The sequence below is a fragment of the Oncorhynchus tshawytscha genome, linkage group LG05 (genome assembly GCF_018296145.1).
Source record: "Oncorhynchus tshawytscha isolate Ot180627B linkage group LG05, Otsh_v2.0, whole genome shotgun sequence".
In the NCBI taxonomy this organism is placed as follows: Eukaryota; Metazoa; Chordata; class Actinopteri; order Salmoniformes; family Salmonidae; genus Oncorhynchus; species Oncorhynchus tshawytscha.
Window position 1 is genome coordinate 53,575,684 of NC_056433.1, and position 144,179 is coordinate 53,719,862.

The 144,179-nt window shown below is 42.5% G+C and overlaps 6 protein-coding genes across 10 annotated transcripts; 5 read left to right on the plus strand and 1 right to left on the minus strand.

The window, feature by feature from the left end:
* Nucleotides 1–10,150: 10,150 nt before the first annotated feature.
* On the plus strand, nt 10,151–32,008 carry LOC112250857 (mast cell protease 1A). 3 transcript variants are annotated; one of them, XM_024421344.2, is made up of 9 exons: nt 10,151–10,383; nt 14,016–14,280; nt 14,378–14,491; nt 23,696–23,900; nt 26,689–26,839; nt 27,011–27,152; nt 27,425–27,484; nt 27,571–27,837; nt 31,635–32,008. In XM_024421344.2, exons 4-9 carry the CDS (start codon nt 23,840–23,842, stop codon nt 31,785–31,787), a joined length of 834 nt encoding a protein of 277 aa, XP_024277112.1. In that variant the 5' UTR covers nt 10,151–10,383; nt 14,016–14,280; nt 14,378–14,491; nt 23,696–23,839; the 3' UTR covers nt 31,788–32,008. The 3 variants fall into 3 exon arrangements, with proteins under 3 accessions (XP_024277112.1, XP_024277113.1, XP_024277114.1); XM_024421345.2 differs by having other exon boundaries at nt 23,813–23,900; XM_024421346.2 differs by lacking the exon at nt 27,425–27,484 and having other exon boundaries at nt 10,152–10,383.
* Nucleotides 32,009–38,995: 6,987 nt separating this feature from the next.
* LOC112250858 (complement factor D) lies at nt 38,996–43,460 on the plus strand. Its single transcript, XM_024421347.2, has 5 exons — nt 38,996–39,082; nt 39,341–39,503; nt 41,601–41,733; nt 42,691–42,945; nt 43,130–43,460. The coding sequence occupies exons 1-5, from the start codon at nt 39,031–39,033 to the stop codon at nt 43,283–43,285; spliced, it is 759 nt and encodes a 252-aa protein (XP_024277115.1). The 5' UTR covers nt 38,996–39,030; the 3' UTR covers nt 43,286–43,460.
* Nucleotides 43,461–44,872: 1,412 nt separating this feature from the next.
* Nucleotides 44,873–49,477, plus strand: LOC112250859 (spindlin-Z). Of its 2 annotated transcripts, none has more exons than XM_024421349.2 (5): nt 44,873–45,204; nt 45,910–45,948; nt 46,093–46,346; nt 46,539–46,772; nt 47,102–49,477. In XM_024421349.2, the coding sequence occupies exons 2-5, from the start codon at nt 45,929–45,931 to the stop codon at nt 47,305–47,307; spliced, it is 714 nt and encodes a 237-aa protein (XP_024277117.1). In that variant the 5' UTR covers nt 44,873–45,204; nt 45,910–45,928; the 3' UTR covers nt 47,308–49,477. The 2 variants fall into 2 exon arrangements, with proteins under 2 accessions (XP_024277117.1, XP_024277116.1); XM_024421348.2 differs by having other exon boundaries at nt 44,874–45,204; nt 45,907–45,948.
* Nucleotides 49,478–51,631: 2,154 nt separating this feature from the next.
* On the minus strand, nt 51,632–58,088 carry LOC112250862 (MICOS complex subunit MIC13). Its single transcript, XM_024421352.2, has 4 exons — nt 57,912–58,088; nt 52,563–52,719; nt 52,394–52,445; nt 51,632–52,305 (listed from the first exon to the last, which is right to left on the minus strand). The coding sequence occupies exons 1-4, from the start codon at nt 57,938–57,940 to the stop codon at nt 52,208–52,210; spliced, it is 336 nt and encodes a 111-aa protein (XP_024277120.1). The 5' UTR covers nt 57,941–58,088; the 3' UTR covers nt 51,632–52,207.
* A 735-nt stretch (nt 58,089–58,823) lies between these two features.
* On the plus strand, nt 58,824–72,824 carry LOC112250860 (hydroxysteroid 11-beta-dehydrogenase 1-like protein). Of its 2 annotated transcripts, none has more exons than XM_024421350.2 (6): nt 58,824–59,093; nt 69,960–70,090; nt 70,806–71,009; nt 71,203–71,296; nt 71,689–71,854; nt 72,018–72,824. In XM_024421350.2, exons 1-6 carry the CDS (start codon nt 59,006–59,008, stop codon nt 72,205–72,207), a joined length of 873 nt encoding a protein of 290 aa, XP_024277118.1. In that variant the 5' UTR covers nt 58,824–59,005; the 3' UTR covers nt 72,208–72,824. The 2 variants fall into 2 exon arrangements, with proteins under 2 accessions (XP_024277118.1, XP_024277119.1); XM_024421351.2 differs by lacking the exon at nt 58,824–59,093 and adding an exon at nt 60,090–60,225.
* Nucleotides 72,825–128,315: 55,491 nt separating this feature from the next.
* On the plus strand, nt 128,316–144,126 carry LOC112250863 (repulsive guidance molecule A). Its single transcript, XM_024421353.2, has 5 exons — nt 128,316–128,436; nt 134,982–135,022; nt 137,440–137,588; nt 140,238–140,749; nt 142,540–144,126. The coding sequence occupies exons 2-5, from the start codon at nt 134,985–134,987 to the stop codon at nt 143,236–143,238; spliced, it is 1,398 nt and encodes a 465-aa protein (XP_024277121.1). The 5' UTR covers nt 128,316–128,436; nt 134,982–134,984; the 3' UTR covers nt 143,239–144,126.
* Nucleotides 144,127–144,179: the final 53 nt, after the last annotated feature.

The window sequence follows — 144,179 nt, forward strand, 5'->3', positions numbered from 1 at the left end:
AACATTGTATGAATGTCATCACAACTGAGCATATTTTGTGTTTTGGGAACCTATATTTTGTAATGTACCCAGACTGTTCCCACGCCCATGTTCTGGGAACCTTTAAAGAACTTAGATAGGCTGTTCTGTTAACATTCCTGCTACATCAAAGGCATGTTTGGTGCCACCTGATAGAACATTATCTGAATATCAGCAAAACTAGACAGCTTTTGTGTTTTGGGAATATATCTCTTGTCCCCACAATGTTCCCACCAGACTGTTCCGACAACCTAATTAAACATTCTGGGAACCTTTAAAGAACAGAAGAAATGTGTTCTGGAAATATTCATCAGGTGAATGTTTTTTTTTCTAAAATAAACATTGTATAATCACCCGCACAACTAATCACCCGCACAACTAATCACCCGCACAACTAATCACCCGCACAAAATATATTTTGTGATCTCGCCACAATGTTCTCAACAGACTGCTCCCACAATCTAATGAAACATTCTGGGAACCTCTAAAGAACAGATCAAATGTGTTATAGGAACGTGTAACATCAGGTGAATGTTTTATACATGTTATGAGAAAATGTTCCGCTACCTAAAGAATGTTCTGGGAACTTTCACAGAACCAATTTTGGTTTGCTGGGAGAACATTATTGGTACATTGTGTTATCACACTACCTGGAAACTTGACAAGGACTTTTGGGGAATGTACTTTGGTGGTTGTTACAGATGAGGGGCACAACATTTTAGTGAATGTTAGGAGAACATTCCAAGGATAAATATTTATTTATTTATTATAAAAATACAAATAAATTGTTATATGAATGTTTTTGGGACGTTATCATCCTAATGTCAGATAAAACCCAAACTAGAGCTTAATGGGAATTTTAGCTAATGTTCTGGGAATGTTCTGGAAATAGTAGAAAACACAAACTTCACTGAGGTTCTCTATTTTATTGACAGTTAAGTCAGAGATATATAGTTTAGTAGACAATAGACATATTATTAACTGTAAGAAGTAAGTGTAGTTTTGCAGGTGTTTCTCAACTAATGCATCCTGGTCTATTCTTCAGCAGGCACAGGAACTTTATAAAACATGCAAGACTACAAAGTAAAGTAATCCCATTTTCTGCCTGTTCTGTTGAATGGCTCGCCTCATCGTCAGTGTCTCCACCTCTCCACTCATCTACCAGTCCAAGAATTTCTCCTTTCTTTCTTGGCTTTAAGGTGAGGCTGCCTGTTTATGCCAGACGCAGCTCAGAGCGCAGGGACACTAAAATGGGAGTCTGTAATTATCATTGTTCCTCTACTGTCCTGTCAGTGCACTCGCCAGCAAAACAAGAGGGATCCCTTGGCAGTGCTCATCAAAGCAATGGCCTTTGATCAGCAGAAAAGCCCAAAACGCTGTACAAAATCAAGGTGGAATGCGCCAAACATAGTAAAAGGGAATGGGAATAGATATCCTTCCAAAGACATCTCCCACTCCCCCTCTCCTCTGCCCTGTTCATGCCACATGCACAGGTGCTTGGTCCTAAATATGGGTTGTGTCTGATCAGCTATGTCTGAACAAAAGACTGAAAGAACTTTAATGAGAGGACAGGAGTCATGCAATGTTGTTGTGAAAAAGTCAGGACCACCACATTTCTCTGAGATTGATCAGTGGCATGCTATGTGTTGATGCACTCATATAGGGTGGTTTAATGGTTTGGCAAAGTGCAAAGAAAATATAAGCAAAATCAGTTAGTGGGCCACATCCTACATTTAACTTCATAACCTCAATGTTCTAATGACTTGTCCAGAGTCTTTACAGCAGAGCTCTGTACTGACCTCAAAATGTTAGGGCAGTGCTGTGGGAATTATTCCAACCTCCAACAGCGAATGGTATGATACATCTGTCTGCCTATTTTACAGACACATACTGTATGTAGATAACTGAACTCAAAAGTTATTTTTTTATTGTCTAATTCGTTTTTTGTATCTATACATGCTTTGTCATCTGTAAAAGTTTCCTAAAAATGGTTTCTTCCAGATTAATTGCAACTGGGGGACAAAACAAGCAACAATACATGCTCCAGAAAGCCCATTTTGAAGGCCCTTGGCCAAAATCCATGGGAGCACAAGTCATGCTGCTTTAGCGACAATGACCTAAAGCTTCAGGGAACTTTGAAACCTGTGTGGTCATTTTCTCTCAGAGGAGTGAAAAGAACTGTGGTGGGCGGGAGAAAAAAACCCTTGCCACTCATAATACCGATCTATGCAGTGTAGGCGAAAAGGGAGGAGGGATCTATGCATTGTAGGTGAAAAGGGAGGAGGGATCTATGCATTGTAGGTGAAAAGGGAGGAGGGATCTATGCATTGTAGGCGAAAAGGGAGGAGGGATCTATGCATTGTAGGCGAAAAGGGAGGAGGGATCTATGCAGTGTAGGCGAAAAGGGAGGAGGGATCTATGCATTGTAGGCGAAAAGGGAGGAGGGATCTATGCATTGTAGGCGAAAAGGGAGGAGGGATCTATGCAGTGTAGGCGAAAAGGGAGGAGGGATCTATGCAGTGTAGGCGAAAAGGGAGGAGGGATCTATGCATTGTAGGCGAAAAGGGAGGAGGGATCTATGCATTGTAGGCGAAAAGGGAGGAGGGATCTATGCATTGTAGGCGAAAAGGGAGGAGGGATCTATGCATTGTAGGCGAAAAGGGAGGAGGGATCTATGCAGTGTAGGTGAAAAGGGAGGAGGGATCTATGCACTGTAGGCGAAAAGGGAGGAGGGATCTATGCAGTGTAGGCGAAAAGGAAGGAGGGATCTATGCATTGTAGGCGAAAAGGGAGGAGGGATCTATGCAGTGTAGGCGAAAAGGGAGGAGGGATCTATGCAGTGTAGGCGAAAAGGGAGGAGGGATCTATGCAGTGTAGGCGAAAAGGGAGGAGGGATCTATGCATTGTAGGTGAAAAGGGAGGAGGGAAGGCACACAATTTTAAAGCGCTTATTGAATTGCTATTACAGCCCCTGAGACTAATTGTGGCTGTTGTGTCTCTCGGTGGCCGAGGGGGTTCTGGAGTGGCCCTGCATGCTCTTACCCAGTGGGGTTTTCAGACATAAAAGCCCAAAGAGAGCCCAGGACCACCGAAGATCAATAGCAAACCCTTCAGTCTTTCACAGGCCTACTCTAATCCTTGTCATTTGTCTGCCATTTTGTTCCGGGCCATTCACAGCTCCCTGAGTTTTGGATTAGGGTCTTGTTTTGTTACAAAAACAGCCCAAGTTATTACGTTGAATGGACTGAGGGACAGATGATAAGTGTGAGTGCACGTGCGCATGTGTGTACCTGTGTGTGTTAGAAGAATATGAGAATATGCCCAATGTCTCAGAAAAAGCTGAACGTTTCTTTTCTTCCTTATAGAACTCAGTAAGAATGAGTTACAATGTCAGTTAGATTGGGTTAAGTTCCATAACTTTCAGAAATTCCTTTACTTTTGTGTTCCTTCTGTGGCTGTCTGGCCAAACTCCCTCTGTCGGAGTCTTGGCAGCAGGCATCAGATCCATCAGACGGGCCATATCGGGCCTTCTCATCACTGAGTGAGTGGATTAGTCTGTGTGTCTGCAGCCACATGAGACAGGGCTGCTGAGTGGCACACGCTCCAGCCACATTACCCACAAAGCCCTGCCATGCCACTCCACAGGTACGCGGTACCACAGAGGCCTCCGTCCAGCCTCAACCCTGTGTGGCATTCCCCAGATGCCTGCGAGCATGTCAGACACCGCAGGATGGGAAGGGAAGGCTAAGAGGATGGGGAGAGGGTGTAGGGGTTGGAGGGGCTGAGGCTAGTCTCCGTCTAGATAGTTTGGCCAACCGAAGCAGGACAGATTTTGGATGAAGTCCCAGTCAACATCATAAGGTTGTCTTTGGCTTTTGGTGACTGGAAAAGGCCTAAGTTGGGACAGGTTCATGCGAAGCCTGGGGCGTGCCAAACCTTATCCACCCTGAGCTCCAGTGTGTGTGGAGTAATTCTCCAAGGGAGAGGGGTTCGAGTGTCTCTGTCTTTTGGCACCATCTGCGCTGGGATATTTTCTCAGAGCTAAAGCTATAGTAGCACACGCTGGCCTTTTCTGTTCAAAGACTAGCAGGTGGGTGCTCTATCCTTAAAGAGCCATTTTTCCACATCTACTGTTTAAAATGAGGTTTTTGTCACAGCTTATTTTTCCTTCTTTAGGAGTTTAAAAAATAAGCTGGTCTCGCTGTGGTGAGAAGGTTTTTATTGGATTACCCTGGCGGCTGTATCAGACGCATAAAATAACCATGACCAGAAAGTGTCAGTTTCCTCTGTCAAGCCTTGTCATCATCTGATTCTCAAGGACAGAACACAGATAACTTGACACTGTTGGCAAAGGGAGAGGAATACAACGGGAGGTTACAGTTCAGTTTGAGGGGGCTCATTTTTCCTACGGAGAGCCACAGATGAGGAATTGAAATTAAGCAGCCTTTGAAATGCAATCGTTTTCTCAGTACCCAAGAGAAATATAGAGACAGGCTGTGGAATCAAAGAGTGGCTATGACATGTAGCCTACACTAAGAGGGTGTAGAGTTTTTTTTACCAGACTGCCGCGAGTCTAGACAGGCTATGAGCTTATACTATAGTCCCCTCTGGAGCCTAATGAATCCATTTCCCCTTCTAGTCCCACATTTGTGTGTGTCCTCCATCTCTGCCTCCACTTCCTTCTCCTCCATAACACCTGTGACATTAGGTGGGGATCCTCTTCCAAAGCTCGCTGAAGCAAAATGAGTAATGTTTCAATTGTGGTCCACACAAAGTTTGAGTAATATCTGGTACTGTGTAACTGCTGTAGGTATGAAGCCTCTTGGTACAATGTACTGTAGGTATGACTCTGGTTAATCATAAAAAGGGTATAAGCACATGAGAAGAAGGAATATTTGTAAGATTCAAGAGAAGTGTAACCTCATCATAGAAGCCCTGCTGCTTTTACCGAGGTTAAATTTTGGGGGATATATATACGTTTTATAATGATACATCATTGTGTTTGTAGCTTTTTTCCTTGTTTTATTCACAGGTGCAAACACTTACATTATATGTACTGCCTCATCCAACCCCATTATATGTATTGCTTGATCCAAGTGTGAATTACTCCATGCATTAGAGGCATGTTCCTCTGATACCTGGTGGTCCCACCCACACTGAGCTGAGCTCCACGTTCCCAAATCACACTGCTGAGCTGCATTCATCAGCCCTCTCAGACCCTCATGTCAAACAAACACATCCAGGGCTCTCCTAACATGACACAGAAAGAGAGCCCCTCCACATCAATGGGCCAAACCGTTAGAGCATTAGAGGGCTTTGAGCTGGGGGAGCTGGAGGGTGGGGGGTGGGGAGGCTTTCTCTCTGGCATTGGGTAAGCACACCGAGTAGCAGTGGCTGATCTCCCCCATGCACTGCTGACTACATGGGCCGCTGTCTGCTGACTACATGGGCCCCTGTCTGTCAGTAACTCCAATATAAGAGCTGAAGGCAGGCTACTCTGGAGGGGCCGACCTGTTGTCTTGATAATGATGGAGAAGACAGAGGTTGGAGTCATTTCCTCAGTTAGAGTGGCTTCCTCATTCCAAGTGAGTATTGCAATTAACCTCAATTGATGACCAAAACTAGGGGAGCAAGATGAAGGCACGAGAGCAACTGAACAAACATAAACATTCCTGAACAGGTTCATTACTCTCTACAGAGGACCTTATTTGTTAACTATTTGCTCTAAAAAGCACATCAAAGAAGGTCAAATCAAATCAAATGTTATTTGTCACATGCAACAATACAACAGGTGTAGGTAGACCTTACCGTGAAATGCCTACAATCCCTTAACCAACAATGCAGTTAAGAAAAATAAGTGTTAAGTAAAATATTTAAAATAAAATAACAAATAATTAAAGAGCAGTCATGACAAAAAATGTGTGTTTTCTATCCCAAAAAGAGACCCCCACAAGCACACATGAGCCCTGGCTGGTACAATGGCTGAACCTGTCTGTTGTTTTGGGGAAGCTGTGCCATCTCCTGGTTAGAAGACTGCATAACTTTCAGTGGCAGCTCATATTTCTCTGAGTCTCTTGCCCCCTCCACTGGATATACTGCAGTACCTGATTTACTTTTAAAGGCTCACATCTATGAGCTGAATCCTACAGTAACTTGAGGTCTCTGTACATCAGAGGAGGCTGGTGGGAGGAGCATTAAAAGAGGCTGTTCTCATTGTAATGGCTGGAATGGAAGGAATGAAAGATATCAAATACATCAACCGTTCCTTTTCTTCCATTCCAGCCATTACAATGAGCCGGTCCTCCTATAGCTGCCCCACCTGCCTCCTCTGGCACACATCACTAGGACTTGGAATCAAATGATGAGTCAGATTGTGAGAAACAGAGCGTGGGTTTACATGTGTAATACTTTTGTAAGACCATGTCTGATTGTCAGTCTCCAATGTTGCGACCTGAGTGTACAAAACATTAGGAACACCGGCTCTTTCCATGACATAGACTGACCAGGTGAATCCAGGTAAAAGCTATGATCCCTTATTGATGTCACTTGTGATCTTAGACTGTTCTTCCATGCGGAATCCGTCCAGATCCTTGATATCCTTATTCTGCGCTTATGGACGGCCCTCTTCAATTCATACCACATGGTTGCAATGGGTTTCAAGTCTGGAGACTGAAATGGCCATTGCAATATGTTGATTTGCTGGCCAATTAACCATTTATTTGTGTATTTTTATGTGTGCTTGGGGTTATTGTCTTGCTGGAAGATCCACTTGCAGCCAAGTTTCAGCCTCCTGCAGAGGCAATCAGGTTGTTGGTTAAAATGTCCTGGTTCAAGATACGATTGACCTTAACAAGGGCCCCATGACCAGTGTAAGCAAAATAGCCCCATAACATCAAAGATCCACCACCATATTCTACAGTAGTCATGGGATTATCTTCTGTTTATGAATTCTCATTTCGATGCCAAACTGCACGTGGTCAAAGAGCTCTACTTTCATGTTGAAAAATACAAATCACATTGAAAACCTGTGGTTTGAATTGAAGAGGGCCGTCCAGCGTAGGTTTGAATTCCAGAGTGATAAATCTGTCGAAGTGTCCTTGAGCAAGACACTTAACCCTAGTTGCTCTGGATAAGATTGTTTGCTAAAATGTAAATACAATCATTTTCCACTGATATGAACAAGGAAGGGTTATCATATACACATCTTTAAACAGATAGCTACGTGGCAACATATGGCTAGAACAACAATGTAACTCTGTTTTCATGAAGATGACACAATTCTCTGAAACAACACCAGTGCTTCCTCTGAATGCCATAAGCCTTGGTCACTGTGGTCCATCTACCTGGTTCTGAGTGCCGATAAGCACGGCACTAATGCAGTGCAAAAACGGGTGCACAGCCACTGGAAAACAGACTGAGATGGCAATAGCAAGGTCTGCTGTATCTAGAGTGTGGTATGGTCACACATAATAAAGAGCTAGTTGTTCATGGTTGGCATGTAGTGGTTGCATAGACACACAATAGGGTCACACCCAGGAGGGCATCGACCTCCATGTAATAGCTCTTGAATGAGGGTGGATTTCCTAGTACAACACACTTGTGGTTAGTGTTGCACGTAGTAACAATGCATTGTCATTTAAAAAAATGCAGTACCAGTCAAAAGTTTGGACACACTCCTCATTCAAAGGTTTTTCTTTCTTTTTACTATTTTCTACATTGTAGAATAAAAGTGAAGACATCGAAACTATGAAATAACACATATGGAATCATGTAGTAACCAACAAGGTGTTAAACCAATTAAAATATATTTTATATTCTTCAAAGTAGCCACCCTTTGCCTTGATGACAGCACATTTGCCATTCTCTCAACTACATTCAAGAGGTAGTCACCTGGAATGCATTTCGATTAACAGGTGTGCCTTGTTAAAATTTAATTTGTGGAATTTCTATCAGTCTTAATGTGTTTGAGCTAATCAGTTGTGTTTGCACAAGGTTAGGGGTGGTATACAGAAGATAGCCCTATTTGGTAAAAGAACAAGTCCATATTATGGCAAGAACAGCTTAACAGCTTTTTTTAACTAGCCAAGTCAGTTAAAGAACAAATTCTTATTTTCAATGACGGCCTAGGAACAGTGAGTTAACTGTCTGTTCAGGGGCAGAACGACAGACCTTGTCTGCTCAGGGGTTTGAACTTGCAACCTTCCAGTTACTAGTCCAACAATCGAACCACTAGGCTACCCTGCCGCTTTAAGACATGAAGGTCAGTCAATCCAGAAAATGTCAAGAACTTATAAAGTTTCAACAGGACACTGACCCAACACACATCCAGGCTGTGTAAGGGCTATTTTACCAAGAAGGAGAGTGATGGAGTGCTGCATTAGATGACCTGGCCTCCACAATCACCCGACCTCAACCTAATTGAGATTGTTTGGGATGAGTTGGACCGCAGAGTGAAGGAAAATCAGCCAACAAGTGCTCAGCATATGTGGGAACTCCTTCAAGACTGTTGGAAAAGCATTCCAGGTGAAGCTGGTTGAGAGAATACCAAGAGTGTGCAAAACTGGCATCAAGGCAAATGGCGGCTACTTTGAAGAATCTAAAATCTAAAATATATTTGGATTTTTGAAACATTTTTTGGTTAGTAAGGTACATGATTCCATATGTGTTTTGATTTTTTCACTACTTTTTCACTACTTTTCTTCAAATGTAGAAAATAGTAAAAAAATAAAGAAAAACCCTTGAATGAGTAGGTGTGTCCAAACCTTTGACTGGTATTGTATATATATAATAGATAAATAACAATTCAACAAAAAATCATTGAATGTGGGAAACCAGCACTATGTCTATACTTTCAACTGGGGACGCTGCACCATCTCCTGGTTGTAAGACTAAATAACTTTCAGAAATATTTTGGACTTTTTTGTCCCCTCTGCTGGATATAGTACAGTACCTGAGACACATGGCTGACAAAATGAGTCTACAAGCATTTCTAAACTACACTGAACAAAAATCGAAATGCAACATGTAAAGTGTTGGTCTCATGTTTCATGAGCTGAAATAAAAGATCCCAGAAATTTTCCACACGCACAAAAAATGTATTTCTCTCAAATGTTTAAATCCCTGTTTGTGAGCGTTTCTCATTTGCCAAGACAATACATTCACCTGACAGGTGTGGCATATCAAGAAGCTGATTAAACAGCATTATTACACAGGTGCACCTTGTGCTGGGCACAATAAAAGGCCACTAAAATGTGCCGTTTTGTCACAACACAATGACACAGATGTCTCAAGTTTGAGAGAGCATGCAATTGACATGCTGACTGCAGAAATGTCCATCAGAGCTTTTGCCAGAGAATGTAATGCTAATTTCTCTACCAATGTCATTTTTGATAATTTGGCAGTATGTCCAACCAGCTTCACAATCAGACCACGTGTAACCACACCAGGCAAGGACATCCACATATGGCTTCTTCACATGCAGGATCATCTGAGACCAGCCACCCAAACAGCTGATAAAGCTGAGGAGAATGTTTGTAAAAAAGCCCTTTTGTTGGGAAAAAGTATTTCTGATTGGCTGGGCCTGGCCTATGTCCTCCCAGGTGAAACCCATAGATTAGGGCCTAATTCATTTATTTCAGTTGACTCAGTAAAATCATTGAAATTGTTGCGTGTATATTTTTGTTCAGTATAAATACAAGCATTAAAGTAATAATGCTGTAAATGAGAATGATCTAGGCCAATAAGTATCAGGAATCAAAGTAAGACCCAGATGCAGACTGTCAAAGTAACAATATTTAATGTTCCAACAGGGACAAACAGAAGACAGGTCAAGGCTGGCAGAGGTTGGTAATACAAAGAAAGGCAGAGGTACAGGTCGGCAGGCAGGCAGACACAGACAGAGTCCAGAACACAGGCAAGGGTCAAAACCGTGAGGACTAGCACCACAAAATAGACCGCAGGCGCAAGGGAAACCACTGGTAGACTTGAAACATACAAGACGAACTGGCCCAGAGAGACAGGAAACACAGGGATAAATACACAGGAGAAAACAAGCAACACCTGGAGGGTGTGGAGACAATAATGAGACAGGTGAAACAGATCAGGGCGTGACAATAAGAGGTGTCAATTGATAGTACGTAAGGAAAGTTCACACTCTGATAGGTGAGATTCTGTGAAGCTAGCAGGTGGTACATCTTGTGAAGAAGTTCATAGAGATACTCAGCACTTCTAAACCCACCAGTCTGAGAAGACAAAGACCCCATCACACTCTCTCTTACACTCTCTCAAACACGTTCTTTGACAACATGGCTGCCACATCTCTTCTGCTCCTGCTCATCACTCTCTGACCTGCTCCAGGGCTCACAGGTAAGACCAAACTTCAGCTTTGACCTCTACTCACTCTGGGGTGAGAGGGCAGCAGAGAAACTTTTGACCTTCTCACCTTTTGTCTCTCCTAGAACAGCAAATGGATGAACGTGATAGACACACAGGTGTTCTTTTTGGTTTTACAAGGTAACCTGACAATTATGGTACAATGAATCAATTAGTTGTATGGTAAAGAGTAGAACAATTGATGTGATGAAAAATAAATGAATATCTTGTATTGACGTGAAGGCCAACCACTGCTTACGTTTCATTAGGGAAAATCTCTCTGTCCCAGCCTACCAGGACTCTGGCATAGTGAATGGAGCAGAAGCCACACGCCACTCCAAACCCTACATCCATATTACTCACTTTTTTTTGTCTCAACCCAAAGTGTCCCCCTTACAATCATAGAGTGCCACACAGATCTTTAATTTGTTGTACTTTTTCTTCCAATATTGTCAATTGAGAGCAAATTCAGAGCAATAGAGCACATGCAATAGAGTTGATGTACAGCACATCACAAATCTATACATGCACACGCTTCTACACCTGCATTGCTTGCTGTTTGGGGTTTTAGGCTGGGTTTCTGTACAGCACTTTGAGATATCAGCTGATGTACGAAGGGCTATATAAATAAATTTGATTTGAAATGGGCTACATCACATGTATAAGACCCATGTTAAGGGTTACCTCAGTAGTTGGACGAGTGAAAATGTCCCTTCTGCTCCTTGACTAAATTCATTATAAATGTATAGTCTGTTGCTATCCTTGTGAGGCAATCCAGGTGTGCATTGGTCAGTCCATTTCTCTGTTTTTATTTCACAATGTTCATTGTGGAAAATGTTTCTTCACATGAATAACTGCTGACAAAAAATGGTCACCTTTTGCACATACTGCTTCAGAAGAGAATACTCTCTGACACAAGGCTCCAGAAATGGGTAACCCCTGATCTTAGTTCCTCTTGCAATGTGTAGTGGAGCTGCAGGCAAATTCTCACACTCTATTCCAGCACGGTCAGGACAAAGGGCTGTGAAGACTGGGGTCAGAGATGACACTGGCACATGAAAGGGCTTCTCAATCATGTTGGAATAACTCCTTGTACTCTATGATATCCTTGAATCTTGACTTCAACTCTTCCAACACACACAAATGCATCATAGCTGTTGCAGTATGTCTGGGTTGGACGTGGTGACTGCTCTTAGTTTTGGGAAATGAAGGTATGAACAGTGTGGAGATTCTGTGAGCACACACAGCATTTTGCCCGGAGGTTTATTTTACCCTTGGAGCTGGAGCTGTGTTCAGGTGGCAGGTGATGTCAGTTAAAAAGCCAACTTTAATATCAACTGCGGATCATCCAGCTCTGGCTCAAGAAATCTTTCCAAAACTAGTTGAGTATCTTCAGCATTTGTGGGTTCGATTACAGGCTAAAATGGCCAGAAACAAAGCACTTTCTTCTGGAACTCGTCAGTCTATTCTTGTTCTGAGAAATGAAGGCTATTCCATGTGAGAAATGGCCAAGAAACTGAATCTCGTACAATGCTGTATACTACTCCCTTCACAGAACAGCGCAAACTGGCTCTAACCAGAATAGAAAGAGGAGTGGGAGGCCCCGGTGCACAAATGTGCAAGAGGACAAGTACATTTTTGTCCAGTTTGAGAAAGAGACTCCTCAAGTCCTCACCTAGCAGCTTCATTAAATAGTACCCGCAAAACACCAGTCTCAACAGTGAAGAGGTGACTCCGGGATGCTGGCCTAGGCAGAGTTGCAAAGAAAAGCCATATCTCAGACTGGCCAATAAAAATAAAAGATTAAGATGGGCAAAAGAACAGACACTGGACAGACGAACTCTGCCTAGAAGGCCAGCATCCCGGAGTCACCTCTTCACTGTTGACATTGAGACTGGTGTTAAGTAACAAATAATTAAACAGCAGCAGGAAAAAAATAGCAATATGTACATGTAGGTAGAGTTGGTGACTATGCATAGATAATAAATAAGAGTGGTCTGGGTAGCCCTTCGATTAGCTAGAAGCTGTTAAGAAGCCTTTTGGACATAGACTTGGCGTTCCGGTACCGCTTGTTGTGCAGTAACAGAGAGAAGTCTGACTAGGGTGGCTGGAGTCTGACAATTTTGACCATTGTTAGGGACTTCCTCTGTCACCGCCTGGCATAGAGGTCCTGGATAGAAGGAAGCTTTGCCCCAGTGATGTACTGAGCCGTACACACTACCCTCTGTAGTAGGCCGAGCAGTTGCCATACCAGGCAGCGCTGCAACCAGTCAGGCTGCTCTCGAAGGTGCAGCTGTAGAACCTTTTTGAGGATCTGAGGACCCATGCCAATTCTTTCCAGTCTCCTGAGGGGGAATGGGTTTTGTCGTGCCCTCTTCACGACTGTCTTGGTGTGCTTGGACCATGTTAAGTTTGTTGGTGATGTGGACCCCAAGGAACTTGAAGCTCTCAACCTGCTCCACTACAGCCCCATCGACGAGAATGGGGGCGTGCTCGGTCCTCTTCCTGTAGTCCACATCTCTTTTGTCTTGATCACGTTGAAGGAGAGGTTGTTGTCCTGGCACCACATGGCCAGGTCTCTGACCTTCTCCCTATAGGCTGTCTCGTCGTTGTCGGTGACTAGGCATACCACCGTTGTGTCATCGGCAAACTTGATGATGGTTTTGGAGTCATGCCTGGCCATGCAGTCATGAGTGAACAGGAGGTGACTGAGCACGCACCCCTGAGGGGCCCCTGTGTTGGATCAGCGTGGCAGATGTTGTTACCTTCCGTACCACCTGGGGGGTGGCCCGTCAGGAAGTCCAGGACCCAGTTACATAGGGAGGTGTTTAGTCCCAGGGTCCTTAGCTTAGTGATGAGCTGTGTGGTCACTGGTGTTGAATGCTGCGCTGTAGTCAATGAACAGCATTCTCACATAGGTGTTCCTTTTGTCCAGGTGGGAAAGGGCAGTGTTGCTTTCATCATCTAGGGATCTGTTGGGGCAGTATGCGAAATGGAGTGGGTCTAGGATTTCTGGGATAATGGTGTTGTGAGCCATGACCAGCCTTTTTTCAAAGTCTTCATTGCTACAGACGTGAGTGCTATGGGTCAGTAGTCATTTAGGCAAGTTACCTTAGTGTTCTTGGGCACAGGGATTATGGTGGTCTGCTAGAAACATGTTGGTATTACAGACTTGGTCAGGGACATGTTACAAATGTCAGTGAAGACACTTGCCAGTTGATCAGCGCATGCTCGCTGTACACGTTCTGGTAATCCGTCTGGATTTTAACCTGTTTTAAAGGTCTTACTCACATCGGCTACATTGCGCGTGATCACACCGTCGTCCGGAACAGCTGATGCTCTCATGCATGTTTCAGCGTTACTTGCCTCAAAGCGAGCATAGAAGTAATTTAGCTCGCCTGGTGGGCTCGTGTCACTGTCCAGCTCGCCGCTGTGCTTCCCTTTGTAGTTCGTAATAGTTTGCAAGTCCTGCCATATCTGACCAGCGTCGGAGCCGGTGTAGTATGATTCAATCTTAGTCCTGTATGCTTTGCATACAGTCATGCATGAACCTTTTGAAGATGTGTATAATATCATTTAGCTTATTAGAGAATCAACTACTGTATAGTCATGTGCTCCAAATGTAGCTTGTCAAAACTACCCCGAAGAGTGAAGCTGTGTAGCAGATCCCTCTCCCTAAGAAAGACCAGGACATCAAGGCCAAATCCTTCTGTACCTTGGCATGGTGAATGCCACAAATAGGAGGCTCTGCAAACCCACACCTTCTGGAGGTGAATGTCACTGATGTAGACACAAGTTCCTGCCAGAGACCTTAGGGGAAAACTGGCACCACAACCCTGTCTATGATATGTGCCAGGTGGTACACCTGCTGATTACAAAGGTGTTTGCAAGGTACGGTCATGGAATATCTTTCATTCGAATTATAGTGACTTTCTTTGCAAATGTGGAGTCATTTAGTTGAATTACCTTAATTCAACTTTCATTGCAGGGAGATTCAGGAGGTCCTCTGTTGTGTAAGGGGACAGCAGTAGGAGTTGTCATTCAACCAGCAAGGAAACTGCGATGAGCCACAGAAGCCCAACATCTACACCAAAATATCCAGGTATCTTCCTGGATCATTAAGTAGGAATGAAACAACATAAATGTAAAGTTTTATTTCCAAAACACTTATGTGTTTAAAAATTTCTCAGATTTTTAATTCATAGATTTCAGATGTGCATGAACGTTTTTGTTGTTGCATATATATATATATATATTACTGTTTAGCTGGAATGGAATGTTTATCCTGTATGTTTGACTGTGATATATGGTTTCAGCTAGCTATTTTAAGATGAACTAACTTGCTATTATCCAGAGCGACTTAGAGTATCTGCTTAATGACTAAAATGTCAAATGTAAATGTTTTACATACAGATCTCATTACTTTATTGATATATATTGCAGGTTGCCACAAATCTAATGTTTGTATATTTCTTAATTGTTTTTATTTATTATATTTGACTCCGTAAAACCTAGCAGTACTACTTATTTCTGAGATGTATAGCATTTAAATCAAATCAAAGTTTATTTGTCACGTGCGCCGACTACAACAGGTGTAGTAGGCCTTACAGCTTAAATGCTTTCAGGCTCGAACCAATGGTGCAAAAAAGGTATTAGGTGAACAATGGTTAAGTAAAGAAATAAAAAGACAATGAAAAATAACAGTAGCGAGGCTACATACAGACACCGGTTAGTCAGGCTCATTTGAGGTAGTATGTAGATATGGTTAAAGTGACTATGCATATATGATGAACAGAGTAGCAGTAGCGTAAAAGAGGGGTTGGTGGGTGGCGGGACACAATGCAGATAGCCCGGTTATCTAATGTGCGGGAGCACTGGTTGGTTGGGCCAATTGAGGTAGTATGTACATGAGTGTATAGTTAGTGACTATGCATATATGATAAACCGAGTAGCAGCAGCGTAAAAGAGGGGTTGGTTGGGGGGGGCACACAATGCAAATAGTCCGGGTAGCCATTTGATTACCGTATTTATAAAATATATTTGTCTGAAATTAAACCAAGTGTCACTGAACAAATCCCATGCCATGATTAGATAGTGGAAAAAAACACAAATTTCTAGCATAATTACAGTGCCTTGTGAAAGTATTCGGCCCCCTTGAACTTTGCGACCTTTTGCAACATTTCAGGCTTCAAACATAAAGATATAAAACTATTTTTTTTGTGAAGAATCAACAAGTGGGACACAATCATGAAGTGGAACGACATTTATTGGATATTTCAAACTTTTTTTAACAAATCAAAAACTGAAATTCGGCGTGCAAAATTATTCAGCCCCCTTAAGTTAATACTTTGTAGCGATTACAGCTGTAAGTCGCTTGGGGTACGTCTCTCAGTTTTGCACATCGAGAGACTGAAATGTTTTCCCATTCCTCCTTGCAAAACAGCTCGAGCTCAGTGAGGTTGGATGGAGAGCATTTGTGAACAGCAGTTCAGTTCTTTCCACAGATTCTCGATTGGAATCAGGTCTGGACTTTGACTTGGCCATTCTAACACCTGGATATGTTTATTTTTGAACCATTCCATTGTAGATTTTGCTTTATGTTTTGGATCATTGTCTTGTTGGAAGACAAATCTCCGTCCCAGTCTCAGGTCTTTTGCAGACTCCATTAGGTTCTTCCAGAATGGTCCTGTATTTGGCTCCATGCATCTTCCCATCAATTTTAACCATCTTCCCTGTCCCTGCTGAAGAAAAGCAGGCCCAAACCATGATGCTGCCACCACCATGTTTGACAGTGGGGATGGTGTGTTCAGGGTGATGAGCTGTGTTGCTTTTACGCCAAACATAACGTTTTGCATTGTTGCCAAAAAGTTCAATTTTAGTTTCATCTGACCAGAGCACCTTCTTCCACATGTTTGGTGTGTCTCCCAGGTGGTTTGTGGCAAACTTTAAACAACACTTTTTATGGATATCTTTAAGAAATGGCTTTCTTCTTGCCACTCTTCCATAAAGGCCAGATTTGTGCAATATACGACTGATTGCTGTCCTATGGACAGAGTCTCCCACCTCAGCTGTAGATCTCTGCAGTTCATCCAGAGTGATCATGGGCCTCTTGGCTGCATCTCTGATCAGTCCTCTCCTTATATGAGCTAAAAGTTTAGAGGGACGGCCAGGTCTTGGTAGATTTGCAGTGGTCTGATACTCCTTCCATTTCAATATTATCGCTTGCACAGTGCTCCTTGGGATGTTTAAAGCTTGGGAAATCTTTTTGTATCCAAATCCGGCTTTAAACTTCTTCACAACAGTATCTCGGACCTGCCTGGTGTGTTCCTTGTTCTTCATGATGCTCTCTGCGCTTTTAACGGACCTCTGAGACTATCACAGTGCAGGTGCATTTATACGGAGACTTGATTACACACAGGTGGATTGTATTTATCGTCATTAGTCATTTAGGTCAACATTGGATCATTCAGAGATCCTCACTGAACTTCTGAAGAGTTTGCTGCACTGAAAGTAAACGGCTGAATAATTTTGCACATCCAATTTCAGTTTTTGATTTGTTAAAAAAGTTTGAAATATCCAATAAATGTCGTTCCACTTCATGATTGTGTCCCACTTGTTGTTGATTCTTCACAAAAAAATAGTTTTATATCTTTATGTTTGAAGCCTGAAATGTGGCAAAAGGTCGCAAAGTTCAAGGGGGCCGAATACTTTCACAAGGCACTGTACTTCAAACAATAAAAGTTAACATTTCTGAAAAAGGATAAACCGTGCCTTCGAAAAGTATTCAGACCCCTTGACTGTTTCCACATTTTGCTACATTACAGCCTTATTCTAAAATGGATTAAATTTAAAATAAACTCAGCAATCTACACACGATGCCAATGCGAAAACAGGTTTTTTGAAATTTTAGCAAATGTATTCAAAATGAATAACATGCCTTTTTATTTACATAACTATTCAGACCCTTTGCTATCAGACTCAAAATTGAGCTCTGGTGCATCCTGTTTCCATTGATCATCCTTGATGTTTTTACAGCTTGATTGGTTTGAGAAGTTCAGACCTTTTACTTTTTCCACATTTCAAGTTACAGCCTTATTCTAAGATGGATTAACCCCCCCCATCAATCTACACATAATGACAAAGCAAAAACAGGTCTTTAGAAAGTTTTGCAAATTTTTCTACAAATAAAAACAAATCACATTAACATAAGTATTCAAAACCCTTTAGTCAGTACTTTGTTGAAGCACCTTTGGCAGCGATTACAGCCTTGTGCCAAGCTTGTAGCGTCATACCCATTTTGTATTTGGGGTGTTTCTCCCATTCTTCTCTGCAGATCCCCTCAAGCTCTGGCAGGTTGGATGGGGAGCGTCGCTGCACAGCTATTTTCAGGTCTCTACAGATGTTTGATCTGGTTCAAGTCCGGGACCAAGATTAGTCAACAAGGTTCCATTTCAATGATCACAACTTCATCTCAATCTTAAACTAACATAGCATTATATGTTTTACTGTTTCTATAGTGATGTAAAGTATGGCCCTTTCTTAGTTTACATGTTTCAGAATAGGTGCATAGTGTAGGCCTATACAGTGGGGAGAACAAGTATTTGATACACTGACGATTTTGAAGGTTTTCCTACTTACAAAGCATGTAGAGGTCTAATTTTTTTTTAATCATAGGTACACTTCAACTGTGAGATGGAATCTAAAACAAAAATCCAGAAAATCACAATATGAATTTTAAGTAATTTGCATTTTATTGCATGACATAAGTATTTGATCACCTACCAACCAGTAAGAAATCCGGCTCTCACAGACCTGTTAGTTTCTTTAAGAAGCCCTCCTGTTCTCCACTCGTTACCTGTATTAACTGCACCTGTTTGAACTTGTGACCTGTATAAAAGACACCTGTCCACACACTCAATCAAACAGACTCTCACCTCTCCACAATGGCCAAGACCAGAGGGGATAAAATTGTAGACCTGCACAAGGTTGGGTTGGGCTACAGGACAATAGGCAAGCAGCTTGGTGAGAAGGCAACAACTGTTGGCACAATTATTAGAAAATGGAAGAAGTTCAAGATGATGGTCAATCACCCTCGGTCTGGGGCTCCATGCAAGATCTCAACTCATGGGGCATCAATGCTCATGAGGAAGGTGAGGGATCAGCCCAGAACTACACAGCAGGACCTGGTCAATGACCTGAAGAGAGCTGGGACCACAGTCTCAAAGAGAACTATTAGTAACACACTACGCCGTCATGGATTAAAATCCTGCAGCGCACGCAAGATCCCCCTGCTCAAGCCAGCGCATGTCCAGGCTTGTTTGAAGTTTGCCAATTACCATCTGGATGATCCAGAGGAGGAATGGGAGAAGGTCATGTGGTCTGATTAGACCAAAAAGCTCTATTTTTGTCTCCACTCCACTCGCCGTGTTTGGAGGAAGAAGGATGAGGACAACCCCAAGAACACCATCCCAACCGTGAAGCATGGAGGTGGAAACATTCTTTGGGGATGCTTTTCTGCAAAGGGGACAGGACGACTGCACCGTATTAAGGGGAGGATGGATGGGGCCATGTATCGTGAGATCTTGGCCAACAACCTCCTTTCCACAGTAAGAGCATTGAAGATGGGTCATGGCTGGGTCTTCCAGCATGACAACGACCCGAAACGCACAGCCAGGGCAACTAAGGAGTGGCTCCGTAAGAAGCATCTCAAGATCCTGGAGTGGCCTAGCGAGTCCCCAGACCTGAACCCAATAGAAAATCTTTGGAGGGAGCTGACACCCCCGAAACCTGAAGGATCTGGAGAAGGTCTGTATGGAGGAGTGGGCCAAAATCCCTGCTGCAGTGTGCAAACCTGGTCAAAAACTACAGGAAACGTATGATCTCTGTAATATAATCAGTTTCTGTACAAAATATTAAGTTCTGCTTTTCTGATGTTTCAAATAATTGTCATGCAATAAAATAAATTAATTACTTAAATCATAATGTGATTTTTGTTTTAGATTCTGTCTTTGAAGTGTACCTATGATAAAAAATTACAGACCTCTACATGCTTTGTAAATAGGAAACCTGCAAAATCTGCAGTGTTATCAAAATTGTTCTCCCCACTGTATCCCATCAAGTTTTCGTGAGCCCCCCCCATCCCCACTCTTACCCCCTCTGCTAGTTATAACCGTACCTGAGAGTCTTGACACAACTGACATGAGATAGTGGTAAATGCTTTTGTCTTAAGTATGAAATTTATCACAGTGCTGTTTTCACTGTAGAAGTGAACCACAATCCTTCACTCATGCTGCCAAACATACCCTTGTAAAACTGACCATCCTACCGATCCTCAACTTCAGCGATGTCATTTACAAAATAGCCTCCAATACCCTACTCAATAAATTGGATGCAGTCTCTCACAGTGCCATCCGTTTTGTCACCAAAGCCCCATACACTACCCACCACTGCGACCTGTACGCTCTCCTTGGCTGGCCCTCGCTCCATACTCGTCGCCAAACCCACTGGCTCCAGGTCATCTACAAGACCCTGCTAGGTAAAGTCCCCCCCTTATCTCAGCTCGCTGGTCACCATAGCAGCACCCACCTGTAGCACGCGCTCCAGCAGGTACAGTGCCTTGTGAAAGTATTCGGCCCCCTTGAACTTTGACCTTTTGCCACATTTCAGGCTTCAAACATAAAGATATAAAACGGTATTTTTTTGTGAAGAATCAACAAGTGGGACACAATCATGAAGTGGAACGACATTTATTGGATATTTCAAACCTTTTTAACAAATCAAAAACTGAAAAATTGGGCGTGCAAAATTATTCAGCCCCTTTACTTTCAGTGCAGCAAACTCTCTCCAGAAGTTCAGTGAGGATCTCTGAATGATCCAATGTTGACCTAAATGACTAAAGATGACAAATACAATCCACCTGTGTGTAATCAAGTCTCCGTATAAATGCACTGTGATAGTCTCAGAGGTCCGTTAAAAGCGCAGAGAGCATCATGAAGAACAAGGAACACACCAGGCAGGTCCGAGATACTGTTGTGAAGCAGTTTAAAGCCGGATTTGGATACAGAAAGATTTCCCAAGCTTTAAACATCCCAAGGAGCACTGTGCAAGCGATAATATTGAAATGGAAGGAGTATCAGACCACTGCAAATCTACCAAGACCTGGCCGTCCCTCAACTTTCAGCTCATACAAGGAGAGGACTGATCAGAGATGCAGCCAAGAGGCCCATGATCACTCTGGATGAACTGCAGAGATCTACAGCTGAGGTGGGAGACTCTGTCCATAGGACAACAATCAGTCATATATTGCACAAATCTGGCCTTTATGGAAGAGTGGCAAGAAAGCCATTTCTTAAAGATATCCATAAAAGGTGTTTAAAGTTTGCTTGTGGCAACCTGGGAGACACACCAAACATGTGGAAGAAGGTGCTCTGGTCAGATGAAACAAATTGAACTTTTTGGCAACAATGCAAAACGTTGTGTTTGGCGTAAAAGCAACACAGCTCATCACCCTGAACACACCATCCCCACTGTCAAACATGGTGGCAGCATCATGGTTTGGGCCTGCTTTTCTTCAGCAGGGACAGGGAAGATGGTTAAAATTGATGGGAAGATGGATGGAGCCAAATACAGGACCATTCTGGAAGAACCTAATGGAGTCTGCAAAAGACCTGGGACGGAGATTTGTCTTCCAACAAGACAATGATCCAAAACATAAAGCAAAATCTACAATGGAATGGTTCAAAAATAAACATATCCAGGTGTTAGAATGGCCAAGTCAAAGTCCAGACCTGAATCCAATCGAGAATCTGTGGAAAGAACTGAACTGCTGTTCACAAATGCTCTCCATCCAACCTCACTGAGCTCGAGCTGTTTTGCAAGGAGGAATGGGAAAACATTTCAGTCTCTCGATGTGCAAAACTGATAGACATACCCCAAGCGACTTACAGCTGTAATCGCTACAAAGTATTAACTTAAGGGGGCTTAATAATTTTGCACGCCCAATTTTTCAGTTTTTGATTTGTTAAAAAGGTTTGAAATATCCAATAAATGTCGTTCCACTTCATGATTGTGTCCCACTTGTTGATTCTTCACAAAAAAATAGTTTTATGTCTTCATGTTTGAAGCCTGAAATGTGGCAAAAGGTCGCAAAGCCGAATACTTTCGCAAGGCACTGTATATCTCTCTGGTAACCCTCAAAACCAATTCTTCCTTTGGCCGCCTCCCCTTCCAGTTCTCTGCTGCCAATGACTGGAACGAACTACAAATATCTCAAACTGGAAACACTTATCTCCCTCACTAGCTTTAAGCACCAGCTGTCAGAGCAGCTCACAAATTACTGCACCTGTACATAGCCCATCTATAATTTAGCCCAAACAACTACCTCTCCCACTGTATTTATTTTGCTCATTTGCATCCCATTATTTATCTCTACTTTGCACATTCTCCCACTGCAAATCTACCATTCCAGTGTTTTACTTGCTATATTGTATTTATTTCGCCACCATGGCCTTTTTTTGCCTTTACTTCCCTTATCTCACCTTATTTGCTCATTGTGTGTATATAGACTTATTTTTCTACTGTATTACAGACTGTTTGTTTTACTCCATGTGTAACTGTGTATGTCGAACTGCTTTGCTTTATCTTGACCAGGTGGCAATTGTAAATGAGAACATGTTCTCAACTTGCCTACCTGGTTAAATAAAGGTGAAGAAAAAGAGGGCATCGACCATGTAAGAAATATATCTCTTGTCTTGAATGAGGGAGAAAGCATAGACTTTAGAAATAGGTAATAACAGGGGATAAGCTGATGGAATTCTGTTATGTAAAATACGCTCGGTTAATGTTGCACAATGCATTGTAGGAGGGGAGAATCACTGAATGTGGGTAACCAGCACCATGTTGATTCTTTCCACTGGGCACGCTGCATAATCTTTTGGATGTAAGACTGGATAACTTTCAGAAATATTTGACTCTTGTCCCCTCTGCTGGATATACTACAGTAGCAGAGACACATGGCTGACATGAGTCTACAAGCATTTCTTAATAACCTCTTAGGGCTGCAGCCCTGTACAGGGATCAACATCAGCGGAAATCAGCGGAAATTTCAGAGTGACAACTAATAGTACTCGATACAACTCAAACTTTCATTAAAACACACATGCAGGGTACTCAATTAAAGCTACACTCGTTGTGAATCTAGCCAACATGTCAGATTTTTAAAATGCTTTTCGGCGAAAGCATGAAGCTATTATCTGATAGCATGCAAACCCCGAAATACCCAAAGGGGACGTAAACAGAATAATTAGCGTAGCCGGCGCTACACAACGCAGAAATAAAACATTCATTACCTTTGACGAGCTTCTTTATTGGCACTCCTATGTCCCATAAACATCCCAATTGGGTCTTTTTTTCCCGATTTTAAATCTGTCCATGTATACCCAAAATGTCCATTTATGAAGCCCGTCTGATCCATGAAAAAGCACCGTTCAAAAGCAACGTCATTTTTTTAAATTAAAAAAGTTGCCTATAAACTTTGACAACACTTCAAAGTACTTTGGTAATCCAACTTTCGGTATTAGTAAACGTTAATAATCGCTCAAATTGATCACGGGGCGATCTGTATTCAATAGCAGCACGTTTTGAAATGATGGTCCATTTTCTCTCTCTCAACTTCCTGCTGTGTACTCGATAACAGGAAGTGCCTATTTTCATCTGACCAAGGATTAACTTCAATCTAAATGCCAGTACTGGCGACATCGTGTGGAAGCTGTAGGCATTGTAAACTGGTCGCTATCTATTTTCCCTTGCCATAGACAATACAGACTGGCGGAGGGATTTTTTTTTTTTTTGTGAAGTTTTCCTTGGGATTTTGCCTGCTAAACACGTTCTGTTAGTCACAGACATGATTTACCACTTTTATAAACTTCAGAGTTTTCTATCCACACATACTAATCATATGCACATACTATATTCCTGGCATGAGTAGCAGGACGTTGAAATTTTCCGCGATTTTTAACAAAAAGCTGCAAAAATTCACAGCCTCCTAAATACAAGCATTACAGTGATATTAAACCATGAATACTATCTGGAATTACAAATACTTTAAGCCAATTTTCAAGTGACTGTTTTAATCACTACTTTTTCAATCTGTTTGATCAAAGAAAGTTAACTTATAGTACAATTAGGTAGAAAAGGATATTATAATCCTCGGGCTGTTTTCCAGCAAATATTAAGTCACAATGTGGTAGATCTAGGCCTATAAGAGGTGTCAATTCATAGTACGTAAGGAAAGTTCACACTCTGATAGGTGTGATCCTGTGAAGCTAAGGTGGTACATCCTGTGGAGTTCAGAGACACTCTGCACTTCTAAACCCACCAGTCTGAGAAGACAAAGACCCCATCACACTCTCTTACACTCTCTCAGACACGTTCTGACACACTCTTTGACAACATGGCTGCCACATCTCTCCTGCTCCTGCTCATCACTCTCCTGCCTGCTCCAGGGCTCACAGGTAAGACCAAACTTCACCTTTGACATCTACACACTCTTGGGTCAGAGGGCAGCAGAGTGGGACATTTGACCTTCTATACTCTGGAACAGCAATGGGACGCTAGGGACATAGACACACAGGTCTTCTTTCTGGTTTTACAATGTTACCTGACAATTATGGTACAATTAATAATTTAGTTGTATTGTAAAGTACAGTAAACGCACAAATATGGAAAACCCTGTGCTGACATACATTTGAAAATATTTGTTTCCAGCGAGACTGTCTTTAAACAAATATGAATTTAACTGAAAAGGAGAAGAACCATTGAAACGAAATGTGGAGGGGGTGAACGATGAAGTTCTTGACTTTTGATTCCCTTAATCATTCTCAATTTTTCTTTACAATGAAATGTAATGTATGGTATTGATGTTGAATGAGAGATTTTTAAAGCAAAAAATAAAAATCGTAATAAACACAATTTTAAAAAGTAAAGCAGTTTAAAAAAAATACTCTCCCATTCAAAAAATATTTACTCTACCGTTCAAAAAATTATATATATATATATATATATATATATATATACTCACTCTACCGTTCAAAGGTTTGGGGTCACTTAGAAATATCCTTGTTTTTGAAAGAAAAGCAATTTAATTTTTATATTTATTTCCATTTAAAATATCAAATTGATCAGAAATAGAGTGACATTTAATGTTGTAAATGACTTCTTATTTCCTTAAAATCAATCTCTTTATCAAATGTAAATGTGATATTGTATTGATGTTGAATGAGAAATATTTTTAAAGCAATAAAAAATAAAATAAAGTAATAAATACAATTTTACAAAGTAAAGCGCAGAATCCAGGCTGTATTACAACCAGCCATGATTGGGAGGCCCATAGGGCGGTGCACAATTGGCCCAGCATCGTCCGGGTTTGGCCGGTGTAGGCCGTCATTGTAAATAAGAATTAGTTCTGAACCTTTACTTAAATAGGCAAGTCAGTTGTGATACAGCCTGGATTCTGCTCTTTACTTTTTAAAATTGTATTTTTATTACTTTATTATTTTAATTGCTTTAAGTCTCTCATTCAATATCGTACATTATATCACATTTACATTTGATAAAAGAAAGATTGAGAATGATTTTAAGGGAAACTTAACTGACTTGCCTAATTAAGCAAAGGTTAAAAAATATATACACTACTGTTCAAAAGTTTGGGGTCACTTAGAACTGTCCTTGTTTTTGTAAGAATTATTTTTTTTTGGGTCCATTTTAAAATAACATCAAATTGATCAGAAACAGTGTAGACATTGTTAATGTTGTAAATTACTATTTTCGCTGGAAACGGCAGATTTGTCATGGAATATCTACATTTACATAGGTGTACAGAGGCCCATTATCAGCAACCATCACTCATGTATCATTATAAAAGGCTAATTGATCATTATAAAACCCTTTTGCAGTTATGTTAGCACAGCTGAAAACTGTTGTCCTGATTAAAGGCGGCCAGTTTTATTGCTTCTTTAGACTAGTTGAATATCTGGAGCATCAGCATTTGTGGGTTCGATTACAGGCTAAAATGGCCAGAAACAAAGCACTTTCTTCTGGAACTCGTCAGTCTATTCTTGTTCTGAGAAATGAAGGCTATTCCATGCAAGAAACTGAAGATCTCGTACAACGCTGTGTACTACTGCCTTCACAGAACAGTGCAAACCGGCTCTAACCAGAACAGAAAGAGGAGTGGGAGGCCCTGGTGCACAAATGAGCAAGAGGACAAGTACATTTAGTGTCCAGTTTGAGAAAGACGCCTCAAGTCCTCAACTGGCAGCTTCATCAAATGGTACCCGCAAAACACCAGTCTCAACGTCAACAGTGAAGAGGCGACTCCGGGATTCTGGCCTCCTAGGCAGAGTTGCAAAGAAAAAGCCATATCTCAGACTGGCCAATAAAAATAAAAGATTAAGATGGTTAAAAGAACAGACACTGGACAGAGGAAGATTGGAAAAAGGTGTTATGGACAGACTAATCTAAGTTTGCTGTGTTTGGATCACAAAGAAGAACATTCGTGAGACACAGAAAAAATGTAAAGATGCTGGAGGAGTGATGACGCCATCTGTCAATCATGGTGGAGGCAATGTGATGGTCTGGGGGTTATTTGGGGGTAAAGTGTGAGATTTGTACAGGGTAAAAGGGATCTTGAAGAAGGAAGGCTGAAACTCCATTTTGCAACGCTTAATTGGAGCCAATTTCCTCCTACAACAGGGCAATGACCCAAAGCACAGCTCCAAACTAGGAAAGAACTATTTAGAGAAGAAGCAGTCAGCTGGTATTCTGTCTATAATGGAGTGGCTAGCACAGTCACCGGATCTCAACCCTATTGAGCTGTTGTGGGAACAGCTTGACCGTATGGTACATAAAGTGCCCATCAAGCCAATCCAATTTATGGGAGGTGCTTCAGGAAGCATAGGGTGAAATCTCTTCAGATTACCTCAACAAATTGACAACTAGAATGCCAAAGGTCTGCAAGGCTGTAAATTGTGGCAAATGGAGGATTCTTTGACGAAAGCAAAGTTTGGACACAATTATTATTTAAATTAAAAATCATTATTTATAACCTTGTCAATGACTTGACTATATTTCCTATTCATTTTGCAACTAATTTCATGGACATTTCTAAGTGACCCCAAACTTCTGAATGGTAGTGTAAATATATATTTTTTTTAAATGTCATGAAAAATAATTAAATATCTTGTACCGACGTGATAGCCTACCATTACCTACATTTCATTTAGGCAAATCTCTCTGTCCCAGCCTACCAGGACTCTGGCATAGTGAATGGAGCAGAAGCCACACGCCACTCCAAACCCTACATGGTCTCTGTACAAGCAAAGAAGTCACATATCTGTGGAGGGTTCCTTGTGTCTGAGAGCTTTGTCATGACAGCCGCCCACTGCTACAAATGGTAATTGTGTTTTACTCTTATCCTATTGAACTATTTATGTAAGAAAATGGCATCTACAACTTCAACTACTCACACCTAAAAGTCATAAATAATTGTGGTATTTGTTTTATGCTGTAGAATGTTCTGTGTGCTTAGCTGCTCAGTAAGTATACTGTGGTTTCCTCTTCATAGGGCTGTGAATCTGACGGTTGTGGTTGGTGCTCATGACATCACAAGACAGGAAAGTTCTTCTTACAGGATTGATGTGAAATATTACCACATACATCCTGGTTACAATGCTAAGACATTGGAGAACGACATCATGCTGTTGCAGGTACATGACAGAGGAAGTATGCACAATGTGAGAATGTTTCTTAGCTTAGCACCCCATTCCCCAAATAATAAATGCCAAATGTACTGTTATAAATAACATATATTAACATTTCTTTTCTTTTTTTTCAAACGAGGTGTGATTTACATCTACATTTTAGTCATTTAGCAGATGCTCTTATGCAGACTAACTTACAATATTCATACTTCATTTTTTCATTTTGTTTGTACTGGTCCTCCTTGGGAATCGAACCCACAACTTTGGCAACTTACAAGCGCCATGCTCAACCAACTGAGCCACACGACCCATTGTCATGTGTGAAAACCTTTGACCATGTGCGTACATAGTGGCTATTGATGTTGCATAATATATCCTATAGCTTATTAGAAAACCTAACTACAGTCATGTGCTCTAACTGTAGCTTGTCAAAACGACCCCGAAGAGCAAAGCTGTGCAGCAGATCCCTCTCCCTAAGAAAGACCAGGACATCAAGGCCAAATCCTTCTGTACCGTGGCAGGGTGGGGTGCCACAGAAACAGGGGGCACTGCAAACCCACGCCTTCTGGAGGTGAATGTCACCGTTGTAGACAGACGGTCCTGCCAGAGATCTTGGGGGAACACTGCCACCATAACCCCGTCTCTGATATGTGCCGGTGGTACCGCTGCTGATTATAAGGGTGTTTGCCAGGTATGGTCATAGAATGTAGTTAAAGGGCAACTCCACCACTTTTAAACCTCATTTTCATTATCACCAGCACAATACCAGTGTGAACATGGCACATTTCAAAACTTTGTAGTAAAACAGTTCTACTCAATGACAACATCAAAAATGTAAACATTTTCAGTCACCATGTGATTTGTGGTGACATGGGGAGGAAGGAAATACCCTCCCTTGGCCTAGAAATGCGTTACAGGTCTTGAAAATACACTGCTCAAAAAAATAAAGGGAACACTAAAATAACACATCCCAGATCTGAATAAATGAAATATTCTTATTAAATACTTTTTTCTTTACATAGTTGAATGTGCTGACAACAAAATCACACAAATGATCGATTGAAATCAAATTTATCAACCCATGGAGGACTGGATTTGGAGTCACACTCAAAATTAAAGTGGAAAACCACACTACAGGCTGATACAAATTTGATGTAATGTCCTTAAAACCAGTCAAAATGAGGATCAGTAGTGTGTGTGGCCTCCACGTGCCTGTATGACCACCCTACAACGCCTGAGCATGCTCCTGATGAGGTGGCGGATGGTCTCCTGAGGGATTTCCTCCCAGACCTGGACTAAAGCATCCGCCAACTCCTGGACAGTCTGTGGTGCAACGTGGCGTTGGTGGATGGAGCGAGACATGATGTCCCAGATGTGCTCAATTGGATTCAGGTCTGGGGAACGGGCGGGCCAGTCCATAGCATCAAGGCCTTCCTCTTGCAGGAACTGCTGACACACTCCAGCCACATGAGGTCTAGCATTGTCTTACATTAGGAGGAACCCAGGGCCAACCGCACCAGCATATGGTCTCACAAAGGGTCTGAGAATCTCATCTCGGCACCTAAAGGCAGTCAGGCTACCTCTGGCGAGCACATGGAGGGCGGCCAAATGAGGTGTTGGCTTTAGGGATGGTCAGTGAGATACACCTGCTGGAGCGCGTGCTACGGGTGGGTGTTGCCATTGTGACCAGTGAACTGAGAAGGCAGAGCTTTACCTAGCATGGACTTGTAGATGACCTGGAGTCAGTGGGTCTGGCGACGAATATGTAGCGAGGACCAGCCGACTAGAGCATACAGGTCGCAGTGGTGGGTGGTATAAGGTGCTTTAGTAACAAAACGGATGGCACTGTGATAAACTGCATCCAGTTTGCTGAGTAGAGTATTGGAAGCTATTTTGTAGATGACATCGCCGAAGGTAGGATAGTCAGTTTTACTAGGGTAAGTTTGGCGGCGTGAGTGAAGGAGGCTTTGTTGGATGTTTTTCAGCGACAGGGACTGGGAGATTAGTCAGGATCGAGGGAAAGATGAAAGGAGTAAAGTTCAGAGATCCTTGATGAAAACCTGCTCCATAATGCTCAGGAACTCAGACTGGGGGCGAAGGTTCATGATCGAACATCTCTGGAGACCTGAAAATAGCTGTGCAAATCAAATCAACTTGATTTGCCACATGCTCCGAATACAACAAGTGTAGACTTTAAGGTGAAATGCTTTACTTACAAGCCCTTAACCAACAGTGCAGTTCAAGAAGAAGAAAATATTTACCAAGTAGGCTCAAATAAAAAGTAATAATAAAAAGTAACACAATAACGAGGCGATATACAGGGGGAACTGGTACAGAGTCAGTGTGCAGGGGTACAGGCTAGTTGAGGTAATGTGTACATGTAGATGGGGGCAAAATGACTGCATAGGTAACAAACAAACAGGGAGTAGCAGCAGTGTACAAAAAGAGGGGGGGTTAATTTTTATTAATTGTTCAGCAGTCTAATGGCTTGGGGGTAGAAGCTGTTGAGGAGCCTTTTGGTCCTAGACTTGCGGTAGCAGAGGAAAGTCTAACTTTGGAGACAGGAGTCTCTGACAATTTTATGGGCTTTCCTCTGACACCGCCTATTATATAGGTAGCCTTCCACAAGCTACCCACAATAAGTTGTGTGAATTTTGGCCCATTCCTCCTGACAGAGCTGATGTAACTGAGTCGGGTTTGTAGGCCTCCTTGCTCACACACGCTTTTTCCGTTCTGCCTACAAATTTTCAATAGGATTGAGGTCAGAGCTTTGAAGGCCACTCCAATACCTTGACTTTGTTGTCCTTAAGCCATTTTGCCACAACTATGGAAGTATGCTTGGGGTCATTGTCCGTTTGGAAGACCCATTTGCGACCAAGCGTTAACTTCCTGACTGATGTCTTGAGATGTTGCTTCAATATATCCACATTTCACCTCCTCATGATGCCATCTATTTTGTGAAGTGCACCAATCCCTCCTGCATCAAAGCACCCCCACAACATGATGCTGCCACCCCCACCGTTCACAGTTGGGATGGTGGTGTTTGACTTGCAAGCCTCCACCTTTTTTTCCCTCCAAACATAATGGTCATTATGGCCAAACGGTTCTATTTTTGTTTCATCAGACAGAGGACATTTCTACAAAGTACGATCTTTGTCCCCATGTGCAGTTGCAAATCGTAGTCTGGCTTTTTTTATGGCAGTGCCTTCCAAGCTGAGCGGTCTTTCAGGTTGTCGATATAGGACTCATTTTACTGTGGATATAGATACTTTTGTACCGGTTTCCTCCAGCATCTTCACAAGGTCCTTTGTTGCTCTGGGATTGATTTGCACCAAAGTACGTTAATCTCTAGGAGACAGAAAGCGTCTCCTTCCTGAGCGGTATGACGGCCGCGTGGTCCTATGGTGTTTATACCTGCGTACTATTGTTTGTACAGATGAACGTGGTACCTTCAGGCGTTTGGAAATTGCTCCCAAGGATGAACCAGACTCGTGGAGGTCTACAATTATTTTTCTGAGGTCTTGGCTGATTTCTATTGATTTTCCCATGTCAAGCAAAGAGGCACCGAGTTTGAAGGTAGGCCTTGAAATACATCCACAAGTACAACTCCAATTGACTAAAATTGTCAATTAGCCTATCAGAAACTTCTAAAGCCATGACATTTTCTGTAATTTTTCCAAGCTGTTTAAAGGCACAGTCAACTTAGTGTATGTGAATGTCTGACCCACTGGTGCACGCTTCAGTGTTGCTTGCCTGGAAGCGAGCATAGAGCGTCTGGGTTTTCCTTTGTGGTCTGTAATAGTTTAAGCTATGATAGCTAATTTACTCTTTACAGCGACGCTCCACATCCAACCTGACAGCTTGAGAGGATTTGCCGAGAAGAATGGGAGAACCTCCCCAAATAGAGGTGTGCCAAGCTTGTAGTGTCATACCCAAGAAGAATCGATGCTGTAATCGCTGCCAAAGGTGCTTCAAGAAAGTACTGAGTAAAGGGTCTGAATACTTATGTAAATGTGATATTTTATTTTGTATTTTTTTTTTATAAATTAGTGAGTTTTTTTTTAAACTGTTTTTGCTTTGTCATTATGGAATATTGTATGTGGATTGATGAGGGGAAAAAAATGTTTTAAATCAGTTTTACAATAAGATTGGAAGGTAACAAAATGTGGAAAGAGTCTAGGGGTCTGAATACTTTCCGAAGGCCCTGTATGTCTGTCATTGAACAACCCCATGCATTGACTAGATAGTGAAACAACTCAACAATCTCATTGATAAGTTCTTTAACAAATAAAAGCTAATTTACCAACATTTCTGAAATTGGATATGCAGCGTTTTGGAAAGAAACTTCATATTTAAACACTGGTTTGGTGCTGGAGATGAATGAGGTTGGAATTGCCCTTTAATTCTGATAATGCATTAATTATAAATAAGCGATTGTCTTTGCAAATGTGACTTTTTTTTTCTCCATTGTTTCAACTATCATTGCAGGGAGATTCAGGAGGTCCTCTGGTGTGTAAGGGGACAGCAGTAGGTGTTGTGTCATTCAACCAGCAAGGAAACTGTGATGAACCACAGAAGCCCAACGTCTACACCAAAATATCCAAGTATCTTTCCTGGATCAAGTCTATCATTAAGTATTAGTTAATGTCTCATTCCTTGAGTGACAATTATATATTGTATCAAACAATAAAGGATGTCCGTTCTTCAATGAGCTCTGTACCGTGTGTGTGCTCAAGTAGGATTAGTGTATATGCATGCATGTGTATTTTCAGTAACAGCCTCAAGTCATTTGGATTACTGTTAGTGCTATTTGGGGTGTTAATTGGATTAATTCTGACATTTTATTGATTTGTGTTTTTATTTTATTCAATTTGTGTACTTGTTTGACATTTTATTGCATTGTTAGGAGCTAGTAACATAAGCATTTCGCTGCATGCGCTAACATCTGCTAAACTGCGTGCATAACCAATAAACGTTTGATTTGAGTATACCTCTTCAGACAGCGAGCTCTTCTCGCATCTTCAGCTGTCATCACCAAACACCACCACACATGGAAACTAGTGGTCAAGAATACAGAGTAACTCATTTCATGAAGCTGTCACAATGCTTCGAAACCACAACACAGCTTCTGTTTTCAGACCAGAGGACATGATCACGGACATGTGGTGTCGGTCTTCAGAAAGTATTCATACCCCTTGACTTATTCCACATCTTGTTGTTACAGCCTGAATTCAAAATGGATTGAATATTTTTTTTCTCTCACCCATCTACACACAATATCCCATAGTCCCAAAGGGAAAACATGTTTTAGAAATATGTACAAATGTATTGAAAATGAAATACAGAAATCTAATTTACATAAGTATTCACACCCCTGAGTCAATACTTTGTAGAAGCCCCATTTTTCACAACCATTTTCAGGTCTTGCTAAGATTTTAAAGTAGATTTAAGTCAAAACTGTAACTCGGACACATTCACTGTCTTCTTGGTAACTCGTGTAGATTTGGCCTTGTGTTTTAGGTTATATTCCACCTGAAGGATGAATTAATTTCCCAGTGTGGTGGAAAGCTGACTGAATCAGGTTTTCCTCTAGGATTTAATATTCAGGACAAAAAGTGAATTGCTTTGCCACATTTTTTGCAGTATTACTTTAGTGCCAAACGAAGAATTTGTGTTTAGTGCCAGATCAGAGGCAGTAGGGAAGACCAGGGATGTTCTCTTGATAAGTGTGTGAATTGGACCATTTTCCTGTCCTGCTAAGCATTCGAAATGTTACAAGTACTTGGAGTCAGGGAAAATGTATGGAGTAAAAAGTACATTTTCTTTAGGAATGTAGTGAAGTGAAACTTGTCAAAAATATAGAGTACAGATACACCCAAAAAAAGGTTACATTTCAATGAGCACAACACAACTTCCTCTTAAACATGACATTTTAAAATGTGATTTACTGTTTCTACAGTGACTAGAAAGGTATGGGCCTTTCGTAGTTTACATGCTGTTCTGAATAGGTGCACTGTGCAGGCCTATCTCAACTAGTTTTTCATTGTAAGAAGATATGCCCCCTCCCCTCTTTCTCTAATGCAGGACCACAGAGTGGCAAGGTCTTATGACTGTCACTGTGTCTTTCAAAGCATCGAGAATGTCGTCAGCCTTTGTAAACCAAAGGTTGTTCATAGTTGGCATGGTAACACAGGAGAGCATCAACCAGGAGAAGACACAGCTCTTCCATGAGAGGGAGTTGAGTTGACCTATATGAGGTAAATGCAGCACTGCATGCAAATATGAGTATTCATACACTCTAAATTACCACCAGCCAATCATATACGAACAGTATAAGGTCATCAACACGACAACAAGGAGGATTGGCAACAATCAGTGTGTCACATATAAGGTCCCCATGATAACCCTCCACCTATTCATATGCAGCAGGGCCGACAGAGTTATGGTAAATGCAGAAAACACGTACCTTGGCTTCACAGGAAAACCATACAAGGATCGATGGAAACATCATAGATAGTCATCATAGAAGTGAAACCACAGCTGTCCTCAGATCGACCATCTTGTGTATACAAAGGGGCCAAGGGTGAATCAGGTATTCCTGACAAGCCCTCCAAGCACAATGCACACCACAAACAAACTACTTACTGTACCCCTGACCTATCTGGGTAATTCTCTCTCCTGAACTTGATGGGCATCAATGAGATCTGAACAAATGCCTATTACCTTCCCGTTTAGTTCATTGTGGCCACTTTTACTATCTCATCAATGGGGGAAAAAAAGCACAGAAGAATACCCTGCAGTACCATCTCTGTCAGATACAATGTGGAAAACAAATGCAACCAACTATGAAGATGTTGGCACTGGTAATGACATCATGATTCTGAAGGTAGGCCTGTAGTGACATATTTGTATCAATAGAATTCGTCTTTATATTATTATTTACACTATTACTAAGTGTACATCCTAATAGGTCATATGCATTCATCAGTAATTGCTAATACTACAGATTCCCACGTTTTGGCCTACACATGTGTTTCAAGCTGTCTAAGAAGGCTAAATCAAATAAAGCTGTGGAAACAGGGAAAATTCTAGGACCAAGTCATCAAACCCAACACCAAGTGCCTTGTTGATGACCTTCAAGTGGTGGACATGACTACCATTGTCCTGAATGTCTGCCAGAAGGATTGGCGTAAACTTCCTCCCAAGGTCATCTGTACAGGTGAATACCTGACCAAGAACGGCTTGCCAGTGATGTTTAACTCCAAAGAAATATAATATTGACTTTGAAAATTGTAGGAAGACAATGTGATGTTCATACATGTGTAACCTACATCATACATGCACCGAAATGGGACAATTTTGACTGGTATGTAACCTATAAGGTGATCATCCTCTCTCCCACAGGGTGATTCTAGTGGTCCTTTGGTGTTCAATGGAAAGGCTGTGGGTGTCATCTCCGTCAACTCGGATGGAAACTGTGACTCTCTGTACATACCCAATGTCTATAGTCAGATTTCCAAGTTCTTACTCTGGATAAAGAAGGTAATCAACAAGAAAACATGTTAGGATTTATCCTGCAAAATGAACGTGCTAATATGCTAGTTTTGATTGCAGTCCAATTATTTTTATATTAATACCTACTCGTACTCCTGATGTTTTTCTTACATTGGGTGTCTATCTTTATGGTCTATGTTAAATGCATACCAATTACCATGTATGTACTGTCGTCTAAGGGAAATAAATGTGTGCCTAACAGATCAGAGTGAAATGTCTCTTGTGATCAATATAAAGAATTGCACACACATCAGATAGAATGTAATGTTTGTTGTACCTAAACAGTTTTGCAGGCTATTCAAACCAGCGAATACTGGAGAAGGTTTACATAAGAAAATCCTGGTAAACACCACAATGTCCCAACAATGCCAACAACGGCAAGTGGTAGCTTCTCATTGCACAAGTGCCCGCAGCAATACCACAACATGGAGCCTTTGCAATTTGCTTTCTAAAATAATGCATGTTTGAGTATCATTTAAAATATATATATATATATATATATATTTCACCTTTATTTAAACAGGTAGGCCAGTTGAGAACAAGTACTCATTTACAACTGCGACCTGGCCAAGATAAAGCAAAGCAGTGGGACACGAACAACAACACAGAGTTACACATGGGATAAACAAACGTACAGTCAATAACACAAAATACAGTGTGTGCAAATGTAGTAAGATTAGGGACGTAAGGCAATAAATAGGCCATAGTGGCGAAATTATGACAATTTACAATAATTACAATTTTGATGTGCAAGTAGAGATACTTGGGTGCAAAAGAGCAACAAAAAAATACAATATGGGGATGAGGTAGTTGGGTGTGCTTTTTACAGATTGGCTGTGTACAGGTACAGTGATCGGTAAGATACTCTGACAGCTGATGCTTAAATTTAGAGAGGGCTATATAAGTATTTGGATTGGAGATGCTTAATGTGAGTCTGGAAGGAGAGTTTACAGTCTAACCAGACACCTAGGTATTTGTAGTTGTCCACATATTCTAAGTCAGAACCGTCCAGAGTAGTGATGCTAGTCGGGCGGGCGGGTGCGGGCAGTAATTGGTTGAAGAGCATGCATTTAGTTTTACTTGCATTTAAGAGCAGTTGGAGGCCACGGAAGGAGTGTAGTATGGCATTGAAGCTCGTTTGGAGGTTTGTTAACACAGTGTCCAAAGAAGGGCCAGAAGTATACCAAATGGTGTCGTCTGCGTAGAAGTGTAACAGAGAATCACCAGCAGCAAGAGCGACATCATTGATATATACAGAGAAAAGAGTCAACCTGAGAATTGAACCCTGTGGCACCCCCATAGAGACTGCCAGAGGTCCGGAAAACAGGCCCTCCGATTTGACACACTGAACTCTATCTGAGAAGTAGTTGGTGAACAGGATGTTTTTGTGCTGGTCAAGGGCAGTCAAGTCTGGGGTGAACCAAGGGCTATATCTGTTCTTAGTTCTACATTTTTTGAATGGGGCATGCTTATTTAAGATGGTGAGGAAAGCACTTTTAAAGAGCTACCAGGCATCCTCTACTGACGGGATGAGGTCAATATCCTTCCAGGATACCTGGGCCAGGTCGATTAGAAAGGCCTGCTCGCTGAAGTGTTTTACGGAGCGTTTGACAGTGATGAGGGGTGGTCGTTTGACCACGGACCCATTATGGATGCAGGCAATGAGGCAGTGATCGCTGAGATCCTAGTTGAAGACAGCAGAGGTGTAATTTAGAGGGAAAGTTGGTCAGGATGATTTCTATGAGGGTGCCCATGCTTACGGATTTAGGGTTGTACCTGGTAGGTTCCTTGATAATTTGTGTGAGATTGAGGGCATCTAGCTTAGATTGTAGGATGGCCAGAGTGTTAAGCATATCACAGTTTAGGTCACCTAACAGTACAAACTCTTAAGATAGATGTGGGGCAATCAATTCACATATGGTGTCCAGGGCACAGCTGGGGACTGAGGGGGGTCTATAACAAGCAGCAATGGTGAGAGACTTATTTCTGGAAAGGTGGATTTTTAAAAGTAGAAGCTTGAACTGTTTGGGCACAGACCTGGATAGTATGACAGAACTCTGCAGTAGATTGCAAATCCGCCCCCCTTAGCAGTTCTATCTTGTCGGAAAATGTTGTAGTTGGGGATGGAAAATTCAGAATTTTTGGTGGCCTTCCTAAGCCAGGATACAGACACGGCTAGGACATCAGGGTTGGCGGAGTGTGCTAAAGCAGTGAATAAAACAAACTTAGGGAGGAGGCTTCTGATGTTAACATGCATGAAACCAAGTATTTTACGGTTACAGAAGTCAACAAATGAGAGCACCTGGGGAATAGGTGTAGTGCTGGGGGCTACATGGCCTGGGTTAACCTCTACATCACCAGAGGAACAGAGGAGGAGTAGGATAAGGGTACGGCTAAAAGCTATAAGAACTGGTCGTCTAGTGCGTTGGGAACAGAGAATAAAAGGAACAGATTTCTGGGCGTGGTAGAATAGATTCAGGGCATAATGTACAGACAAGGGTATGCTAGGATGTGAGTACAGTGGAGGTAAACCTAGGCATTGAGTGACAATGAGAGAAGTTGTGTCTCTGGAGGCACCAGTTAAGCCAGGTGAGGTCTCCGCATGTGTGGGGGGTGGGACAAAAGAGCTAAGGCATGTTGAGCGGGGTTGGGGGCTCTACAGTGAAATAAAACAATAATAACTAACCGAAACAGCAGTAGACAAGGCATATTGATATTAGGGAGAGGCATGTGTAGCCAAGTGATCATAGGGTCCAATGAGCAGCAATAGGTGAGTCAGGGAGCCATTCGGTAGTCGCTACTATGCTAGGCGAGAGGGAGACACGACGATTCAGAAAGCTAGTGGACGGAGCTAGCAGATGGGTCTTCGGCGACATCGCAACGGAAAAGCCTGTTGAAACCACCTTGGACAATTACGTCGGCAGACCAGTTGTGATGAATTGACGGGGCTGCGTGTCGGAAATAAAGGGTCCAGGCCAAGGGGTATTGTAGCCCAAGATTTAGCTGGTATACTGTTAAGGGATTTTTTTTAATCAATAATGACTAATCATGTATACATTTCAATCAGGACTGACTAATCAGAATACTATTATGTTACTGTATAAATGTATGAATTTTCTTTTAACTCTAGTACTGAATATAATGTGTGTAAATATAATCAAGAAGTAGAACAATGACTGTCTGTTCCTTGGTAGAAATGAATGAATTTATAGCCAGACTGGCTAGAATGCTTATCTACACAGGCAGACCTTGGCTTGCGTTGTAAATTGTCTTAGTAGGGAGAGACGATGTGGGAAGGCTTGAGAACTATACAGCCATTGTACTGCTGGTTGATGAGACGGGGTGTTACGAAAACTAATGATGTCATTTTCAGTTTATAATCTGTGGTAAACTGTATCATGTTCAGTACTCTCGAGAATAAACGCTGCTGATAGATTTTGAGACTGGTCTCTGTCCATTTCATGCAAATAAGAGTCTTACAAATTCTTAGGAATTGACAGAGTGTTTAAGATTAATTGGGTATTAAAACATATAGGAATTTAATTCCTGTAACATATACCTCTTTGGCTAGCCGGGAGATGGGCCTAGCTCGAGGCTAGCTCAAGGCTAACTGGTGCTTGCTTCGGGACAGAGGTGTTAGCCAGCCATAGCCACTCAGTTGTAGCTAGCTTGCTGCAATGATCAGGTGTAATGGTCCAGAGATAGCGGCAGGAATCCATCCGGTGATGTGGTAGAGAAAAGCAGTCCGATATTCTCTGGGTTGATATCACACTGTGCAGACTGGCAGGTATTGACCAAGCTGAAGCTGGCTGGTGTCCGAGCTCACTGGCTAACTGACTAGCAGTGGCTAACTGACTACTAGCTAGTTGCTAGTAGGCTGGCTATCTTCTGATGGGGGTTCCAGTTATAAAGTATAAAAATAGCAGATCAGTACCACATTGGGTGAGGCGGGTTGCAGGAAAGTATATTCAGTTCATAGCTGAGATTAAAATATATAAGAAAAAAACAAAGAAACCGACTATTTACACGGGACAAGACAAACACATGTCCAACTGCTACGCCATCTTGAAAGCATGAATAAATTACATCAACTTTAACTGACATGATTTCATAATATCACAGCCATCTTTCCTCAGAATACACCATCAAGGAACCCTTGAAACCAGCCACAGAGTAATATTGGGACACAGTCTGTGTGTGGCAATGGGGAAACAAAGACCCCGTACTTTGGAAAACAGCAAAAGATTGAGAAATAAACCCCCCCCCCCCACCCACCACACACACATTTATATACCCGAGAGGTGCACCATGCCATTTGTCCATATGCACTATGGCAATCCGGTCAGTGGTTCTTCACATAGTGCTGATCATTGCCGTGAATGGTAAGGCATGTTTAAATTCTATAACACAGTAATGTCTATTAGCACCGAACTGACTACACCATGCAGACTAATATTGAAGTATAGTACTAGTTACGAAAAGTATATTTGACAAATGTTAATGCTTCTGCATACAGCTCTAAAGGCAGTTCATATTATATATGGCAGTAATGAATACTGACAAATCATTTGTTGTAAGCTGTGCAGATACAGTAGCAATGCAGAGCTATACAAAAGGTATTCTCTACTTTCTGTTCAAAGGCACTGAAGGGCACAAGGTGCCAAAGGTGGGTATTGTTGGTGGAAGAGAGGCAGCTCGCAACTCTCGTCCATACATGGCTTCCTTACAGTCCCGAGGTCAACATTCCTGTGGAGGAGTTCTGGTGAGAGAAGATTTTGTCCTCACTGCTGCTCACTGTGACGGGTGAGAAGTCTTTCAGAATCTCTCAAACTCATTTATTTAAATGTTTTTTTTATATTTTACTTTTTTTTGCCAATAACCAAAAAGCATACATAGACAAAAACAATAGACAACTTAACAATGACATACATTTCAACAAACGTGAATGACACCACACTTGCTCAGATTGACCCACTGTATCCACACCCAATGTTGTTTCCAACGCTTGCAAGACTCTTCCTCATATGACTTCAGATTATGTTATGTTGTTTCTGTCTGTAGCCAGATTTGATTCATATTTAAATAAAGCATGTGATTCTTCCATTCTCTTGACGTTATCATTTGACGTCCAGTATTTAAGTAGTAGCTTATTCAATATAAGTGACACAAATAATACTGTCCAACCCATTGGGTATCTCATCGCACCCTCGAGGATATACTATGTCTTGAAATATGCCAATAGACGGATTAAAAGTACATTTACATTGTAAAACGTCTGACAGACAGCTTTCTAACTCCGCCCATAGCTTTTGGACTTTATAGCACTCCCAGAAGGCAATAATGATTGAGTCATTAAGACATGACTCTGCCATTGTGCTGTAATTTGTGAATTTTGTCTCTTGTATAATACATTCTCTACATTAGTTTATACTGGATTAAGAGTACTTTTTTTTTGTTAACTGTAATTTTAGTTCGTTATGTTCCAACACTCCCTCCATCTGGTGCCAATATCAGTTATTTTTAAGTCTTGGTTCCAAGTTAATATTTTTTCTAAGCGATTGCTCTGATGTCCAAACGCTTTCAGGTGGACATTTTGTGATATAAAACTTTTAAGCTGCATGTATTTGAAAATGTCTACATTGGTCAGTCCAAAATGCTTTTAATTCTGTCATGGAAATAATTGTATTTCCTATTACCACATCATTTACGGTTTCTATACCTTTAGTTTTCCACGTGGGCCAATTTAATCGGTGAATTCTGAAAAGCTATCCACGGGTTGCTCCATTGTTTTTAGGGAGTGATATTGGTTCTTGTAGAATCCGTTTCATGTTCTTCAATGTTGTTATAGTGTCCTTAACTATGAAGTTAATGTTCTTTGCTTTATCCTTTGAAAATAGACATTGAAAACATTCTGGGGATGAGCAAGCACATCTTCAATATGAACCCATTGTTCCTCTTTAGTGCATTTAATTATGTCGCAAGTAAAAGCCTTGGGTAGAGAGTTGAAACAATTCAAAGTCTGGAAGGTTAAAACCACCCTCCGACTTAGGAAGATGTAAAACTTTCCTTTTTAGTTAGAGTTTTATTTTCCCATGAAGTGAATTATGACGGAGTACACTTTTTTTTTAAATATATGTCTTTGGGGGTGGATAATTGGTATTACTGAAAATACATATTAAAACTTTGGGAACCATCCCTGTCTTGTGCCCCTTTCTAAAGCAAAATCATCAGATAATGTATCATTTGTGTATATTTTAGCTTTAGGATATTTATATAATATATTTATGACATTTATTATTTAAACTGGAAAGTTGAAAGGTTTCCAAAGTTTTTCATAGAAATGGCCATTCAAGACAGGTATCAATAGCCATTATTGATAAATCTACATCTTGTTTTTTAGCATATTGTATACCGAAACATGTTTGTGTTTATTTTTAATAAACCTTGTTTGATTAATATGTATCAAGTCTGGTAAGACTTTTGCCATTCTTATGACTTTTGTTATTATTGTCACAATTTATTAAATGTATGGGTCTGTAATCAATATGCAAGGGACACTCCAGATTTTCCTGGTTTTAATATAACTGAGATAATTGTTAGATACATGGAACTAGAAAGCACTGAATTGAGTGACATGTGTTTAATTTGATTATATAGGGGCACTACATTGTCTCAGTGTGTTATGAACAATTCTAATAGAAAGCCATCCATACCTGGTGCTTTTCTCTGAGCCAATGCTTTAACATGGTCTAATATTTATTTTATGCCAATTTCTCATTTTTGTCTGCTGATAGTTGCTTCAGGGTTGTTGAGTCTAACAATGTACATGTATTTCAATGTTATTACACCAGTCTGTCAAGGTAATTACACAAGTCAATTCTTTCATGTACTGATTTTCAGGCGTTACAGGGTGGTTCTTGGGGCTCACGACTTGTCAGAGGATGAAAATTCACAACAAAAATTCAAAGTAGTTAAATACATTCCACACCCCAGGTTTGGGGACAACCTGGAGAATGACATCATGCTTCTCAAGGTGAGTGATAACCAGGACATAGCCTACAATAATCTCCATAGTGATACTAACTTCATTGTAGGTTTAAAATTCATGAAAAATACATACAAAATAATGTATATAATCATAGCCTATATACACTCAGTGTATAACAGCCTGAATCATTCGGGGCATGGTGTTCAATTGTTGCTCAGTTGGTATCAAGAGACCTACGTGTACCAGGAAAACATTCCCATACCAGTACACCACAGCCACCAGCCTGTACTATTGACACCAAGCAGGATGGGTCCATGGACTCATGGTGCTTATGCCAAATCCTGACTCTGCCATCAACTTGATGCAACAGGAACCAGGACTCGTCGGACCAGTCAACGTTTTTCCACTCCTCAATCGTCAAGTGTTGGTGATCGCATGCCCACTTGTTTTTATCTGACAGGAGTGAAACCTGGTGTGGTCATCTGCTGCAATAGCAGTGACAAGGATCTACGAGTTGTGCACTCTGAGATGGCGTTCTGCACACCACTGTTGACTTGCAGGATTCTTGCCTGTCTCCTTCGACCTCTCTCATCAAAGAGCTGTTTTCGCCCACAGGACTGCTGCTGACTGGATGTTTTTTGTTTGTCACACCATTCTCTGTAAACCCTAGACACTGTTGTGTGTGAAAAGCCCAGGAGGCCGGACATTTCTGAGATACTGGATCCGGCGTGCCTGGCACAGACGATCATACCACACTCAGTCACTTAGGTCACTCGTTTTGCCCAATCTAACATTCAATTGAACAGTAACTGTATGTCTCAATGCATTTCTGCCTGCTTTATATATCAAGCCATGGCCACGTGACTCACTGTCTGTAGGAGCGATCCTTTTTCGTGAACGGTGTGGTGTACCTAATAAACTGGCCTATGAGTGAATATTTACAACATAGATGAATACATACAGATTTTGTATAGAGTGTGCTATCTCTGTGATCTTTCTTAGTTGAGAGGGAGGGCCACCCTGAACAGAGCAGTGCAGCTGATCCCGCTGATGAATGGTTCGATGGCTGAGGGAAGCCTGTGCACCACGGCTGGCTGGGGGGACATAGATGATAACAGCACCCCACCAGACAAGCTGCAGGAGGTCAACGCCACCATCATATCACCCAGAGAGTGTGGCCGCCAGTGGAGTGGCGTCAACATCTCCAGGCGCACGGTGTGCGCAACAGGCCCCAGAGCTTTCCAAGGCTTCTGCTATGTAAGACTGCACCGTTACAGGCTATAACTCTCTGCAATTAGTTTTTCCTGGTCAGGACAGGCTATTATTGGCTATAACTGGATTACAGTTTCTCTTGGTCAAGGCACAAACTATGATACATGACTCCTCCGTTTTTCTGTATCACAAAGGAGAATTAATTCAAATGCATTGTTTGCTACTGCAGGGGGATTCAGGAGGTCCGTTGGTGTGCAACGGGATGTCAGCGGGCATCGTCTCTTTCTCAGGGCAGACGTGTGCCAACCCTGGTACCCCTGATGTGTACACACGAGTGACTTCGTACAGCCGATGGATTCAGAAGGAGTTAGCGAGAAACCCTTAAGGTTTTTGGCACGTAAGCCGCCAGTGTGTGCTAACACAAAATCTCACTATATGACTTATTAGGATTTCAGAGCAGGGTTGCCCAAAGTCTTTGTTGAAGTGCTAAAGATAACACTTTTCTCTGATTGCGTGTTCCCTTGTTGCTATACTTATTAAACTTGTTCAAAGACTAAAAACAACCTCCACTGATTTTTGTTAATTTGGTAAGTTTTGATGTAAGGTAAAAACAACACAATATGACAATAGGATACACAGACTCTCTACTTAATTTAGGTCCTTGGTCACTCACCTGGTCTGGCTGGTCAAGCAGTAGCCTCTGGATAAGCTGACCAATGTTACTGAAGTTTGGACACACTATTGGCCTCAGGTTCTAGCACATCTCCATTATAGTGTACCTGAGGAGAAGTCAGCGTCAGATACTGCAGGTTGTCAGATTATGTCATTGATTGCTGTAATTGATTAATTCATCATTCCTACTTAATTTCCAGTCTCAAAGCATAATGTACTTACATCTCTGGAAGGGCAAAGTCTGGTCATGAGACATGTGGCATCCCATCTTTGATAATCTTGTAGAATCAAGTGTCCACCACAACATTAGGGTATGGGCTCTTACCTACAAAAGACAACATCAAGTCATGCATTTCAAAATGTTTCTTTGCTCACTCACATATGTTGCTTCATCCAACAAAAGACAGCATTTTTCCATCTTTTGATAGTGTAACCCACCCAGAAAGATTTCCCCACAGCAGTATGTCATCGGACCAGACTTCACTTCAGTGGAAGACGGGCCTGGGAACACAATAAAGATCAGTACCCTACACAGCACAGAGAACAGTACCCTACACATCACAGAGATCAGTGCCCTACACATCACAGAGATCTGTACCCTACACACCACAGAGATCAGTACCCTACACACCACAGAGATCAGTACCCTACACACCACAGAGATCACTACCCCACACACCACAGAGATCAGTACCCTACACACCACAAAGATCAGTACCCTACACACCACAGAGATCACTACCCCACACACCACAGAGATCTGTACCCTACACACCAGAGATCAGTACCCTAAACACCACAGAGATCAGTACCCTACACACCACAAAGATCAGTACCCTACACACCACAGAGATCAGTACCCTACACACCACAGAGATCACTACCCCACACACCACAGAGATCAGTACCCTACACACCACAGAGATCAGTACCCTACACACCACAGAGATCACTACCCCACACACCACAGAGATCAGTACCCTACACACCACAGAGATCACTACCCCACACACCACAGAGATCAGTACCCTACACACCACAAAGATCAGTACCCTACACACCACAGAGATCACTACCCCACACACCACAGAGATCAGTACCCTACACACCACAGAGATCAGTACCCTACACACCACAGAGATCAGTACCCTACACACCACAGTATAAGCATTCAAGGACCTGAACCTTTTTTTACATTTATTTACACAGCGTCCTACAGCATAGGTCTACCTGCAACATACCTCTACAACTTTCAGGTGTCATCTGTCACTCATAATAATTGATGTGTAACTGTCTCACCCAGAGGTTTCACCTAAGTAGCCTACCATTTGTTAAACCATACCTTTTTTGTTAAACCAACAGGGTCTTACCTTTGATCAATATCGTTCGACAGTTTACCAAAACGAAACCTGAGGTCACCACCATAATGACAACAATTCCCATTGTTCATTGCTCTCACGTTCACCTCCCTCTCTACTTTCATTCCTCCTCAATGTTCTATGGGGGCTGTAGTTTTTTCTCCCATGGAAGTATCCTCCCATTTTCCATAGGTTTCGCGAGGTTTGCATGGGCGGCAGTGTGCATTTCTCTGCAGGAAGAATTGAATATTTTTGGGATGAAATTCGTGTACAGGTAATTTTATATTTTCGATAGAGAATATAGGCCATCGGTGTATAGCTTATTTATCGGGGTCATGGACCCACATTTACATTTGTGCCGAACAACAGTATTGTAGAGTTGGCATAAAGACAATGATTTTTGGTAACATATTACGATCAAACAGTGCCTGTGGCGCGTATTATCCATGTCTCATCAGCAGTGTATGCGATATGTTAGATCTTAAAACATTGACGATTCATTTTTGATACAATCGTTGCGACGAATTCAAATAGGCTGCAATCATTTCTGCATGTTTGTCTGATACAGTGGAGGCTGACGTATTTTCTTGAAGTTGAATAGCACATCTCTTGATCTCTCATAGCCAACTTGCAATCTATGAGTTTGTTGTTCATGAATAACGATTGTGTTAGTTTAAATAGTGACATAATGAATTACTATCGATTGACATTTTGAGTAAAGATATATAACTGCGGCAGTTTTGTTCCTTTAAAAAATAAGTGCATTCTGCATTGATTGCAGTGACCTCCATCGATGCAATGCATACAAGGAAATGACCAGGAAGTTATTCAGACATGCTAAGCTATTGGCTGCTCTCTTTGTCTGTCTCACCCACTACTTTACAGCTCAGTCTCTTTCCAGACTAGTATTATTTTAAAGAAAATGGCTGTTTCTCTCACAGAATTTCTGAGCATCGTTGTCTGTTTGTTCCTTCAGCAGTATTTGAATTTTTGGAGGGATGTCCAAGAAAAGGGGCAGGTATGTGTAAATATGTAGTTTTCTATAATTATGTTATCATAACATTAACACTTGGAGATTTTCCTCTTTCCAGACGGTCAGAGAAAGCTGCACGTAGGTAGGCTACACTTACAAACAAATATGATTTGCTTAACTATCCCCCAGAAAGCGGAGTAGCGGGGAGCTGAGTGATTCCACAGTGATGACCCCTGACCCCAACAGTCTCCTGGGAGTAAGAATACAGCACAATTGGAGGGAGAAGGGCAACCAGAGCAAATGGAAAGGCACCGTCTTGGACCGTCTCAGTGTCAACCCCTCACTATTTATGGTCAAGTACGATGGGTTTGACTGTGTCTACGGCATCGAGCTATTCAAGGACGAAAGGGTGTCTAATCTACAGGTCCTGACAGAGAAAGTTGGTGAGTGATGTGATGGGATCCTTTTTTAGTTCAGGCGTCACATCTTCTGAGAGTAATGCAAAAACGTGATTTGGTTTGCACAAGTTATAACATGTTTTTATTGTATATCTGATACTGCATGATCAGACAGTAGGGACACGGTGGCTATGTGATGTTGGTCTCTGCCTTGATGACATTTATCTGCTTCCACAGTCAACAACAAGATCAAGGTTCCTCACGGGGCGGAGGAGTTGGTAGGCAAAGCGGTGGAACACCTATTTGAGAAGGAGGATGGAGAGAAGAATGAGTGGCGAGGCATGGTCCTCTCCAGGGCTCCCATCATGACTAACTGGTATTACATCACCTATGAGAAGGACCCCGTGCTCTACATGTACCAGTTGTGGGACGACTACGCAGATGGAGATCTCAGGATCTTACCTGAAGCAGGTACTGACCATTTCTCTGCTTCAGCATCATCTCCACCTGCAGCAGGGTGTTCAGATACTTCTCCCTAAAGAAAACAGGAGGGTGATTATAGAGTAGAAATTGTTTGGTCTTTACACACTAATTATAAGATGATGGTGGCTTTAGGAGTGTTGCGGACAATATTTGTGTTTGTTCTTACTCGTCCTATGTGACTTGTCGAAATGACAAATATGTCTATATTTGAATACATATAATCATGTTGGTTAAGATAGCATCTTTTGATAATGCCCCAAAGTAGATTTGAAGAACAGACCCCTAGCATTGATGTTATTCATTGTTTTTCTCTGTAGAAAATAAGCACTTGCTTCCGGCTGACCGAAAGCCCGGCGAGGAGACTGAGAGCTTAGTGGGGAAGCAGGTTGAGTATGTTACTGACAAAGGTGTGAAGCGAACAGGCCTGGTGATCTACCAAGTCCCTGCCAAGCCTTCCGTATACTACATCAAATACGACGATGACTTTCACATCCATGTCTACGACCTGGTCAAGACCACCTAGGCCACTTGATTGCTCACTCCATTGCTTACTTTTCACGTATCCTCCTCACTCTCTCTCCATCTCTCTTAAGGCCCTGGACGGTATAACAGTTACGCTTTATTATTCAGGAAGTGCAATCTTTTATTCCACATTTAAAACTAGTTCTATGGTATGCACAGCAGAACTGTAGCAATGCTATTGTAGGCCACTAGGAGGAGAGTGGGAACATGTACACTTGGAAGGACCTATTTAAACCTCCTCACTTCTTCAGTTACCCCATTTGGTTGTTGTGCTGCACAGTAGATTCACATCTCGGACAGTCCAGGAGTGCACCTTGCCCTACAATGACAGACTTACTGTAAAGTGCAATAACGACCGCGTTTGAATTGTCTCCCACATCCTGATGCTCAATTATCTTTATTCAAACTGAACTGAATTATATATTATAAAACTAATAGTTAAATCTGGCCCCGATAGCCATTCATATGTGGTCCTTGAATGACCAAACAGCAAGCATGATGTATAGGTGAATATTTGTAGAGACTAGTTTGAGCTGTAGTGTTCAGTGAAGCCTTTGAAGGAGAAATGCAATAAGCTGTGATGCCCCTGAACGTGTATTTTTTTTGTTTTTAAATACTGCCTTTATTAATAGGCAACTATGTTTGATTTATGTGTCAGTCAGTTCATAGACAATCATTCCTTGATGAACTCACAGTGCTATCATTGGCTTCATAGTACTGGGTTGCACTGGCCTAGGAGTACTGATGATTCAATTACTAGTTTGAACATCAAAAAAATTATTCATAATGCTGAATCAAGACTTGTTAGAAACAAGGAATACAGGTCTTCATAAAGTTCGGGCAAGTTTTTCCTGACCAGACAAACCTGATTAATTTGTAGAGATTGGGAAAAGGCCTTAACAATACCTGACCAGGTTCAGAATCTCAACATCATCAGACTATGATTAGCTCGAGTGGAATAGAGGCAGTGCTTTACACTACATTCTGATCTTGAATAGAAAACAAACATAAAGTGCCTTCAGGCTGATCATGTCGCCATACTGTATATATTTGCTAACCGCTCACAATTTTATTCCATTTACTGTTAAGGCCACTATTTGGTCAGTATTAGTCAAAGTAAAAAATGCTTTAATGAAAAAGTGTCAAATGCTGCGTACCAGGTTTTTGCTATTGTCTGTTTGTATAAGAGGATATGTGCAATGTTTGGCAGTTAATGCAGTATAAGACTATTTCCTCCAATCGAACATCCATGACCGTTGATTAGTCTCATTCAAATGTTGATATTGTAGGGTGCACTTTAAATTACTCACATAAATATGCTAAAGATTTGGCACATTGTCTTTTTCTGTCAAGATACTTTTTTTGTGCAAGAACAAGTGGCATATTGCAGCATCGGTATATCATAATGGTAAAAACGCATGGAGAAAAGAAAAGTTATAACACGCATACAGTATTTAATCTAACTTTTGTGTAGTGTATTGTAAATGTATGCTGTTGTGAATACTCCTGTTATATTGTAAATATCCCATTGAAATACCAGCTTTAAAGTCCATCTAGAATTCTCACCTAGAGGAATGCTGCAAAGACTGCATTCAAAAAGCCTGCAGCCTGGCTGGCTTCACTTTTTAATCTTATTTTAAAGACTTGGGAGCTACAGTACACAATGTAATCCAAGGAAGTCCAAAACGCAAATGTTTTGGCTAGAAGTATTTAAATTTAGTCTCCTGTCCTTAGTCTCACTCCAGGGCATACAGTGCATTCATTTACACAGTGCATTGGTCCATGGTGTACATAAGGTTCATTCTATCGATTGTCAGATTTGCATGTATCACTTGAATGCAGCCTTGAGTGCATTCAAGCATATTGGTTATTTTGACAGTTGCAGAGGTAAAAAAAAATCTTGTGGGAGTCTTTGCAGACCGATTTTACTAAAATGTTTATGTAGAAAATGTGACTGTAAAAAAAAAAACATTGTCAGTGCTTCTTTGCTACTTGTATCACCACCAGTTGTGCTGTGGTGTTTCTATGTACAGTAAAATGAAACTCCAAAAGATTGTACACTCTTCTGTTATCCTCCATCTTTCATTCCTCCCAGGTCTGGAATTGTAGCAATTACCAACCCATTTGTGTAATTATTTTCATCATGAGTAATAAAGTTCGTTTTTTTTGCACATCCCTTTCCTCTGCCATTTTTCACCTATTCAATATACAGTGGGGCAAAAAAGTATTTAGTCAGCCACCAATTGTGCAAGTTCTCCCACTTAAAAAGATGAGGCCTGTAATTTTCATCATAGGTACACTTCAACTATGACAGACAAAATGAGAAAACAAATCCAGAAAATCACATTGTAGGATTTTTAATGAATTTATTTGCAAATGATGGTGGAAAATAAGTATTTGGTCAATACCAAAAGTTTAGCTCAATACTTTGTTATATACCCTTTGTTGGCAATGACAGAGGTCAAACGTTTTCTGTAAGTCTTCACAAGGTTTTCACACCCTGTTGCTGGTATTTTGGCCCATTCCTCCATGCAGATCTCCTCTAGAGCAGTGATGTTTTGGGGCTGTTGCTGGGCAACACGGACTTTCAACTCCCTCCAAAGATTTTCTATGGGCTTGAGATCGGGAGACTGGCTAGGCCACTCCAGGACCTTGAAATGCTTCTTACGAAGCCACTCCTTCGTTGCCCGGGCGGTGTGTTTGGGATCATTGTCATGCTGAAAGACCCAGCCACGTTTCATCTTCAATGCCCTTGCTGATGGAAGGAGGTTTTCACTCAAAATCTCACGATACATGGCCCCATTCATTCTTTCCTTTACACGGATTAGTCGTCCTGGTCCCTTTGCAGAAAAACAGCCCCAAAGCATGATGTTTCCACCCCCATGCTTGACAGTATGTATGGTGATCTTTGGATGCAACTCAGCATTCTTTGTCCTCCAAACACGACGAGTTGAGTTTTTACCTAAAGGTTATATTTTGGTTTCATCTGACCATATGACATTCTCCCAATCTTCTTCTGGATCATCCAAATGCTCTCTAGAAAACTTCAGACGGGCCTGGACATGTACTGGCTTAAGCTGGGGGACACGTCTGGCACTGCAGGATTTGAGTCCCTGGTGGCGTAGTGTTACTGATGGTAGGCTTTGTTACTTTGGTCCCAGCTCTCTGCAGGTCATTCACTAGGTCCCCCTGTGTGGTTCTGGGATTTTTGCTCACCGTTCTTGTGATAATTTTGACCCCACGGGGTGAGATCTTGCGTGGAGCCCCAGATCGAGGGAGATCATCAGTGGTCTTGTATGTCTTCCATTTCCTAATAATTGCTCCCACAGTTGATTTCTTCAAACCAAGCTGCTTACCTATTGCAGATTAAGTCTTCCCAGCCTGGTGCAGATCTACAATTTTGTTTCTGGTGTCCTTTGACAGCTCTTTGGTCTTGGCCATAGTGGAGTTTGGAGTATGACTGTTTGAGGTTGTGGACAGGTGTCTTTTATACTGATAACAAGTTCAAACAGGTGCCATTAATACAGGTAACGAGTGGAGGACAGAGGAGCCTCTTAAAGAAGAAGTTACAGGTCTGTGAGAGACAGAAATCTTGCTTGTTTGTAGGTGACCAAATACTTATTTTCCAACATAATTTGCAAATAAATTGATTAAAAGTCCTACAATGTGATTTTCTGGATTTTTTTTCTCTCATTGTCTGTCATAGTTGAAGTGTACCTATGATGAAAATTACAGGCCTCTCATCTTTTTAAGTGGGAGAACTTGCACACTTGGTGGCTGACTAAATACTTTTTTGCCCCACTGTAGGAGGTACAGTATGATTTACAGTTCATTTAAATTTGACGGAACCTTTACCAACACACCCTTTAAGTTTTAGGACTTCATGTACAAATTGTAGCATGCAATACAGACATGACCTTACACCCAAGTACCCCCAAAAGTACATATTTTAGTTGTGGCCCCAGACAAGCACACCTGATTCTACTTGTCAACTAATCACCAAGCCCTTGACAATTTGAATCAGGTGTTTTTATCCAGGGCTACAACAAAAATGTGTGCTGTTGGGTGGTACTCGAGGACCGGAATTTGGAAACGCTGTCTTACAGTATACCTAAAACCTAAAACCCTGTTCTTGGAGAGCTACTGTCCTGTAGGTTTTAACGCCAACTCTAATATAGAGCACCTGATTCTAATAATTAGCTGGTTGATCAGCTGCATCAGGTTAGGTACAACTGGGGTAGCGTTCCAGGACAGGGATCCAGGAACAGGGTTGGAGAACCCTAACCTAAACATATTCAGTTCAACAGACAACGCATCACACCAAATGTCTCACAACTGACATGTTTAGGTTTATTATAGACTCGGAAAATGGTTAAATATCTATATACACACACACAAGACATTCTTTCTGTATAAAATATGTGTTGGATCATGATGGGATAGGTTGGGAATTGGGTCAAAGCCAGAACAATATATAATCGGTCTTAAATAAAAATCGCAAAATTAACAATGTGTACACACACAAGACATGATAGCACTAAACATGTCCATCAGGATATACTTAGATTTCTCTCTTGGGTGCAGGTCTTTCTGTGGTACCCAAGTTCTGTCATCATTTGACTCAAAAAGTAGGGTAAAGGAAGATTGTTATCTGCTTGTGTTGACAAATTGCTGTCAACACAACAAAATGCAAATATTGAGTCCTGGCATTATCAGCAACTAGACTAAACAAAAAAAGTATAATTGGCCTAAACCTAATTCTGCAAATGTTACTGTACCACTGCATTTTTTTGCATTCAAAGCAAGCAAGTGACTTTTACAGGAGGGCTGTATGTATTTGCACCAGTCGCGTTACTCCAGAGGATTTGGTTCTTAAATGTCTGCTAGTTGCATGATGTCACTCATTTGGCGAGGTCTTTCAGGTACTGCAAGCCTTGGTTGGTGTAGTCACCCACTGCTGTAGGGCCCGATGAGAGAGCAGATATGGAGGAGTGCACCCCTGGAACGCAATAAGACAAAAGCTCTTTAAAATAGCTCAATTTTAAACTTGGAAGTCCTTTATGAATTAGCGGTCAACCATTTCTTACCCGAGTTCCATGCTTCAACAGGGGCAAATCCGATTTTAGGGAAAGCTGGAAGCTAAAAGAAACAGTGTATATTTTACCTCCCTCACATATTCTCACTTACCTTATATGCCATAACGCATTGTTCTGTCGGTCAGAACCAGCTAAATCAGTACAATAATGGCATATTTACCTCAAAGCCAAAGTACTTCACCCACTCATCCACTGCAGGGGGAAAGGCAGCTTTAGCTTTTCCTAGGACCTCGGAGCCCTGCTCACTTCCCCCTAATAGTCCAGAATCATAGGCAACATACAAAGCACCTCCTGCAATGGTCACCTTAGTCGCCAACCTGTAAGAGAAAAAGATAGGGACACTGGGATGAAACAACTTTGTGGATGGTAAGAAGTGCCTCGTTTTAGATGACAGAAATACAGTGTTAAGCTACACCTGACGACCCATATGCACATAGTCAATTCATAGCAACATCATGGAGAATAAGTTATCATGATGCATTAACGTTAGGTTTATCTGGCTGTCAATCGGGTGTAGCTTATTGAGCTAGCTAGCAAACAAGCTGCAGTTAGTGTTGTTAGTTATAGGTAACATTACATCTAAACCCAGAGGCGCAACATCGCAAGACTTCTGTGAATGCTTACGAAACAGACCAAACAGATGCACATTTTACAGTGACCCTTATTGTCCCCGGCACAAGGTGCACCTGTATAATGATCATGCAGTTTAATCAGCTTCTTGATATGGCACCCCTGTCAGGTGGATGGACTACCTTGACAAAAGGTTCAATTGCTCACTTACAGGGATGTAAACAAATTTGTGCACAAAATGTGAGAGAATTTCTGGGATCTTTTATTTCAGCTCATGAAACACGGGAACAACACTTTACATATTGCATTTATATTTTTGTTCAGTGTACAGTACCAACTAAAAGTTTGTACACTCCTACTCATTCAAGGGTTTTTCTTTATTTTTACTATTTTCTACATTGTAGAATAATATTGAAGACAACACATATGGAATCATGCAGTGAACAAAAGAAAGTGTTAAACAAATCCAAATGTATTTTATATTTGAGATTCTTCAAAGTAGACACGCTTTGCCTTAACAGCTTTGCACACTCTTCGCATTCCCTTTTTTGAGGACTATTTTTTCTCAACTTTAGTTAAGTTAGTAAATATTTTCTGAATTCCATTTCTTGAACTGCATTGTTGGTTAAGGGCTTGCAAGTAAGCATTTCACGGTAAGGTCTACACCTGCTGTATTCGCGCATGTGACAAATAACATTTGATTTGATGGCATGAACAGACGACCATTAGACCCGATGACGTGTTTCTGCGCATGAGCTTATCTAGCCAATGTCGCCTCCGAGCGTGATCTGTGATTTCTATTGGAGCAGCAGTTTCATACTGTACCGTCTTTGGTTACATGTAACTAGCTAGATGGCCAGCAGATCCGACCCGCTTGCATACAGCTGCACTTACGGTCTGAACATTAAAAGTAATCGCTTGCGGTATGGTTTTGGAAGCATAAGGCCGGTTTGTTCATATAAGCAAAAAATATTATTATTAAATTGATAAACACCTTGATAGAATTAGGGCGTGTGTTCCCACATGGCCATACAGTGCATTCGGAAAGTATTCAGACCCCTAGACTTTTTCTGCATTTTGTTACGTTATACAGCCTTATTCTAAAATGGATTACATACATTTTTTCCCCTCATCAAATCTACACACAATACCCCATAATGACAATGCAAAAACAGATTTTTAGAAACATAAGTATTCAGACCCTTTACTCAGTACTTTGTTGAAGCACATTTGTCAGTGATTACAGCCTCAAGTCTTCTTGGGTATGATGCTACAAGCTTGGCACACCTGTATTTGGGGTGTTTCTCCCATTCTTCTCTGCAGATCCTCTCAAGCTCTGTCAGGTTGGATGGGGAGCGTCACTGAACAGCTATTTTCAGGTCTCTCCAGAGATGTTCGAATGGATTCAAGTCCGTGCTATGGCTGGGCCACTCAAGGACATTCAGAGACCTGTCCCTAAGCCACTCCTGTGTTGTCTTGGCTGTGTGCTTAGGGCTGTTGTCCTGTTGGAAGATGAACCTTCGCCCCGGTCTGAGGTCCCTAGTGCTCTGGAGCAGGTTTTCATCAAAGATCTCTCTGTACTTTGCTCCATTCATCTTTACCTCGATCCTGACTAGTCTCCCAGTTTTTGCCGCTGAAAAACATCCCCACAGCATGATGCTGCCACCACCATGCTTTACCATAGGGATGGTGGTAGGTTTCCTCCAGACACAACGCTCGGCATTCAGGCCAAAAAGTTAAATCTTGGTTTCATCTGACCAGAGAATCTTGTTTCACATGGTCTGAGAGTCCTTTAGGTGCCTTTTGGCAAACTCCAAGCGGGCTGTCATGTGCCTTTTACTGAGTAGTGGCTTCCGTCTGGCCACACTACCATAAAGCCTGATTGGTGGAGTGCTGCAGAGATGGTTGTCCTGCTGGAAGGTTCTCTAATCTCCACAGAGGAGCTCTGTCAGTGACCATCGGGTTCTTGGTCACCTCCCTAACCAAGGCCCTTCTCCCCCCATTGCTCAGTTTGTCTGGGCAGCCAGCGCTAGGAAGAGTCTTGGTGGTTCCTGACACGCACTGGCAACTGTGGGACCTTATATAGACAGGTGTGTGCCCTTCCAAATCATGTCCAATCAATTGAATTTACCACAGGTGGACCCCAATCAAGATGTAGAACCATCTCAAGGATGATCAATGGAGACAGGATGCACCGGAGCTCAATTTCGAGTCGCATAGCAAAGGATCTGAATAGGGATCATTTTTATTTTTTATAAATGTACAAAAATGTCAAAAATTATTGTTTTGACTTTGTCATTATGTGGTATTTTGTGTAGATTGATTGGGGAAAAAATAATTTCATCAATTTTAGAATAAAGCTGTAATGTAACACAATATGAAAAGGGAAAGGGGTCTGAATACTTTCCAAATGCACTGTATCTCCATGTTAGGGCTTGTTTATGGAAAACAGACCGAAGACGACAGGCTACCACCTGTGCTAATTAGCTGTCTAGCATGCTCCGAACATCTGTATGTAAGAATAACTCTGGAAGTGTAGTTTCGTCAGATGGAGGGGTTGGTTGTTTAGCAATAAAAGCGATGCGTACACAACTATGGGGCAAAACAGATGCGGTTGGCTTAGATTGTTGACAACATGTAAACTATATGTTTATTGAAAACAAATACCTTTGCACAATGAGCACTTGTTGTCTCAAATACATTGTTACAGTTGTCGGTTAGCTAGCTAGCAAATTTTTTGCATCGCCATGAAATCAGTCAACATCTCAAAACAAGACATGGTATCAAGAACAAGATGAAACTAGCTGAAACAAGCCACTTACGATTCCCCACATGGCAGTTTCTTGTAATTGTTGCTAGCTATCTGGCCATCCAGTATCGCAACACACAGACTTCTGCCCCATTGAAGCATGCGCATCACCCCCCCATTTATAGCTTTATGGATCTGTGCAAAGCTAATTTTTGTATTTGAAGGATTCTCGCTGATGAAAGATAAGGGCCACATGTTTTTTTCGAAAGCCTTATCGCAAGCGATGATTGATGTTTCTAAATGGTAAAACAGTGTCGGGTTTGTAGTTCACGAGGCAGTTGTGGGCGAAGCTAATGGCTGAGAATTGTAGGGAGAAGGCATACAAAGCTCCCCCTCGCCCTCCATTTGGCAAATCTGACAATAACTTTATCCTCTTTATTCCTGCTTACAAGCAAATACTCAAAAAGGAAGTACCAGTGACGCTCTCAATACGGAAGTGGTCCAATAAAGTGGACGCTAAAACTACAGGATTGTTTCTCTAGCACAGACTGGAATATGTTCCAGGATTTATCCGATGGCATTGAGGAGTTTACCACATCAGTAACCGGCTTCATTAGTAAGTACATCAACAACATTGTACGTACGGTCACTGTTGGAACATATCCCAACCAGAAGCCATGGATTACAGGCAACATTCGTACTAAGCCAAAGGCTTGAGCTGCCGCTTTCAAATCCCACTACGCCCTCTGACGAACCATCAAACCATCAAAGTGTCAGTACAGGACCAAGATAGAATCCTACTAGACTGGCTCTGATGCTCATCAGATGTGACAGGTCTTGCAAACTATCACGGATTACAAAGGGGAACCCAGCCACGAGCTGTCCAGCTAAATACATCATATGCACACTTCGAGGCTAGCAACACTGAACTATGCATGAGAGCACTAGCTGTTCCAGACGACTGTGTGATCACGCTAGCCATAGCAGGTGTGAGCAAGAACTTTAAACAGGTTAATGGCCAGACGGATTACCAAGACGGATACTCAGCGCATGCGCTGACCAGTTGGCATGTGTCTTCACTGACATTTTCAAGTAGTTACCCGGAATATCTGCATTGACCCTTTTTGTACTAATCTCTTTTGACTCATCACATATGCTGCTGTTACTGTTCATTATCGATCCCCTATCCCTACCTAATGGTAACTAACTCACTTTTGTAGATCGTGCTGGTCCGTACAATTGCCCTTATTTTAGCACCCCAAAAAAGTAATACTTCCAGATCAACTGTAATATCAATTATATTGTAAAGCACAATTTCTCCCCTTTCCAACAAAAATCAATGACGAGACCTTCATGAGGCCCATCTCTGCATGATTAAAGCAGGCAATGCGCTCTATCTGGTCTTTTTTTTTAAATGGCAGGTGGGGAAGCAAAACGTATTGCGTGATAGTGAAAGGGAGAGATATGTTGTGTGTGGAAACAGCTTTTTTCACCTGATCTGTCCAACTTATCACCTCTTAAAAGGTAAATAAAACACTGTAAAGAGTTCATATAATGTGTCATTCCATACCTATTGAAGGTTTGTGTCAAATTTGAATCGGGTTTTTAGGGCAGCGCTAAAGTTATCTTCAGAAGTAAACAGCAGCTTTTGAGAGTCATGATGGCTTGCAGTGATGACGCAAAAAATGACTAGGTAAGTTATCCCCCTCACCCTGTCCCTTATTTTTAAACGGTGAGAGAAGCGCTACACCTGGTGGAGAGGCTGTACGACAGAATTAGTTGCTTTACGCGTGCTGTACGTTACGTCATGAAAGGTCACAATTTAACGTACAGCGTCGTAGGGGTCCGTTTTTCAACTATTCTCCAATACTATTGATCCATTACCATGTCAATCAACGCTTGACAAGAAACGTGGTTCACACCCCAGATTTTGACGTCAACTCAGTCCCATTAGTTTTCATTGCAGCCTCGTTTGCGCAAATTTGTACGGAATGGGGTTAGTTGCCGTTAGTAGGTTGTGTGTTGTTTCACTAGCTAGTTCACGACAACAGAGTAACTATAACTAGCTAGCCAAGTTCAAGGCAAATCTTTAGCTAGCTAAATTTCAACCTGCTTCAAGCTTGCCATATTACTTGCTAGCTAACGTTAGCTATACTAATGTTTATCGTGAGTATGAAATGGAAAACTTACTTTAGAACAGGTAAAATCTTGCCAGCCATAGTGTCACGGGTAAATCGATGTATTTTTTTTAAATGAACGTTTATTTAGTTGCAACAGCAAGCATGAAATAAATGAGCTCGACCACGAATAGTAACCGGCTACATTGAAGGGCAAACGCTGTGACATAGCTGTGAGTCAATAAAGTTTTTTTTTTTTTTTTAAACATTACGAGAGTAGCTGATTCGCAAAGATATGAAAGACATCCAAATAAATATATTTAGAGACTGTCATTTTCCAAAGCGATTTATATTTATCCTACAAATAAAATATTTTTTTCTGGATTTCGACTGGGTACAATAAACGAATAATGGATTGAATAAGTTTGATGCTATTTGATGCTGCTGCTGACCGGCTGCTGCTGATCATGACGAGGGGAGGGAAGGGGGATGAGGCATTTTTTGTTTGTTTTGTTTTGTCCATTTCAGAACACAAGAAAACAAATGCATAGTGCATGCATGAAATAATCCAGGCACAATAAAAATCAGTAACATATTTATGACAGTGATAACAATAGGCCCATTTGCATACCTTGCTGTTTGGGTTTTTAGGCTGGGTTTCTGTATACATCTGCTGATGTAAAAAGGGCTTTATAAATACATTTTATTGATTGATATTAAACAATAATCATCATAATGTTATAATTTTATTGCACTTTATGGTGGAAATGACAGATTGTGTCATTGGTGAAACCTACTTGATTTCGCAGGCTGCATGAATCCAAATCCAATAATAATACCTCGCCCTAAAAAAAAGGATACAGTATGAGGATCGGTTTTATGATACTTGGATTTGGGGCACAATGGTAGGCTGTCTCAAGTACAAAAGACTCCGCCTGCTTCAAGTTAAATGAGATAAGCCTCTTATAAAGGATGTTTTTTCACCAACATAAATGTGTCTATGAATTGTTATTGCTTGTCCTGTGAAGTTTCTGAAGTGCAGAGCAGCCTGAGAGTATAAATCTAAATATCTAACGAGGGGATTTTAAAAAACGTATTGTTAAGTTGTTTGGCTCACATTAAATAGTAGTTGCGTGAAACCATTGAGTTGGTTATAGCAGTCGCAAGATGAAGGTTTTTACTAAACTCTTAATAGTTGGTGTTATAGGTGCAGCTTTTGTTGCTTTCCAATGGAGTGGACCCACTTTTGACCCAGGTAAGATGTGTACTTAGCTTCACAATCCTTGACTGGTCTGTGCAACCTTTTGTTGGCTACAGGCTATTTTATGATCCCATAATTCGTAGGTAGTCCGTCATTGTAAAATAAGAATTTGTTCTTTACTGACTTGCCTAGTTAAATAAAGGTTCAATTAAATACAACATTAAAATGACAGCCCTTGAACCAGTATAACCTCAGAGGGTAGTTGTCGCATTTCAGACAGTTGTCACACATTACAGACACATGATATGCTATTGATTTATGAAACCTCAAATACTCATAATAATTCAGTTTCACAAAAATTGCACATAAAGGCAGTATACTGTTTTATTAATTTGTCAGATGAGTACAGATGGAACCAGGCTTGTGTCTTTGAGACAAAAAAAATACCAGCACATTAATTATAGAAAACAAATCCCAAAACATTCTGGTAGATAAAGGCTACTAGAGAAGTGTTAATTGGCAACAAAACTAAACAATCAAACTGATATAGTTGGGTTCGGGGCTAGACCTCGAACAGGGAAAGGTTCAAATGGTAATAACATCTAACGTGTGTAAGCCACACATCACCACAAGTACAGTATTGTATTTGTCAAAACTGAATGAAATCACACTTTGGTTTGTAAAAAAGTTACTGTGTTAGCCCTTGATTGTGTGTCTAATTGTTTATCAATTGCCTGATGGTGAGTCTCTTGTGATAGTGACCTTATAAGAGGACCTTCTGTTATTAGATCATATGATATCCTCACATGATCAAATTGGATTGAATGATGATCCAGTTCATGAAGTACCATTGTTTCAAAGTGAATCTAATACATTTGAGGTACCATGACTTTGGTTTTGACATGCCTTGCTGCAAAGTTTTGATTAAATTGTATATCATTTGCGAGAAGCCTTTTTATAAGTACATTGGAAATTCCCCTCATTACCAGTGCTGTGTATTCATGGGTGCCAAGGGAAGCCAGCCCCCCCTTTACAATTGAAATCATCGGAGTGGCTACCTGGCAATCATTTTAGCCAGGTAGCCTAGGACAACAACAAAATAAGAGTGTACTGCATGACAAAGTGATAGACCGTTTCGTCAACATGAAAGAGAGGAGGATGGCATTGGCTTTTCTCTACAAGTAGGGTGAGTCAACATGTTTTTCTACTTGCACGAACGCGCACGCACGCACACAAACACAGAGAAATCAGAACCATGGACAGCCACGTCATATTTAGCTTACGTTGATTGGACTAAATCATTTTGATGATGTTGAAATGATGCTGGAATAGTGGAGGCAGCGCCTGTTTTCTTTGCGTGACTTGCGGTAACTCTCCGTGGTTCTAAATCAATAGAGTGGTCTGAAAATGTCGCAAACATGAACTTGCTCGACCATGCTGTGGGTCATGTAACTGTCTGTTACTGTACATGCAAATTGCTTTCTAGACTGGACAGAGGTTGTTATCCAGTTTTGTGAAAAAACAAATGTGGGGTTGAATTTATTCTGCCACTGTGTCTTCTTACTGTCTCCGTCTTAATAAGTCCTATATATCACGGTCGAAAGGCGTATAAATGAAGCTTTTAGAGCAAACAACGCATGTATGACAACACACACAGTGCATTCGAAAAGTATTCATATCCCTATACTTTTTCCACATTTTGTTACGTTGCTGCCTTATTCTAAAATTGATTAAATTGTTTTCCCTCGTCAATCTACACACAATAACCCATAATGACCATGCAAAAACAGGTTTTTAGAAGTTTGCAAATGTATAAAATAAACGGAAATATCACATTTACATAAGTATTTAGACCCTTTACTCAGTACTTTGTTGAAGCACCTTTGGCACCGATTACATCCTCGAGTCTTCTTGGGTATGACGCTCCAAGCTTGGCACACCTGTATTTGGGGAGTTTCTTCCATTCTTTGCAGATCCTCTCAAGCTCATTCAGGTTGAATGGGGAGCGTCGCTGCACATTATTTAATCTATTTTAGAATAAGGCTGTAACGTAACAAAATGTGGTAAAAGTCAATGGGTATTCACACCCCTTCTGAATAGGTTTTAATTGGCTTGGCTTCCGCAGTGATTTTACCCACGCACCGCTACTGCACATTACTTACATGTTTAAATCCAAACCAATACTGGTGTAATGTAAAGAATGTGAAACCAGGTTGAACAGTTTTGGTTATCTTCCCTGTCAAGACAGGTTATAAGTGATGAGTAATGCATGCAGTCACTGATAACCAACCTTATGTGAATGAATTCCCAAACACTTTTCCAATGCAACTTTCAGGGTTATTGAGTGCAATCGAGTACAATAAATTACACATACAGTAATTTAGTGACCATATGCCTGAAAATGATTCAGAAGAGGCAACCGTGTGAAATTGGAATGATACAGAACTACAGCCTACTACGTCGTTCCACTCATAACTGGATTAGGGTGGAACCCGTAGTAGTTGATCATCAGGCTAGAGTAGGCTATCACTATAGTCAAAGATTATGGATATAGTGACAAGATACTTGTCACTTCGTCCTAACAATGGGAGTTGTCCACAAAGCAGCACGGTGGGCTCTCTAGCTCCCGCTTCTCCTTTCTTTAGATTGATGGAGACATCTCATTATTTTAATAATTGTAGGGTTGTTGACATCAACCGCCTGTATTCAATGGAGAGATGCTATGCCACTAGCGTCATGGCGTGAATATGTATAGACATCTTGAGACAACTCCAACATAGTGTTTTTTCTCAAAGTTGCGGGGATGGCACGTGTCCTACTTATAATAGTTCACTCGTAACAACCGATGCATTATGAAACTTCTATTCAATTAAATAAACCTCAAGTAGCAAATAAGCAATACATTTTTTGTTGTTGACCAAGTTCGACACTCTCATTGACCTCCCTCCATACAAAAACTCCTTTCTTGGTGGGCGGAAAAACACCATCTGCTGGAAGGATGGGCCTCTCTCTTCTTCCTCTGGATGTTGTGAAACTTCAGCGCCAAGCAAGCAGCGTGATGTCCTTTTCATGAGCAGTAAAATTGTTTCTCACCACAAATTAGCCTTGGGTTTGTTTCATAACCAGAAAGCAGCAAACTACAATCTAACAATCAACTTGATTCATACATTTTTAAAGTACTAATTCTCTGTGGCCCATAATGAATGTTCCCACTGTTTCTACTCATGTAGATCCAGGGTCGTGCACATACCTTTCAGGGGGAAAGTGCTCAAACTGAAAAAAGGTCATAAAAAATTACTTTATAACATGAATTATCTTCTAACTCAATATGTAGTGCATTCGGAAAGTATTCAGGCCCCTTGACTTTTTCAACATTTTGTTACTTTTACAGCCCAATTCTAAAATGTATTACACTTGTTTTTTTCCCTCATCAATCTACACACAGTACCCTATAATGACAAAGCAACAACAGCTTTTTAGATAAATGAATAAATTATAGATGACATTTACATAACTATTCAGACCCTTTACCCTTTATTCAAAACCACCTTCAGCAGCGATTACAGCCTTGAGTCTTATTGGGTATGCACTAGAGGTCGACCGATTATGATTTTTCAACACCGATGCCGATTATTAGAGGTCAAAAAAATCCGATACAGATTAATCGGACGATTTACTAAATCTATTTGTAATAATGACAATTACAACAATACTGAATGAACACTTATTTTAACTTAATATAATACATCAATAAAATCAATTTAGCCTCAAATAAATAATGAAACATGTTCAATTTGGTTTAAATAATGCAAAAACAAAGTGTCGGAGAAGAAAGTAAAAGTGCAATATGTGCCATGTAAGAAAGCTAACGTTTAAGTTCCTTGCTCAGAACATGAGAACATATGAAAGCTGGTGGTTCCTTTTAACATGAGTCTTCAATATTCCCAGGTAAGAAGTTTTAGGTTGTAGTTATTATAGGAAATATAGGACTATTTCTCTCTATACCATTTGTATTTCATATACCTTTGACTATTGGATGGTCTTATAGGCACTTTAGTATTGCCAGTGTAACAGTATAGCTTCCATCCCTCTCCTTGCCGCTACCTGGGCTCGAACCAGGAACACATCGACAACAGCCACCCTCAAAGCAGCGATACCCATGTAGAGCAAGGGGAACAACTACTCCAAGTCTCAGAGCGAGTGATGTTTGAAATGCTATTAGCGCACACCCCGCTAACTAGCTAACCATTTCACATCACATCGTTACACCAGCCTAATCTCGGGAGTTGATAGGCTTAAAGTCATAAACAGCAGAGCTGCTGGCAAAACGCACAAAAGTGCTGTTTGAATGAATGCTTATGAGCCTGCTGGTGCCTACCATCGCTCAGTCAGACTGCTCTATCAAATCATAGACTTAATTATAACATAATAACACACAGAAATGCGAGCCTTAGGTCATTAATATGGTCGAATCCGGAAACTATCATCTTGAAAACAAGACGTTTATTCTTTCAGTGAAATGCGGAACTATTCCGTATTTTATCTAACTGGTGGCATCCATCAGTCTAAATATTCCTGTTACATTGCACAACCTTCAATGTTATGTCATAAAATTCTGGCAAATTAGTTCGCAATGAGCCAGGCGGCCCAAACTGTTGCATATACCCTGAATCTGCGTGCAATGAACGCAAGAGAAGTGACACAATTTCAGCTGGTTAATATTGCCTGCTAACCTGGATTTATTTGAGCTAAATATGCAGGTTTAAAAATACATACTTCTGTGTATTGATTTTAAGAAAGGCATTGGTGTTTATGGTTAGGTACACTTTGGAGCAACGACAGTCCTTTTTTGCGAATGCGCACTGCATCGATTATATGCAACGCAGGACACGCTAGATAAACTTGTAATGTCATCAACCATGTGTAGTTATAACTAGTGATTATGATTGATTAAGTTTAATGCTAGCTAGCAACTTACCTTGGCTTCTTACTGCATTCGCGTAACAGGCAGATGGTTAAAGCGTTGGACTAGTTAACCGTAAGGTTGCAAGATTGAATCCCTGAAAAATCTGTCGTTCTGCCCCTGAACAATTAACCCATCGTTCCTAGGCCGTCATTGAAAGTAAGAATGTGTTCTTAACTGACTTGCCTAGTTAAATAAAGATTAAATAAAGGTGTAAAAAAAATCAAATTAATCGGTCAACCTCTAATTTGTACTTGTTGGTGGCAAAGACGCTGTTTCATCCTTTCCTACACTTACAGTGAGGGAAAAAAGTATTTGATCCCCTGCTGATTTTGTACGTTTGCCCACTGACAAAGAAATTATCCGTCTATAATTTTAATGGTAGGTTTATTTGAACAGTGAGAGACAGAATAACAACAAAAAAATCCAGGAAAACTCACATCAAATATTTTATAAATTGATTTGCATTTTAATGAGGGAAATAAGTATTTGACCCCCTCTCAATCAGAAAGATTTCTGGCTCCCAGGTGTCTTTTATACAGATAACGAGCTGAGATTAGGAGCACACTCTTAAAGGGAGTGCTCCTAATCTCAGTTTGTTACCTGTATAAAAGAAACTTGTCCACAGAAGCAATCAAACTCTCCACCATGGCCAAGACCAAAGAGCTCTCCAAGGATGTCAGTGACAAGATTGTAGACCTACACAAGGCTGGAATGGACTACAAGACCATTGCCAAGCAGCTTGGTGAGAAGGTGACAACAGTTGGTGCGATTATTCGCAAATGGAAGAAACACAAAATAACTGTCAATCTCCCTCGGCCTGGGGCTCCATGCAAGATCTCACCTCGTGAAGTTGCAATGATCATGAGAACGGTGAGGAATCAGCCCAGAACTACACGGGAGGATCTTGTCAATGATCTCAAGGCAGCTGGGACCATAGTCACCAAGAAAACAATTGTTAACACACTGCGCCTTGAAGGACTGAAATCCTGCAGCGCCCACAAGGTCCCCCTGCTCAAGAAAGCACATATACATGCCCGTCTGAAGTTTGCCAATGAACATCTGAATGATTCAGAGGACAACTGGGTGAAAGTGTTGTGGTCAGATGAGACCAAAATGGAGCTCTTTGGCATCAACTCAACTCGCCGTGTTTGGAGGAGGACTGCTGCCTATGACCCCAAGAACACTCAAACATGGAGGTGGAAACATTATGCTTTGGGGGTGTTTTTCTGCTAAGGGGACAGGACAACTTCACCGCATCAAAGGGACGATGGACGGGGCCATGTACCTTCAAATCTTGGGTGAGAACCTCCTTCCCTCAGCCAGGCATTGAAAATTGGTCGTGAATGGGTATTCCAGCATGATAATGACCCAAAACACACACTTGCTGTGGGCGATTCCCTGATCCACCACTACGCAGATGACACCATTCTGTATACTTCCGGCCCTTCCTTGGACACTGTGCTATCTAACCTCCAAACGAGCTTCAATGCCATACAACACTCCTTCCGTGGCCTCCAACTGCTCTTAAACGCTAGTAAAACCAAATGCATGCTTTTCAACCGTTCGCTGCCTGCACCCGCACGCCCGACTAGCATCACCACCCTGGATGGTTCCGACCTAGAATATGTGGACATCTATAAGTACCTAGGTGTCTGGCTAGACTCTAAACTCTCCTTCCAGACTCATATCAAACATCTCCAATCTAAAATCAAATCTAGAGTCGGCTTTCTATTCCGCAACAAAGCCTCCTTCACTCACTCCGCCAAACTTACCCTAGTAAAACTGACTATCCTACTGATCCTCGACTTCGGCGATGTCATCTACAAAATAGCTTCCAATACTCTACTCAGCAAACTGGATGCAGTTTATCACAGTGCCATCCGTTTTGTTACTAAAGCACCTTATACCACCCACCACTGCGACCTGTATGCTTTAGTTGGCTGGCCCTCGCTACATATTTGTCGCCAGACCCACTGGCTCCAGGTCATCTACAAGTCCATGCTAGGTAAAGCTCCACCTTATCTCAGTTCACTGGTCACAATGGCAACACCCACCCGTAGCACGCGCTCCAGCAGGTGTATCTCACTGATCATCCCTAAAGCCAACACCTCATTTGGCCACCTTTCGTTCCAGTTCTCTGCTGCCTGTGACTGGAACGAATTGCAAAAATCGCTGAAATTGGAGACTTTTATCTCCCTCACCAACTTCAAACATCTGCTATCTGAGCAGCTAACCGATATCTGCAGCTGTATCTCCCGCCTGTCCGGCGCTGCTGCCGGAGTCTCCCGCCTGTCCGGCGCTGCTGCCGGAGTCTCCCGCCTGTCCGGCGCTGCTGCAGGAGTCTCCCGCCTGTCCGGCGCTGCTGCCGGAGTCTGCCGGAGTCTCCCGCCTGTCCGGCGCTGCTGCCGGAGTCTCCCGCCTGTCCGGCGCTGCTGCTGGAGTCTCCCGCCTGTCCGGCGCTGCTGCCGGAGTCTCCCGCCTGTCCGGCGCTGCTGCCGGAGTCTGAAGAGCCCCTCAGCCCAGAGGCGCCAGAGCCCCTCTGTCCCGAGCAGCTGCCCCTCTGTCCCGAGCAGCCCTTCAGTCCAGTGGGGTCATTAAGTAGGGTCGCCGTGATTCGGAGACCACGGAAGCGGACAAGGTGGGGGACTAAAACTATGGTGAAGTGGGGGCCACGTCCAGCACCAGAGCCGCCACCGCGGACAGATGCCCACCCAGACCCTCCCCAATAGGTTCAGGTTTTGCGGCCGGAGTCCGCACCTTGGGGGGGGTACTGTCACACTCTGACCATAGTTTTGTATAGCTTTGTATGTTTCTATGTTTTGGTTGGTCAGGGTGTGAGCTGAGTGGGCATTCTATGTTACATGTCTAGTTTGTCTAGTTCTATGTTTGGCCTGATATGGTTCTCAATCAGAGGCAGGTGTTCGTCATTGTCTCTGATTGGGAACCATATTTAGGTAGCCTGTTTGGTGTTGGGTTTTGTGGGTGATTGTCCTTGTTCCTGTCTCTGTGGTTTGCACCAGATAGGGCTGTTTTTGGTTTTCCACGTTTATTGTTTTGTAGTGTTCGTGTTTATCTTTTTGTTATTAAACATGAATCAAAGAAACCACGCTGCATTTTGGTCCGCTTCTCCTTCAGATGAAGAAAACCGTTACAACCTGTACATGACCATCTGATCATTTATCACTCCAGTGTTAATCTGCAAAATTTTAATTATTCGCCTACCTCCTCATGCCTTTTGCACACAATGTATATAGACTCTCTTTTTTTCTACTGTGTTATTGACTTGTTAATTGTTTACTCCATGTGTAACTCTGTGTTGTCTGTTCACACTGCTATGCTTTATCTTGGCCAGGTCACAGTTGTAAATGAGAACTTGTTCTCAACTAGCCTACCTGGTTAAATAAAGGTGAAATAAATAAATAAAACATAGCCAAGGCAACAAAGGAGTGGCTCAAGAAGAAGCACATTAAGGTCCTGGAGTGGCCTAGCCAGACTCCAGACCTTAATCCCGTAGAAAATCTGTGGAGGGAGCTGAAGGTTCGAGTTGCCAAACATCAGCCTAGAAACCTTAATGACTTGGAGAAGAGCTGCAAAGAGGAGTGAGACAAAATCCCTCCTGAGATGTGTGCAGACCTGGTGGCCAACTACAAGAAACGTCTGACCTCTGTGATTGCCAACAAGGGTTTTGCCACCAAGTACTAAGTCATGTTTCATTGCATGTTTTTCCTTCATTAAAATGCTAATCAATGTATAACATTTTTGACATGCGTTTTTCTGGATTTTTTTGTTGTTATTCTGTCTCTCACCTCTTCAAATAACCCTACCATTCAAATTATAGAATGATGATTTCTTTGTCAATGGGCAAACGTACAATATCCGCAGGGGATCAAATACCTTGTTCGCTCACTGTAAATTACCCTTGCCTAACGATTGCGTCTGAAGCTGGGCTTGCAGCACGGCTATCCTCACCATCAGGCGATCGTTCTCCTGTATATTATGAGTGCAGCGACTGCAATTAGAAGGCACAATGTTAATGTTACTACTTAGCCTTGGCTGGTGGAGGTCCTGAAGAGCCATGCTCAGATAAAGCGTCCAAGGGAAAACATTTAAATATAAAACAGTAATTAAAAAGTAAAAACTGTAAAGTTGGCAGGTAGCAAAGTAACGTTGGCAACACTTAAACAAGTCCACAAGTTGTGACAGGAAATGACAATGCTGTTGTCCACTGAATTCCACAAGTGAAGGGAAGCACAGACTAGCACTGACTGGAATATGTTCCGGGATTCTTCCTATGGAATTGAGGAGTACACCACATCAGTCATTGGCTTCATCAATAACTGCATCGATGACATCATCCCCACGGTGATCGTACGTACACACCCCAACCAGAAGCCATGGATCACAGGCAACTAAAGCTAAAGGCTAGAGCTGCCGCTTTCAAGTAGCAGAATTCTAACCCGGAAGCTTATAAGACATCCCGCTATACCCTCCGACGAACCATCAAACAGGCAAAGCGTCAATAAAGGACCGGGATCGAATCATACTAAACCGGTTCTGATGCTCGGCGGATGTGGCAGGGGTTGCAAACCATTACAGACTACAAAGTGAAGCACAGCCGAGAGCTGCCCATTGACACGAGCCTACCAGATGAGCTAAACTAATTATATGCTTATTTTCCACCATAATTTGCAAATAAATTCATTAAAAACCCTACAATGTGATTTTCTGGATTTTTTTCTTCTCATTTTGTCTGTCATAGTTGACGTGTACCTATGATGAAAATTACAGGCCTCTCATTTTTTTAAGTGGGAGAACATGCACAATTGGTGGCTGACTAAATACTTTTTTGCCCCACTGTATATACTGTATTCTATTCTATTCTATTGTATCTTAGTCTATGCCGCTCTGACATTGCTCGTCCAAATATTTATTTGTTCATAATTCAATTATTTTACTTATATTTGTGTGTATTGTGTGTATTGTTGTGAAGTTGTTAGATATTACTTGTTAGATATTACTGTACTGTTTGAGCTACAGTAGAAACACAAGGATTGCGCTACACCCGCAATACCATCTGCTAAACGTGTGTATGTGACCAATAAAATGGTATTTGATTTGAAAAATAGCTGTGCAGCGGCGCTCCCCATCCAACCTGACAGAGATTGATAGGATCTGCAGAGAAGAATGGGAGAAACTCCCCAAATACAGGTGTGCCAAGCTTGTAGCATCATACCCCAAGAGGACTTGAGGCTGTAATCGCTGCCAAAGGTGCTTCAACAAAGTCCTGAGTAAAGGGTCTGAATACTTATGTAAATAATGTAAATGTAATATTTCATGTATTTTTATAATTTTTGGAACAAAAAATCTAGAACCTGTTTTTGCTTTGTCTTAATGGGGTATTGTGTGTAGATTGATGAGGGAAAAACTATTTAATCCACTTTAGAATAAGGCTGTAATGTAACAAAAGTTGGAAAAGTGAAGGGTCTGAATTCTTCCCGAATGCACTGTATATATTATACCACCAACCAAAACGGCACTTGGCAAGTGGGAGGGCAAAGGGGCATGTGCTGGGCACAGGTTGACTCCTATCTGTGCACGTGCCTGCAAAGATTCCACATTGAAGGGGCATGTGCTGGGCACAGGTTGACTCCTATCTCTGCACGTGCCTGCAAAGATTCCACATGGTTCATTGTTACACACTAAGTCCTAGACAGACATGAAGATCCATATCAGCATGATAGTTGGATGCCAGAAAAGTGTCCATCAGGTCTAGGATTCAGCACATACTTTACACCACATCTGTTGCACGTTTTCTTGAACGGCCTTACGTCGACATTAAACAGTCCCCATTCTTTCCCCTTGTCTTTGTTTTTCCCTTTTGAATTGCATTTAGATAAACTATAATGTAAGAAGTAATGACTACTGTAATGACTTTCAAAATGGCTGGTTTTCAGTGTCGTTAAAGGGTGCCCGGGTCCTGGTGACTGGTGCCAGTACGGGAATAGGTGAACAAATGGCATATCACCTCGCCGGCTTTGGTGCCCAGGTGGTTATTACAGCCAGGAGGGAAAAGGTTCTACAGCAGGTCAGTAACACTTCAATTAGGTGTTTTCGTCAATGTCTGTGTCTCTAGCCATTAGTTCTCCCACTTAACTCTATGACAATGCCCTTCAGTGGGTGGTGAAGACGGCCCAGTACATATACTCGAAAAGGTGCCTGAAGAAATCTTGCATCCTCATCATGGACCCCACACACCTCAGCCACAAGCTGTTCACTCTGTTACCGTTGGGTAGACCGTATAGGAGCATGAGGTCTGTTACCACCAGGCTCAGAGACAGTTTGTATCTACAAGCCATCATGAGGCTGAACACTTGAACTGGACTGACCACCTGCACTGACTCTCCACTCCTTAGCACACATGCACTCATTCACGCACACATCCACACAGACATACACACACTATCATACACGTTCATGCTATACACACATCACAACTGCTGCTACCAGACTCTTATTTACTATTGCTAATGCTACACTATTTAAACACTTGCCCCCAATTCCCCCCTTCCCTGATACGTGTAAATATTGGACTATAAATGTTGACTTCCTATATTATACTTCTGCTAAACTATTTATTCTATTCTACTGAGCCGTTTACTTTGTTTGTATTCTTATATTTTATTATTTCATTGGACGGTATACCATGTGTATCCTGTACATACAGTACGTTAATAAAACATGATTACTTAATGTTTTTCATGATTATGTTACCCTTATGCAAACACTCACTTGTATTGCAGGTAGCAGAGAAATGCCAGGTGTTGGGGGCCCAGAAAGCTCTATACATAGCAGCAGACATGGCCAATCCGTCTGACCCAGAGAGAGTGGTGAAGTTTGCTGTGGACAAGCTGGGAGGACTGGACTACCTGGTGCTGAACCACATAGGACCCAGCCCATTCGCCATGTGGGATAGAGATGTGGAACACACTAGATGGTTAATGCAGGTGGGGTAACTTAATCACAAGTACTGCTATATCACATATACCACTATGCTCTTATCCAGAGCACCTTACAGTGGTGAGTGCATACGTTTTCATACTGAATCAACCCCACAACCCTGGCGTTGCATGCGCCATGCTCTACCAATTGAGCCACGCGGGACTAACTATTTCTTCCTGCTTCATTTCTTTTTCACAGGTGAATTTCCTCAGCTATCTGCAGATGGCAAAGACAGTTCTGCCTACCCTTGAGCAGAGTCAGGGCTCCATTGTGGTCGTCACCTCCTTGTTAGGTAAATGAGAGCTCTTCTCTCTACACAAAGTGTTCTAATGCTGCTTTTTGACTGCAACACCAGTGTTATACTAGTGTATACACCCTTATGTTAGTGAAATTGTGTTTCCATAGCCAGGGCTGAGTGAGGAGCAGAATCAACAATCTCTGCATCATCGAAACATTTGCTTTATGAGAAGGTGTTGATGTCCACAGTTAGTCATTGCTATGTAAATGCCAGCTGAAAAGTACTGGTGGCCTGGCTTTTGCCCCAAGTGAGAGCAGATCCACCGGACACATGACCCAGTGAAAAAAATCCTGATGCTTTTGGGTAAAACACTGGGGTAAATCCTATATGGAAATGCACATTAAGTGACCCTGAACCTATGATTGGCTAGTGTTTTGGTCCTTCAGGAAAAATTAGCAGTCCGTTTGTGGCTCCCTACACGTCCACCAAGTTTGCCCTGAACGGCTTCTTTGGGACGTTGCAGCATGAGCTTTCCATGCAGAGGAGCAACGTGTCCATCACCATCTGCATCCTGGGCCTGATCGATACAGACTCGGCTATGGAGAAAGTCAGGTGAGCTATTTTTGATACCAAGTTCAGTCAAGTTTAATAGTACAGTATGTAAACTTAAGCCTGGAATACAGTCAATGATTTAATGATTGACCCGATGGTTGTTACATGCAAATACAAGTATCCTTGGACACATTTCAAATAGTCACCTTTGTTTGTATTACAGGGGCATCACCAACATCCAAGCCTGGCCGGCCAGTGAGGCGGCTCTGCACATCATCACTTCTGGAGCCACGCATCAGACAGAGTCTTACTATCCCTGGTTCTGGTACTATTGCTGTCTCATCAGAGACTGGTTCCCCTACTTCAGGGACATGTCTTTACGTAACTTGTATAAATATGAACCATTTGCTTGAAATATACATTACGATAATATCGCTTTTGCATTTTTCCCAATTTGGTTTACACTTATTTGTTGATTTAAAAAAAATGCTGTTACAGCCAACTTCTCTGACATTGATAATTTAAACACAGTTCTTTAAATGATAAACAGTTTGGTATATTGGAAGATTTTCATGTAAAACTGTGTTACTTGTTGGTCTTCTTCTTTGTATAATTGGTTGCTTTTCTGTGGTACATTTCTGCATGTTTATGTCACAATTTGAACTTTGTCCATCCCCTCTCTGATTGCTTTTGAATGATATCCACATGGAATCAACAGTACTGGGGAGTAGTGAACTACATACATGTAGTTCAACTAGTTCTTTAATTACATTTTGCAGTAGCTTGGTGGTAGTTTAACTCAATTCAAATCTTGGTAGTGTTTTTAGTAGTAAATTACTTTTTTTGCCATGTAGCGATGTTGCTAACTACACACTACTGTTTTTGCAAAAATAAATAAAATATGGGTGAATTAGGCAAGAATTCTTTCTCAGCATCATACCTGCCCAATTCTCACTTGAAACCCTTTTTGTGTGCCTAATTCTCACTTTTTGTGTTTATTAGGCTATATTATCAATTCTTAACATCTGACTCCAGAGTGATCTGTTCTTGCAATTTGTAGTCTAGGACATTTCAGATGTACATATGATAATTTATCGCAAAGTAGTTTGGATGTAGTGATCTACTTTTTCAAAGTAACTTCAGTTCAATAAACTAGAATTTCTTAAGCTTAGCTTTAGTGTAGCTTAACTTCTTCTAGTGTGAAGTAATCGGTAGCTTCGTAAGCTATATTTTCAGAGTAGCTGCCCCAACACTGGTAATCAATAAGGGGAGAGGAAGGTTCATGTCAGGTAGTGTGTAGTACCTTTTCATAGCCTGATCAAGCAGACTGACTGCTGCACCCACATTTTGGTTCTATGAGTCACAGCATGATCAGACTGGTTCCACCAGGATACCTTTTCTGTTACCTCAATGAACAATCCCCATGTCAACCACTTGAGGGCAGTGGCTGCTAAGAAATGAAGCAGAACCTAGACATGAGGCATTTTAGATTCAAACATGCTCATAGTAAATCTGACATGATTTTTTTAAACCTCAAATCAAAGTTTATTGGTTTAGCAGATGGTATAGTGGGTGCAAATGCCTATGTCACTAGGTCCTAACAATGCAGTAAAATGTCAAACAAGTACACAAATAATTAAAATGTAAAATTACAAAAACAAGACATCAAGAACTGCGGGATGAATCCAATTAACAACCCAAATAGCACTATAAGAGTAACCAAAATACATATATACACTGGACGAATTTACACAAGAAATACTAAGAATGATATGTACAGCAGTAGATCTATTAGAGTGAGCTACTGTATGTCGGTAATAGAGTATTTAAATACTCTGTGTGAAACGGGAAGTGTCCAGTGGTTTAATGTCTGTACGACATGGAACAGCAGCGTTGGCTTAGAGAGAGAGAGAGTGTTTGTGTGTGTGTGTGTGTGTGTGTGTGTGTGTGTGTGTGTGTGTGTGTGTGTGTGTGTGTGTGTGTGTGTGCGCCTCTGCCTCTCTGAATGGTCACATGGTAGACAGCTAGTGATGGCTGTTCAACAGTCTGATGGCCTGGTAATAGAAGCTGTTTTTTACTCTCTTGGTCTTGACACTGATGCACCTGTACTATCTCCGCTCGTGTGGCCTTCCCCAAATCCCCCTACCATGATATACCCTCAATGGAATAAAAAGTACTGTAGTGTGCTGTAATGTGCATAAATCCATACTTCAGTAGTACAGTATTGTTTAATCCTTATTTTAATGTTCGCTTTCCCAGAGATGTATGATTGGGCTGGACTCTAGTGTACTCAATGTGCCTAGTGTTCTCTAGGGTGTAGTTTCGCTTACTTTTTTCTTTTTTAGTATATTTTAATTGTAAATCATAGCGGACACCCGCCACAACTACCACCCACCCACCTTCCAACTACTACCCCACCACTCCATGTCCTAGCTTGTCACAGTAGGCTGTGTGGCATTCTGCCGGGAAGGGGAGGTCCTTGTTGTGTCCTGATGTCATTGTTCATCAGCCCAGCGGCCCTTCAGGCCTTTTACCAGCTCAGTGTAATCCATCTTGGTGGTCTACTGTATTTAAATACTGCACCTCGGGCGCCATCCCTACAAGAGACTAGGGAGCTCCATGTAACCTTGGGGTGTTGAAGTGAAGGTTGAAACATGGTGGGGTCGGTAGATGACATATTCATGATGTACAATTTCCCTGTGTAATGGAGGTGGTTCAGTGAACCTTGCTTGCATGCAAAGTAACCTTGCATGAGACCTGTAGTCTTGCGTTCGCTCCTCTGGCTAATGTTTGGGCTTCAGGTCAGCTCAGCTCAGCTAACACAGTATTGTGGCGTGCAGCAGCCCTAGGATTCGAACCCAGTCTGTCCAACCTGTCTATGATATTCCTTTGAGTTGGCTGATTGATTAGAAGTGACCACCTCTGTCTTGACATGTTCGATCACATCTTAAATCAGTATTGTATTGAAACAGATTGGTCCACTTAGAAATCAAGTCATTCTTTGAGGTTCCATTTGATATTGTGAGAAGATAGCATGGTTCTTCTAAAGAATGTTGAACTGAACAGAATCACACAAACACATGTTGGGGCCTCTTGGGGAAGAGAGCAGGCACCGCCTGGGATAGCAGCCAGTAACACCTGCAACAGATTAGTGCTCCTAATGTTTGGTAATAAATCCCCTCACCCTCGTCTAGCATCTCCACCAAGCATGGAGCCCACGCATGGACACACACACACACACACACACACACACACACACACACACACATACACACACACATGCACAGACATACACACACACACACACACACACACACACACACACACACACACACACACACACACACACACACACACGCACACACTCAACTTAAAACACACACCAAAGAGACATGCACTGAAGACACACCCAGTCCAGCCAGGTTCTCAGACGGGATCCTACCATGATGTGTTGTTAGAGACTACAGTAGGGCATTGTTATTGACTGTGTACCTTGGGTACTTTTTTTTGCATCATAGCAGCTGTATTTTGGTATTTGGACAGTTATATATCTTGACAACTTTATTGTTGACATGCAAAACATTTTGGAACTATATCAACAATGGATTAATGAAACAAATACCAAAATGTAGTTTTTGGGTGGAATTTTCCTTCAAGTCACCGTAGTAATCTGATGAAATAATGGCCAATGGACACTAACATCACGCTCGCTTTAAGCAACCTATTATTCACCTAATATGTTTCTCATGGCAAGGAAATGCATTATACATTCCAATGTCATGCATTTTACTATCATCCACAATATGTGTATGAGACCAACCAAATGTGATTTGATCCTTGATTTGATGTAGGGTATTTGTGCTGTCTCGTGATTTGTACCCTGCTGTAATGTCATGGAAATGAGATATTTGTGGAGAATGTGTGGCCCAGCAAGGCAAATGACAGAAAACATAATTAAGGAAATGTTTCTACTCTGTAGTTAAAAGCAACACGTCAGAGAACATGTGTTTGAATTTGGGGATTTGTGCCACCAGGCTGTCGAGATAGCAGAAATGTCATGCCATAATCATAATCCATTAAAACAGTGTGGAGCACCACAACCATCAGCTGCTGATCTCAATTTATGGTATTGCCTGGCCCTGGGTTTGAGCACAAAGCACACCAGTCCACAAATCTTCATCCAGTCGCCATCACTAGCTCCTGTGAGCAACATGGGAAGAATGGCTTTGGATGTTTAGTCAATGTGTGTGTGTGTGTGTGTGTGTGTGTGTGTGTGTGTGTGTGTGTGTGTGTGTGTGTGTGTGTGTGTGTGTGTGTGTGTGTGTGTGTGTGTGTGTGTGTGTGTGTGTGTGTGTGTGTGTGTGTGTGTGTGTGTATGTGTGTGTGTGTGTGTGTGCGTGCAAGCAAAAGTGTGTGTGTGGCATTTATCATCCATAGCCTGGAGAATGGGTGGCCCACTGGTGAGAGTAGGACTCATGAATCTCCTCTCTGTTGGGGAAGGAAGGGAGGACGATGATGTGTAAATCACTAGAAAATGCTGATGTACAGCGAAGCATCTCCTCTATCTCTGGTGGAGGTCCTATTTTCTCCCACAATTCTAACCTCTGCACGTGGGTCTAATATGCTTATGGTGGGGCACTGTAGCTGTTGTAGGCTGGGGGTGGTCTCTGCTTGCAGCGTCAGCCTTAGACATATTTGATAGGTTTTATGTGTTGCCTTCTGTGTTGGTTCAGTCAGTTCATACTGTGAGAATGTACTTTCCCCTCAGGAAGCATGTGTTTGGTCTAGGTTTGGGAAATAACTCCGCTTTGCAGGTGTAATGAGAAAACGTTTGACTATGGTATGTACACTACTTGTTATGTATTAATACAGACTACATGAAGTGTTAGTTGATGTTGTATAAATGAGTGGGAAAAAATTACATTTTATATTTTCATTTTTTTGTCTTCTATCTTTAAGATATGATCAAAGAAAACAAAAAGATGAATAAAATCTTAAATCATGTTAGAGACCACACCAAACCAGGCCTTTGTGTTGTGGTGAACCAGTCATGTTCAGGAATGTTAAGCCTTTCCAACATGAAGCCTGTGCAAACAGCTAAAAGTATTTGGCGAACAGTTTTCCTTAGTAATAACAAAGGGAGGATGAGAGAAAGGAGACAATATGAAAGAGACGATGGTGAATAAAAACAGTGTGGCTGAGCCGGCGATGTGCCCCCCTGACCTCCCCCAGCCCCATTCAGAGCAGCACAATGGTTGACACCTGTGTCCTTTCAGTCCTGGCACTATTATTGTTTACATCACTCACTGGGAGAAAGAGGGGCCAGAGGTGCTGTGAAGCAGGCCAACCCTTGTCCCCCTGTCTCTCACCCAAAGACAGGTCCCTTCCTTTCTCTCCAGCTCCCTCTCTAATTGTATGAGCTAGCCCCAAACACAAGGGAGGATGCAGTGAGAAGGGAGAAAGGGAGGAAAGGAGGAGAGAGAGAAAGAGAGTTGCTTTGGCCCATTCTTCTCTATCGGCTCCATTAACGGGGTTTAAGATGAGGTCGAAGAAGCTCCTGATTGAGGATGGTTGTTTAACACATGTTTGGAACTGTTGGGGGGAAGTCTATTTCTTCTATCTTTCCCCCATCATTCTTACCTTAATTTCCACCCTGTACTCAGTCATGCTTTACACTTCACTCTGTGTGAAAAATACATTGAGCAATTCTTTTCTGACTGGCCTCCCAATTAAAATGGTGTGGTTGGATGTCATGTGTTCCAATTTAGACGACTTTGGAATGTTTTCAGGCTCCCCAACAAAAGCATTGTTCCAATGACGTGTTATAATAGAATGTGCAATCAAACAGTTTTGGTCCTACACTGGAGCTTAATTATGTTCTGCGAACATTCATGTTGATGTACTCTCGTTGGTCGTTACTCCTTCTTTAACTGATCTGCATGGCTACTGTAGAGGGAGAGCGCGATAGAGAGAGGCTGAGGGAGCATGGGTGGTTGGGTGGGGGTCAGATGAATTCTTCTTTTTTCATAGGGGGAGAGAAAGACCAATTAACAAAGGATAAGAAGTGAACCGTAAACACCCTCAGCATGGCCCAACAAACTTACAACAACAAGAGCTCTCACTCTCTCTCTCTCTCTCTCTCTCTCTGTCTGTCTCTCTCTCACCCCCCACCCCCCTCGGTCACTCTCTCTCTCCCTCGGTCACTCTCTCTCTCATCCACTTCCCCCACAAAAGGAAGGCTCAGCACTTACAAAGTGCCAATTAATACTGAATGTTTGCCCCTCGCACCTCCCTCTCTGAGCCACTGACAGCTATGGTGTTTGGGTTAATACCAAAGGCCTGCAAAGAATTATAATTCTCCTCCTTGCCCCATCCCCCCTCTCCCTCCCTCTCCTATCCTTTTATTTTGCTTCCAATGGGGTGCTGTTACAGTTCAATGCACGTTCAAAGGGTGATATAAAATGACTTTCCAAAGAATTTCATTTGGGGAGAGAAGAGGGGCAGGGGTTGGGTGAGGGAGGGAGGGGAGAGAAACAACGAGAAGAGAGGGGGGAAAAGTCTTCCTCTGGCCCGTCTGCCTGTGTTGCAGCACAGGTTATTATTAATGTGCCAGGGCTTTCTCACCATGCTGTAAACACACAAACAGGCATCAGACACATATTCATGCACGTGCACTGCATGTGTACACATGCATACACACAGGCACACACACACACATACACGGAGCAACCTGTGGATTAAGTTTTAAACATGCAATTAGATGTTCCTCTCTATTGCCATTTGAAAATACCATTGTCCATTCTATGATATCCATAACCGCAGCAGAATTGTTTAAAATGTTGTATTAATAACTGGATCATGAATCTGCTTCTGAGTTTACAGGTGTCATCAATTTACGTGCGAGCACAATTATAGACCTATTGGTCCAAGAAATGCAGACTCACATTTTTCTCTCTCTCTCTTTCTCCATCAATCACACTTACACATATTGTATGCAAAACAACAACACGCACAAGAGCCCAATTTACACACAGCAGCCAACACAAAGGCTACAATAGGCCACTAACACACTCCCAAATGCACACTCTCCCGCAGTCACCACATACCTTCCTCCCCGGTGGAACCTGGGGTCTCTTCTGAGATGAAGATAGATGCTTGGGTCATTTATTAAAGGGATGGCTGTGGCACCAGTGTTTTTCTTCCCCCGTACAGCCATAAATCAGCCAATAAAAGAGGCGAATGAGGAGGGGTCAGAGGGGTTAAACCCAGGGAGAAATGGAGACCCTCAGACTCTATAAGGAGAGAGAGCTTCTGCCTGTCCCTCCTCACTCTCTCCATTCCCCAGCCCTGCACTGGCTTGCCTGCCTCAACACAATTTATAGCTGCTAGAGACTTAGGTTTCCCGAATGCCCTCAGGAAAGACGACTCCAGTCTTTAACGTGCTTGGTTATGGAATATGGATGAAATGGCATGGATGGTCTTGGATTATTTGGGGAGATGGTCATGGATTTTAACGTACCTTTACCTTAGAAAGTAAAATGGTATATCGTTAGCATACAGTACAAATACATTTAAGCTTGTTTTAAGATGGTGGAAACCCTACCATACTGACATTGTGTCCACTTTGTGGAAAAATAATGAGATGATGGTAGAGAACCAGTCTTGGTTCCCTTTATTTACCTTTAAATACGAGGTGGAGGGTAGACGTGACATGCTCTGACATGATTCTACTGGTTCCATCACACAGGCCCAGGCTCAGGCCACATCCCTTCCCAGGGGTCTCAATGCTCTGCAGGCTCACTGGAATGAGGGATCAGGGATGGTGGGAGACATGTGACTGTGTGGACTCCATTATAGAAAATGAGCACTGCAAAAGAAGAAGGGAAAATACTATATAGGACCTTTCCATACCCGAATGTCAAAGAAAACACACACTTTTTGATTTCAAGGTATAGCAGAGCATTCCATATATAAAGATGTATTTGCAAACAGGTCCTGCTCTTTCCCATTGTGTTGTTAGGCTTTCAAGGAGCACTCAGGCCCATTGCTGCAACATCTGAATCACAGAAACTGTCATTTATGCTCAGGACAAGAAAAAAGTGCACCACAAGGTCAGTGATGTGGCTCCGTCAACTTGGGGTCGTGAGAAAGCGAGGAGGTGCACGTGCCTGGAATAAGATGAACGTCAAAAATCCCCGAAATGGACCCTAGTGAGATGAATCACTCCAGCCAAACTGCACGGGTCTCTCTCTCTTCTCTCTTCTCTCTCTTTCTCTCTCCCACCAGGCCGATAGGAATTTCCCCAGGCTTCGGAGCGGTGCAGAGGGTAGGGTGATGTGATCGGTGCAGGTCTGGAGCCGGGGTGACCTCGGCAGAGCAGCCATAGGGCCCGGGCCTGGCCCTTATTAAAGGGAGACTCGGCGGCTCACAGGATCCCTGAGCTGTAACTCACCACTGGTTTGGGACGGTGTGGAGGTACGGGTGAAACAGAGGTCAGCCAGAGAAGGCTTGTCCTGTCTCTGTCCATGGCGGGAAGGGGTGGGGGATGGAGGGAGGGTCTCTCAGAATCCCTGATTGCTTAAAATAACCTCCCCCCCTTCTCGCCCTCTCCTTCCTCCCTCTTTCTCCTACTCCTCCTCCCAGGGGTTATCTCCACAAATCCTCCCATGAGAGACAGGTTCACCAATAGACAAGTTTTTACCATTCATACCATTTAGCTGGGCTATTGGCGGCTACTGGAGGATTGCAGTGAACAATCAGAATCAGTCATATTGAATCAACATCATAAAAGTTATGCAGCTGGAAGATACAGGGCTAGATTAAATCCTGTCAGTTTTGTTTAGATTGGATGTACTGTACCGTTGGTAATATCAACAGGTCAAAGGTCATACAATTCTCAAGTCAATGAATGTGCGAACTGCACATTGGAGAATTTGATAGTCTTTTCCTCACTGCAAGGGCGTGTAATGCAAATGACCAGAAAAGGCTAAATACTGTAACCTGATCTGTCCGGCCTTTGAGTTTGTCAAATGTGATGATTTCTCACAAGTTGTCGAGTAAGAGTGGAGAAGTGGAGCGTTGTGTAGTTTGATGATTGATGAGGCTAAGATAATTGGCTATGGTGAAGAGCTGTCAGATGGAGACACCATGTCACCTCGCAGCCCAAGGTAGAGAGCAGGGAAATGGAAGTGATTACATCTAATATTGAACATCTGGGAGTGATTGCCTCAGAAGACGAGTTTCAAAGAGAATAGAAAAAAGAACGAAGCAACAGTAATTTGCACAGGATTTACAAATCCCTGAATCGAATTTTGGGAATCTCTTTCACATCTTGTTCCATTCCCTCAAGAGCCTTGCTCATAACATGCACGCATACACGCATAAACAAGCCTCACCACATGTATACAGTACACACACACACACACACACACACACACACACACACACACACACACACACACACACACACACACACACACACACACACACACACACACACACACACACACACACACACACACACACACACACACACACACACACACACACACACACACACACACGCAGTTACTCATGCATGCACACACAAACACACAGACACACTTTCAACTCTGTTAGGTTGAGAGGTGGAAAAGTACATTAAAGCCTATATTAAAGTTGAAATAACCACAAACCAATCGAAGGATGACAGTCCATTTAATGTTTCAACTCAACTTTCAACTCCATGGCAATGCAGCTCCTTGTCTTCTCTGTGCAATCACAAGCCACCCAAGAAACGATTCACTGTCAATGTTGAGCCTAAGCCAGGTCAAAAGTGATCAAAGGCGGTGGAGGAGAGAGGGTTATCTGGTCTCAATTACATTCAATCATGGGAAATTGGCAAATTGCACAGAGAGATCTGCATGAGGAGAACATGAGCCCAGATAGCAGTGGAGGTCCATGGGGATTTGACAGACTTCAGAGGACAGAGGGAGGATGATAGCTCTAAATTATAATCCCCTCCTTCTTTTCATTTGGTATTTGTTTGTCTGTCTGTCTGTCTGTCGGTGTAATGCATCACAGTATCTTTATAGATGTTGATCCTTTGATAATTGTGGACACACATATTGACAGCTAAGAAAATCTTAAAAGTCTATTATAATGTAACAAAGGGTATACAGACTTTTCATTTAGTTAACAATTTTGTCAGATTACATTTTCCACTACATTAGTGCAGATAAATAAAGGAGACAACCAAACAGACATAACAAAGGGTATTTTTCTCTCTGGGTTTCCACTGTGCTTTGTGAAATGGCCTCAGTGGTTTGTCTTCTCTTCTGATTGGATGAGAGAGCTCACCAATGAATGCCAACAAAGTGACTCTCCGCTGTGCCAGACTATCCCCTCATCCCCAACCTCACCAAACCCCCCCCCCTCTCTGCCTGCCTCACCCACCCCCCCTTCTCCCTGCTACCCCACGGCTTGCTGTGACCCATCTTGCACCTCCCTGAGCCCACAACAGACGCTTCATGTGTGAAGAAGGTCAGGAGTTCAGGGCCGGCTCCATTCCTCTCTCTGCTGTGAAGAGGCCTGCGGGTTTATAATTATCTGGCCGTTGGCATTCAGCGCAGGTCCAAGTGCAGTGCAAGCACTGGCACTGGCGAGGGAGGATGCGCTTGGCTAAACACTAGTGATTAGTTGTCCCTAATTGTCAACCCATTTTTCCTTTTTACCAATCCTCTACCCCAATTTGAAGAATCACACAAACCCAGGAGCTGGGTGAATTGTCCCGTCCATGCTCTCTGCCCTGATTGCTATGTCAGTTATCTGCTGCTACATGACCATCTTCCAGCACCTCTCCCGGTCCCCCTAGTCAGAACAAAGAGAAAGACCAACATCATCTGGACAGACACATAGCGGATTCAACCATAAACTGGCTCACATGTCCTGTACTGTAGACACGTCCTGAAGGGGAGGAAGGGGAGGACCATCCTCCTCAGTGAAATGTCATTTAAAAAAGTGAAACATTTAAAAAAAGTGATCCTTCTTAGATTAAACTATACTAAATATATTCATATGTCATTAAATAATTTATTAAAACACACTGGTTTTGCAACGAAGGTCTATAGTAGCTTAAACAGCACTCTCAGGGGGAGTACCATGGTATAGCCAGAGGACAGCCAGCTTACATTTTCGTCTGGCTACATTGACTTCAATACAAAACCTAGGAGGCCCATAGGCCTCACCCCCTTCCATAGACCTTAACGGTAATTATGACCACTTCCAGGGGATGACCTCCAACCAATCGAAGCTTTTGCATTATGAACTGACATGTTGTCCATACAATCATAGGATTAGGATCAGAGAATGAACCTAGTGTGTTGTGTTGGGGTTGTGCTGCAGAGCATTATGGGAGGTTATATGTGTTGAGAAGCTTGGTGAGTTGGTGACATTATTGGATAGAGATTGACAGTGAAAAGTGATACTTGAGCATTTTTAGGATATTATTCAATTCAAATTAGTTTCTTCAAATTTCAGCAGATGGAGATATATTATACATTTTTTACTGAAATAATGATTTATTTCAGATTTTATTTATCTGATCACATTCCCAGTTGGTCAGAAGTTTACATACGCTCAATTAGTATTTGGTAGCATTGCCTTTAAATGGTTTAACTTGGGTCAAACGTATTGGGTAGCTTCCACAAGCTTCCCACAATAAGTTGGTTGAATTTTGGCCCATTCCTCCTGACAGAGCTGGTGTAACGGAGTCAGGTTTGTAGGCCTCCTTGCTCGCACACGCTTTTCAGTTCTGCCCACAAATCTTCTATAGGATTGGGGTCATGGCTTTGTGATGGCCACTCCAATACCTTAACTTTGTTCTTCAGCTTGCAAGCCTCCCCCTTTTTCCTCCAAACATGATGGTCATTATGGCCAAACAGTTCTATTTTTGTTTCATCAGACCAGAAGACATTTTTCCAAAAAGTACGATCTTTGTCCCCATGTGCAGTTGCAAACCGTAGTCTGGCTTTTTTATGGCAGTTTTGGAGCAGTGGCTTATTCCTTGCTGAGCAGCCTTTCAGGTTATGTCGATATAGGGCTCATTTTACTGTGGATATAGATACTTTTGTACCTGTTTCCTACAGCATCTTCACACGGTCCGTTGCTGTTGTTCTGGGATTGATTTGCACTTTTTGCACCAAAGTACGTTAATCTCTAGGAGACAAACGCGTCTCCTTCCTGAGCAGTATGACGGCTGCGTGGTCCCATGGTGTTTATACTTGCGTACTATTGTTTGTACAGATGAACGTGGTACCTTCAGTCATTTGGAAATTGCTCCCAAGGATGAACCAGACTTGTGGAGGTCCGCAAATTTTTTTCTGAGGTCTTGGCTGATTTCTTTTGATTTTCCCATGATGTCAAGCAAAGAGGCACTGAGTTTGAAGGTAGACCTTGAAATACATCCACAGGTACACCTCCAATTGACTCAAATTATGTCAATTAGCCTATCAGAAGCTTCTCAAGCCATCATTTTCTGGAATTTTCCAAGCTGTTTAAAGGCACAGTCAACTTAGTTTTTGAAAAACTTCTGACCCACTGGAATTGTGATACAGTGAATTATAAGTGAAATAATCTGTCTGTAAACAATTATTTAAAAAATTACTTGTGTCATGCACAAAGTATATGTCCTAACTGACTTGCCAAAACTATAGTTTGTTAACAAGAAACTTGTGGAGTGGTTGAAAAACTAGTTTTAATGACTCCAACCTAAGTGCTTGTAAACTTCTGACTTCATCTGTATTTATAGTCCATTTGTTTGTCAGGAGAAAATGTGAATGTGATCATATTGGGTTAATATTTGAACTTGGGCTGGCTAGGCTGCCTTTATTTTCTCTATCCAAAATGATTAACTGGAATTAACATAATAGTAATAGTATAGTATCATAATAACATAACATAATTAACATCAACATAATAGTTCTGAAGATGTGAGTTAATGCTTTGTTAGGCCTACAGTTGCATGGGCCTGCATGATACAAACATGCATAAAGCAAGCTCAGCCCTGTGAGTGCTATTGTCTATCAGTTGTTGCCTTTGTGTCTGGGTAGAGGAAATTCCCCTCGTAATCTAGTCTAAATATAATTCATATGAACAAGTATAAGGTTGCTGCAGTTTGACAGGGTCTTCATCCCCCCAGGGCCAGGAGTTCTTTTTAAACAATGTGACCTTATAAACTGGTCACATCATAGCCCATATTAAATATTTTTTACAACTGATTAATCACTGTTATACCTTACAGGGTCCAGAGTTTTCCTGGTTAGGTTAACAGATAGGGGAAAAACAAAAAAATGCCCCACCTCTCTGGGACCTATGGTGCCACCAGCCTGCTAGCAGTTATCAGTTATCGTCAGCTATGTGGATGATCAGGGCTTTATTCAGGAACTTTTCTTGGGCTACTTTTTTTTACGGCAAGTGGGTGAGATGCACAGTCTGTGTTTGACTTTGTGAACTCTGAGATGTCTGAGTTTAACAACATGGAGAAACTCGTTGCCCAAACACGTGACGGCTGTGCTGTAATGGAATGTATCTGCTATTTGTATTTACAGTCCCCTCCTGTCCCCCGATTAAGAGGTGATGACCACTCCACTCCAGTACCATTGTCAACTCTCACCTGACATGAACTGAAGCCACGTCTCATGTGCCCCACTCATCCACTGGCACATTAAATGTTTCTTCTCCAAGCGCTGTGAGTCCCCCTATAAACTCTCTCATATTACTGTATGTAGTCAATCACACACACAAATACAATCACATTACTACACATCAATGATTTTACTCCTTGCTTGGACTAACTCACTCGTAGCTCTTTTGTCTAACTGTGTAGCGTATTGTGTTATTTTGTTGTTGTCTTCCCAGTCAAATGCTGTCCTGCTCTCAGTGGAAGAGTTGAGCTCTTCTCCAACACCTCAACCCCTGTCCTGAAGTCAAACCTCTGAACACCTCAACTCATGCCTCATACCCTCATTCAATCCCTGCTGTAATCCCTTCCCAACACGGTGTAAGTAGCCCTCTCATTCCCATTCAAATATGATGATTTTTGAAACACGCTTTGTCGTCTCCGTGCGTTCTGCGCCTATACTGTGGGTCTCCCATCCTCCTCCATTTTCAAGTCACCAGCCTCCACTGGTAGACACGTGCATGTTCTGTACTGTAGGCATCATCTCACTGTTAGGGATCTAAGGCATGTAAAGACATGCTTTTCTCAACAGGGGCAATGCTTCATCCCATGTGCCACAGTCATGAAGCATTTTCTTTGTGGTCAAATGCAGGTATGCAGCCGTTCCATGTTTCTGCATCATGGCAAAAGAGTGGAATTGTTTTGACAAGAATGTATGGAGTGAGTTTCAGCCCGATTCACACGCCAGACAGCTTTGAGTTTAGGGGTAATCATAATAAGGTGTGATAACTTTACAATGTCTTTGCACTGTAAACATACCAGTGTCTGTGTGGGTGAAGAGTTTTGACTTAGATTCTCTCTGGAAATGCATCAGGGTTCACTCCTCAAAGGAAGTACTTCTATCAAAGACCAAAGGGACAAGGGGAGGGCCACAAGGCCCTAAAAGTTTATGGCCCTCACAAATAGTCTGCTGGGTCAAAGTCACTGACATTTGGAGAGCATGTGGCCATGCCATTGTTGCTTGTGTTTATATATATATCATTAAATAATCATTCAATTAATGATTATAAAATAGGGGAAACTGTCAGAAATCTAAATTATCGAAAAGCTATTAGGGATAGAAGATACTACTAAGAAGAACGATTACTGAAGTGTTAAGAACCATTCCAGGACTGATGATCTACCACAGATATGCACCATAATCTTGAGCAGCAACTTAATTCAACCCATCCAAAGGGGAATGGGTACACCTTCCATTTACATTGGCCCTGATAGACCTTTGATGACTGAGGCTTGATTCATCTAATCGCTCAATGTGATAGATGCATGTCTTCATGTCTTCATATTACTCACCCATAAACCAGATCTCTGCAAGATCCATCACCATCACTGCTCTGAGAAATGAGAACCAGAGAAGGACCAGCCACTGAACAAATACTGTATGGGACAGAGAGAGCATCAGAACAACAGCAGTGGAGCAGATGTGGAGGCTGGACAGTAGCCAATACAAGCTCACTATACTGTCCTATTCATCCCTTCATCTCCAAACAGCCAAACAGGGAGAGAGGGAGAGAGCTGGGGAGAGACCAAAATGGAAAGAGGGATCAGCTAGATGGGGTAGAGAGAGAGAGAGAGAGAGAGAGAGGGGAAGAGGAAGAGAAAAGAGGGGAGGGATAGAGGGATCAGAGGGTAGGTAGAGAGAGAGAGAGAGAGGAAGAGGAAGAGAAAAGAGGGGAGGGATAGAGGGATCAGAGGGTAGGTAGAGAGAGAGAGAGAGAGAGAGAGAGGAAGAGGAAGAGAAAAGAGGGGAGGGATAGAGGGATCAGAGGGTAGAGAGAGAGAGAGAGAGAGAGAGGAAGAGGAAGAGAAAAGAGGGGAGGGATAGAGGGATCAGAGGGTAGAGAGAGAGAGAGGAAGAGGAAGAGAAAAGAGGGGAGGGATAGAGGGATCAGAGGGTAGGTAGAGAGAGAGAGAGAGAGAGAGAGAGGAAGAGAAAAGAGGGGAGGGATAGAGGGATCAGAGGGTAGAGAGAGAGAGAGAGAGAGAGAGAGGAAGAGGAAGAGAAAAGAGGCAAGGGATAGAGGGATCAGAAGAGAAGAGAGGAAGAGGAAGAGAAAAGAGGGGAGGGATAGAGGGATCAGAGGGTAGAGAGAGACAGAGAGAGAGAGAGAGAGAGAGAGAGAGAGAGAGAGAGGGGAAGAGAAAGAGAAAGGAGGGGATGGATAGAGGGATCAGAGGGTAGAGAGAGAGAGAGAGAGAGAGAGAGGGGAAGAGAAAGAGAAAGGAGGGGATGGATAGAGGGATCAGAGACGGTAGAGGGAGAGAGATACATTGAGAGAGGGGTTACTAAAGATTCCCTGTCTCTTCATCCCAGAACATCCTCCTAAGCTCTTAGCTTCTTGCAGTTGTGACTGCTTATTCACAGATCAGTCCATAATACTACAACCAATGGTGAAAAAGTGAAGCTCATGAAATAAGTAATGATTCTATTATACAAACATCTTTCTTCCAGAATGTACCACCTTGAATATACTATTATCTTTTGACATTTTAGTGGAAACAAGAACTTGCTCTTCAAACCTTCCATAACAATCTATATTTAACAAACTCGCAGATGGTTGGAATAAGATCCAGCTTGAGGATCTTTTTTTTTCTGTGTGAGGAAGAAGTCGAGATGTGCCATTTTCCAAGAGTTCCATGTGAGATGAGACATTGACTTTTGACAGGTGTTTGTTTGAATATCAAACAGACCGATGGAGGCCTACAGATGGCCAACAGATTGCATTCCAGACAGGGCCTTCATTCTAGGACTGGCCAGTGGGGGAGCAGAGAGAGTAGTCTCGCCTCGATGGCTCTCTGGGGCTCTGGACGTAAAAACTCTCATCATCACCATCATCCTCAGACAGAGGCTGTGTCAGGCACCAGAAACCTTGTTTATCCATCAGCGCTGAGATGGGATCAGGTCAGTGTCCATCATACGGTACCTACTGTACCTCAACCTCTAGCACTGCTCTGCTGGACGTCTAGCTGCAAAGGGTTGCCTGGAAACCTGGAGACTGTTGATGACCACTGATTGTTTTCAAATGGAAACAAGGCATTGCGAAAATATGTAGTTTATTTCCTTATGAAAGAGACGGATTGTGTCATAAACTTGGATTGTGTCCTAAGATTATAATCAAGAAAGAGTATATGTGAGGTTGGAGTATAACTGACTACCATCATGACAGCAGACAATACATAATGAACCAGACTTCAGAAATAATTCCGTCCGACAATGACTTGTCCTATAATGCCACATAACAGAACAGAGATAAGATGTATTAAGTACTGTTGTTATTTCTATAATGGAGGGACTATCATGAAGAGTATAGCTTTCCTTTGAACGATGCCAACCTAACTCAGACCCAGCTTGACCTCTGACCTGTGGCTTTGAGCTTTATCTGACCAAATGATCTGACCAGTTGGTCCAGAGAAAGTGCTGAAAGTTCTGTTTTTATCTCTGTTGGTGTGCGGTATTAGGTAACCAACCACTAAATCACCAGCTTGTTAGCATAACAACAAAGCTAAAGAAGGTTTTTTGTTTCAGGTGTTTGGTAATTGCAGTTTACTTTAAGTAGGACTGTTATGGGTAAACAAAGACTTACAGAACAAGTAAATGCATCTATGCATTATTTCTAGGATATTAAAATAAAGAAACAAAACCTTCTAGGGGACCATGATCTAGGTATCATTTAGTGAGGAAAGTGTTAAAGGGAAATGTTCGTCAAAAACGCATCATCATGATTATGTGGCCGGTGACACAATCCAATATCTTGAAAACTTCATTGCTGACATGCAAAACATTTCTGGACTGTACCAACAGTGGACTAATGAAAAAAATACCAAAATATAGTTTTAAGTGAAATATACCTTTAACGCCTGGGCAGAGGAGAAATATAGTGCTCCTATATGTGTCTAAATGTTCCACAGCCCAGGCTCTGGCCAGCTGGCTGTCTAGAGAGGTGCAGCCCAGTCCGGTGAGTCATTGGGTAGTGGGCGCAGGCTGCCAGCAGGTCCATGTGGCGTGATAGTGTGGCAGGCAGTGGACCTAGGGAGTGGGTGAGGAACTGAACACATCCAGACACTGGCCAGCACAGCAGACGGCCCATGAGAGAGCACAGCCAATGTCAACAGGCCCAGGCCACAACCTCAAGCCCCTGGGCCCTAGCCCACGCTCCCCTCACCTCAGCCCAAGACAGATACAGCCAACATGGGGAGTGAGCTCTGCACAGTGGGGTCTGTATCGAGGATATAGCAGAGGCAAGGTGCATGCTGCTTCTGTGGGGAGGCAGAGAAAACACTGGGCAGGACACTAACTCTCATGGGTCTCTGGGTAAGAGTAGTCTTGAAAGCCAGACTCTTTGACATAGAAAAGCTTTAAGAGAAGTTTAATCTGAATTTGCATGCATAGCTTAAGCTAAGCATAGTACATGTCCTCTGTGTCAGAAACTCTTTGAGGAACTGAACAAGCAGAATAAATGCGAGAAGGGAAAATAAATCTCCCCTCGGTTCCATTTTTCGTAAGACGGAGAGAAGTTTTTGAAAGGCAATCCAAAAGCATCTGCACTTTTAAAAGTGGACACAACTTACACCAGATGTGCGTTTGGCTCCAGGGCCAAGTCCTCACCGGCAGCCAGGCTTCTCTCTTTCCCTGGGGGTGGCAGCATACATAATGGTACAACTGTTTCATGCAACAGGTAGCCTCATAGCCTTTTCCCATCGCTCCACTGGGAGGGCCAGAGGGAGGTAAGAGCTAGTCAGTCTGAGGAAATACTCTCCCTGTGAAGAACAAACCCAGAGAGAAAGACAGAAAGGAGAAAGAGAGGAGCTTCAACCCTGCAAGCTCCATTGTGACGGTCCCCTCATGCTGTTTTACAGTAACAATGACTTGCAGATTCAACTATGGACTACACCTCTCCTCCACCGCCCCCACCCCGTGCTCGACCCCAACTCCAGCTGAGGTAGAATGGAAGGTTACTATTCTTAACCCCATTACAAGACAAATAGAACTCACAGGGAAAGGATTGGGGGCCAAATGTGTATTTTAATTCAGAAAAGATTGCCAAAGGGGATAGCTGGGCTAGGAATGCTTGACTCCCATCCCTCAAAGACCAAGGGGGGTCTTGAGGTAGTCAAGCAGAACTGTAAGGATTACTGGATTTTTACAAGGAGGCTTTTCATTTTATTCAGGAGAAGCTAAAGAAGCTTCCATAAGGTTTCCAGACTTTTTACCAGCCATGAATTGTTGTGAACACTCACTTAACAAGAAGTTATCTTTCGACATGCTGAAATGATGACTGAAATTGGAGAAACTGTTTAAATGCAACATGGAGGGGAATGTTGTTCCCCTGATGCTTCAATCTAGGGTCATGTCAGACATTGGCAAAAGTATTATCAAAATAGTTGGGCCAGCTACTTTCCTAGTTGCAAGTAAACCACAATATCTGCGAATTCATAGTGATTTCAGGACGTAGTACCGGCCCAAGGAGGTGTATCCAATTAATGTGAGAAATCTAAAAATGTATGTGCAGGTATTCCCAAACTGGGGTACGTGCAATGCCGTCGGGGGTACGCCAAATAAAAATGTGATTCACATTTTCAAACAGTCCATTTATATTTTCCAACAGGGCTATACATTTGGTTGAGTTTTTTTCTCTCGCCTGAGTAGCCTCGTTTCACAGCCAAAAATAAAATTAAACCATCTAGTGTTCAGCGAAGATAACAACACAATGTCAAATAATTAACATCCAATCACATTAACTGTTGCTCTCTTGCAGGAATTCCACTAACGGTCCCTTTGTAACCAAATGTACCTGCTACTCATGTTGGTATCTGCACTGATGGCACAAAAGCCATGCCAGGGAGACATAGTGGAGTGGTAATTCGCATGCAAGCAGTTGCTCCTGACGCCACTTTGGTACACTGCAGCATCCCCCGAGAGGCTCTTGCTGCCAAGGGAATGCCTGACAGCTTGAAAGATGTTTTGGACACTACAGTGAAAATGGTTAACTTTGTTAAAGCAAGGCCCCTGAACTCTCGTGTATTTTCTGCACTATGCAATGATATGGGCAGCGACCGTGTAACGCTTTTACAACACTGGCTATCAAGGGGCAAAGTATTGACACGTTTTGAGAGACGAGCTTAAAGGTTTTACTGACCATAATTTTCACTTGTCTGACCACTTGCATGATGACGAGTTTCTCACACGACTGGCCTATCTGGGTGATGTTTTTTCTCACCTGAATGATCTGAATCTACAGGGGCTCTCCACAACTATATTCAATGTTCAGGACAAAATTGAGGCTATAATTAAGAATTTGGAGTTCTTCTCTGTCTGCATTAACAAGGACAACACAAAGGTCTTTCCATCATTTTATGATTTTTTTTGTGTGCAAATGAACTCAAGCTTACGGACAATGTCACATGTGATATAACGAAGCACCTGAGTGAGTTAGGTGCGCAATTACGCAGGTACTTTCCTGAAATGGATGACACAAACAACTGGATTTGTTATCCCTTTCGTGCCCTGCCTTCAGTCCACTTACCGATATCTGAACAAGAGAGCCTCATAGATATTCTGTGAAAATTTAATTTAATCAGAAGCCACTGTCAGATTTCTGGATTGGGCTGCGCTCAGAGTATCCTGCATTGGCATGTCATGCTATTAAGACACAGATGCTGTAACGGCCGTCGTCGGTGGAAGAAGGTGAGGACCAAGGTGCAGCGTGGTAAGTGTTCATGATTTTTAATATAATCAAAACTGAACACTAAGCAAAATAACTAGGAAGAACGAACAAACGAAACAGTCCTGTCTAGTGATGACACACAAAACAGAAAATAAACACCCACGCAACACAGGTGGAAAAGGCTACGTAAGTATGATTCTCAATCAGAGACAACTAACGACACCTGCCTCTGATTGAGAACCATACCAGGCCAAACTCAAAAACAAACATAGAAAAACGAACATAGACTGCCCACCCCAACACACGCCCTGACCATACTAAAACAAAGACAAAACAAAGGAACTAAGGTCAGAACGTGACAGATGCCCTTTGCAACCACGTACCTATGTGAGAGTGGATTCTCGGCCCTCACTAGCATGAAAACTAAATACAGACACAGACTGTGAGTGGAAAATTATTTAAGACAGACTCTCTCCAATACAACCCAACATCGCAGAGTTATGTGCATCCTTTCAAACACACCCTTCTCATTAACCTGTGGTGAGTTATTCACCATTTTCAATTAAGAAATAAGGTTTGATATGTAAGATGGTTAAATAAAGAGAAAAATTATTATTATTATATTATTATTTGTGCCCTGGTCCTACAAGAGCTCTTTGTCACTTCCCACGAGTCGGGTTGTGACAAAAACTAATTCTTATGTTTAATAAATCTATAGTTTGTGTGTGGCAGGCTTATAATGATTGCAAAAAACAACATTTGAGAGTACGCTGACCCTGGTGCTAGAGGGGGTATGCAGCTGGAGGTTGAATTTTTAAAATGGTACGGGACTATGAAAAGTTTGGGAACCACTGAGCTAGAGGATTTCGGAACGGAACTGAAGTCTCAAGTAATACTATTCCATAGATTTTTTTGTCACTTCAAAGAGGAAGCCAACATCAGCGCAGCAGAAAAGAAGTCAAGCTGAGGTAAAGTAGCTAATGTTACCTAGCTAACTAGAGAGCTACATTTGTTTAACTAAACCAAAATCTATCTAGCTTAGCTTTCATAATAGGCTGGCTACACATTCCAAAGAATATCAATGTAATTAGCCAGCTGCAATCTGGCGATTTGATTTGTAAATTTGCAAGCTAAAGTTAGCTAACTAACTGATGACAATGACATTGGCACCAGCTTTAGTTGTACAGAGCCTGTAGACCCATGGAATGAAAGCTTTCAGCATGGAATAAGCCCAAGCTCAACATCACCTGACGTGAATACAAGCCATGACAGCCAAAGGTATTTATGAAAGCACAGTACTCTCTTGAGAAAACAAAATCACCAATACACTAAACTGTCTACAAGACAAGTGCTCCTCAAACCTTTCACAACCTTGCAGTCTTGCACCCTTGGCATTGGGAGAGGGGCTGTTAGTATACTATTATAGGAGTGAATATATTTTATTTGACATACATGATTTGTTGATAACTAGTAGTAGCCTACAGCAAAGTGTGTTTAAATAATTTCTAATTTAACAATTTCTGCTAGTTAGTTTTTGCTACCATGTGGGTTTTAGCTTGCTTGAGACTGCTAACTGAGGAGTGTTAATTCACCTGTTTCCATACATGTGTCACGGCTGTTGAAGGAAGTGGACCAAAGTGCAGCGTGGTGAGCGTACATCTTTTATTTAGAAAAGACGCCAAACAAAACAATAAACACTACCAAACAAACCGTGAAGCGACAGGCTATGTGCCATAAACAAAAGTCAACTTCCCACAAAGACAGGTGGAAAAAATGGCTACCTCAGTATGGTTCTCAATCAGAGACAACGATAGACAGCTGTCCCTGATTGAATAGAATATAGAATACCCACCCCAACTCACACCCTACCAAACCAAAATAGAGACATAAACAGGATCTCTAAGGTCAGGGTGTGACAACATGTTGCATTTAAAAAAAAATCTTACAAAAGAGTTGTTTAATCTAAGTGCTTAACTATTTATCTGTATATGGAATAACTTTTTTGTTACTCATATTTTCTAATCTTTACAAGAAAATGCCACGGGCACTATCTGATGTGTGGAGACTTTTCACTGCAGCCAATGTAGAAGGAAAAGCTGTGTACATTTGCAAATACTGTGCCAAATCATGCGTGAAGAATGCAACAAAGATGCAGAATCATCTGGCCAAGTGCATAAAGTTCCTTCAGCGTTCACAACAAGCAACCTCAGACAAAAGTCCCTCTACTTGTAGTCGATGTGAAAATTATGAATCAGACACCTTATAGGTAGCAACAGCTGGAATCAGAAGTTTTTTGACTCAATGGAGGAATGTAGTCAGAGAAATGCTGATGAATGTCTTGCTCGAGCTGTGTATGCAACTGGTTCACCTCTGATGCTCACAGGCAATGTGTATTGGAATACATTTCTGAATGTTCTTTGCCCAGCATACACCCCTCCCGACATCCTTTATCTACTAATTTGCTGGATGCAGAGTTCAACAGAAGAGTCAATTCATTTAATTAAAGTTCAATTCGTAACTAATTTTTTAAAATTTTAATTCTATTGTAAGGATTTAATCATTTGCAATTATGTCTACTTATCAAGGCACAAGGCGAGACCCAGATGCAGACACAGGAGGCAGATGGTTGGAGTCTTAAAATGTTTATTAATCCAAAGGGCTAGGCAAAATAATGATTGTGGATAGGCAAAAAGGTGAAAACCAGATCAGAGTCCAGGAGGTACAGAGTGGCAGGTAGGCTCGTGGTTAAGGCAGGCAGAATGGTCAGGCAGGCGGGTACAAAGTCCAGAAACAGGCAAGGGTTAAAAGCGGGAGGACTAGAAAAAGGAGAATGCAAAAAGCGGGAAAAACGCTGGTTGACTTGGAAACATACAAGACATCCGGGAACGCTTCGCTTGTCGACGATATCTGGAGTTTTCTTGAGAATAGCCGCCCTGGCTCTTCTCCAGTTACGTCGACAGCGGCGGACAAACATCTGGGCAGAGGGTACACTGACATCCTGCTCAGGGAAGAGTGGAGGCTGATTCCCCTTTCGAGTGTTCCATGGGGTGAGTCCCGTGGCAGAACTGGGAAGAGTATTCTGGGCACACTCCACCCACACACCCACCCTGATGACTCCAGGTAGTGGGGTCGGTTGAGACCAGGCAACTTAAGGTGGTCTCCAGGTCTTGGTTGGCTCGCGCCGACCGACCTTTAGTTTGGGGATGGAATCTGGATGACAGGCTGGCCGATGACCCAATAAGGGTGCAGAATTCCTTCCAGAACTGAGGACCCCGATCGGAGACCATGGATCCAGAAGACATGCTGCACCATAAGCTGGGCCATCTCCTTGGCAGAAGGTAGTTTGGGGAGAGGGATGAAATGGGCGGCCTTGGAGAACTGGTTGACTACTGTCAGGATGACAGTGTTGCCATCAGATGGAGGGAGCCCAGTGACAAAGTCCAGAGATACGAGACCAGGGATGATGAGGAACCGGTAGTGGCTGGAGGAGGCCAGAAGGAGCTTGCCGTGGAGTCTTGTTTTGAGTACACACAGTGCATGCGGTGACAAAGGCAGAGACATCAGGGAACATTGTGGGCCACAAGAAACGTTGTCAAAGGAAGGCTAGTGTACGACGGTACCCTGGATGACAGGTCAGCATGGAGGAATGAGCCCATTCCAGGACCCGGGACCGGACTGGATTAGGGACAAACAGCCGGTTAGCCGGGCCTCCTTCAAGTCCAGGCTGGGAGTATTGTTCCTCGCGGACTAGGTTCTCAATACCCCAATCCACAGTGGCAGCAAAGCATGAGGTAGGGAGAATGTTTCAGAGGTCGAGGGTGTGGCAGAGCAACTGTATAGGAAGGGAGAGGGCGTCAGGCTTCACATTCTTTGACCCTGGGCGGAAGGAGATGGTGAAGTTAAATCTGGTGAACAGGAGGGCCCACCAGGCCGGCCTAGAGTTAAGGAGCTTGTCTGTACGGAAATATTCCAGGTTTTTATGGTTGGTCCAGACAAAGAATGGCTGTTCTGCTCCTTCCAGCCAGTGCCTTCCAACGCCATCTTCACTGCCAGAAGTTCTTGGTTGCCAACATCGTAGTTCCTTTCAGAAGGATTGAGACTATGGAACAGCAAGGCACAGGGATGAAGCTTCTGGTCCTGGGCAGATCACTGGGACAGGATGGCCCCCACTCCAACATCCGAAGCGTCCACTTCCACCACAAGTTGACGTGAGGGGTCCGGATGGATGAGAATGGGTGCTGTTGTGGACAAAGGCTTTGTCGACAGCTGGAGACCATTTGAACAGTATCTTGGGAGAGGCGAGTGCCGAGAGGGGGGCCGCCAAGGTGCTGTAGTCCCGAATGAAATGGAGGTAGAAGTTTGCAAACTGCACCCTGGACGTTGGTTGAGGCCAATCCACCACTGCTTTCACCTTTCCAGGATCCATCTGAACATTGCCCTCAGCTATGACATATCCCAGAAAGGTGATTAAAAGGCGCTGAAGGACCTGTCTGACATGAAGAACATGTTCTTGTGCAGATCTGGAAAAAATACAGGATGTCGTCAAGGTACACGAACACAAACTGGTTTGTGGTTAGAGCGTTGGACTAGTAACCGGAAGGTTGCAAGTTCAAACCCCCGAGCTGACAAGGTACAAATCTGTCGTTCTGCCCCTGAACAGGCAGTTAACTCACTGTTCCTAGGCCATCATTGAAAATAAGAATTTGTTCTTAACTGACTTGCCTAGTTAAGTAAAGGTAAAATAAATAAAATAAAATTGACCAAAGCCTGGAAAACAGAGGGGGTGTTGGTGAGTCCAAATGGCATGAGCTGGAACTCATAATGTCCACTGACTGTGATGAAGGCTGTTGTCTACTAATCCCCATCGCGTTTCCGAAAAAGGTGGTAGGCATTTCGAAGGTCCAGCCCCCTGGAGAGGTCCAAAAGCCGAGTAGAGGAGAGGTAGGGGGTAACAATTCTTGACAGTAATGTCATTAAGTCCCCGGTAGTCAATGCACAGACGCAGGGTCGTGTCCTTCTTCTCCACAAAGAAGAACCCAGCGCCGGCAGGAGTGGCAGACGGACAGCCCCAGTGGCCAGAGACTCCTCTATGTACTCCTCCATAGATTTTGGTCTCTGGTCCAGACAGAGAAGACAATCAACCCCAAGGTGGTGTAGTGCCTGGGAGAAGATCAATGGCACAATCATAAGGACGGTGCGGGGGAAGGGAAGTAGCACCTGCCCTACTGAAAACTTCCAGGAGGTCATGGTATTCTGTGGGGATAGCAGAGGCATCCACAGTCTTGCTAACATCCTGAGGAAGACGACTTGAGGAAGGCTGTGCTGCTTGAAGGCAGTGAGAATGGCAAAATGGGCTCCAACCCAGGATGGAGCTTGTGGTCCAATTAATCATCGGATTGTGTTTTTGAAGCCAGGAAAAACGCAAAACAACCAGAATGTGGGGAGATGTAATGAGGAGGAACTGTATTGTCTCACCGTGGTTACCAGAAACCCGTAATTGAACGGGCACAGTACTATGGGTGAATTCCCCTATTGAGAGGCTGTGCAGTGCCCTAGCATTCATGGGCACAGAGAGAGGCTGGGTGGAAATACCAAACGCCGAAGCTATCGTGGCATCCATGAGATTGTCATCAGTCCCAGTGTCAATGAGCACTCGGAGAACCTTAGATTGGTCTCCCCACAGCACAAGAGCAAAAAGGGGTGTGGGGTGATGGGAATTAGGGAACTCCCAGTCTGACTCACCATAGCACTGGTACCCACTAGAGACAGGGGTTTCCTAATAGGGCAGGTAGCTATAAAGTGTCCTGCCTCTCCACAGTACAGACAACAGTTATTATTCATCCTCCCTGAGTGTTCCTAAACTGATAGCCTAGTTCTTCCCAAATGCATAGGCTCAGGAGTATCCAACTCACCCCTCGTAGATTCACGAGAGAGCTTGGGTGGCTTCGACGCCTCTCGGAAGAGCTGCCTTCGGAAACTTCCGGATTCCATAGGAGGTGAACGCGCCATATCGGGTGCACGAGTGTGCCCATGACCAGACCTCCGCTCACTCTGGAGTTCCCTTAGGCGTCCATCAATTTTAATGGTTAAGGTGATAAGGGAGTCGAGGTCCACCAGCAGTTCCCGAGCAGCTATCTCATCCTTTACCTCCTCAGATAATCCGCGCAGAAAAGCATCAAAAAGAGACTCCAGATTCCAGGCATTCTCAGCGGCCAATGTGCGAAAGTCCCCCGTGTAGTCTGCAACACTTCGGGAGTTGACGTAAGACAAGCAGTTTACTGGCCGCCTTTCTCCCTGAATCCGGAGATTCAAATACCTTTCTCACTTCTTCCATGAATTCCTCCAGATGACCACAAATGGCAGATTGTTGCTCCCAAACTGCCATAGCCCAGGAGAGCGCCCTTCCAGACATTGGCGTAATAATATACGCTATCTTAGATCTGTCTGAAGGAAACGAAGATGGCTGTAGCTAAAAAATAAGTCAGCACTGAGAAAGAAAACCCTGGCAGGCACCAGGATTCCCTGAATATCACTCAGGAGGAGGTAAGCAGGGTTCTCGGGGAGCCAGGAAAGGCTGTACAAACTCACCACAGATAGAGGAATAATTACTGGGTGATTGGAGTTTTTCCATAGGTGGCAGGCAGCCTCTGAGCTAACTATCTGATTTGCTTCATAATAGCCTTTAACCCTTGGTCGTGGCATTCCGTCAAGGACCTGAGCCCTTCCATAAGGCCCTGTACCAACTCCTGATGCCTCCTAATGGTGGCTCCCTGCAGGGAGACAGCGTGGTGGAGCTGGTCCAAGTCTGCTGGGTCTGTAACAGACAGTTCGTACTATCAAGACACAAGGCGAGACCCAGATGCAGACACAGGATGCAGGTGGTTGGAGTCTTACAATGTTTATTAATCCAAAGGGGTAGGCAAAAGAATGGTTGTGGACAGGCAAAAAGGTCAAAACCAGAGTCCAGGATGTACAGAGTGACAGACTGGCTCGTGGTCAAGGCAGGCAGAATGGTCAGGCAGGCGGGTACAAAGTCCAGAAACAGGCAAGGGTCAAAAGCGGGAGGACTAGAAAAAGGAGAATGCAAAAAGCTGGAAAAACGCTTGTTGACTTGGAAACATACAAGACGAACTGGCACAGAGAGACAGGAAACACAGGGATAAATACACTGGGGAAAACAAGCGACACCAGGAGAGGGTGGAGACAATAACGAGGACAGGTCAAAAAGATCAGGGTGTGACACTACTTATGATAAGGTAAAATGATTATGTTCCTATCTCCATATGATATGGCAAACATATCCAATGCAAAACAATATCTACATTTATATGGTATTAATATTAATTTGCATGTATTTCTGTTAATTCCCATATATTCCTGTTAATTCTCACAAAGTTTCCACCTCTGAATATTCCCCAAAATGTGGAGGGGGGAGGGGTGGACATCCCGTAGAGGTTATGGCAATGTATGACAATACAGTGCATACGGAAAGTATTTAGACCCCTTTACTTATATACATATATACAGTATATATACACACACTACAGCATTGTACCAGATCTTCAGTTTCTTGGCAATTTCTCTCATGGAATAGCCTTCATTTTGCAGAACAACAGTAGACTGATGAGTTTCAGAAGAAAGTTATTTGTTTCTGGCCATTTTGAGCCTGTAATCGAACCCACAAATGCTGATGCTCCAGATACTCAACTAGTCTAAAGAAGGCCAGTTTTATTGCTTCTTTAATCAGAACAACAGTTTTCAGCTGTGCTAACATAATTGTAAAAGGGTTTTCTAATGATCAAGTAGCCTTCTAAAATTATAAACTTGGATTAGCTAACACAACGTGCCATTGGAACACAGGAGTGATGGTTGCTGATAATGGGCCTCTGTACGCCTGTATAGATATTCCATTAAAGAATCTGCCGTTTCCAGCTACAATAGTCATTTACAACATTAATAATATCTACACTGTATTTCTGATCAATGTGATGTTATTTTAATCAACAAAAATGTGCCTTTCTTTCAAAAACAAGGACATTTCTAAGTGACCCCAAACTTTTGAACAGTAGTGCATGTTAAATCCTTATTCTAACATGTATTTAATAATTTTTTCCCCCCTCATTAATCTCCACTCAATACCCCATAATGACAAAGCAAAAACAGGTTTTTATACATTCTTTTTCAAAGAAATACTGAAATATCACATTAACATAAGTATTCAGACCCTTTACTGAGAACTTTGTTGAAGCACTTTTGGCAGTGATTGCAGCCTCGAGTCTTCTTGGGTATGACGCTACAAGCTTGGCACACCTGTATTTGGAGGGTTTCTCCCATTCTTCTCTGCAGATCCTCTCAAGCTCTGTCAGGTTGGATGGGGAGCATCGCTGCACAGCTATTTTCAGCTCTCTCTCCTGAAATGTTCGATCGGGTTCAAGGCCGGGCTCTGGCTGGGCCACTCAAGGACATTCAAAGACTTGTCCCGAAGCCACTCCTGCATTGCCTTGGCTGTGTGCTTAGGGTCGTTGTCCTGTTGGAAGGTGAACCTTCGCCCTAGTCTGAGGTCCTGAGCGCTCTGGAGCAGGTTTTCATCAAGGAACTCTCTGTACTTTGCTCCGTTCATCTTTCCCTCGATCCTAACTAGTGTCCCAATCACTGAAAAACATCCCCAACAGCATGATGCTGCCACCACCATGATTCACCATACGAATGGTGCCAGCTTTCCTCCAGACGTGCCTCTTGGCATTCAGGCCAAGACCAGAGAATCTTGTTTTCCATTGTCTGAGAGTCCTTTATGTGCCTTTTGGCATTCTCCAGGCAGGCTGTCATGTGCCTTTTACTGAGGAGTGGCTTCTGTCTGGCCACCCTACCATAAAGGCCTGATTGGTGGAGTGCTGCAGAGATGGTTGTCCTTCTGGAAGGTTCTCCCTTCTCCACAGAGGAACTCTGGAGCTCTGTCAGAGTGACCATTGGGGTCTTGGTCACCTCCCTGACCAAGGCCCTTTCCCCCCCGATTGCTCAGTTTGGTCGGGCGGCCAGCCCTAGGAAGAGTCTTCGTGGTTCCAAACTTCTTCCATTTAAGAATGTTGGAGGCCACTTTGTTCTTGGGGACCTTCAATGCTGCAGACATGTTTTGGTACCCTTCCCCAGATCTGTGCCTCGACACAATCCTGTTTTGGAACTCTATGGACAATTCCTTCAACCTCATGGCTTGGTTTTTGCTCTGACATGCATTGTCTACTATGGGACTTATATAGACAGGTGTGTGCCTTTCTAAATCATGTCCATCAAATGAATTTACTACAGGTGGACTCCAATCAAGTTGTAGAAACAACTCAAGGATGATCAATGGGAACAGGATCCACCTGAGCTCAGTTTCGAGTCTCATAATAAAGGGTCTCAATACATGTGTAAATACTTTTTTTTTAATATACATTTGCATTTCTAAAAACCTGTTTTCGCTTAGTCATTATGGGGTATTGTGTGTAGATTGATGAGGGAACACAATTTTTTAATACATTTTAGAATAAGGCTGTAACATTCAAAGGGTCTGAATACTTTACCGAATGCACTGTATATACAATAGAATTAAAATATACTAATAATGCTTATGATAAATACTACAGTTTTTTTTAAAGGGAATACTTGAGTATGGTGTGTTTAGGTGGTGCAGTGAGGTGTTCGGAGTGACTTTGGATTGTAGTTATGGAACCTTTCACATCTCCTCTTGACAGTCTTCAACTTCCTTGTATCCAAGCGGTATTGTCTGTGAGAGAAAGACGAAAATGCTATCAGATGGAAAATTGTTGTGGACTATCTGTATTCTTACTTAATGGTGCAGAATATGAGACATCACACAGACACATGTTAGCTAGCAAGCTACAACACACAGGTATAGTTACTAGAGCAATATGAGGCATGAAACCAACGTAATTCCTTTACTGTCCACCATCATCATCAAACCAGTATTGCTCCTCATGAGAGACACAGAGTATAGCTAGGTTAGTTAGCTACCTACAGTAGCTATAACAGTAGACTACAGTACATTTTAGGTCTATGAAACACAGCTAGCTAAACTTGGATAGTAATGGTACTAGCAGGCCTCGTTATGGTGGAATTGATAGCCAAATTGTACTGTACTGAAGAACACTGCCTTGCATAAAAAGAGAGGTTATATTTCTAGCTAGCTACCAACAGCAAAACAACTTACACGTTTGTCATTTGCCCTTCTGAGTCCTGGTCCAGCTAGTATAAGCTGACACCGCTGCTTGCTGGTCTCGCAAATTATTTTTCTTGCTGTCTTAACTCCTCTTTAGTCTATTCCAGCTCAAATAAATAGGGATGTATGTTCCTAAGTTTTAAAAAAAACCATCATAAAATGTTGTCGTTGTCCAGCTCTTCTTGGAAAGAGGAATCATCCGAAGCAGCCACTGTAGCTAATTATTTAGCAGTCTCAGATAGACAGTGCAATATACCTCCGTGCTATTGTGATCTTGCAATCTGCGAAACACAAAGGCCACAATAATTGATACAAAACATGACTCCATTCATTTTTAAATCAGACAGCAGGCTCAATCAACCAATGGTGTCATCGGTTGAACTCTCCCGGCGCGAAAATTCCAAAATGCAGCCATAGTGCATAATTATATCTGAAACACCCTCTCATCAATCAGAATGATGTAGGGAGACTGGGAAAAACAAATAGTGTCTAGAGGTGAAGTTTCCTTTTAAGTCACAGGTTTGTATGGGGAATTCATTTTGTTGTCTTTTAACAGGAATTCAAGGTGAGGAAAGATCCTTAAACAAACATAAACGTGGAACAAAGGAGTGAAGGGGGAAACTGTGCTGAAAGAATGTGTGGCTCTTCTTTCTACTGCTAGCGTGCTCACGGCACCTCCTGTCAGGGAAGAAAAAACCTAGGAAGAAAGGAACTGGGGAAATGCAAAACAAAGCAATCCTCCCCTAGTCTCCCCTGGTCTGGCGAGTGATTGATTATGACCTGTCTGCTTCTCTGCTCTTTACTATTTACTGACTGTCTTTTAGCAAAGTCTACTAAGATTGACTTTATATGTGCTATTGGAGTTGAAGGATAGGAGTTTTGCACAAGTGGATAAAAGTTTTTGTCCTATATTGCCTAATGGTAGACTAAGAAGTAAAGAGTTTCATTCCAAAACTCTATATATCCATTTTCTGAAATGTTGGTAAATTATCTTTTGTTGTTTAAATAAATTATGAAAGAGATGGGTGTGTTTTTTCACTATCTAATCATGGCATGGGGTTGTTTTAAATCTGTCACTGAATGGTTTTATTTTGCAAAATGCTATATATACTCCTCACTGTTAGAGAAATAAATAGTTCTGCTAGGTTTTACACAGTCAAATGTAACAAATAACTAAATTCTTTATAAAGAAATGTATGAATTAAGCATTTGTGACATCAAAATATATACAGACAGATTATTTCACTTATAATTCACTGTATCACATTTCCAGTGGGTCAGAAGTTTACATACACTAAGTTGACTGTGCCTTTAAACAGCTTGGAAAATTCCAGAAAATTATGTCATGACTTTAGAAGCTTCTGATAGGCTAATTGACATCATTTGAGTCAATTGGAGGTGTACCTGTGGATGTCTTTTAAGGTCTATAGTCAAACTCAATGCCTCTTTGCTTGACATCATAGGAAAATCAAAAGAAATCAGCCAAGACCTCAGAAAAAAATTGTGGACCTCCACAAGTCTGGTTCATCCTTGGGAGCAATTTCCAAACACCTGAAGGGACCACGTTCATCTGTACAAACAATAGTGCGCAGGTATAAACACCATGGGACCACACAACCGTTATACCGCTCAGGAAGCACACACGTTCTATCTTCTAGAGATGAACGTACTTTGGTGCGAAAAGTGCAAATCAATCCCAGAACAACATCAAAGGACCTTGTGAAGATGCTGGAGGAAACAGGTACAAAAGTATCTATATCCACGGTAAAACGAGTCCTATGTCGACATAACCTGAAAGACCATTCAGCAAGGAAGATGCCACTGCTCCAAAACCGCCAGAAAAAAGCCAGACTACAGTTTGCAACTGCACATGGGGACAAAGATCGTACTTTTTGGAGAAATGTCCTCTGGTCTGATGAAACAAAATTAGAACTGTTTGGCCATAATGACCATCGTTATGTTTGGAGGAAAAAGGGGGAGGCTTGCAAGCCGAAGAACATCATCCCAACCTGGAAGCACGAATGTGGCAGTATCATGTTGTGGGGGTGCTTTGCTGCAGGAGGGACTAGTGCACTTCACAAAATAGATGGCATCATGAGGGGGGAAAAATACTTATTTTCCACCATAATTTGCAAATAAATTCATTAAAAATCCTACAATATGATTTTCTGGATTTTGTTTCCTCATTTTGTCTGTCATAGTTGAAGTGTACCTATGATGAAAATGACAGGCCTCTCTCATCTTTTTAAGTGGGAGAACTTGAACAATTGGTGTCTGACTAAATACTTTTTTGCCCCACTGTAAAGAGAGATCTGTACGTAAAGCACTTACATTTGACATTTTAGTCATTTAGCATATGCTCTTATCCAGAGCGACTTACATACAGTAAGTTCATTCAAGATATCTAGGTGAGACAACCACATATCACAGTCAAATACAGGATATGAACATTCCATTCCAGCTGAACAAATGGATACATAGTGCTTTGCCACCACCCCTAAAAAAACATTTTCATACACATCTAAAATCAATTAATTAAAAATATGAGAACAGTAATATTGTACTCACACGTGAAGGTACCCATAAGCAATCATTTCTGATGAAAAAACACAAATGTGAAACATTTGTGGAAATAGCATTTTGGAAATAAACTTTCAAATGCACAGTGTCGATGATGTAGAGAGCCCTCCCTCAGCTGTGTTGTTGTTCATTAATATATATATATATATTTGATTTATGGGTCATTTTCAATCCTCCACGAACCCCATTGTTTAATTGGTGGTATTCGTAAAGAAAATAAAAAAATACTTTCTTCTTTTCGGCCACACAGTGGGCGGTTTGTAAGCTCTTTGTTTGTTCTTTTCCTTTTTTGTTTTGCTTTCCTCTCCTCAAGCTGCAAGTCTTTAGTCAGAGCTTTGCTTTGAAAGGTGAAGATCAACTAGAGCCATCGCTATTGGCAACCATGTGGGATTGGAAGGAAAGGTGGCACTGGGGTCAGCGGCAGCGGAGTTATTCTATACCTATGCAATAACACACCCAGCCCCTACGGGGTTAAAGTTCACCTACAACATACAGTACCTTCACCAAATTTCTACTAACAGAGCGCTACTATCTCCAAATAAGTCTAAATTTACTCAATTGGGTTTATCTCCAGGGGATGTTTTGAATTTCATCAACAGAAAATCCTGAAGTAAAGTAAATCCTCACAGGATAGAGTAAACTGTTTCAGCAGGCTCCCGAGTGGCGCAACGGTCTAAGGCACTGCATCTCAGTGGTCTACGGCACTGCATCTCAGTGCAAGAGGCATCACTACAGTCCCTGGTTCGAATCCAGGACGTATCACATCCGGCCGTGATTGGGAGTCCCATAGGGCGGCGAACAATTGGTCCAGGGTCGCCAGGGTAGGCCGTCATCGTAAATAAGAATTTGTTCTTAACTGACTTGCCTAGTTAAATAAAGGTTCAAATAATGAAATTCCAAGCATTCTTACACCCAAAATGTGAAACAAATCGTGTCTGGTGTCCTGATGGATGGTCTATGAACAGTGAACCTCTGTTGAAGTACTTAAGAACATGAAATAGTGGGAATGCAATTAAGCAATCATATTTTTAATTATGAGAATGTCAATTGAGCTTGTCAAGGATGAATCATTTCAGTGGAGACAGTAAAATATACCTAACAAGGCCTTTCTCAGTGGTAAACACACAGCTTTTAAAACTGTAATTAGCATGTAATGCCTAACACATGGCTTACAAGCCATCTCCTAGCCCATTCTCCCTCCTCTCTTCCACTTTCTCCTCTCTCTGTAGGACACACTTCTCAACCAGTCTGAAATCTAACCACGCTAATAGGAAGTCAAATCTGTGTGGGCGATTTGGAGGCCCACAAGTAGTTAAGTACTGTTCAGTCTGTGTTTGAACATTTTTAAAGACCCAATCTGTCTTTTCAACTGCCTGACTCAAATTAAATGATAAAATAGGGTGATTATCCAATTCTGTGCTAAAACAAATCCATAATTTAGTAATTTGGTTGTAGACACTGAAGTAGGTGTTTCTACTGATTTTGAGTCTCTTACTGGCGCCATATGATGATCATTTCCCTCTTCTGGAGTTCACAAAAAATAAATCCACTCCACCAAGGACGCAATGTGTCATATTCTCACCGTAATGGGGCTTCCTCTGGTATTTGTGGGCCATAGAAGAGGACAGGGGTTAAAAACGAACAAATCCCATCTTACTGTACATGTCCCTGACTCCGTACCCCGCAACAACTTCCCCCCTTCCCCACCCAACCCAACCACCCACCCACCCAAAGTGTTCAAGAATTCCCCTTGAGAGACAGACACAGATAATTGGTCACAGATTTTTGTTGGCAGCATACAAAGGGACCTCCTATTCACCCCTGTGCAGCTGTCCCATTCACATTCTCCCGTCCCTGCTCCCAACAACCAGCGTTCCACCACCACCACCACCACCACCACCACCACCACCACCACCACCACCACCACCACCACCGCTTCCCCCTGCAGTCCTTCCCTGCCCCCGTCCCAAACACAGCCCCTTTCACTGGCACAATAGAGCCATCGGGACACATCCCTCTCATGACCCTGACCCAAACCCCCTTCATACCCCAAGGCTCTATTGTCTTCAATGGGACACTTGAAGCTGTTATTAGTTCCCTTTGATATGGGCAGCACTACCAATTAGGGATCCATTTGCCTTGAGAATTGCACCTGTAGGATGTATAGGAACTCAATCCGTTGTCAGTGCCGTCAGCACCCATCTATGATGGCCCACAGCAGTCCCACATAGATATGGTGTTATCTGGCTGGTGTTCGTAACAAGTCACTGTAGAGAGTAATCAGTGATAGAGATAGGTTCAGATAGGGTTGAGTTCCATGCAATTCAAATCTTCAATAGAATGTGGCCCTCATACACTGTTAATGTTAATCAAGGCAACATGGGACAAGGAATATCTATTTATTTATTTCAGCATGATTTGCTCTCGCTGTTTGCCATTCAGGGGTTTGTTAGTCAAATAACAAATCAGCCATGAAATGCATGGATAAACATTTCATAATTTGTTTTCGGGTAGGGTTCCGGTACTTTTATTGTAACTTTTTCACTTCTTGTTCTGAAATTTCTGCTTGTGATTATTTTTTGTATGCCATTTCCCAGTTACAAATTGATGCACCTCCACAGTAGCTTCCTTGGAATGATCAGAAAACATCTAGAATGGTGATATCACATTTTGGAAAACCACAGACTCAAGATCTCTGGCCACAGGAAACAGAAGTACGTAGAGCAACACATTTCAGTGAGGCCCTGTACTTTCTCGCTGCTCTACCTCATTTAATGCATCACATGTGTGCCGAGATGGTGTCTTACCAAGACGAAGGAATAGACTAAAACAGAGACAAGATAAGAAAAAAAAGTAAGAGAGAGAGAGAAGAAGGAATTCTACAACTGTGGGGGGATAAAGAAATAAAAAAGGAAGAAAATAAAGTGTAGAGAGGGAGAGAGAGAAAGACTCGGGTTTTAGGGGAAAAGAGGGAGAGAGTGATTACAATTCCAGTCACAACTTCCATCCATAGCAGTGTGCAGTGATCCTAGATTTCTTGAACAACCAAGCTCAGCTGTCCCGAGAGACTCCTGGGAAGCCAGAGGTCAACCAGCCCTTTCCTGACGCACCATATGTTATAGGAATTCTGCACTGCATTGTGGGATACGACACCACCATCCCCCACAACTAGGTTTCCAAATTACTAACACATACATCCTGAAGCCTTCCCTGCCGTTTCTGCTGTGGAGAAGTTTCCACCATCAGGACTTCATGTTTTTAGAATGATATGAAAAGGGTTGATTCTCCCTACAAAGATATGCTATGGTTTAATCATAGAAAATGGTCAAACTTTCCATAATAATCTTACATGCTGACTAGACCTGGCACGCGCGTGTGTCTGGGTGCAACATTGGGCGCATGTTGCTTTTATCCATCAACACCAAACTCAATCTGGACACGCAGGTTGAAATATCAAAATGAACTCTGAACCAACTATATTCATTTGGGGACATGTCGAAACAAATCTAGTTTGTTTCTAGTAATCGCTCCTCCTTCAGTCTTCTTCTACTGATTTTATATGGCGGTTGGCGAACAACTCTAACGTGCATTACCGCTTCCAGCTGGACTGGAGTGTGGACCTCAGTTCATCTTTCAATCACCCAGGTGGGTATATGCTCCTAAAAACCAATGAGGAGATGGGAGATGCGGGACTTGCAACGTGTCACACGTCCAAAATAGAACCAAGTTCATGGATACAGCTGGATGTTGTGGGCATGTCGTTGTTCCAACACTTATTGAGCCACTTCTTGTTATACCAACACCTGTACTTGCTGTGTTTCTTCATCTCGTTTCAATATTAAATGTCACAAGGCTTTGAACCTGTAAACAAAAAAAAGTGCTTTACAACAAGGAAAATAACATAGATTGTACTGCAGCAGAAGTAAATGTATTAGTTGGACACTGGTCTGTGGAGAGGGAAGATTCCTTCCCATTGTAAACGTTTTGTATTGCTACATGTCCTCTTCCCACTTTCCTGTTTTCAGAGAAACTCTCATTAGGAAGGCTAATTAAATGTTATTAGTAATCATACTAGAGGTCTTTGCCCGTTCGGGTGGACCCGATAGACCCGAGACCTGACCCGGGCCCGATCGGGTTTGGGTCTGAAATTCTAACTGTTCCGGTCGGGTCGTGTTCGATTGTCATCTGGTCTCATGTCTATGTATCTACAGCTGATAGACCTAAGTGGACCCGAATGGACCCGACCACGGCTCTGCATAGCCTATAGCATATTTATTTTACGCTAATAAGGTGAATTTATTGATTTATAGAAGGCCTATCCAACACATAAAGACCTATTTGTTAACCTGAACAACAACTTTTTTTGTCACTCGGTCCAATCGGGCCTGGACTAGACCTAGACCTGTCAGAGAACGGGTCGGGTCTAGACCTATAGCTGTCAGAGAACGGGCCGGGTCTAGACCTAGATCTGTCAGAGAAAGGGGCGGGTCTAGACCTAGATCTGTCAGAGAACGGGTCGGGTCTAGGTCGAATGGTTCTCGGATCCATTCGTGTCCCGGTCTCCATTTTTATTATTTTTAATGATCGGTCCATTTGGGTCCGGGTCTGATTGTCCTCGGGTCCAGGTCTAACTTTTTGGGCCGGTGAAGACCTCTAAATCATACACACCCATTAAAGGCCCTAACTATCTGCATGGTTCTGCCAGAAATTGAGTAAAGAGAGAATTCATGAACAGGAGTCTCTGAAACATTTAATAAAAAACAAATTATGACTCATCTCATTATAGATATAGTATTATTCCATTTCACAAATGTGATGTCAAAGTTTTTGTGTTGTTGGGGGAATTGTTGGAACTTTATATGATAATTTGAGGGAGAAAGTGAATAGAAAGGAATTAAGTGCATGTTCAATCATCTATAACAATACACCATTATCTAATTGCTGACAACGTGACAATCCATTTTAATAGTAACAAAACTCAACTAATTATTTTCTTCTTTCTCCTTCACCGTAACTTTTCCTTTGGAAAAGATGAGCTTCTGACTTTTGTGTTTGAACTGAAAAGTCAACCAAAATGTAGTGCAGCAAAAAACATTGCAGATACGTCAAATCTATTTTTTTCAGATATTTTGACATTCTTAGCTCAAACAAAACAAACCTTTTAAATTCAGCGCAAACAACATCTGCAACAGACTGAATGCCCATCCGTCTATCTATGGTGTTGAGATGCTAGTCTTTTCTGTGGCTGTGGCTTACTACTTGGTGTGGGGCCGGGTGTGGGGGAGAGGGAGCTAGATCAGCGCCGGTTGTGGTTGATGGATGTCTGTCGACCAGCTTGTGGGAAGTGAACCAAAAGGGAAACAAGCCTGAGGTGGAGGGAGGGACACGGGGCAGGTCCGGGACACGTGGAAACGGGGCAGGAAATACCAACAAAGAGAGTCATCACGGCATATTAATATGGAAATTGTTTCACATTAAAGCAGGGAAAACAGGGTTGTGATGACGCAGACATAAGAAGAGATGGGTGGGTAAAGGCTAGCGGGTATGGGCGCACCAGGAGGACTATTAAGGCTGGACAGACTGAGGATCCAGACAGACTGAGGATCCAGACAGACTGAGGATCCAGACAGACTGAGGATCCAGACAGACTGAGGGTCCAGACAGACTGAGGATCCAGACAGACTGAGGGTCCAGACAGACTGAGGATCCAGACAGACTGAGGATCCAGACAGACTGAGGGTGCAGACAGACTGAGGATCCAGACAGACTGAGGGTGCAGACAGACTGAGGGTGCAGACAGACTGAGGGTCCAGGCAGACTGAGGGTCCAGACAGACTGAGGATCCAGACAGATTGAGGGTCCAGACAGACTGAGGGTCCAGACAGACTGAGGATCCAGACAGACTGAGGATCCAGACAGACTGAGGATCCAGACAGACTCAGGGTTCAGCCAGACTGAGGGTCCAGACAGAGGAGGTCCACAGATGGTGCCAGCTGCTGTAGGACTTCACTTCATGGACAAACATACAGAGCGATATTCTCTAAACATACTCCCCACACACACACATGAAGACATGCATTTACTGCAGTACATGCAGACATGCACACGCATACACTGAGTGCACAAAATATTATGAACACCTACTCTTTTCATGAAATAGACTGACCAGGTGAATCCAGCTGAAAGATATGATCCCTTATTGATGTCACTTGTTAAATTAATTTCCATCAGTGTAGATGAAGGGGAGGAGGCAGCTTAAAGAAGAGGGTGTTAGGCCTTGAGAAAATTGAAACATGGATTGTGTATGTGTGCCATTCAGAGGGTGAATGGGAAAAACAATAGACTGAAGTGCGTTTGAACGGAGTATGGCGCACCGGTTTGTGTCAAGAACTGCAATTTTTCACGATCAACCGTTTCCAATGTGTATCAAGAATGGTCCACCACCCAAATGACATCCAGCCAACATGACACATCTGTGTGAAACATTGGAGTGAACATTGGAGTCATTAGAGTCCATACCCCAAATAATTGAGACTGTTCTGAGGGCAAAAGAGGAGTTCAAGGAGTTCTCGATGTTTTGTACACTCAGTATATATGTATACACAGATACAGATACACTCACACCAACACACACACACCAGTGGAGGCTGGTGAATACAAACATTGAGGAGGATGGGAGACCCTCTGCGGAACGCACGGAGACGACAGACCTTCGTCCATTGCATGATCAATGCGGCTTTTTCCCAGAAGCTTGACTTTGATGTGGGCATTTATATGATCCCATTTATATAATGGTGTTTAGCTGAACGATCAATGTTCTTCAGGTCACTGTACCCCCCTTTCGCCCAAGGCTCAGACTTTCCAAAAAGCAGGCAAGGCCAACAATACAGGTAGCTTGATGAAAGGCTCTCTGTTAACTAGCTATACTTTTGATACCAATTAGTATTGAACACCCTCACCTTTTCATCCTTCTTCATGAAACTGATCTCAGGCAGAGATCAACCATTTCCGTTTGGCCCAGTGAATTAAGGGGTTCTTCAACAAAAATCCACAACATTTTTGGTAGCATTGGACAGTCTACCATTCTGGCGGTGAAAACTGCATGCTTGCACTGGTAGCTAGCTAGCTACTGCTACTTACCAAGGCACATTTAAATTAAATTACACTCACTGTACACAAAAATAAAGTTCACATGCCTTGGACTCGAGTCACAAATATGGTGACTTGCAAATCAACTTTGACTTTAACACCAATGACTTGTGACTTGTGCAGCGCATCAACTCTTCATTTAACAGATTACAGTTTGAATCGGACAGCAGCCAATCAAATTGTTGCCAGCTGAGAAAAAGTTGCGTGTGACAGTGCAGAGGAATGTCAGTGTGTAAATTCAGTCTGAGCCACTGGAAAGATGTTATTATTAAAATTACCCATGTATTTCCATGGAAATATAATGTTTATTTGGAAAGTTTAAAAATATATATATATTATTTAAAGCATTCATTATTTGCGTAAATGTAATATACTAACTATTACTCTTGTTAAAAACAAGAAATGGTATTACATTTGGTGAAAAGTACATTAAGACTTGTTTAGGACTCAAAACTCAAAATTTTGCCTGTCTTTTTTATTTTTTATTTTTTTATTTCACCTTTATTTAACCAGGTAGGCTAGTTGAGAACAAGTTCTCATTTGCAACTGCGACCTGGCCAAGATAAAGCATAGCAGTGTGAACATACAACACAGAGTTACACATGGAGTAAACAATTAACAAGTCAATAACACAGTAGAAAAAAAAGGGGAGTCTATATACATTGTGTGCAAAGGGCATGAGGAGGTAGGCGAATAATTACAATTTTGCAGATTAATAACACTGGAGTGATAAATGATCAGATGGTCATGTACAGGTAGAGATATTGGTGTGCAAAAGAGCAGAAAAGTACATAAATAAAAACAGTATGGGGATGAGGTAGGTAAAAATGGGTGGGCTATTTACCGATAGACTATGTACAGCTGCAGCGATCGGTTAACTGCTCAGACAGCAGATGTTTGAAGTTGGTGAGGGAGATAAAAGTCTCCAACTTCAGCGATTTTGCAATTCGTTCCAGTCACAGGCAGCAGAGAACTGGAACGAAAGGCGGCCAAATGAGGTGTTGGCTTTAGGGATGATCAGTGAGATACACCTGCTGGAGCGCGTGCTACGGATGGGTGTTGCCATCGTGACCAGTGAACTGAGATAAGGCGGAGCTTTACCTAGCATGGACTTGTAGATGACCTGGAGCCAGTGGGTCTGGCGACAAATATGTAGCGAGGGCCAGCCGACTAGAGCATACAAGTCGCAGTGGTGGGTGGTATAAGGTGCTTTAGTGACAAAACGGATGGCACTGTGATAAACTGCATCCAGTTTGCTGAGTAGAGTGTTGGAAGCAATTTTGTAGATGACATCGCCGAAGTCGAGGATCGGTAGGATAGTCAGTTTTACTAGGGTAAGTTTGGCGGCGTAAGTGAAGGAGGCTTTGTTGCGGAATAGAAAGCCGATTCTTGATTTGATTTTCGATTGGAGATGTTTGATATGAGTCTGGAAGGAGAGTTTACAGTCTAGCCAGACACCTAGGTACTTATAGATGTCCACATATTCAAGGTCGGAACCATCCAGGGTGGTGATGCTGGTCAGGCGTGCGGGTGCAGGCAGCGAACGGTTGAAAAGCATGCATTTGGTTTTACTAGCGTTTAAGAGCAGTTGGAGGCCACGGAAGGAGTGTTGTATGGCATTGAAGCTCGTTTGGAGGTTAGATAGCACAGTGTCCAAGGACGGGCCGGAAGTATATAGAATGGTGTCGTCTGCGTAGAGGTGGATCAGGGAATCGCCCGCAGCAAGAGCAACATCATTGATATATACAGAGAAAAGAGTCGGCCCGAGGATTGAACCCTGTGGCACCCCCATAGAGACTGCCAGAGGACCGGGCAGCATGCCCTCCGATTTGACACACTGAACTCTGTCTGCAAAGTAATTGGTGAACCAGGCAAGGCAGTCATCCGAAAAACCGAGGCTACTGAGTCTGCCGATAAGAATATGGTGATTGACAGAGTCGAACGCCTTGGCAAGGTCGATGAAGACGGCTGCACAGTACTGTCTTTTATCGATGGCGGTTATGATATCGTTTAGTACCTTGAGCGTGGCTGAGGTGCACCCGTGACCGGCTCGGAAACCCGATAGCACAGCGGAGAAGGTGCGGTGGGATTCGAGATGGTCAGTGACCTGTTTGTTGACTTGGCTTTCGAAGACCTTAGATAGGCAGGGCAGGATGGATATAGGTCTGTAACAGTTTGGGTCCAGGGTGTCTCCCCCTTTGAAGAGGGGGATGACTGCGGCAGCTTTCCAATCCTTGGGGATCTCAGACGATATGAAAGAGAGGTTGAACAGGCTGGTAATAGGGGTTGCGACAATGGCGACGGATAGTTTCAGAAATAGAGGGTCCAGATTGTCAAGCCCAGCTGATTTGTACGGGTCCAGGTTTTGTAGCTCTTTCAGAACATCTGCTCTCTGGATTTGGGTAAAGGAGAACCTGGAGAGGCTTGGGCGAGTAGCTGCGTGGGGGGCGGAGCTGTTGGCTGAGGTTGGAGTAGCCAGGCGGAAGGCATGGCCAGCTGTTGAGAAATGCTTGTTGAAGTTTTCGATAATCATGGATTTATCGGTGGTGACCGTGTTACCTAGCCTCAGTGCAGTGGGCAGCTGGGAGGAGGTGCTCTTGTTCTCCATGGACTTCACAGTGTCCCAGAACTTTTTGGAGTTGGAGCTACAGGATGCAAACTTCTGCCTGAAGAAGCTGGCCTTAGCTTTCCTGACTGACTGCGTGTATTGGTTCCTGACTTCCCTGAACAGTTATCGCGGGGACTATTCGATGCTATTGCAGTCCGCCACAGGATATTTTTGTGCTGGTCGAGGGCAGTCAGGTCTGGAGTGAACCAAGGGCTGTATCTGTTCTTAGTTCTGCATTTTTTGAACGGAGCATGCTTATCTAGTAGTGGTGAGGAAGTTACTTTTAACTTACTTTTAAAGAATGACCAGGCATCCTCAACTGACGGGATGAGGTCAATGTCCTTCCAGGATACCCGGGCCAGGTCGATTAGAAAGGCCTGCTCACAGAAGTGTTTTAGGGAGCGATTGACAGTGATGAGGGGTGGTCGTTTGACAGCGGCTCCGTAGCGGATTCAGGCAATGAGGCAGTGAACGCTGAGATCCTGGTTGAAGACAGCAGAGGTGTATTTGGAGGGCCAGTTGGTTAGGATGACGTCTATGAGGGTGCCCTTGTTTACAGATTTAAGGTTGTACCTGGTGGGTTCCTTGATGATTTGTGTGAGATTGAGGGCATCTAGCTTAGATTGTAGGACTGCCGAGGTGTTAAGCATATCCCAGTTTAGGTCACCTAACAGAACAAACTCTGAAGCTAGATGGGGGGCGATCAATACATAAATGGTGTCCAGGGCACAGCTGGGAGCTGAGGGGGGTCGGTAGCAGGCGACAACAGTGAGAGACTTATTTCTGGAGAGAGTAATTTTCAAAATTAGTAGTTCGAACTGTTTGGGTATGGACCTGGAAAGTATGACATTACTTTGCAGGCTCTCTCTGCAGTAAACTGCAACTCCTCCCCCTTTGGCAGTTCTATCTTGACGGAAAATGTTATAGTTGGGTATGGAAATCTCCGAATTTTTGGTGGCCTTCCTGAGCCAGTCTTGACTTGGGACTTGGTCCTGTGACTTGGTCCTACCTCTGTCTAAAACCAAGTAAACAATTTATAATCTACCTCCTCTGTCTCCTGTAATTTGAAGAAAATTTGAATCGAATAATATCCTAAAAATGCTCAACTATCACTTTTCACTGTCAATCTCTATCCAATAATGTCACCAACTCACCAAGCTTCTCAATCCTCTGAGGAGTCTCCACTGGTATGCATTAATTTGTGGATGTCCATCACCCATTTCACATGATATATTATAAATTACAATTCGTATCATTAGTCCCAATCTTGCTAAACGTATAATAGGTTACGAATTCTAGCTAGGTACAGTTGAAGTCGGAAGTTTACACACACCTTACATTTAAAATACATACATTTTATACATTTAAACTCAGTTTTCACAATTCCGGACATTTAATCCTAGTAAAAGTTCCCTGTTTTAGGTCAGTTTGGCTCACGACTTTATTTTAAGAATGTGAAATGTCGAGAGAAAGATAGAGAAAAATATTTATTTCAGCTTTTATTTCTTTCATCATATTCCCAGTGGGCCAGACATTTACATACACTCAATTAGTATTTGGTAGCATTGCCTTTAAATTGTTTAACTTGGGTCAAACATTTCTGGTAGCCTTCCACAAGCTTCCCACAATAAGTTGTGTGAATTTTGGCCCATTCCTCCTGACAGCTGGTATAGCCGGTGTAGTCACGTTTTGTAGGCCTCCTTGCTCGGGCACGCTTTTTCAGTTCTGCCCACAACTTGTCTATAGGATGGAGGTCAGGGCTTTGTGATGGCCACTCCAATACCTTGACTTTGTTGTCATTAAACCATTTTGCCACAACTTTGGAAGTATGCTTGGGTTCATTGTCCATTTGGAAGACCCATTTGCGACCAAGCTTTAACTTCCTGACTGATGTCTTGAGATGTTGCTTCAATATATCCACATAATATTCCCCCTCATGATGCCATCTATTTTGTGAAGTGCACTAGTCCCTCCTGCAACAAAGCACCCCCACAATATGATGAAACCACCCCGTGCTTCACGGTTGGGATGGTGTTCACACTTCCCCCTTTTTCCTCCAAACATAATGATGGTCATTATGGCCAAACAGTTCTATTTTTGTTTCATCAGACCAGAGGACATTTCTCCAAAAAGTACGATCTTTGTCCCCATGTGCAGTTGCAAACTGTAGTCTGGCTTTTTTATGGCGGTTTTGGAGCAGTGGCATCTTCCTTGCTGAGTGGTCTTTCAGGTTATGTCGATATAGGACTCGTTTTACTGTGGATATAGATACTTTTGTACCTGTTTCCTCCAGCATCATCACAAGGTCCTTTGCTGTTGTTCTGGGATTGATTTGCACTTTTCGCACCAAAGTACGTTCATCTCTAAGAGACAGAACGCGTCTCCTTCCTGAGCAGTATGACGGCTGCGTGGTCCCATGGTGTTTATACTTCCGTACTATTGTTTGTACAGATGAACGTGGTACCTTCAGGTGTTTGGAAATTGCTCCCAAGGATGAACCAGACTTGTGGAGGTCTACAATATGTTTTCTGAGGTCTTGGCTGATTTATTTTGATTTTCCCATGATGTCAAGCAAAGAGGCACTGAGTTTGAAGGTAGACCTTAAAATACATCCACAGGTACACCTCCAATTGACTCAAATGATGTCAATTAACCTGTCATAAGCTTCTAAAGCCATGACATAATTTTCTGGAATTTTCCAAGCTGTTTAAAGGCACAGTCAACTTAGTGTATGTAAACTTCTGACCCACTGGAATTGTGATGCAGTGAATTGTAAGTGAAATAATCGGTCTGTAAAGAATTGTTGGAAAAATGACCTGTGTCATGCACCAAGTAGATGTCCTAACCGACTTGCCAAAACTATAGTTTGTTAACAAGAAATTTGTGGAGTGGTTGAAAAACAAGTTTTAATGATTCCAACATAAGTGTATGTACACTTCCGACTTCAACTGTAGGTAGGTGGTGAACATTAGCTAGCCTGCTAATGTTAGCTAGGCTAGGAGTTAGGATTAGGGTTAGGGGAAGGTTTAGATAACTTGCTAAGTAGTCGCATAGTACCTAAAAAGTAGCAAGTAGTTGAAAAATGGCTAATTAGCTAAAATGCTAAAGTTCTCAATGAAGAGATTTGAACTTGCAACCTTTGGGTTGCTAGAAGTTTACATTATACACCAACCCATCCACCCCGACCAGTTTTTACCTTTAGTAACCAGCTGTCTTATGTAACTATACCAAATGTAACATATCATACTAATATTCATATGTTATAAAACACACTGTTTTGCAATGAAGGTCTATAGTAACTTAAACAACACTCTCTGGGGTAGCACCATGGTGTAACAGGAGGACAGCTAGCTTACGTTTTGGCTACATTGACTTCAATACAAAACCTAGGAGGCTCGTAGGCCTCACCCCCTTCCATTGACCTTCATGTTAATTATGACCACTTCAGACACAGGTTACATTAGTCAAAAATGAAACTGCATAAAATATTCCCGGACACCTCACCACTGTGTGAGAGATGCAGGCAGGATGAGGGGACATTGACCCACTTGCTTTGGACCTGTCCTAAGTTACATGCTTACTGGGTTCTAATTTTTGATGACTTATCTAAAGCCTTCGACAGAGTTCTAGCCTCAGACCAATTGATTGCTCTGTTTGGTACAGTTGATGGGAATAAGGAGGGGAAGGCTGTCTCTCTTTGTACTATATTAGCCATATTGCAATTTTGGAAATTGGAAACGTACCTACCTTTGTAATGTGGTTATGGGATTTATGGAATGTAATACATATGGAAAAGATTCGATACAATACCTCTAATAGAAGTCCAATGTTTTACAAAATATGGCAGCCTATACTGGATAAAGGGTCTAGTCACGCTTCATAACTGGGTTGACGATCTGCTGCTACTCTGTGCTGTACTCCACTCAATATTTTTTATGGCTTAACTACACTGCTTGTAATGACTATATGCTGTCTTCTTATTCATGTACCACCTAATAGGATTTCGTTTTATTTCGTGTATGTGTGAGTTAAGTTTTGTTCTGTCCTCTAAATTGGCCGTCCCATTCAACAGTACAATGAATGTCAATGTATCTCTGTCATTTAAATTTGTTATTGGAAAATAATGTACTTTTTATTTTTTAAATGATGACCACTTCCGGAGGATGACCTCCAACCAATCAAAGCTTTTGCATTATGAACTGACATGTTGTCCATACAATCATAGTATTAGGATCAGAGAATGAACCTAGTGTGTTGTATTGGGGTTGTGCTGCAGAGCATTATGGTTGGGGTTCTATGTGTGAAGGGGAGGACCATCTCCTCAGTGAATTTCAGCAAGTAACATATCATACTAAATTAAATATCTCAGATTTACATACAGAATAATACGAAATTCTCTGAGACCAGGTTGACACACACACACACACACACACACACACACACACACACACACACACACACACACACACACACACACACACACACACACACACACACACACACACACACACACACACACACAGCCACAGCCACAAAATCAAAATTTTTCCCCTCCTACTTTTCAAAAATACATACCTAAGTACATCCATTCTCACACCCAAACAGATTCCTCAGAGGAAACTCCATCTCCTTGCCTTATTTCAACTGCAATGCTATCCACATTAGGCAAGGAAGAAGACATCCTGCAGCTCTGGTCAACGTTGAATCACAAACGGCATTGTTAGTTTATAACCACTTTCTTCATTTCAATTTGAGGGGATAAGTTATGTGACATCTCCAATATCCAACAGCAATATGTATATAAAGAATACCATTGGATAAAGTAAATGGCCATTTGCTGAAAGAGCGTAACTTACAATTAGGTCCGACAATGGCGTTCTAATTCAAAGGAATTCCAGTGTGAGCTGACAATAAAAAAAGGGAATTACTAATGAAATGTTGCATTCTCAGAAAATACACGATCAGTCATGAAAACTCTACAATTGTCCTTTTCACACACGAGCAGTTGCCTGTCAAAACGTCATCACTATTGAACGGTAATGTGATTGAAACACAGGACGAAGTTGCACAAGAGAAGGTGGACGTGCTCATTTAGGATTTTTCTAACGTGATTACACAAAAGAGCAACAAAGACGTCACAATTGACACTACAGTGAGACACTGTACAAGCTGCAATGTCCTTCACAAGTTTGGCGGTTAGCATGGGGGTCAAGTGCTCTGGTCTATTACGTACTTAGAGAGCAGAATCAGTGCCTAGCTGCCTGACCCTCTTGATTGTACTACGGGATAAGAGAAACACAGAAAGCCCAAAGCTCACATCTGTGTTCTGCCAGGTAACCACTACCAGAGGGAGAAAACAAAGTTGACCTCTCCAAATCCTGGAGCTCAGAGCAAGAGAGAGGGATTCTCTCAGGTGTACATTCTGAATTGAGACTCCCTTCCTTGGGCTAGTTCCTCTCAGACACAAGGATCTGGGGTGGGTTAGAAGATGGGTCTGTGTTGTTTTTGCGTGACAGAGCAACAGCAAGTTCAGGTTAGGAGGGCAAAAAGTGGAATGTTTTTCAGCAGGGCTAGGAGAGTGGTATGTGTAGCTCATATATGTGTGTATGGAGGGGGTTAGCATTCCCACCTTTCCCCCACTTTCTCACCCGCCTCCCCCTGTCTCCCCCCACATCTCCCCAGAGCTGACACGTTTCATGGCTGCTATAAAGAGGAGACACTGCCCTCAATTTCCTATGAAAGAGGCCTAAACAGGGTACAGGCAACAAAGGATACTTTCTTCCCCCCCACCTCTCTCAGCTTGGAAAATGTGATTATTATTAGGAGAGTCCAGCTCTTTTATATTTCTTGAAAATATTTATGTAGAAGAAAAAGAGAAGGGGGAAAGGTGAGAGAACATGTCTGAAACGGTCTTGTGGCCAGAGACTTCCAGGGAGTTGGGGTTTTTAATTTACGAGGTGTTAGGGGAGAGATTAACTGGCTGCTTTTTCTTGTTTATCTGTCTGTGTTTGCTTGTGTGTTTTTCTCTCAATATGTGTTAGGTGATGGATTTAGTGTGTGTAAATGTTGTCAGAGCCTTTATTTTATCGAAGTATTTTTTGTCAGGGCCTTTTGAATCCATTAAAAACACCTAAGCTTAAGTCCGGGGGTGAAATACATGATGGTCGTGTTGCTGTCTGTGTCAGTTGATGCAGTAATGCTGTGTGAGCCGGGAGGTTATCTGTCAATACAGGAGACCTTGGCTTGCTTGTCTCTGTATAGACACACTGTATCTATCTCTCATCACCACTTTGCCTGGGGGGGGAGACAACTCTCTTTGGGGTGCCTATGTGTTTCAATTTATTGTTTTGGCTCTGAAGTTTGTATTTGTCTATCAGGAGGTATAGGGGTGAACCCTAAAATCGGACAAATTGCTGAAAATTGCCTACACGCAGTCATTCCTGTTTGGACACACTTGGCACATCTGGTTGTGATCTGGCTACAAAAGGGCCGCTGCGCAGAGCTTAGCCCTCAGACTGGTGCCACATTTTATCCCTGGCTGGGCTCGGTGCGAACGGAGATGTTCCCTCTCCTCACCGGAGGGGGGTCGTGATGCTTGGCAGATGTCTCTCAGTTTAAGAGCAGCAGTAGGTTTTAATTGAGGGGAGCTGCAGAGATGAATGCAGCACCATGACAGTGCACCCCTTTCAAAGGGCTCACAATCTGGCAACTTTAAACACAGCAGATAAAAAGATGTGGAGATACATTTCCTGTGTTTGGCATCACACACACACAGCCACATTAAAATGATTAGTACTTCAAAAGGCAGAGCAGCACTTTTGGGAATGAGCTCCTGCATGAGGTCCTACATGGCTCATCAAGCTTCTGACGCTGCAGTGGAGGATAGGTCTGGTCAATCGGCAACTCTCTGTTTAGGCAATAGATCATTTTCTGTTGACTGGAGTCCAGACGTACACTATCGTTCAAAAGTTTGGGGTCACTTAGAAATATCCTTGTTTTTGAAAGAAAAGCACATTTTTTGTCCACTAAAATAACATCAAATTGATCAGAAATACAGTGTAGACATTGTTAATGTTGTAAATGACTATTGTAGCTGGAAAAGGAAGATTTTTAATATATAAGATTTAAGATATAAGATTTTTTTATATCTGCATAGGCATACAGAGGCACATTATCAGCAACCATCACTCCTGTGTTCCAATGGGACGTTGTGTTAGCTAATCCAAGTTTATCATTTTAAAATGCTAATTGATCATTAGAAAACCCTTTTGCAGTTATGTTAGCACAGCTGAAAACTGTTGTCCTGATTAAAGAAGTAATAAAACTGGCCTTCTTTAGACTAGTTGAGTATCTGGAGCATCAGAATTTGTTGGTTCGATTACAGGCTGAAAAAGGCCAGAAACAAAGACCTTTCTTCTGAAACTCATCAGTCTATTCTTGTTCTGAGAAATGAAGGCTATTCCATGCGAGAAATTGCCAAGAAACTGAAGATCTGGCACAACGCTGTGTACTACTCCCTTCACAGAACAGCGCGAACTGGCTCTAACCAGAATAAAAAGAAGAGTGGTAGTTTGAGAAACAGACGCCTCACAAGTTCTCAACTGGCAGCTTCATCAAATAGTACCCGCAAAACACCAGTCTCAACGTCAACAGTTAAGAGGCGACTCCGGGATACTGGCCTTCTAGGCAGAGTTGCAAAGAAAAAGCCATATCTCAGACTGGCCAATAAAAATAAAATATTAAGATGGTTAAAAGAACACAGACACTGGACAGAGGAAGATTGGAAAAAGGTGTTATGGACATACGAATCTAAGTTTGCTGTGTTTGGATCACAAAGAAGAACATTCGTGAGACACAGAAAAAATGTAAAGATGCTGGAGGAGTGATGACACCATCTGTCAATCATGGTGGAGGCAATGTGATGTCTGGGGGTTCTTTGGTGGTAAAGTGTGAGATTTGTACAGGGTAAAAGGGATCTTGAAGAAGGAAGGCTATCACTCCATTTTGCAATGCCATGCCATACACTGTGGACAGTGCTGAATTGGAGACAATTTCCTCATACAACAGGACAATGACCCAAAGCACAGCTCCAAACTATGCAAGAACTATTTAGAGAAGAAGCAGTCAGCTGATATTCTGTCTATAATGGTGTGGCCAGCAGTCACCGGATCTCAACCCTATTGAGCTGTTGTGGGAGCAGCTTGACCGTATGGTACGCAAGAAGTGCCCATCAAGCCAATCCAACTTGTGGGAGGTGCTTCAGGAAGCATAGGGTGAAATCTCTTCAGATTACCTCAACAAATTGACAACTAGAATGCCAAAGGTCAGCAAGGCTGGAATTGCTGCAAATGGAGGATTCTTTGGCAAAAGCAAAGTTTGAAAGACACAAATATTATTTCAATTAAAAATCATTATTTATAACCTTGTCAACGTCTTGACTTTATTTCTCATTTCATGTATGTTTTCATGGAAAAGAAGGACATTTCTAAATGACACCAAACTTTTGAATGGTAGTGTATACTGTATGGTTTCTCAGCTTTCGTTACTGGTATTCCCCAAAGTGTAATTAAGTCTTTGGAAAACAAATCAGAAAACGTCAGAGTAAACTAATACAACAATTCAAGAAGTTGTCAAACCCATTGACCTATTTTGTAAAACTGCTGGATGTATTTTCAGTCTTCAGCTACACAGCACGTGACTGATGGAGTAAATGCATTGAGCAGAAGTTGTTGTCCAGCTCTCCTTTCCCATCTTCTTTCACCTCTTTTCTCTGTAGGTATATGGGGAGAGAGGTCATAGGTGAATAGTTGGGAGCGTCACATGTCGCTGAGCTGTTGGAGGCAGGAAAACTGAAAGCACAGCTGCAGACGCTGAGGTCTCAGCTTCTCAAATTGCCTCTGCCACAGTTTCCTGCCCTGCTTACTGCCAGGCCAGGGGTTACTGCTGGCCTCTTAATAGCCCCACCCCCAGCTTAATAATCCATGATGTCACCGCAACATTACTTTTTGTTTTTGTTAATTTTTTCGACCCAACCATTGGTTCTTTCCCATTGTTTTTAAATATTAACAGGTGGAGCCAGGGATAGGGAATCCATTTGGCCAGTCTTGTCCATCCTCTACTATCACATCTGCTTCAGTTTTCACTTCCCCTTGTGTGTTTGTCCACGTGTATTTGTTTCTTCCCCCCGGTTCCCCTTTGGAGGAGAGAGGCAGAGGAGTGATCAGTGGGTCTTTGATGCCGCTGGCCCCTGCCCTGGCTTTCCAGAGCACATGAGCCCAGGCAATTACGCAGTGCTTCTAGCAGACTGCTATTAGTGTGTAATGCCCCAGTCTGGATGAGGATTTGGTGGAGCTGGAAAAGGTTTGCAATTGTACATAATCTCACTCCCCAGATTGTAAACATGTGTTATCATACAGAGTGGTACCAGGGGTTGGTGTTTGAAACAACTCTCAAAAACACAAATAAATAGTAGACATTTACTTATTGATGAAATAGTTTATTCGTGTTGTTATTCTCAGTGCTAGCCACTCTCCACTCTAAACATTCACAATAAATTAAATACGTTGCATATATGACAAGAAATAATCTTGAATTTTTCACTGCTTTCAACTATGTGGACAGTGGTTGTATGGCAGAGTAGGCCACCTCTGAGGGCCCAGGGAGAGATGGAGGAGAGGGGAGAGGCCTAGACCAAAGTCATCATAGCAAACCTGGAGCTCATTTATCTTGGTGATTGGCAGCTCCTCTCTGTATTCCCTGTCTGAGAAATGAGCACAGAGCACATGTGGTGGACAGGAAGAGCCAGGGTCGAGGGGGGCCAGAGAGATGATGGTCCCTTTATCCCTGCAATCACCGCCATTAAGTAGAAGAGTCCAGGAAAAGAAGAAGAAAAATACACCGGTCCATCTGTCATACTCTTCCTGTCTATTAACCCCGGCCCAGACTGGGAGCTGCAGTAACAGAATGTCCCGTGTGCTCCCTCTCCGGTCTCTAGGTCACCAGGCTGCTCGTTATGGAGCACACCTGTCACCATCGTTACACGCACCTGCGTGTCATCAGACTCACCTGGACTCCATCACCTCTGTGATTACCTGCCCTATATATGTCACTCCCTTTGGTTCCTTCCCCAGGTGTCATTGACTCTGTTTCATGTCGGTGCGTTGTTTGTGTGTCGTGTGTAATGGTTTGTTTCTTTATTAAAAACACTCACTCCCTGTACTCGCTACACAGAAATACTCCACAGACTTAAGGAGTGAGTTTACAGTTGGAGAAAAATATGTCCATTAAAATATATAGGCTGTACCAGATCCATTATAAATAGGCCTGCAACGTGGCCCATCTTTTAGGTTAGGGACAATTTATGCTTAACACTGACAAAGTGCCCTGGGCTGCCAAAAAGAAGACGCCAGGAGACAGAGGGCAGAAGAAAATAAATCACAGAGGGCCCTGTGCTACTAAAATACAATTTTCAAAGCAGTATGGAAAACAGACAGACAGGGATGTCCTTACTTCTTCATTGAGAATGACTGTTACTGTATCTCCCAGATGTACATGGACCGTGTTGCACAATCCACTCCTCCTGACTAACGGCTTGGGACTGTTCTGGCAGTGTGCACTAAACCAGAGCATGCAGGAATGGGGACTGGAAAACAGTGGTGCACTTAAAACAGACTTTATCCAAAGTGCCTGGATGTACAGCCATCTCCTCTGTTGTTGTCTGGTCAAAAAATAAACATGACAACAGAGCAGCGTGGGCTAAAACAGGACCTGATCTGGCTACCATACTTCAGAGCAACAGCCTTGTCCTGACAGAAACAGCTCAGTCCCAGGTCTTTGATTCTCCCAGGGTGTGAGTGAGTGGCACCAGGAATACTCTCTCCTCTCTCCTCTCACTGCTCCCCTGGCTCTCATTTACATTACCTAGAATAAGTCCTGACAGCCAGGGGATGTTTTTGATTTGTTGAAGCCCCTGCTGAAAGAGGATGATGTTTAGAACCAAGGCCGCTGCTCTCTCCTTCTCCACATGGCGTCTGATGCACATGCCAATTTGGACACCACGTTGGGTGATGACACGGAATTACAGAGAGCAGGACTGGGAGGTTTATGAAAGGAAGATTTATGTGTTTTTGTCTAGGAATGTCTGAAATATATAATGAATACAAGGGCAATCCTTTAAAGGGCTACAAGCAGCAAACTGCAATTCAAACCAAATAAGAATGTGTTATATATTGCCACTTCATATGAGTGAAATTGCATGGCCAGGGTATAATCCATTCAATTCTCCAATCCCACTCCAGTACTCCACATACATTAGAGACAATAGCAATGCTGTTCTTAAGGCTAAGCTAGCTGACCCCCACCAGCAGTCTATCAGAGCCCGCCTGACACCTGCTATGTTTAATGAGAGCAAGGGACAACTGGAGGCATGGTGCGTGTTTGTGTTTCTGTATAGATGTGTGTATGTGTGTAAGTATGTACAACAATGTGTGAGTGCATGTGACAGGAGGGCGGCACACACACATTGGCATGGTCCCTGCTCATTTCAACCCTCTCGCATGCCACTCTGTCGCCAGCGGGGCTTTGTGTGGTCACATACCTCCACCATGGCAGACATGGAAAACATTCATAGACCAGTAAGGCCAAGAGATTAGATGGCTCCTCATAGGCTCTGGCTCTAATAATGCTTCAAATTCAATGGTGCCATGTTGCCGCAATTTAGCCTCTTTGTCTTTGGAAAAAATGCATGCCATGTATCACCATACTATCACACTATCATTGGTCTCTTGCACTATTTTGTTGATGGCGCCGTTTACGAGTGGGTGCATGTCTTAATGTGTGTGTGTGTGTGTGTGTGTGTGTGTGTGTGTGTGTGTGTGTGTGTGTGTGTGTGTGTGTGAGTGCGTGTGTGTGCGCGTGTGTTTGTGTTTGTGTGTGTGTGCATGTGTGTGTGTGCGTGTGTTTGTGTGTGTGTGTGTGTGTGTGTGTGTGTGTGTGTGTGTGTGTGTGTGTGTGTGTGTGCGCGCGTGTGCGTGTGAGTGCGTGTGCGTGTGCGTGTGTGTGTGTTTGTGTGCATGCTAGTACCAGAATGGGTGTGTGTGAAAAGAGAAAAGAGGCATGACAGGGGATTACTTGTAGAACTAGCAATGGATCAACTGAAACACAACATTGACTGAATGACCAAAGCAGCTGTCTTTGAACAGCTGCCCAACTGAAAAGATTTGCTAGAAACAGGAAGAAAAAAAACTATGAGGATGAAGCAAACGAGGCCTGTGAGGCCTTTCACAATTTCCCAAGTTTGAAAAATGCATGCTGGATTAGGTACCCTTTTACTGGACATTCATATCGGCTTCAAGGGAGTTTGAATAGATGCATGTTCTGTACTACACTGTGAGTACAGAACGTACTGTAAGCATGCTACCAAACTAAAAAGCACAATTCCAAAATCTACACACATGTCCAACAACCCAAACTAATTCAGAGCAATGCAACAAACTGAATGGAACACATTCGTTTTTTCAGATATTCCATAGTGTTTGGTTGCTTGGCTTCATGGAATTTACAGGCTGGGGCGACTGCCTTGGTGGCACAGTCAGCATAGATTTCCTGTAGAATGTTAGTCAGATTGAGGCCTCTCTCTCTCTCTCCCATTCGCTCTCTCTCTCTGTCCCCCTCTCCCTCTGCCTGAGGCTTTCTGGCTGCTCTAGATCTCATAAATCAGCCGTAGCACAGCCCTATCCTGGAGCTACCACGCACAGACATCCTGGCAAGGTTGATCACACTCACATCACTTCGGCCTATTTGCAAGAACCAACTGATAACCAAACACATTTTATGGGGCCCCAGCACATGATCAATCTTGTCGGGGAACGCCGTTCATGTGCTTGCAGTCTGAGGCTGAACCACATAAAAGAATTGGATAAGAAGGCTTTTCCTTTGAAGGTGTTTTGATGCTGGAGTTTCAGCAAACTATGTCTGCAGGGTAAAAATGACAGAAATTAAGCTGTGGAGCTCACTTTACCCTTCATATTTGTCAAGAAAGATATTTTCCTTAATTTAATAAATGAATTGTATGACATGATAGTATGGATCTAAGACTAGGTGCTGCAAATCAGTGTGTGATTGTAGAAGTTGGGGGTTGGAGGTGAGAGAGAGAGATGTGGATAGAACATGACAACACATAGAGCTCTCATTCACTTTGTACAGCGGTCCACATGCTCTGTTAACACTAGTGCATGGCCGTCTACACCATTGCGTCTGTCTGTCTGTCTGCCCCGCAGGCCTTTGGAGAATATGGGATGCCGTCCAAAGGCGACACATGTTGTCAAGCCAATGAATGTCTATGAGTGTGAGTGTGTGTGTGGGTGTGTACAGTACGTGTCTGTGTGTGTGTGTTTGTGCATGTTTGTGTGCATGCATGTGAATGTGTTTGAATCTTTTTTCCATTCTATTCTATTCTTCTTTTTTTTTCTTTTAGAAATGCCCTACCCAGATATGTAGGAATTAAAGAACATTGATCACTACTAATCAAAGTGCCGATTCTTTTAACGGACAGCTGTTGTCATATGCTTTAATTCCCAGCTATCTCCCCCTGTATAGCAGAACAGCACTTAGTCCACCAGTTGAGGTTGCAGGGGAACGAGGTTTAACTGTCTCTGCCTGGTCCAACTGCCCATACAGCATACAACAACGCACACATAGAAATCCAAGGTAAGTGACATTTTTTCCCTCTGACATTGCTTTCCAACCAATCAATCACTGTCAGATGCTGTACTGAAAAGAAAATACTAAACGCAAACTGTTGTTCATGACATACACTGTGAAAATGTAATTCTGGTCAGGGTCAATATTTGGCAATTTTGTATCTTAATTCATTCCTGCCAGTACTGAACAGTAAAATATAACTAAAAGCATCAATCCTCCTATGTCCATTCGAGTCCTTCTGCCCCTCTGGCTATACCAGTAGCTGATGACAATATGTGTTGACAAAATACATGTACTACCTCTCTGCGAGAAAGGAACGCGACTGCTTAGGGGTGACTATGATGTCTCTTTATAGCGAATATAAGAAACATCTGTTAGAAGCCAAGAAAACGACAGTAATATCCATTTCCAAGCAGTGAACACTGAATTCTTTACACGATACCCGGATCCTGTATCCTCAGTATTGTATTCAGTCAAGCAGCCCTGATCGGTGGGAATGTTTCCCCAAGACTCCCAGTTTTGGGTTCCTTGCCCCACACAGAAGCATTCTTTACATGCCTCCAGAGGTAAACCTTGGTGAATAAGGATTAGTAAACTAAATTTATACACTAGTCTCATGAGTTACCATCTGCCTCTCCATCTATTCCTGGTCTTGGACTGTTGTTTGTGTGAGCTAAGGGTGGGAGAATAGCCTTTACTCATGTCAGATAGACCAGTTCTGAAAGACTATCAGATTGATAGGCTGGGCAGAGTCACACAGTGACGCATTTTGAGTTCATGCCATGTCACTTCAGGCATAGAATAGAGCACATTGCATTAGGACTGAAGGGTAGAAAACTCGAAACTCCAATAAAAATAAATACATATTGGCCCCACATGGTTTGTAGAATATGGAGCAACTTACTTGAACTGTCACAAATGTCAGCTGAATTGTTAGACACTGAGGCCAAAAAGTATTGTGGTTACAAAAAACAAAACAAAAATCTGTTTTATGGCCAAAGGTGCAGTGAAATGTGGTTTTAAATGTATGCTAATGTTAATTGTAGACCTATGCATACCTTGTTGTTAGGAGTTTGGCAAAAAGGAAAATATATATGGAGATGGGCAATGGAGAGGAACATTTTTCCCCTATTGTCTTAACCTTCATGTTTGCTTAACGCTTACCCATATGTGGATAGGTCATGGATAAGTATCATTGCACTCAGTCAAATGTTTACAGTTTCTGCAGGAGAAGAAAAAAGAGAGCGGTAGTAAAAAAGGAAAGCAGAAGAGGAAACCTTGGGTCTTTGGTGACAGCATGGGGCAGATGCGGGAGGCTATAACTCTCTCTCTCCGGGCTGAGGGAGAACTTGCCTTCTTAGACAAATGGACTAACACACACAACCCACATCCCTCTTTCCACCTCCCTTACCTGTTAATGTAGGAAACACTCAACTCCGGAGTTGGAGAGGTCTGCGGTTTGAAGGTTCAATGATAGAACACAATCATGCGCTAGAGTCGATTCTTGGAAATATTCAACAATGTGTATATATTTTGGATTAAATGTACCTTTACTAGTTCAGGTAACCCATAAACAAGGCAGCATACTGTATATCCAATCCGAAAGAATGTATGTAAATTGGGAAGTCTTTTTTTCCCATTATATGTCGGACCCCAGTAAGACTATCTGTCGCCATTGGCATCGTCTAAAGGGGATCCTAATAAATCAAATCAAAGCTCGTAACATCGAAGAAAAGTGTGGTATGGATCACGGTCATTATCGTTTTATTCACTGGTGAAGCCTTTTAGAGCGGACTGTCCATCATTTCCTGGCGGAAAGAGTGTCATTACAAAGCAAAGCAATTGGCTATCTGTCTCTACTATTCAGCCTGCCCTAGGAGTCCAGATGAGGAGGGGTGTCAGGAGAGGTGGGAAGTGGAAAGCCCAAGCATGTTCTAACAAGGCAATGGAAAGCAAATCAGCTTGCGACCTGCATATGGCATAATGGCATTATCAATAAAGTACTGAAAGTGCTATTTGTGGTTGTGTTATAAAGTCTGTTTTTCAACACAAGAAATGTTTCTTGCTTCATCACTATCTATTTCACAGTCCTTGCAAATATATATTTGTTGCAATACCTAATGAAAGGGAGTGCAGGGCAGGCAAGGTACTTTGTGGTTAGATGACAGTTGAAAGATTAGGGAAGCTTCAGTGCTGATCTGTCTGCATGTTACACACACCTTTGCTAATCCTCCCACACATACCTCCCACCTCAGGGGCCCCAAAGCTTACTGGCTCCTGACTCACCTGCACTGCAGATACACAGGTAGTGTCAGGGTCAAAGGTGAGATCCCCCCTTTACTGTGGTCGGCCAGGCCATGCTGCACTCTCTCCCTTCGGGGAAGGATCAGAGGTCCCTCTGTATTCTGCTCTGCATGTATTTGCTCCATCATCCCTCATCACCCGCTGACCTAAAATCTATGGTTACCTGTCAGTTGACTATCTATTGAAAGGCACTGAGCTTGACGCTATGTCAACTACATTTGTTCTGTTGGAAAGGGGGAGAGAATTATTGCAAGAGAATAACAGAATTGAGAACAGGGACACTTCGGTGAAATGATTTACATTTTAGTTTAGGATTAGATTTAGGGTTCATAGATAACTGTATTTCATTATATACAACGTTTTCATTGTAGGCCCCTAGTCAAGATAATATCAATATGTTTTATCTACTGTCTGGATCAACAGTTAGTCAATGCAAAGTGCAAACGTATTTTTTTCAGATAGGAGATATGCAATTAGTGCCCTCTCTCATGACATAACCGCCTTCACATGACCCACAAATAAATTAATCTGAATATTCTGGGGACAAAATCTTCAAGCAGTCCTATAACTAAATAATTTTCTGTTGAAAACCAGTGACCACACAACGTGTTCAAAAAGCATAGCCTCTGAAAGTAGATATACAGCTCCTTGATAACAGCTTATGTTGACTCAGGCACACACATTGCCAAAACACTGTAAACAGATGCACGCATGGCCTGCTATGGAGAGGGCTGCAAGCAGCTAGAAAAACACTGTGAGGATCCCCCTCTGTGCTCTGTCAGGTATCAATCAGGGCTCGTAAGTGGGATCCTCGAGAGGAGATGCTATCAGGACAGCCCTGTACACACTCACACTGCTGGATGTCTTATCTACCTACAGATAACAGTCCCCTCGCTGTGAGTGGCCTGCCCTGCATCATGAAGCCATGCTCTCCCTACTGCTGCTCACTCAGAGACTCACAGTCATAAGGTACTAACTAGGCCACTTACCTTATACAAGAGCCCTTTAAAAGAACATTTGAGCACTTTCCACTTTAGACTTATGGAGTGGCTGCAGATCCAACTTTTCTAGACCCCTTATCCCATGGGCTAAAGGTCCCAAAGCTTCTGCGCATGTGCGGTATTCTCTACTTGCGCAAGCCTCTAATCTACTCATAGAAAACAGGCTACTCTGGTGAATGGTGCTTGTTTAATAACGTTCAACCCAAGCTGATAAAACAAGTCTGCAAGATCACGTTATGATAGTATTGTACATAACGGAACCAAATATAATAGCATAATATAATGTTACTGTAAGACAAAAAATACCATCTAATTTCTTATGAGATTTTAGGACGATTGTGCAAATCGTCACATTTTTCCTTCACGCGGCCACACTCAACAGCTCGTGCCACTAGGCAAAATATGTGATTTGATAGAAATATACAGTGCGGTTACCTGCGTATCCTATGGCCTAAATCTTACCCCTCATATTACAGGTGTATCAGAGAGTAAGCATTTCTCTAGATTTTGTTATCAGATTCTATCCCAAAAAATCTGGGGACAATTTCAGTGGACAAAGTTAGTGTGAAACAAACCCATGTTGTTTTGAATCATAAAGTTTTAGATAAGGATTGCTCTAAACAAGAGGTGTGTACTAGTTTGTAAAGGTTTTCAGGAGAGCACTGGCCCAGTTTTCTGGTTTCATCCAGACCACAGCGCAATGGACCTAGTAACAAAAACAAGCACCACGGTGTGGAGCTGGTCCCGCAGTGTGAGGACCTTAATGAGGAACATGTGGCGCTGCCCAGACACACAGTCAGAGGAAACCCAATCCCCTCTCATTTTCTTCCCCCTCTCTCCTGCTCCTGCACACTCCCCCACCTTCTCGTTTCACTCTCTTCTTCTCTTTTACGCTACAATTGCCAGATTCCTGGGGATCTTTCTCTCACTGTCTGACTCTCAAAACCCTTTCCCTCTTCTTTAATTCCAGTGTCCTTACTCATACTACTCATTCTCATCAAACCCCATGTTTTCGTCAGTTACTCTCTCCTTACTCCTTTTTTTACTATATATTATCACTCTTCCAATCCCTATCTTTGCTTCTTGCCAAAATGCCTCTGATCCCTTTCTCTTTATTTCTCTTGTTTCTCCAACTCACAAATGGAGCCCAGCTGTTCCTTCTCACTGGCCTGGCATTCAGACCTGCCGTGAGGCGGATGGCTAATTTTACCAGACTGACCTCATTTTTCTATTGTATTAGAACAAGTGATCCAGTGTCGGGAGAAATGTACTGGCTTTAAGAGGCAGAATATGCATATTTGCTGGGTCATGCAATGCAATATGCTCAGAAGGAAAGGGGGAAGAAAGAGCTCTTTCTCTGCCTATCAAGCTCTACGGACCATCTATAGGGGGTCTCTTTCATGTGAAGAATTCATCTGGTCCATCCATCTGGATGGATTAGCTGTTTGCTTCACTGAGCTATGTTTGAATGATTCACAAATTAGGGCTGTAACGGTCATGGAATTTTGGATGCCGGTTATTGGTCGGCCAAATTACCGCGGTCACTGTTAAAACGTTCAAATAGCAAAAACATGTCAAAATGTTTCTTCTCTTCCGCTCCTGACTGCATGTGCTGTCGTAGAAATAGAATGAATAGAACAGGCATCCGCGTTCAAGTTAATGATGGCATAATGGGTGGACTGGTGGCCATTGTGAGTGTACCCATAGGAGCAAAGCAGGAAGTAAAAGCAGGAAGTGTACCCATCAATATGGGTTTTGACTAGGTGGTATACAGCTACGACAGGAAGTGACTTTTTCGTAGCAGGTCAGGAGAACCTACGCAACAAGTTAGGAGAATTAACGTACAGTAGCAGGTTAGGATAATTTAGGGTTAAGGTTAGCTAAAATGCTCTCCTAACCTGCTACGAAAAGTCACTTCGGGGCGTAGCTGTATTTCATCTAGTCACAACCATCAATATGTGCTGTGATTTGTTGAATCAACTCAACTGACATTACATAAAATACATTCCATTGCATGAGCAACACATATAATTAAGAATTAGAATACTAGAATGGACATCAATCCATCAATCAAATGTATTTATAAAGCCCTTTTTACATCAACAGCTGTCACAAAGTGCTTATACAGAAACCTAGAATAAAACCCCAAAGAGCAAGCGATGCAGATGTAGAAGCACGGTGGCTAGGAAAAACTCCCTAAAAAGGCAGGAACCTAGGAAGAAACCTAAAGAGGTACCAGGTTCTGAGGGGGGCCAGTCCTCTTCTGGCTGTGCCTGTATAAACAATATTTATAATTACAGTATATGATCATATTTTACGTTGACAATAATTCTATTACACAATTTATGATATATCACAACTTCATTTTATTTTCCTGCATAAGTTAAATCAGGATTATGCCTCTACTGCCATTCATTCCAATTAGACTTATCCCTGACCAATATGGCTGCCATTTTCCACCCATTCTGGAACTTTGAGGGTTTATGACATTGTCCCTCCAGTAATTTAATAGGATCTCTATGTAGCCACATCAGTTAACATCATTCGAATGAACACTCTACACATGTCACAATACTAGGCAGCCATTGCGAGTATACCCATGAGTTTACCAGTCAAATTGCCATGGCTATAGGTTCCAAGTCCGTTCTATTCATTCTATTTCTATGTGTGCTGCTGCAGGGAGGGGGGCATTGTCTAGGGCAACCGAAGACTTGTTTGCTACAACACCCTGCTTGTTTCAACAAGGAGTAAAGAGTCCATGTTAATGCAAAAATGGACTTAGCCATGCGAATGGACGGCAGTCCCGTCTTCAGTCAGCTGTTTGTTCTACAAAAAAAATCATAACGGTCATGACGGTTATTTTATTTTCATGAGGGTCTTCATTCATAACATGGGTTACATGGTTATACGGTAATTGTGCTATCCCTAGTGAAAGTCATATAAATTCTTCAATGGACAAAGAGTCTACATTTATTTTGAGAGGGTCAGTCCACAATTCAGGACAAACCTGGAGAAGTGTTATCATTTACAACTGACGTCTTGGAGTTATTGTTTGGATTCAGTTACTGAAGTAGGCTATAGAGAAAATATAAACAAGTGAAAAAGGTAGCACTAAGCATGTTGTATTGGTTTCTCTTTAAAGACGCAAATCACAAAGTGCCCCAATTGACTTTTTCATAAATACATATTCAAAAATAATTGTATTTGCCTTCAATCACAATAACTAATTTATTTTTTTTCTTGCAGAAAATGTTGTCTACAGATCTTGAAGATGAGCATTTTGAGAGGTGAGAGACATCCTGAAACTTTGTTAGGAATATGCACATGCCTTGCTACGGTCTCATGTCTAAGAGTCCTAATGACTATCTGCAAACCCGTGCAGCAGGGAGTTTGAAATGTGTCCGTAGTAGAGAACAGCCATGAAACAGATCAGGCCCAAAATTAGCTGAACAAACACAGTACGTTGACCCTCGCGGGACAGACTTGGCACAGTGTATCAACTGTGGTGGAGGAGGCCCTTCTGACAGAACAGAACAATCCAAACGTTCCACTTAGGTTGAGCTGTCTTCATTTCCCCCTCCAATATATATATCGACCCCACATCAACAAGGACTATGAGGACCTTTCACAAGACTGTCAGAGTACCTGAATCACACCATTTTGTGGGCCAGAGGAGCCAGCATGTGTATAGAGAACCCAGTGATCCAATACCTGTCTGGGTTCAAGTTTCAAGTTAGACGTTTTTGGGATACGCTTGGTATACATCGTCCAATGAAATTCTTACTTGCAGGTTCCTTTTTGTCAGTGCAACAACAATAGGAAATAGTAAAACATAAATGGCAGTAGAATAGAATAAACATTTTAGCATAAGTATAATACAGGCACAATTTATAGTCCAATATTTACATGTGTATCGGGGAAGGGGTGGAGGGCAAGTGTATTAATTGAGCACAGGAGGTTGGTGGCATCTTAATTGGGGAGGATGGGCTCGTGGAAATGGCTGGAGCAGAGCTAGTGAAATGGTATCAAATACATTAAACACATGGTTTCCATGTGTTTGATGCCCCATGTGTTTGATGCCATTTCATTCGCTCCGTTCCAGCCATTATTATGAGCAGTCCTCCCCTCAGCAGCCTCCACTCAAATTGAGCAGTATAATAATTCAGTTACTTCTAATAAAGTAAAAAGAGGTATGCAGCCCGGCGCACAGAATGTTCAATTTGTCTGAGTAAATTCCGTTTTAAATCCAATTACAGAATTATGCTGAGTATGATTGTTGATCTTCTTTACACCAATATTTGATTGGCTAATTAGTTGTCCATTAAAAACCCTACATTTACATGACATGAGAACCACAGAAACACAGTGGTGGCCATGGAGCAAAACCCAATGATTCTGCTCCATGCAGATGGACCTGCTTTGCAGCTGTGCAAATGAAAGACGAGTGTCGTTCAAGGCCAGGGATGGAAAGTTGGCCACAAAAAGAGAAAGAGTAACATACAAGTTGCTAACTGAAAATGTAATGGAAAAAATAATAGCAGCAGTTAGCTGAGAGAAAATAATTCATGGAGAATGTCTCTCCTGTATTGTGAGTGTTCAATTAATAAGCTGCCCATCTTTATGGAGATATAATACTAGGGGGGAATGCTACACATTGACCAGATATACCATCTCTGGCAATGCTTAGTGACCTCAGGTATGAACAACATCCAGGGTAACATATGTAAACCCATATGTATGCATACCAGAGGAGGCTGCTGAGGGGAGGACGGCTCATAATAATGGCTGGAATGGAGTCAATGGAATGGCATCAATCCTGTGGTTTCCTTTTGGTTGATACCATTCCATTGACTCCATTCCAGCCATTACAATGAGACTCCACTGATGCATACATGATTGTAGGTCACCACTGAGCATGTATGACCTGCCTCCCCAACAATTTTTCAACTTAATAGCAAAGCGACAAACGGCGTGCTCACTCCCTCATGCTGTTCATATGCCACAAATATGTTATTCAAACCTAGGGTAATTTACTACCACATAATGCCTAACTTTGTTATTCATGCTAGGTGTTATGACACCATTGTTCTCCTGGGTGAGCATTTTCTTCAGAAAGTAATGTAATGATTTAAGTGAAGCAGAGAGAAACAACAGGGTTGTTTGCATTGGGCCATTTGCTCTCCAGCTATGTTGAGACTCAGGGAGATCAAACAGGACAACTGCCACAGCTGAATGCTTTATAGTGCAGAGAGGGAGCTATGTGGACAGAGCTACAACTTCTATCTCGAACTCTCTCCTGAAAGAGGTTTACTATTTCTTTCAGATAAATCATGTAGGCTGCAAACATCATGTTTTAGTTTTAAGTGTAATTAGATGTGAGAAAAATTAATTGTCATCAGCCCTATCCTGGCCGAATACTTCTTATAACTGGCTACCAACTACTACAATGATCATTTCGAAACGAATCCATTGTCTTTAGAAACACTTTCCATTGGCTTAGTCCCAATATCCCATGATTGCCATAAACCGCATTATGTAAATATAAAGTGGTCAACGAATAATTAGTATTTCATTGGCCAACAACCACATCTGAGCCCCGTCTACTATGTTAGACCCCTCCCACGTAGAGCCGCCCTGAAGACTGGGCCCTTTTTGAATGACAGCGCAGGGGAAAGAATACGAATGTTTGTCTAATTTCACGCAGCTACAGCGTCGATGAGCAGCAGTCGAAGAACTCCATTCTAACTGAATGGATTGGCATGGGGAGAAGCGGACCTCAAAACTTGGCTAAGCGGCAGCTTTGGAACTGTATTACTTTTACGATGGTTTTACTTTCGCTGCTGCTCCGACCAGGTAAGGCAACATATTATGTATGTTCTCCTGTGTGCATGCAAAACATTTTTCCCGCACCCAGAATGATTGATGGAAGACTTTCTTGGCTGTGTTAATGGTGCGAGACTAGTTCACAAAAACACTTACGCTTTCGGGAATAGTTATGAACTGAAACATGGGACTGTATTTTGTTTACCCTGTATATTGCTGTTAATTCGGAGTTGTAACAAATCACTGTTTGTACTATAAGTTAAGTCGGTAATCAGCGAGCTAGCTTGCTGCGTGCCTAAAACGGGCAGTTAGCGGCTAGCTAAACTACACGATCTAAGTTTGCTAACCGTTTGCTCAAAGTATCTAGTTCAATGCATTATATCCCGAACAGTTTTTTTTTTCACGGTCGAAACTAGCTATAGACCTAATGATGTATTCACACACGAAGTCTAAAATAGTTTCACGTTACTTGTAGAAGTTGGCTAATTAAGCACATTAGCATTTAGCTTGCTAGCCCTTTGACGTCGCATTTGCAAATGTGTTATTCGAAAATGTTTGTAAAGTAGCGACACATGGCTAACACGTTTTAACATGTAAGTTAGCTGTTAACGCCGTGGTTAGTTTTAGTCGACGGTGTCTTTAAGTTCACGCTTAATTTGTTATTACAATGCATTGGTCAGACTTTTCGGCCTCTGAACGTGTCCATCGTAACTTTAAAAAGCTTCGGCCCGAGCTTTGTATGCATGAGCGACCACGACACATTGTGTAAGTGTGGTGATTTGTTAGTTTGAATAACTTTCGAAGGTATTTGAAAAATTACGCAATGCCCAGTTAACGTTACAAGTTTAAGCCACAAGAGTTGTTACAGATAAATACATGGGGATTTGAGACGAATGTGTTTTTGTTCCAATCGTTTCGTGATATGTTGTAGTGTTTTGACAATTTTCACCGTAGATCCTTAGATGAGCTTCAGATAAAGTTGTACGCTATAAATTCAAATAAATGGAATTGCATTGCAACACAGTATCCTATAAATTAGTATTGTTAGTATTAGTTGAGTTTTAAATTCTTCCCCTTAATGTTGTAGACTGCTATGACATGGTTATTGTGCATTTTGGTTGGTGTATTCATGTACATAGCAGGATGCGTAAGATCATCGTTATAATACTGGATATGCCATGCTTGCCTTGTTTACATTCTAAAGCCACCCTCTTATTTTGTTTCTATTAAAACTGTTCTCACGCGCCTATTGAAATATATTTTCCCCTATGCAAATTCGTCCTATTCTCTTAATCCTTTCCCATTTCCGCACAAAGTTCTCACATTGCGTCTTGTCAAGGTCTGACCATAAAGCCTTTAGAGATGGACATGGTTGTTGATTGCGCTGTGATTGCCTGATGGACAACATTCTAAGCAGAGTTTGGTGACCTCCCTCCAAACACATGGATCATTGGTGGAATTTAGAAGCGGGATGTAAAATGCTTCTAAAATGACCTCTCACACGACATCTCACTTTTGATGAACAGTTGCCGAGACCCATGTAGGGCATTAGTCACTTGAAAATGTTTTCACACAGTTTTGCAACCAGTTATCTTTCCCCACTGTCTGGGAAAATAAATAAAAATGACACAATTTGTGTTATTGTAAGCTCATCATGCCTTTTGGTGTTAACAGTCTGGAGGCCTAGTGTTAATTATCTGATCTTCTGTCAATGTGAATATGATTATTGTTCATAGTTCCGTTTTTAGTCTTGAGGCTGTAGTATTAAAGTGGATGTAATGTGTGTGACACGTGCACAGGTGAGGCAATAAATGAATGTCATGCAATGCACCTGTCACCTCAAGATAAGCCTATGGGCTTCTCAAACGTGAAACATCGGAATAAATAGTCTCCTTGTTACCCCCAAAACATATTTACTGCCAGATACACAGTGCTGAGTAATAACTTAACACAGGAAGTGCTGAATTTATACGATCCTGACTGGGTCTTACATCCTTGCTTCGACCAGCTGTTAGTTGGTTGCTGAACAAGCACTGCTCTTTGTGCAGTTCCTCTTGGGTCTGAAGTCAACCTCATATACAGTGGGCATGTGCACCTTTATTGCGCCTCCTATTGGCCAAGCAAAATCCAAACCACATTCATCACCTTTTAGCAAACCAGATAGATTGGCTTCCTCCAGCAGTGAAGCACTGTTATTTTTGTGGCAGTTAGTTGTGGGGGCTATTAAGTTTTGACTGATTTTGTTCTTAGACGGGGTATGGTACCATGTCCCTGTGGGCTGGCGCATTTGGGGTTTAAGTGGCAATTTTTTCAAATGTGAACTCTATGTGGACTAGTTTAACTGTCCTGCTGCAAGTAGCTGGGTTGTACAGCTGATGTGTTAACTCAGAAAATTAATTATAACAGTTATTAAGCAGTGAATAGACTTGCCCAATTACTGTGATTTCTATTGGAAACCTATTTTATGGTCTTTTAGAGTAGTGTTAAGCAGTTTTTGCCTCAATTTTTCATAGGAAGAGTTCAGACAAACACATTCGTATACACCACCATTTAACTAGTTTCTGCTTCGGTGTACACAATGGTTCATTATCTAAATGACTTTCCTCACATGTTTCTGTTCACCTGTTGTTGGCAATGATAAACATGTAACACCTGTCCCCTGTTTCCAACCCCCTACAGCACACTGCCAACAGTGCCGGATCCAGCGCTGCAATGCGGAGTACGTGGCCTCTACCTCTCCCTCTAGTGGTCTCCAGGAAGACTCTCTGTCCGATGTGGACTACTGCATTGCCTTGCGTGCCTACGCCCTGTGTACCCGCCGCACAGCGCGCAGCTGCAGGGGTGACCTTGTCTACCACTCGGCTGTGTTCCGTATCAAAGAGCTCTTCACCCAGCACAACTGCTCCAGCGACGGGCCCACCTCCTCGGCCAGGGCCCCTAGCACCTCCAGGCCAGTTGTGTCCGAGCTGTGCGATTACGAGAGCCGTGTGCTGGCCTCGGGCCCTGCCGGCCAGGGAAAGAAGTATGCCCACTGTGGATTATTCGGGGACCCACACCTGCGGACGTTCCGCGACGAGTTCCAGACCTGCAAGGTGGAGGGGGCGTGGCCTCTTATCGATAACCGTTACCTGTCGGTGCAGGTGACCAACGTACCTGTTGTCCTGGGCTCCAGCGCCACCGCCACCAGCAAGGTAGGCCAAGTCATGGGTTCATGTATGGTGGTTTTGCTGTCAGTAAAACACAGGGCCCCAATCATAACAAAGGTACCTGAACTGTATGTCATACATTACATTTGAAAGGAGACTGACACGTGTATCTCAAGTTAGGTTCTGTCTCCAGTGACTTTACCTCTCCTTTTCCAGACACCAGGGGAGAAGGGCTACTTAGTGGTGTTGGATCACAGACATGCTTGAGCGCTCTACCTTTAACACATGGGTGGTCAGTCATGTGGTAGTGATTAACGCTTGCCCCAACAGTTCCCTCTCCCACAATTGGATTTAAAAAAATAAAGTTCTCCACTGTAGTCAAATAATGAACAGATTTTTCTTGACATATGGAATCATTTGAAAAATAATTTGATTAAAAAAATATATATATATATTCTACTGATTTTGTTTGGTTTATCATAATAACATTTTATCCTCAAGTCGACATTTAAACCTGGTTCTTCATATTGAAAGCCACACTTGGAGCTTGTCTTACTACATTTGTAGATATGCACTGGATGAATACAACACTTGGTAGACACTAAAGTAGGGCTAAATTTAGACTCGCTTACCATGTCACATTTGCTCAAATAATCTGTATTCATTAGTGAATTTTTCAGCTCATGTAGATTACAAGCAAATACACAAAGGATTGGGTCTTGTACTACCTAGACCTCTGAGAAGCTCAATAGACCTAGGCCAAATCATCTAGACAGGCTAGATTTGATAAAAGTGATAATGACTGGTCTGACAGTTTCTTTCAGATCAGTTTGCTGAACCTCAAGAGCTTTTGTAAATAACCTATGCTAGATTGCGTATGAGTTCGAAGTAAACCAAACACTACTAAAGGGAGAACAGATTTCAGAGCAAACTATTTCAAATTATAATTTTTTGTTCATATGGGTGGAGGGAATGCAATGCCAATACCGCATGCCCCCACCGTCCGCTTGAATTGGGGCAACTGTCAGTAAAGAAAGGAAAATCCTTCATCAAATACAGTATCCCCTTAACTGTGAAGTGAACCATAGCCAGCTCTTTGACAAAGCCGTGAAAATGTTTGCGTAGTACCAAAAATCCAGACTCAACTCCAGAGTCGTGTCAGAGCTCTGGCACAGTGGCAGTTGTGGTGGATGGTATTTCTGATTTTCTGGGATGATCAGACAGCTGGGTTTGTTTTGATCCATCACTCTTGTATGGCTCCATACTCTTACATGTGCCATGGTTTATGACATTTACAGTATTTATTTAGATTGCATAGATTAATGTGGGAACACTCATTAGTTGGCCTAGTTGTTTCTTTGGATTTGGTTATTATAAGTTAGTGGTCCAAGACCTCACCAATGTGTTGCTGATGCTTTCTAATCCATATTTACTGGAAAATAAGTATAATGAATATTTCTGCTCACGGTGCATTCCTTCCATCAGATTACACAAAAGCTGTTACACCTTTTCTAAGAGAAAGACTAGAGTTTGTTTTCAAACTTTAAAATTAACCTTTCATGTCATAAAAAGTTAAGGTCCTGCTGACACACTGTGGCTCAAAATGGTACTACACCCGTTGAAGGCCTCTGATGGAATCTGCTGCTTCGTTGTTAGTAATCAGGGTGTATGCAGGATAATGCCTCAACAGCTTTTACCATCAGCATAGTTATTATAGTTCTATGTACTAAAAGTTGTCCACCAAACAAAACTACAGAGTAAGATTTTGATTTCAATGTAATCATTAATTGACTTGCCTTTGTCTTGCCTTTTGTCTCTTCATTGTTCTCTTCCAGATAACAGTGATCTTCAAGTCGTACCACGGCTGTACAGAGCAGAAGGTGTACCAGGCTACCACCGAGGACCTTCCCTCTGCCTTCCAGGACGGCTCTCGGAGTGGCGGGGAGGGGGGCAGTTTGTGGATCGTAGAAAAGGTTGGCTCCGGGGGCCGCCTGGTGACGATCCAGGCCCGCTACATTGGGACGTCCATCATAGTGCGCCGAGTGGGGCGCTACCTTACCTTCGCCATCCGCATGCCAGAGGACACCCTTGACTTTTCTGAGGAGAACAGTGGGCTGCAGCTTTGTCTGCACGGGTGCCCTCGCAACGAGCTCATCAAGGAGCACACGCTGGGGCGCCAGCCCCTTCACCCCCACCTCCCGGGCTCCGGGTCTAACCCGGCGCTGGGGCCCCTACTGCCCCCACATCAGATCTACACAGTGGAGCGTGCCACAGCCAAGTGCAGGGAGACCCTGCAAGTGGAGGACATATACTTCCAGTCATGTGTGTTTGACCTGCTCACCACAGGGGACCCTGAGTTCTCCATGGCAGCCTATGGGGCTCTGGAGGATCTGAAGGCCCTTCCTCCCAGCAAACTGAAGCAAAACTCTCCCAGGACTCCTCATGTTCAACAAAACAGAGGGGGGCTACACACGTTGGCCACAGCCACCCCCAGTCTGGTCACACTCCTGCTCCTGGTTCTACTGCTTTTGTAAAGAGCGAATACAACACGCAAACAAAGTGGAAGTGATGCCAGCTTGAAGGAGTTTTTTTGCATTTGTGAATGTTGTAGTTCTTTTCCTGTCACTAAACCATTTTGTAGGATTGATCCCTCAAAGGATACCAGTGCTTCTTGTTTCCCCCCAGACACGTTGGCTGCCAGCTTCTACCACTTAATTGAGTCTGAGCCTGAATGCACGCAATCAGGTGGGATCGGTGGTTAAGTGCGTAATGCACTCTCTATTTTCACACTTGTAAATTGGATTAAGACAGTTACAGGATGCTTAAATGGGAAATTCATCGTAACGTGGTTCTGTGCACCGGCTGTAAATGCATCTTATCAAAAATATTAGTGAATTTCATATTTTTGGGGAATAAATCAAGATGCACACAATCGTGTCATATCATCAGAGAACTCATCAGGCTTACGTGTAAATAGTCTATAGTGCAGGGACTTCTGGAATGTGTATCATTAGGCACTTAACGGTTAACGCTCCAAGTTTAGTTCCTCAATGTTGTCATATTTACTGGAAAATGTTTCTTACATGGGATGATCCAACAACTAAACGAAAATACTACCTATCCAAATGTATTTGGGTTTTGGTGTAATATTCTCAGTACTTTTCACTCCACCCAAGTGTGATCGCATTATCAGTTTGGTGAAACACTCCCTCTTCAAGCTGCTTGGCTTCCAGTTTTTTTTAAAGGTAAAGAAACAATCTCTATATAATAATAATATATTGAAAGAGTGTATGTTTTATATTGTGTACATTTGCCTGTGTATAGATTGTTTTACACTTGTTGTGATTAGTTAGGTATTTTTGAATGGACTAATGCGTTTTACCTTATCTGTAATTTTCCATATTAAAAAGTGTTGGACACCATCTTTGTATGTCATTTCTGATTAAGCTTTCAAGAGTCGACATCTACAGCACAA

Bases quoted from the DNA above. Each gene is read 5' to 3' on its own strand.
- LOC112250857 (XM_024421344.2), top strand. From the start codon at position 23,840: ATGGCTGCCACATCTCTCCTGCTCCTGCTCATCACTCTCCTGCCTGCT. The intron at 23,901-26,688 runs GTAAGACCAAAC...TCTCTGTCCCAG, and splicing joins GCCTGCTCCAGGGCTCACAG to CCTACCAGGACTCTGGCATA. The intron at 27,838-31,634 runs GTATGGTCATAG...CTATCATTGCAG, and splicing joins ATTATAAGGGTGTTTGCCAG to GGAGATTCAGGAGGTCCTCT.
- LOC112250858 (XM_024421347.2), top strand. From the start codon at position 39,031: ATGGCAATCCGGTCAGTGGTTCTTCACATAGTGCTGATCATTGCCGTG. The intron at 39,083-39,340 runs GTAAGGCATGTT...TTCTGTTCAAAG, and splicing joins GCTGATCATTGCCGTGAATG to GCACTGAAGGGCACAAGGTG. The intron at 41,734-42,690 runs GTGAGTGATAAC...GATCTTTCTTAG, and splicing joins ATGACATCATGCTTCTCAAG to TTGAGAGGGAGGGCCACCCT.
- LOC112250859 (XM_024421349.2), top strand. From the start codon at position 45,929: ATGTCCAAGAAAAGGGGCAG. The intron at 45,949-46,092 runs GTATGTGTAAAT...ACTATCCCCCAG, and splicing joins ATGTCCAAGAAAAGGGGCAG to AAAGCGGAGTAGCGGGGAGC. The intron at 46,773-47,101 runs GTACTGACCATT...TTTTCTCTGTAG, and splicing joins CAGGATCTTACCTGAAGCAG to AAAATAAGCACTTGCTTCCG.
- LOC112250862 (XM_024421352.2), bottom strand. From the start codon at position 57,940: ATGGCTGGCAAGATTTTACCTGTTCTAAA. The intron at 52,720-57,911 runs GTAAGTTTTCCA...TTTCTCTTACAG, and splicing joins AAGATTTTACCTGTTCTAAA to GTTGGCGACTAAGGTGACCA. The intron at 52,446-52,562 runs GTAAATATGCCA...TGTTTCTTTTAG, and splicing joins TGAAGTACTTTGGCTTTGAG to CTTCCAGCTTTCCCTAAAAT.
- LOC112250860 (XM_024421350.2), top strand. From the start codon at position 59,006: ATGAAGGTTTTTACTAAACTCTTAATAGTTGGTGTTATAGGTGCAGCT. The intron at 59,094-69,959 runs GTAAGATGTGTA...GCTGGTTTTCAG, and splicing joins TGGACCCACTTTTGACCCAG to TGTCGTTAAAGGGTGCCCGG. The intron at 71,855-72,017 runs GTGAGCTATTTT...TTTGTATTACAG, and splicing joins TCGGCTATGGAGAAAGTCAG to GGGCATCACCAACATCCAAG.
- LOC112250863 (XM_024421353.2), top strand. From the start codon at position 134,985: ATGTTGTCTACAGATCTTGAAGATGAGCATTTTGAGAG. The intron at 135,023-137,439 runs GTGAGAGACATC...AATTTCACGCAG, and splicing joins GAAGATGAGCATTTTGAGAG to CTACAGCGTCGATGAGCAGC. The intron at 137,589-140,237 runs GTAAGGCAACAT...AACCCCCTACAG, and splicing joins TTCGCTGCTGCTCCGACCAG to CACACTGCCAACAGTGCCGG.